This window comes from Haliotis asinina, chromosome 11, assembly GCF_037392515.1.
Source record: "Haliotis asinina isolate JCU_RB_2024 chromosome 11, JCU_Hal_asi_v2, whole genome shotgun sequence".
In the NCBI taxonomy this organism is placed as follows: domain Eukaryota; kingdom Metazoa; phylum Mollusca; class Gastropoda; order Lepetellida; family Haliotidae; genus Haliotis; species Haliotis asinina.
The window spans coordinates 34,527,491-34,660,252 of NC_090290.1; the positions used below are offsets into that span (position 1 = coordinate 34,527,491).

General features: G+C 39.4%; 4 protein-coding genes across 5 annotated transcripts; 3 read left to right on the forward strand and 1 right to left on the reverse strand.

Annotated features, from left to right (window-relative positions):
* The first annotated feature begins 2,808 nt into the window (after window positions 1-2,808).
* Window positions 2,809-16,723, forward strand: LOC137255921 (putative aquaporin-10). The gene is made up of 3 exons (XM_067793511.1): window positions 2,809-3,042; window positions 10,508-11,150; window positions 13,665-16,723. Exons 2-3 carry the CDS (start codon window positions 10,511-10,513, stop codon window positions 13,922-13,924), a joined length of 900 nt encoding a protein of 299 aa, XP_067649612.1. The 5' UTR covers window positions 2,809-3,042; window positions 10,508-10,510; the 3' UTR covers window positions 13,925-16,723.
* Window positions 16,724-38,548: 21,825 nt separating this feature from the next.
* LOC137255385 (uncharacterized) lies at window positions 38,549-43,892 on the forward strand. Its single transcript, XM_067792828.1, has 5 exons — window positions 38,549-38,598; window positions 39,257-39,572; window positions 41,213-41,309; window positions 43,262-43,384; window positions 43,612-43,892. The coding sequence occupies exons 1-5, from the start codon at window positions 38,549-38,551 to the stop codon at window positions 43,890-43,892; spliced, it is 867 nt and encodes a 288-aa protein (XP_067648929.1).
* Window positions 43,893-50,960: 7,068 nt separating this feature from the next.
* Window positions 50,961-61,961, reverse strand: LOC137255386 (sodium- and chloride-dependent glycine transporter 1-like). The gene is made up of 13 exons (XM_067792829.1): window positions 61,847-61,961; window positions 61,460-61,591; window positions 58,571-58,847; window positions 58,076-58,208; window positions 57,816-57,950; window positions 57,568-57,671; window positions 57,000-57,124; window positions 56,337-56,449; window positions 55,504-55,632; window positions 52,741-52,840; window positions 52,238-52,338; window positions 51,893-52,063; window positions 50,961-51,071 (listed from the first exon to the last, which is right to left on the reverse strand). Exons 1-13 carry the CDS (start codon window positions 61,959-61,961, stop codon window positions 50,961-50,963), a joined length of 1,746 nt encoding a protein of 581 aa, XP_067648930.1.
* A 41,255-nt stretch (window positions 61,962-103,216) lies between these two features.
* On the forward strand, window positions 103,217-126,082 carry LOC137255789 (uncharacterized). Of its 2 annotated transcripts, none has more exons than XM_067793323.1 (5): window positions 103,217-103,338; window positions 118,912-118,964; window positions 119,319-119,399; window positions 120,233-120,363; window positions 123,198-126,082. In XM_067793323.1, exons 1-5 carry the CDS (start codon window positions 103,315-103,317, stop codon window positions 123,389-123,391), a joined length of 483 nt encoding a protein of 160 aa, XP_067649424.1. In that variant the 5' UTR covers window positions 103,217-103,314; the 3' UTR covers window positions 123,392-126,082. The 2 variants fall into 2 exon arrangements, with proteins under 2 accessions (XP_067649424.1, XP_067649423.1); XM_067793322.1 differs by lacking the exon at window positions 103,217-103,338 and adding an exon at window positions 111,061-111,497.
* Window positions 126,083-132,762: the final 6,680 nt, after the last annotated feature.

The window sequence follows — 132,762 nt, forward strand, 5'->3', positions numbered from 1 at the left end:
TCCCTCGATACAGATCATTGCGAAATTCAAAGGCCTTTGTTGGTCTCTGTGTGTTTTGGATTTTCCTTCAATCGCTTGTCTTTGACAGTGTTGTTTGTGGTATTAGACGCAGGTTTTGCGATAAGTGTTCTGCAACAAGACGTGTCATACTATCTGGTATGTTTGAGAGTATGGTCCTCTGCATGGTGCTCAGGCCACACATCAAGTCTAGCTACGCTGTACGCTGACAGTCCTTTGGATGACGTGCCGTGCTTGACAGCTGGGGGCACAATGAAGCACATGTGATACTGGAACAATCTGCCATCTCACCTCAGAACATAACGAGATTAAGCTGTCTTTCAGTCAGATCTAAAGACTTGTCTTTTGCTGAGGCATTTGAACTTTATGTGAAATGAATACCATCTTAGAGCCAAAGCGCCTTTGAGCGGTTTAGGATACTGGCACTATACAAGTATTTGTATGTATGTATGTATGTATGTATGTATGTATGTATGTATGTATGTATGTATGTATGTATGTATGTATGTATGTATGTATGTATGTATGTATGTATGTATGTATGTATGTATGTATGTATGTATGTATGTATGTATGTATGTATGTATGTATGTATGTATGTATGTATGTATGTATGTATTCCCAGAAATTATTGAGAATCATGTTGCGTCATGTAACTCATTACGTTTATTAACTTCTGGCGTTTTACTTACATAAACATGTTAAAACATCATCCTTTCACAGTCTCAGTCTTGTTTTAGTACTTTGTTAGACCTCCTCGCTCAGCAATGCATGCCTGAATACGCCTAGGCGCACTACCCATCAAAGTTTGTAGGTAATCGTGTGACAGGGTATCCCAATATTGGACCACCTCGGCCTTCATATCTTCAATATTTCTCAGTCCCTTTTGGTTTATTCTGTCCTTCATGACTCCCCACACATTCTCAATTGGGTTTAGGTCTGGGCTGTAACTGGGCCAGTCTAAAACTTGAACATTTTCGCCCGACAACCACTGTTTTGTGTAGCGCGCAGTGTGTTTTGGGTCATTATCACGCTGGAAAATCCAATCATCTTCATACAATGTTTGTGCTGTCGGAAGAAGGTGACCATTTAGAATGTCAACGTATCTTTCTTTTGTCAAGTTTCCCGTGAAAACACACAATGGCGTCACTCCGCGAGCCGATATGCCTCCCCACATGTGAAACTTCGGGCTATGTTTTGGTCGCTGGTAGATAGGTTTGACAGTATCTTTGGTCCAAATTTTCACACAATTAGGGAAAAGCCAAACAGAACTTTCATCCGAAAAGAAAACATTATCCCAATCTTGATTTTCATGAGCCCGACACCAGTTTAAACGTTTTTCCTTTTGTGCATCTTTCATCAAGGGCGAGGGAATTCCACGTTTTTTCACCCAATTAAGTCTCTGTAATTCCTGCCTAACTGTTTCATTGCATACCTGAGGACTTCCTCTGCTAATCATTTCATTTCTGATGTTCTCAACACTTTTCAATTTGCCCCTACTCACAATCTGCCCAAGTCTTCGGCGATCCACAACACTGAATTTCCTAGGCCGACCTGACCCTGCTTTGTGCTCTATCCCGGTTCCTGTTTGAATATTCTTCAAAGCTCTGTATACTGTAGACAGAGGAATACCATGTCTACAAGCTAGCACTTTAGCATCAGCCTCACCCCTTTCAAAATCATCTAGAATGAGCTTTCTTTTCTCTCTTGCTGTAAATTCTGCCATGTCAACACAGGAAGCCGTCTGCTCAGACAAGGGAGATAACTCTTGACGTAATGAGCTGCCTTCTAAGCCTTCAAGAGTTGTCTCCCTTATTTAGTGTGCTTAGTGCATAGTGAAAGCCCTTTTTCCAATCTTAGCATCATTAGAAAAAAAACAAAGATTTTCTCAATAATTTCTGGGAACACTGTATGTATGTATGTATGTATGTATGTATGTATGTATGTATGTATGTATGTATGTATGTATGTATGTATGTATGTATGTAAATTATATGGTCTCTGGTCTCACCTTGGACAAGTGAGTTTGTCCAAAATTGCCACTGTCCACCCAGCACAAAACGGGTACCAGGTGGAATAATGCCAAGTGACTTTAACCCTCGAGCGGTTAAAAAGCCGCTTGGGTTATCCATGGTCAGGATAATCAGATAATTTGGGTTCTTCACGCATACACTGTACTGAAGGATCATCCCATTGGTGTATGGTAATTCTATCTTATAAAGAGGTAAGCTAAGTCTAGACAGGGGGACAGACGCCAATCTGTAAGAGGGATATTTAAATGTTTTAGTAATTATCATTTAAGCTATTATTACTTTAGAAACTTATACAAGTCTAGTTGTCACCAGTCAGGTTAAGCAGGTTATCAAGCTAAGCTGCTTTTCTTTACGTCTGACTCACATCTATCCACAAAAAGTAGTACCTCTGTGTTTGTTTTGTACCCGGTGTACCACACCTTACGTATATATTTGCGTTACAACACTTTTGAGTGCACTCTGTAGAGAAAGCTAGATCCCACATTGTGTCTGAACAAAATCAAGATTACAGTCGAGCAAACTAACATGTTCTGCCAGACTGTTTCAAGGACACACGTTATCCTTAGAGCTTCCTCCGTGATCGCAACATTATTATTCGTGTCCGTTAACGCGTCCGTCTTCTCTCTGCGCTACCACACATTTCTTTATGCTATACAATAGTTATCTCCCCTGATCGTATACCCTATCCAGTTGATATCAAAAGGCCTGTTCAGTGTCACGCCGCGTCAACGCGCATGCGTCTAGTGCACGAGCTGTCACCGGCTCGATCCTGCGTTCGACATGGTAAAGCAATGTTTACAAGTGACAGCGATGAAATGACATCGAGTTCCAATGCACGGAGGTCAACACTAGATAGGAGATAGCCCCAGACGGAGAGCCGTTCACCGACATCGCGCCTGTCCTCCGATTTAGTCGCACGGGTTTGGACGCTTGTTGGTACCATCCCGATAGCTTCGACTTCACGATCATCTGGCGATTGTGAAAGTGATAGGTAGGAAGTCTTATTTATTGACAAGTTGTGTGTCAGTTCATTCACACCAGAAGGTTATGCAGATGTGTATTTTGTATTCAGATAGGATCAGAATTTTAACAAGTTTATCAATGAGTTGTGTGGCAGGCAACTATTTCTACGTGACTTATGCCACGGCTAAGTGTTTTGGGTGTAAAGCTGTTTTCGTTTAGCATTAATCTATTATACTTAGACATGATTTCATCTAAAGGACACAAGTTACACTTAATCAGCGTTATTTGACCTATGTAAGAAGTAGCATAGCTAAAATCAAACTGTTATTTGTACACAATGTAGCTCGTGGGTATTTTTCTCACCTTAAAACACAGGCTGTCATGGTATATATATCACAGACCGTGTCAGCACACTACTGTATTGTTCTGAGACCCATGCAATCAGTGGCACTCTATATCTTGACACTAGCTATTGAATTTCAACCATGTAAGCCTTTAAATTTGCACTTGAATAGGGTATTATTAATAATATTTTAATCCCTCAAACTCCTTGTCATGCTTTCATCAAACTTCTAAATTCCTATTAATAATAAGTAAAAAGGTCTTAATTAGATACATTGCGTTGCTGTTTCTGTTTCTCTTTTTTTTTACAATGAGTGAGTTTGTTCTTTGTTTTGCTTTTTTGCTTTTTGTAATATTCAAGTAATATCACGGCACTCCAGGCATTCTAACATGTGGGAAGTCAAACCCAGGTGTTCAGTGTGATGAGTGAAAGTTTTAAAAAAGGGGCCCCTGTACATACAAGTAAAATACTATGTGTATAAACATTGCTCTAATTCATTATTCTTCATTAACATATATAGCTGCTGAATGCATATAAATTCATGAATTTGTAAAAACTTGAACACATAACAAAACGCATTTGGAGTACATAAAAACTCATCAGAATTTTGATAACTTGATAAACATTGCTTTACTTCATTATTTTTCATTAACATATATAGCTGCTGAATGCATATAAATTCATGAATTTGTAAAAACTTGAACACATAACAATTCGCATTTGGAGTACGTGAAAACTCAATCAGAATGATGATAACTTGATAAAACAATTATATTCTGTTGTACTGTAATCTATGCATGCTGAGTACAGTTTGGAAATTCTGAGAGAATCTACATTATAGCACATATTAGGTGCATGTTGTTACATTTTCTTATCATACAGTATGGATCCTCATTATTCAGTACATCTGTTTAATATGGTTGTAAGTTGAGATGAAATGGACAAGTGGTAGTCTGTCGGACAGACCCTGAGGTATATATATCCAAGAAAGCCCACGCAAGTCTAGATTTCCATAGCTTCAGTCTGAAAATGAAGAGTCTCAGGGCTCCATTTCATTATATTATTTTTTTTTACTATGAACGTTTTTTCAGTAAAATATGTTCATTTCAGAGACTAGCTGTTAGTCTAGACAAGAGACAGGTATTGCTTCATTCCGTTTAACAGGAGACTCTCCATTCCTGTTTACCATGTCTTGTAAGGTTGTACATCTGAGGTGTGACCAGAGGTAAAACTTCTGTAAACACTCCTCCATCTCCAGAACATAGCAAACAGATATATAACATTCTCAAGTATAAGATTGCAACTGTAGACATTTGTATCCAGAGTCTAGTAAAATCTATGCTGGTCAAGTGGTATCTGCATTTACTTGTCTAGAATGTCACTCTGTAATCAGATCTGCAATTATTTGATATGATGTTATCTATCTCTGAATGAAGATCTTTACATTCATTGTGTCCATAGGGGTCAAGACAGGTCATTACAGACCAGGCCTTCACCTCTGACCTGATGTGAAGAATGCTTGGATTCTTTTGTCATTTGGATGTGCATCTTCTGCAAAGATTCAGTTTCATTCCACTGATTATGGGATTATTATTTATGCCAAAGGAATCAGAATGAACCACCCTGCTGATTTCTGATAGGAAGGAATATTTGAAACTATGTACGTTGTAATGGTCATTAGATCTTTACATGAAGAGCTATCCTATCAAGTTATCAGGTCTGATAATTCATAGATTCATCTGCACATGCTCAAGGCACAATATCTGGTCTCAAAACTAGGACAGAGGTCAATCAGAAATTCCCAAATGGAAAACGGAGTTGCAAATTTTATACTGCTATGGCTTTGTAACCATTTTGTATTTAATTGGTATCAGTTCAATTGTCGAGGAAGAGTGAGCGAGAGAGACACCAAAATGGACTTCACACATTGAATGCATGTGTGCCATTTTACCTGGATCTTCAGTTCTTAGTTTAGCATTATTCCAGTGAAGGAAATAGTTAAACTTATGCTAAATACCTCTTTAAAGAGGAAATTTTGAACTTTTAAACTGGTCGGTTATTAACACATTGACAATTATTTTGGCTGCCAGAATCAGATCAAAGATATTTGGTTGGTTGGTTTGTTGTTTTACGCCACACTCAGCAATATTCCAGCTACATGTCTGGACAAGACAATCCAGTGATCAACAGTATGAACATCAGTGTGTGGAACAGGGATACAATGATGTGTCAACCAAGTCAGCAAGCCTGACCACCTGACCCTTTTTGTTGCCTTTTACAACAAGCATGGGTTACTAAAGGCCAACTCTAAGGCACAGAGTCAAAGATATGTAAAAGCAATTATGAGATCATAGTTATCACTTACATCCAAAAACTCAAATCTACAGTGATTGGCATAACGTACCAAGCTTGGACCTGAGGACATGGAAATTGCAGTTTTAGATACAATGTGCTGAATATGGAAATGAAAATCATGGCAAATGCAAAGTAAATAAGTTTTATGTTGTAATTGTCACAAGTTGTGGTGGTATCTTAATAAACACAATAAATTTGGATCACTCATTTAATAATATATGAGATTGTATGCAGTATTGGCTGTTCTACAATGCTGGAAGTAGTGAAAATATGTGTGAATTTAGGTATAAGTATTTATATGCAATGTAGGTTTCGAAGATTTTGATTTGTTAGTGTATGGCTGAAAGCTTTGGATATAAATACCTTTTCCATTAGATCCAAGATAGGATTTTTTTCAGAGGTAATTTGCTTCACTTGTGATAAATTTAATATTTTGTATGTTTGCATCGGCTACAGGCCCTAACTCTGACTGTAGAGACATAGTAGGTCTTACTGATGTGTCTTATGGTATAACCATAATAGAGTTTCAGCCAGCTGATAGATATAAGGCCTTATTTTCACAGCACTGAAGATTTCCACAGGGCATGGCTCACTGACCCTTGAAAACATGACCCTTGGCTGTGTGTTGCTTATGGTGTTGTTATCATGTGGTGTTGAATTACTTCACCAACATACTGAATCTTTGTTTTCCTAGGTTTACAGTAAGGAGAGCTGACTTTGGGTTAAATGTGAAGGTTAAGGTTATCACTTTTATGTAGCAATATGCATGTGCGGGTTTTCATGAACATGATGTACGAGTCTGGACTTACCCCAGTTCTCTGGTGCTGGTTCTCAGTTCACTCATGCCACTGTTATACCCTTCTCTGACACAGTGGCACAAGATACTAACTACGAGTTTACCATGTCCTAGTTTTTTTACCCTTAATCAAGGTTGAGTTAATGACAGGGTCCACTCAGGGAGACAATCCCAGGGTTTCAACTCATTTGTCAGACACTGACTCAAATAAAGGAATACAAATGGTCAATGAAGGCATCATGATAACTGTGGGAGCATGGGTTTGTCTAGTGCTTCTTCGAAGCATGGAAGCTACAGATTTGCAGCAACATCATGAAAAATTCCTAAAGTGTACATGTTGGCCCAGTTACATTAAAGTAAAACATGACAAACTGATGGCATGAACTGAAGCTCATAGCATCAGCCACCAAGCTGATAGCGTTGATAAATGCTTACAATACCAGTCGCCAAGCTGATGGCATGGATTGATGCTTATGATATCCATCTATTGAAGGTTCACATATAGCAGGAAAACTATTGAGTGTCGCAATTTAAAGGTCATGTTTCATTAACAGACAGATACAAGCACACACTGTTTTTGGTTCTTATGTGAGAAAAAAAAAACAGGGTTTGAAATTAGTTTTCTTTTGAGAATGCCTCATGGGCACTGTCATGATAATTTAAGTGTGCCATATATTCATTGTCTATTTAACTGAACTGCGAAACATTACACGACTTAAAGTGGATGTTGAAGTTGTAATTGTATTGTAACATTCACTAATAAATAATGAGTAATAAAACAGTAATGATTAGCTGGCTGACTGAACTGTACACTTTATCATTACTCATTACTCAGTTCTGCATTATGAAAGATAATAACAGTGAAAACATGCTTAATGCACTTTCACAGACAAATCAAGTGTGTTATGAGGGCATGCTCTTAAGAATTTAACCATGTAATTTCAATTTTGGCAGTGGCATCAGTACGATGGCAATAATAATTTTGATTCTTCCTGAAAACGTACAAAAAATGTAAAACGAAAATGTTAAATAAAGTGTTTGCTATCTTTAGGAATTACTTTTCTTTCTAGTGTTTTAAGTTCTAAAAATCAGTACTAGCTGTATTGCTGTAGTGTTGCTGATGCTTCATTAGGGCCTTGCAGTTCATTTTTTACTGATGTTGATGGTAAAGTTTATGTGTGATGTTACGAAATATGTATTGAGGGATGGAATAGAAACTAGTACCATAGATGAATTACAACTCACACTTAAGAGTTGTATATTACACTTCTATCAACATAGTTGGGAATTTATGTTACACTTCTATCAACATAGTTGGTAATTTATGTTACACTTCTATCAACATAGTTGGGAATTTATGTTACACTTCTATTGACATAGTTGGTAATTTATGTTACACTTCTATCAACGTAATTGGTAATTTATGTTACACTTCTATCGACATAGTTGGTAATTTATGTTACACTTCTATCGACATAGTTGGGAATTTATGTTACACTTCTATCGACATAGTTGGGAATTTATGTTACACTTCTATCAACATAGTTGGTAATTTATGTTACACTTCTATCGACATAGTTGGTAATTTATGTTACACTTCTATCAACGTAGTTGGGAATTTATGTTACACTTCTATCGAAATAGTTGGGAACATGAAGTGAATCTTCCACTACTTGAGGTGGAAGTGTTTCACCATTTTATATAATGGAATTGTGCTGTATGTTTTGCAAGTCTGTCAAGTTCATATAGCCGTTGGCAGATACTGAACATGAATTTATCTGCTGCTTGATGTGCTGGAGCTTTTGTGTTGCAGATGGTGGCAGATGTGCATGTTGTACATTAGTGTCAGCATGCCATGTTTGTTTATGTTATTGATCACATTGTTGTTGTTCGTAATTCATTGCCATGCTGGATGTAGACATAGGACCTGCAGAATATTTTGCTTGTTTATGAGAGCATGAAATTGCTGCAATGTGGTTCTGTAAATTGTGTAGATAATTGTGTCCTGACTAAATTAGTAAATAGGGTGGTAGGGTAGCCTTGTGTTGAAAGCGTTTGCTCCTCTCACCAAAGACCTGTGTTTGATATGTCAAGCCCATTTCTGATGTCCCCGCCGTGATGATGCTGGAATGTTGCTAAATGTGGTATAAAACTATATACACTCAATCATTCATGGCCTGATAATCCAGTGATTGATATCATCAGCATTGATATACTCTGTTAGGATGTTTAATGGGTATGACCAATGATACCTCTAATCCTGTTAATACTGGTTTAGGCCAGAGCAATTTTATTTCTTGTTTTACGGATGTGCCTGCCATATTTTTTCAAGTGTAAGAAAAAACTAAAAATCAATTTCACCTGCACAAAAAATAAAAACCGAATGTTTTTATAGGCCAAAAATGTAAACTTACAAGAAAAATAATTTTTAGATTGTTGTTTCCCCATATACACTTCATAAATTGCCCAAACTGAAATATTATGAGTATTTAGAAAGGATATTACTTGATTGGGTGATTTTATTTTGACTTTTTCCCCTCCTGCCTTTAGGTTTTCTGAGGACCAAAATCCATAAAACATGAAATAGAATTGGTTTGGCCTTAAGTTAAAAAGGAACATGTTGCCTGTTTGTGTTTGAAAGTATTACACTAGTGTTTCAAGGATTGTTCAGTAGGGCTTTTACAATTAACTTTCTTATTCGGTGAAACAAACCTGATCACTTCATGAATTCTGTTTATTAATCATGAATGTTCATGTATTTTTTAAAAGGAGTGTTAATATTGCAATTAGATGTGCTGAATGGAATGTATCCAAGCCTTGTAGGTAAATAGCCAACATATTCAATGTGACAGACTATGGTCACTGCAATATAAGTAAACTTGGGCTCAGTGTGATTCATTACACTGCTGCTACAAGTCTAACTAACCCTACTAGAAGGTTGCATCAGCTTACTTTTAAGCGACCTATGTACTATGACCGATCAAATGCAAGACAGAGAATTTTGAGAATTCAAGATTGCACAGCTGTGTTTCTTTGTATGGAAATCAATGCTTAAAACAATCACATAGTTCATGCCTTGATAACAGCTGTGCAGTTCGAAGAGCTAAATCCAACATTGCTGGTGGTAATTGTCTACATACGCTCCAGCCGCCCAGATACTCAACCATATCTGGTATCTTTCTTCCTTGAAACAGTGCTAAACAGTCATGGTATCAACATCCACACTTCATGACTTGAATCACCCTCTTGGTTAATATTCTTGTAAAACTGCTGTGACCAGTCTTCCTTATCCATCATAGTAAACAGTACTTGTCTCACATTTATTCCCTCGACCCAAAGCTTCTCTTCTGTGTCCAGAATTGGACTGAGCTTATTGCAATTCAACAACCAAAATGCTCATCTTAGCCCAGACCTGTTTTATTTCTTCTTTTTATGAATTTCTGTCCTCAGAAAACCTTAAAACAGCAGGGGGAAAAAAATCACGAGTCAAAGCAAAACGTTTCCATGAGTTAACTCTTTTGCTTTGTTAATATTTGTAAAAATATGAGTGAGTTTAGGTTTTATGCTGAGTGTTTCACCTATATCTCATTAACATTGGGGTTTATTTTGTGAGCAGGGAAAACACATTTTTATTCAATTTTTATTCTGCATGTGCATGCGTACACACACACATACAGTTCAAATGCTTCAGAATAGAGACAAATTGTGGTTGTGTTCTGAGGTGAGATGGAAGATTGTTCCAGAGATGAGGGCCAGTCAACTCGAGTGACCTGTCACCAGATGTTTTTGTCCTAGACACTGGTCATTTGATCGGAGGGAATGTTCAACAGTGTTTATTTGGGGGACTTTGTTTTTGTGGTAGACCTTCCATTATTTCAAAGAAGTATCTCAAACTAAGAAGTGACATCACTGAAGTACTGTTTAAACTAACCCAACTCTCGAGGTCAAATCTTTGTTTCTGGCTTTGGTGTTTATGTCCCTGTTTGTTTCTCTCTTCAGAAAATGAACTGGCGGCAGTTATGGGCAATCACCGTGGGGCACGACCCATCGGTTGACTACCTTCATCCTCTGGTTGCAGCACTCCTGTTCTACATCATCGCATACAGCATCTGTTTCACATTCTACACAATCTCCCACCAACTCTTCCCCAAGTCACTCAAGGTCTACATCCTCGACTTCTTCAAAACTCTCATAATTTGCTCGTATCCTTACGGCCATGGACTTGTTCGCAGTTTTGCTGGACATGTCGGATATTGTGCAGTGGCTGTTCCCTTAGTGATGTTGACGATGCACACATTCAAAGAAGGATCTCCATCACCATTATCTTTGTTTGAAGACTTCCTTGCCAAAAAGTTATCCTTTTTCAAGACTCTTGTCAGAATTGTTATCCAGATAGCTGCAGCATTTGCATCTTTCCGGCTTGTCAACTTGATCTGGTCCTTTGAGTTTCATCCAGATCATGTGAAGAGCATGAGGGCAGTTGGATGTGACACAGATCTGAAGGTTTCAATATTCATGGGCTTCCTCATCGAGATGATGGGAGTGCTGTACGACACATGGCTTTCCTATCAACCTCTCTTCAGATACTCACTCCTGGACGAAGCAGTCAAGACACTGAATGGCACCATCTTGGTTTGTCTCGGTAAGGCTAAGAAATTGTGATAGTGATCCATGCTTTTATATGAACTAGGTTTTTGTTTGTGTCAAACCAAGGTAAATGTTTATTGATTACTGTTTCAGAGCACAATTTTTTTGGTTCGGAAATATGAGATAAACGTATCTATTTCTTGAATGAATGGTTTGTGCAGGACATCCAGCCTGACCAATGGATAACAAAAAAGTTTCTGTAAATACTGAGTACTACTCTTTTGAAAAATAGTCCTGAGGCCTGTCTCACAAAACCCTCTTACCAGTCTGACCACGTAAATCAGGTCGTAAACTACCTCTTGTGTTTTACCCCGTTTCACAAAGACCTTTCACAAAGACCTCGTACATTTTCTCTGTGTCTTAAACAGTCCAAAATTTAGAACTCTGATTGACCTGTCAGAAATGCTTTAGGAGGTCATTAACACTACAAAGATAGCGTCAGTGATTGTGGTGATTAAAACACGCTCACAAATTAGGCCTGAGAAATTTTGAAATGTGCGTGTTTGACACTGTGGATGATCTTGACATGATGTTGAAATATGGAATTCCCAGTGATGTTGTTTTCTAACTGTACAGAACATTAGAGAATCACCATTTTTCACACAAGAGAAATCACGACTCACAGTATTATTTCTATATTTGGTGTACAGTATGATGGATAATTACTGTATTTATTTAGTTGAATAATTAACATGTTAACGTTTTCATGATATTAACCAAAGATAAATCTGAAACAAAATCTCGTTTTGCGAAGGCCGGTATTGAGACACATCACATCACACATTACATCACCAACATTCCATAGTCTGCTGCGACAAATGCATCACTGAATTCACCACACATGTTAACATGATATTACATCTCATCTTTGCCACCAATACCAACGGTATGAAACCTAACATACTGGGTGTGAAAACAAAGACTGCAGTAGTTTGAAATGTAAACAAACAAAAATTCCGATTTTACAGTGTGTAGCACGTTATGTAAAAGTTCCGACATCCAAAGGGCTATTCATTGCTTTGAATGGCTCAGTACCTTTATCCATGGAAAGAGTATCATAGCAGGAAAGAGGAAATTAATAGAAATAGATACAATGCAAACATTTGATGCTTCATAGGTAATTGTCAAAATTTCTGTTCAGTATGACTCCATACCAGAAGCAAAATCAGACAGAACAACGGTAATTATCACCATTTCTGGCTTCTTGTCTTACTTGCACTGAAAATGATGAAAACATATAACAGTACATAGATAGTCAGAGTCATTCTGGTTACTTACATATCATATTTATGTTCAAACGATCCATGAATCAAGGGAAGAGTCTTCGCAAACTCCTGTGTACCCTTGTCAGTAAAGCTGCCATTTCATGACAAATTGGTCATAGGTTGTGATGTCATACGTCAACATTGTTGTACATATTAGGCCATTTCTTTGAGGTGAAAGTGAAATTGATGAACAAGAGTAAATACAAATGTGTCAGATTACACTTTCAGTACTATGATGTATATTTTGCATATGGTCCAGGCGTTTCTTCATCAAAGCAGTTTTGTCTTTGGTCTTGTTTGACATCGTACGTGGATAAAGGGTATACATTTTTATTCTTTGAAAGTTTTTGATTGATTGAATAAAAGTTACGAAAGAAGTTAACACATTTACAGTAGCAGACCATATTTAAAAAATTACACAAGTGATGTAGGTCAAATGTAGTGATAATGGCAATATTTTCTTTAGTTCCTCTGATGTACAATATTCAATACATTGGAACTAATATTGCAGTTTTATATGAACAGGTTAATTTTCAGCGATTTAATTCAAATGTGATGTGTAAAACTTATAATATTAATGGAAATGATTTAGATTTTATCTTGTAATTTTCAATGGAATTTAGTGAGAGAATCCAATTATTGTGATAAGATAACCTTTACTTTGAATTAAAAGCATGGCATTTGCCTTGTTACTGAAACTGTGTTTCTATTTTGAAATACTTTGGGAATAACAAGATTCGCAGATGCCTGTTTGGTCTCGCTGTATGCAACAAAGTACCTCTTGAATGATGAACAACATGAATTTAGGACTGCGACTTACCATGAGGATACAAGGTTTTTGTGAAACGGTCGTAAAGGAGGTTGGAAGAGGGTCGTAAGCAAGGTCCCATGGGGTATGACCTCCTAAATATAGGAGGCTTTTGAGAAACAGAGCCCTGGTCTTTACATTGAATGGCCAGTTGTTTGCATTTTGATTATATAATGAATTTACAGTGGTGTTCTGTAAATATTTAAGTCTGGACCAGACAATCCGGTGTTCAATAACATGAACATTGATCTACACAGATGGGATTTGGAGGATGGGCCTGATCACCCATTCCCGTTATTTGCCTCTTTAGACATGCAATAAATGATACATGGGTTACTGACTGCCAATTCTAATCCTGATATTTACAGGTCAATTCATACTTGTTCATGGTTTGATTACATTCTCACAGTGGTACAATCATTATATTTCTCCTCAGGACTCCATCTGACTGGAATGTACATGCATCCGGCAATGGCATCTGGTTTGTCGTTTGGATGTAAAGGCACATCCGCCTGGGAACACGTCTTGGTATACTGGGTTGGGGCATTCCTTGGTTGCTATGGTGCTATCGTTCTCAACAAGTACGTTCACTTCAGCCTTGTTAAGACGAAAAACAAGTCTGTCCCCAATGGAACTACAAATGGGCTCAAAAATGGCTTACATGGAAAAAATACCAAGCAGAAGAAGAGAGATTAGATATGTTTTGTTCTCTAATCATGATGCAGTAAGCCTTAGTTGACAAGGATGTGTTTTAGTAAGTAAAGGGTCAAACCCAAATTATGATTTTTGCCAAATGGTGTTTCTTGCTTGTAGTTAAGCAAAGGGATAGTTCCCATCTGTCCGTCACCATCTATGATGGCATCATTGTATATCACTCATCTATTGATAAGGATGATATTATTCTGAAAGCTTCCTGTATTTACATTATTATGTGGAGATGCTGTATGTGGAGATGCTGTTATTGATGACATTGTCAACAAACCAAAACACTTTTTCATCGATATACATTTCTTGTCTGATTCCCTGTCAAAATGTATTTTGCATTAGCATATTTAGAAAGATACCTAGCTGATTACATCTTCCTGTGTTCAAAATGAATCATGAACCTCAGCTTGTGCACATAAGTCAGCTGAAACACTGGAAGCTTGTCAATAGCTGCAGCGATGGTGACATTTTACGTTGTATTGTTTTAAAACGTTGTTTGATGTTTTGCTTTCATTGTTAATTATTTGCAGTTTTAGCCACATACTTTAACATTGATTCGTGCGACAGCTTGCCGTCACCCAGTTTAATGTCTGTTTAAACAGTTTTAAGGTGTTTATATTTATTCTATTTTTAATGGATTTTTTTAATCTAGTCTTTAAGACATGTTCATGAAATATTCTCAGTTCAATGAAACAATTTTGTAATTTCTCAGTCATGTTTAACCTTTAAGACATTTTTTGATGTTTTTGGGTATATTTAGTCATATACTTTTTACTCAGTACAAATAATGAAGTCAAGAGTCTTTGAACGGCATTTAGAAGTGATGCACATTAAGGTGACAAGTCTATTCTTTTTTCTCCATTTTATAAATGAAGTCCATCATGTTGTCCTTTTTTTGTCATGTCTTCCAATATAAATGTCAGGGATAACATTTCACGGATGGCACTTAGGGTAATCATTCCTGTGTCATTCAGCCAAGGTTGGATGTGACATAGTCAGTTACTTGGGAGACTGTGGTTATCAGAGCATCCAGAACCTCACCCAAAGTGGTAAGTGATGTTCATGGAAAAGCTAGACAGTATGGACACAGACTTCACTGAGCAATATCATAGATGTGATTTAGTTTTGGAATCAAGTTTTCTTGAATATTGATCATGAAAACAATTAAGAAATGAAAAACAATTAGTCTTAACACCTCAGAGACTGAGTCATCAGTTTATGTTTTATAAAAATTCCCAAAAGGAAAATATTAATGCCGCTTATTATATCCTTGAGGATGGGTTGTTCTTTGCTTCCAAAACTGAATGGTAATTATGAAGGAAGTTTCACTGTTATTCAGTCCAAAGCAGCAGGAATGGTCAGTTAATATTCTCTAATAGGACTGACAAGTTTCCAACCCATACTGTACAGTAATGACTAATGTTATGGTTCAGTAGAGAGAAATTTGAGCAAAACAGCATTTAATTCGTAAATAGTCTGACCTTGCACAAAATTCAGAAACATGGATAAATTCTTGAATGAAGCAGGAAGAACCATATAGGTTTGATGCAATCTTTAAAAGTTTAATGTATTTTGTTTGAGTGAAATTTTGGATGAATGGAAGGTCTTTGACCTGTACAGATTTTGTAATAGAATTTTTATACAGAAGTGGTTACCTTCTACAAAATTATATTTTATAAACTTGACCAATCTGGTTTGGTTTTCTGATATGTGACAGTAGTTCAGTTTCCTCATACAAATACGTTTTTTACCTCCCATCGTGTTTGTATGTACATGTAACACTCAACACAGGTAAATATATTCACTTTTTCTGCTAGTAAACATGAATTTTATACTTAGCCAATCAGATTTTCTGATATTTAGTATTCATTAAGTGTCCACATATAAATCTGTTTTATTACCCCAAAACATTTTTGTATTTTAATTTAACGCTTAACACAGGTAAAAATTTATTTATGTCTACACTCCTCATGACATTGGCGGTTTGTGAACACAACTTGTTCTGTAGTGTACATTCACTACATTGAGACATTCAGTTCACTTTTAGCACTGCAACCAGTCTTTGATTATTTGAATTAATTCAAACATTATCATTGGATACTGTTTACTGATGTATTTTGCTATCTTTTTGATGAAGAGAAGCTGATTCTCTGCAACTGTATTAAAACTTCAGAAACACCTTTCTTGGTAGTTAAACTTTTCACACAAAAGCGTTATGATTGCCTTCGTTCTGGGACATGTTGCTGCAAATTAAATATACCGAAATAAATACTGCAGGAGAAATAAATCAGGAATTTGATCTACCAAGCAATTTTGTTTTGATAAGGCCATTAATATTACTGCCTTTATTCATTAATTGTCCATGGGACTCATATATTGTATGTAGCTCTGATAAGGGAAATTGAGCTTGTCAGAGCTCAAACACCTGGTGGTGTACGCATACATCCACTTAGTTGTTATCTTGATAAGTTAACTGTGTCATCGTATTTCTGATCTATATTCTATGAATACTTGACCGAGTTTTGTTTTACACGTAAGATAAGAGGTGCTCTTTGAATGAACTTTGCTATGAAATGGCCTAATGTCTGGTCAGATCTCTATCTGTGGCCAGTTGTCATATCCAAAAACATTTTTCCAGTTTCCATTTTACTTCAGAAATGACTTGATGGATTCAAAAGCAGCTTTGTGTGGATGTTTGTTTCCATGAGTGATTCAAGTTCCTTTGAGGCAATGATGCTGAGTTTCAATTTGGCAATGATGTAACTATCTTGGAATATGAAAAACTAAAAATAGTTACCAAAACTCAAAACAGATGTTTAAAACTTGATGGGTGAGATTGTAAGTGTATGCATCATATATTTGGCACATGGCCTGAAAGACAACTTGGGTTTTCCAAGATAATAATAATGTTCAGATTGTAGCGCTTTCAGCATGTCCCACCATGGCATGGAATTTAGCACATTACAGATGCCCCTTATTATTATTTTATCAAACATTTCTGATAACAGCTATATAAGAAAAAGCAATAGTCAGTATATCTTTAACTCTTCCCACCATGAAACTGCTCATGATGGTGGAAATCAGTTGAGTAAATCCCTTCTTGCTTTACATATCTTTACATTTTACATGTTAGATGATTAGTCTTTGATATATGATGTGTATAAAACCCTTTAATGGGAATAAATTATATTACAGCCCAGAGATGACAGTTTCAGTTAATTACACAGAAGTATTACCTAACAAGCTTAGCTGATGCTAAAACGCCAAAAGTCAGTGTACAAAGATGGATTAGCACAAATCTTAAGATGTTTTTTAACCTTTTAAGTCACTGAGAGTCACCTCAAGCTTCTTATCAGGAGATTATATCTTAAGCAGATTTAACAAAGTCGTAGCCACTTTGCACAGGATTTATTACCTTATGACATGTATTGTACATTTGTCAAGTCTGACAGTATTGGTTCCTGTAACCAGATTTTATGTCTCTTCAATGAAATAACATTTGATCATTGTTAATTCTTGGAGAAGTTACAAATATATGATGTGATATTATGGGCATAGGTTTCTTTAAAGAAAATGAGACATTGTAAAGATTTTATTGGTGCTTCTGTCAGTCAGTGTTATTTTGTGAATGCTGATTTATATCTCTGTTGTCAATAACCTCCTCCTGTCTCCTTAGTCAACGATTTTATATACGTTTCTTATTTATATTTAATCAGTTAATCCTGAGATGATTGGTTATATTTAGAGTTTAGATAACATGCATTAAAAGATGATTCACGTTTATGTATATGGCAGATGACTTGGTCATGTTTGATATTTGTAACCATGATTACGGTCTGGAAATCGGTGCCATATGGAAAAGAAATTATGGTAATCAGTGAATGAATTTGTTATTTGATTTGTTGTTTATATTGATCGCATGTTTTATTGTTGTCAGCATGTCTGTGAAATAGTGTCATTTTGTACATAACCAGCTATTCAAAATTTTAATTTGCTATGAATTTGTGATTTGGCAGACCAGGATTACACTGGTTTCATTCAAATCAGACAAACAATAATGGTAGGAATTTGTATTTTTATTTGCAAGTATTTGAAAGTATGTTTGTTTCTGTTAATTCATTACCTCTGTATGTATAGTCCCTCTGTAAGAGGGGCTATCTAAATGTTTTGAGCCCAGGATCCTTCCGATATGTGCAAGTAAAGATAAACTGTATGATACTGAAGGATGGTTTATATCATTCACATAAATGTGGGAACTCGGCAAAGCACTTTGAAGAGAGATTGACGACAGTAGGAGTACTAGATCCCATGAGATACTGCTGTCATTCATTCTTGAGTGTGCATGGCTGGGTTGCCCTTGGGGAACAAAATCTTTATTACTGCTCTGTACTAGAGTTTATCCATTGCTGCCGATTCAGTTGGCATTTATGTGATAAGATGTCACATAACTGGAAACTAGCATGTCAGTATTACATTTATATGAATGATATAAATCAGTAATCAATATTATAAAGTTATTTTTATCATGCACACATCTGAAGTATTTTAGACTCAAAATGTTTTTATGTTTATGTGTTCTATGTGCCTTACTTACTTACCTATTTAAGTGGTTTTCTAAAGGCCATGGGGTCAGTATTTTGCCTCGAACAGCTCTCTTGTGTGGCTGATGTTAGTTCAGAATCTTTTGTCATATTTATGAGGATTCCTTCCATATCCAGACTGTCCACAAAGTTCCACCTCCACGTTCTCCTACATTGCATACAGAGTTTTGTACGTTTCTGTGAGAAATGTGGTTATTTATAGGATGTTTTGGTGTGTTGAGGATTCCTTCCATATCCAGACTGTCCACAAACTTCCACCTCCACGTTCTCCTACATTGCATACAGAGTTTTGTACGTTTCTGTGAGAAATGTGGTTATTTATAGGATGATTTTGGTGTGTTGAGGATTCCTTCCATATCCAGACTGTCCACAAAGTTCCACCTCCACATTCTCCTACATTGCATACAGAGTTTTGTACGTTTCTGTGAGGAATGTGGTTATTTATAGGATGATTTTGGTGTGTTGAGGATTCCTTCCATATCCAGACTGTCCACAAAGTTCCACCTCCACATTCTCCTACATTGCATACAGAGTTTTGTACGTTTCTGTGAGGAATGTGGTTATTTATAGGATGTTTTGGTGTGTTGAGGATTCCTTCCATATCCAGACTGTCCACAAAGTTCCACCTCCACATTCTCCTACATTGCATACAGAGTTTTGTACGTTTCTGTGAGGAATGTGGTTATTTATAGGATGATTTTGGTGTGTTGAGGATTCCTTCCATATCCAGACTGTCCACAAAGTTCCACCTCCACATTCTCCTACATTGCATACAGAGTTTTGTACGTTTCTGTGAGGAATGTGGTTATTTATAGGATGTTTTGGTGTGTTGAGGATTCCTTCCATATCCAGACTGTCCACAAAGTTCCACCTCCACATTCTCCTACATTGCATACAGAGTTTTGTACGTTTCTGTGAGGAATGTGGTTATTTATAGGATGTTTTGGTGTGTTGAGGATTCCTTCCATATCCAGACTGTCCACAAAGTTCCACCTCCACATTCTCCTACATTGCATACAGAGTTTTGTACGTTTCTGTGAGGAATGTGGTTATTTATAGGATGATTTTGGTGTGTTGAGGATTCCTTCCATATCCAGACTGTCCACAAAGTTCCACCTCCACATTCTCCTACATTGCATACAGAGTTTTGTACGTTTCTGTGAGGAATGTGGTTATTTATAGGATGTTTTGGTGTGTTGAGGATTCCTTCCATATCCAGACTGTCCACAAAGTTCCACCTCCACATTCTCCTACATTGCATACAGAGTTTTGTACGTTTCTGTGAGGAATGTGGTTATTTATAGGATGATTTTGGTGTGTTGAGGATTCCTTCCATATCCAGACTGTCCACAAAGTTCCACCTCCACATTCTCCTACATTGCATACAGAGTTTTGTACGTTTCTGTGAGGAATGTGGTTATTTATAGGATGTTTTGGTGTGTTGAGGATTCCTTCCATATCCAGACTGTCCACAAAGTTCCACCTCCACATTCTCCTACATTGCATACAGAGTTTTGTACGTTTCTGTGAGGAATGTGGTTATTTATAGGATGATTTTGGTGTGTTGAGGATTCCTTCCATATCCAGACTGTCCACAAAGTTCCACCTCCACATTCTCCTACATTGCATACAGAGTTTTGTACGTTTCTGTGAGGAATGTGGTTATTTATAGGATGATTTTGGTGTGTTGAGGATTCCTTCCATATCCAGACTGTCCACAAAGTTCCACCTCCACATTCTCCTACATTGCATACAGAGTTTTGTACGTTTCTGTGAGGAATGTGGTTATTTATAGGATGTTTTGGTGTGTTGAGGATTCCTTCCATATCCAGACTGTCCACAAAGTTCCACCTCCACATTCTCCTACATTGCATACAGAGTTTTGTACGTTTCTGTGAGGAATGTGGTTATTTATAGGATGTTTTGGTGTGTTGAGGATTCCTTCCATATCCAGACTGTCCACAAAGTTCCACCTCCACATTCTCCTACATTGCATACAGAGTTTTGTACGTTTCTGTGAGGAATGTGGTTATTTATAGGATGATTTTGGTGTGTTGAGGATTCCTTCCATATCCAGACTGTCCACAAAGTTAAACCTCCACATTCTCCTACATTGCATACAGAGTTTTGTATGTTTCTGTGAGGAATGTGGTTATTTATAGGATGTTTTGGTGTGTTGAGGATTCCTTCCATATCCAGACTGTCCACAAAGTTCCACCTCCACATTCTCCTACATTGCATACAGAGTTTTGTACGTTTCTGTGAGGAATGTGGTTATTTATAGGATGATTTTGGTGTGTTGAGGATTCCTTCCATATCCAGACTGTCCACAAAGTTCCACCTCCACATTCTCCTACATTGCATACAGAGTTTTGTACGTTTCTGTGAGGAATGTGGTTATTTATAGGATGTTTTGGTGTGTTGATTAACAATCTAATTGTACGGCTAACCAGACTGAACCTTTTAGGAAAATAGATACATTTGAACTGTTATAATTATGATAATTATTATGGAGGAGATCTAATAATGTTTTCCTGAAACAACTGATGCATTTCGAACACTTGGTTTTTAATTGCATTGCTTACATGTTTACTTTCTTCAAATTCAGATGAGCCCTGGGTGAGGTAACAATACATAGAATTTTAATCATTTTTCAACAACACTAAAAATGTTTTGGTAAAGTTGAAATTTTGGATGAAATAAAAGAAATATCACATGAAAGAAAAATCGTGTTCCTGTCCTAAAAGCCTGCATTCAAACATTTTTCATTCCTCAAATTCTTTGAAGATGCTGGGCAAAAATAAGGTGTCCCAGAATTTTGGTTTTAATTTACACTTGTGAAATTTGGATGGATATATGTGAAACATATTTTGCTGTATTTTGACAGTAGACAAGTCAAGAGATGTTTATGCTGTGTTCATGTGCAGGATTTATCCCATCTGCATCTTGGTATAGTTGGACTGGTTTTCTTCTGACTGCTGCATCCAATCCTTTGTCTGTCCTTTTTTAAAACAATGCAGTATTTTGTTTCCCATTAGTACAGACATGTAAGCGACACTATTCTTGCTCATTCCTGTGGTTTTATATTCAGATTTGTATATGATCCATATTTTTATACCATATTTTGATTGTTCTTTTGATCGATCCTGTGATCCAACCCTTCATATGATGTCATACTTGCATTTTGTATTACTCACTGGTGATCGTGTCATTGATTGTTGCTGGTGATTGTCAGATTAGTCAAAGTGGTATAGCTTTGTGGTTATGGGACTTGCCTGTCATGCCAAAGTACTGGGTTTGATCTCCATATGAGTACAAGGTGTGAAGCCCATAATTCCTGCAAATATCCTTCCTCATTGACGTCATTAATCCTTGAATTGGGTTTTCTTTTCACGATCGATATCATTAGACTTTTGACCGAAGTATTCCAGAAATGGTTCATTCAGTCTAATTAGAGTTTTATTTTGGCCATGTTCATGAGATGGCAAGTGTTAATTTATGACTTTGTTTATAACCGAGACAATTAACCATTCTCCATCCACACAATTGTCTATTTTCCAGTGTAGTGTATTGTATTCTGTTATTAATACCCTGGACACATTGACTACAGCTCCTTCATTTATAGGTCTCATCATGATATAATATATGCTGAGTGCATACTTCCTGTTTAAAGTTAAAGATAATTTGAAGAATGGTTTTGTTTTTGAACTAAAAGTACTGAACTAGATTAAAACAGTTGGGTTTTTTTCTGAAAGATTTCCTATGAAACAACCTATATTGGAAAAGTATACTTGGTGGTACTTTATGTTTTATTCAGCGTGTATATGAAGTGCACATTACTAAGCATGATTTGTCATTAATATTAGCATTGTACTCATTTCTTCAGGATATGTATTTCTTTAAGCTGTCCAGTTTGTTAATGTTAAGTCTATTATGTTTAAATTGTTCCAGGATGAATATTCTTGTTTCATATAGCCTGGCTCATGGTAAATGCATTCAGCACATCACATGTATAAATGAGAAACTTGTCACTGATGATGATGTTTGTCAGATACTCACCCTGACCGGCCAGTTTCATATTCCTAGTACTGGAGGGTGCAATATGTGAAGCCCAATTCTGGTGTCCCCCAACATGACATTGCTGGAATATTGCTAAAAGCAGCGTGAAACCGAACTGATTCCTAGTACCAGAGATGTGCCAGTATGTGTCTATTATCCAACAGTAGAAATTTCAAATGAAAACAGAGATGGTATGTGCTTGGTAATGATTTAACACCTAATACTTGTCATATTTGCACCTGCTCCAGTGATGGCCCTACTGACCAACTTCCAGACCAATGAACAATGTTAACAAGCACACACATGCTGATTGACAATTGACAGGACATTCCACATTTTCATGTATATGTTGCATAATTTTGTAATGAAAACAACGGCACAGAAGAAGATTATAGTTACCAAGAACTTTTTGAAAATTTAATTGATATCTGAAATAAGTTTGTTCACTGTAGTTCATTCCCTGAACCAAATTTAACCTGTTGATGGTTCTGGTTAGAACCCTCCTTTATTAATTATATGCAGTAAGTAAAAAAAGAACATTTTTTTAGCTGTGAGGATAAAATTGAAATGTATGGGAGGGAAATTTATACTTTACAAATCAACATGATTGTACTGTTACAAACCACACACACTGCCATGATGAAATGTTGGTTTGGTTCAAGGTATTCACCATTGTTTGGTTCCCATGTGAATTTCACACACAGTAAATTGCATGTGTTGAAGAACATTTGACTTAGAAGAAGTTATTACAAAGTGCTCAATGAGAAAATCAGAATAAGGAAGGTCATGAAGTAACTGGCATATATGTTAACCTACCTTATACATATACTGTGCAAGAAATTAAACATAATAAAAGGAATTGAAGCCTCAATGTATTCATACAAAATATTGATTGTATTATTCTGATTTACATATACATCATGAACGTGTTTATAAATCACAATTAAATTGTGGTGACAATAGGTGTATCTGCTCATTTGGTGGTTCACAGCACAAACACATGCAAAGGCAAGTTATTGTTTGCTGTATCCTGTGTTTTAAGATGATGTGGCTTCGGGTTCTCTTTCTTTTTGATGAAACATGACCCAAAATCTTTATGAAGCCATGTTGGTAGTCATATAATCTAAATTTTATTTTGATTTTCTGAACATATTTTTTCTCTCCTCTTTTTGCTGTTTACATTAACTTAAGGTTATGTGGTTTCCTTTTGTGATATATCCAATAAAATATAGTTTTAATTTGTCCAGCGATGAGATTAGAATAAGGTCTGGTATGAATATGATTATGTCTCTCTTATTAGATTAGTTACTGGAATAGCAACAATTTTAATGGTCGTTAGAAGTTATGTATATTTATGTATATAATGTTTTCAAGTATCCAATGTTACTGTGTCTACCTTTGACTGTATATACAGGTGAAAACATGTGATATGTTTCTTTTTGTGTTGGTACCATGTTCAGCAGTATCACTACCGTATGTACACAAATGTCTTCTCTGTCGTGGTACAGATACCAAGGATTGCCTTTAACGCCTTCTGGAACACGACCGAATATTGAATGTGTCAATAAAATATTTATGCACCAAAGTTAAAAGAGTCCTCAAATTTTCATCTGTTTTTCTGGTGTTAAGTGCGGGACAGAAATATTTCTGCCTTGTGATGGCGCCAGTAAATAATCGAATCAGGGTCAAGTAATCCTGTGATCAACAGCATGGTCTTCGGTCAAAGGGGATACGGTGATGTGTCAATCAAGTCAGCGAGCCTGACCAGCCGATCCTGGTACTGCCAGATTACGACAAACATGGGGTGCTTAATATCAATTCTAATGGGGTCCGCACGGTTACCTCGACAGGTGATTATAGACAAGTGAACATGCCATGACCAGCTTCAGTTTATCATTGTGGTCGACTAATTAAATGACCCAAGTCGTACTTGTGGTTCTGAGATAACCGTGCTCTTTTGGAAATAATGACGAATATGATCCAGTTCATATACTTTGGCGTCTTCCAAGTCCTGACCTACGTTCATTCTGTCATTTGTTGTTTAATACACTTTATTATGGCCAGCACTGGTCCAGAGATGGGATATCGATGGGTGATGTGTAAAAAACACCGATTACTCCCAACCAACTTGTCGCTGACCTGCTGGAAGAATGGGATGGACTGAACCAAGTTTTACGATTGATTATTAATTTTTGTTTGTTTTGTTTGTTGTTGTTTTTATTCATACCCATTCTTACATTAGTGAGTGAGCATGGTTTAACGTCGCCTTGAGGAACGTTCCAGCAGTATCGTGGAGGGAAGCCCAGAAACAGGTCCCACAGACAGTACCTGTGTGGGGCATAGAACCTGGCGTGACGAACCAAAGCTTCAACCACTGGGCTACTCAGCCCCCACAGTAACAGGAGCATTATACAAGTAAATAATGATGATACACAACAGCTTCAAAAGGATTCTTGTACCGCTGAACAACCTGTGATTGAGATATGGGATTTTTTCAAAATATTTCCACATCATTGTTTCATTTAGAAGGGTTTTTTTCTGCAAGAAAGCTGAATTCTAATATTTTTAGATTTTTATGAAAATATATATTTACATCTTTGCAGAGAAAAAATATATGGTTTAGTATTTTGACGGGTTGTTAAGTATCAGACCAAACCAGATATATTGATAGTTTGATTTCTTTCTTTGAATATTTATTGATTCAGCTCTCAAGCTCATTCGTAAATGTCTTATTTTCATCACAGATCCACTATACGTGACAGATTGTTTCCTGTAGGCCATTACAAAGGGACCGCTAGTTTTGCTTTCAAAAGCTCCCCTTTCATTATAATATTCAGTGAATGAATTTAAACTGAAACTCGAGAAGTTGAACATCTTTAATACCATATCTGTAAATACTGAATATGTTATGCCATTCAAAATTACTGTTGAAACGTCCCATTTCGTACGTATCTTAAGCTTACTGACATCTGATATAAGTCTGAAAGGTCTTGATCCTTTTGAGACTGTAATGGAGGCTTGATAGGTATCATCTTGTTATTTGTAACAGTTTGTTTCCAGGATATAAGCAAGATGTTTGCAACAAAATTGTAATCCAACATTGTTCCTCTTATATCATACATATGTTTTAATGTTCGCAAAGGCATTAATCCCGATCTATCACATGTATCGAAGATTTATCACATATATCTAATAGCTACGATTCCTTTATCAGACCAATGTTTAATGAAGTGACGAGTATCTTTTAATCTGTGAATATAAACCATGAAGGCTTGGCGAGAATATCATCAATGTTACCTGCATCGACCTCAGTCTTTTCACAATATTTTGTCCATGCTTTTAGAACATCAATCCAATAGGAGTTTTGGAGAAAAAAACTTTTCACACTTTGGCCCCAAACCTGAATATATACTCTTCAAAAAAAGAAACTTGACAGGTTTTTGGAGTTTACTTACTGAGTGCACATCGAGATTCAAACATAATATCTTTGCTCAATTACAGTAAAATAATCACCTTACGAATTTGCAAAACATGATTATCCAGAAAGTGTCTGATAAAACCACAGAGCGGTGTCTAAGCCACTTAGTCAGAGCCAAATGTAAGTATTTGGTGTGATCACCATTAGCATCGATAAAAGCTTGGCAGCGGTGACCCATAGAAGATGCTGAATGCTGTCTTGGGAAATGTTTTAACTCATGGTGAAGTGCTGTGAGCAGCTTTTGTAGTGTCTGGGGTGTCGGATGACGCTGTCGGAAGCGTCGATCAAGAGAATCCCATGAAAATGCATTGGGAGGCAGTTCGAGTGATCGAGTTGGGCAAGGTAACACCTGAACATTGTTTCGCTGGAGGAAGGTGACATATACTCTGGGGGTACAATACATAAATTATTTATTGACATAGTTATAAATGAAATCCTTCATTAAAACTATTTCGACCTGTAATTGTCAGAAATCGACCGTTTTGACAACACTGACAATTCGTCCCGCGAACGAAATCAGAGGGGCGCGCCTCCGTGACATAATGTGAGGTATAACTAAGTGTCAGTTAGTTTTCTCACCTGCTGTGCTTATTTTCCCAAGATACAACTTGTTGTCATAGACGATTCTGTCAAAATCACTTGTCATAATGGTTATTTATCGTTCTGTTAAAAGCGATGTCATGCAAAATACATGTACTTTGGTCATGAATCACTACGAGTAGCAAGCAGTTTTGATCATTTTATCTTGATGAAAACAAACCATAATCTAATAGATTTTCAAACTGACTTTAGACTGACATTTTTGACTGACTTTTCAAACTGACATAGTTAGTAATACGTAACATGTCTGTGGTTTTGTTGGCGGACGAGAGCGAAGCAGATGACTTTTGGGCAACGGTGTTAACTAGCCATGTGTTTATAAAGAATGACTTTGGTGTTCCGCTTAAGACTGACCACAATTCTTTCATATGTAACGGTTAAAAGAGTACAAAAATGTGAGTTTATTCGTTCTCTGTGTCAAATAGTTTCCTCAAATTCATATTATTCATATGTCAACATGGTTAATTATTTTAGGGATAATGAAATACTTACAAACTTACAATCCGTTTTTTATGCCAGGCGATTCAACGGTAAATCAATTAACGTACCTCTATGACTTTATATCGGGTGCATTAGATAGCGGTAAGGAAATTAGGGCTGTATTTTGTGACGTAAGTAAGGCGTTTGACAAGGTTTGACATAGAAGGTATTACATATAAGTTATGCACGTTGTGGTATCGGGGGTAACTTGTTGAAATGGAGAGTTATGTAGACAAGAGAGTTCAGCGAGTTGTTATAAACGGTTACACGTCTGATCAGAGATCAATCTTAGCCGGGGCTCCCAAGGTTCTCTCTTAGGACTCCTATTGTTTTTAGTATATATTCACGGCATCGTTGAAGGAATTAACAGCAACATCCGTCTCTTGGCAGATGACACATCATTTTGTGCTATTATAGATGATCCTGATGAAACTGCTCTGTGCCTTAATAATGATCTACGTAATATTTCTGACTGGGCTGATAAACGGCAACGTCCGTTTAAACCTAATAAAACAGATTCCATCAGTCATCTATAGCCCACCCTCTTTTTTATCCTTTTCCTAGTTTTTCTTATATTTTTATCGTTATTGCCATTCAATATAAATTTGAAGAATATTCTTTCAAGTGAAGTAATAAAAGTGTTTTGGTAATGTGTTAAAAATATGGACTAACTTTGAAACTGCAGATGTCGTGATAACTGTAGTCTTTTATATTATGGTAAAATGCCTTTTTTCTCCAGACCGCCAATAGTCTATTTCTAGTCTAATTTCTTGTAACCTTTTTCGAGTATCAATCTCCCATAAGTCACATAGCGTTGAAGTAAATTGGATACCTAATACCTCAAATTCATCTCTGTACCATTCTATTTTATATCATTAGATAATATTTCATCACCACCCGCTTTTGATCCTATCCAGGTTGCCTTAGATTTATCAATATTTATCATAATTTATCCGACACGTTGCACAATATATTCAATGCACTGATAGCAGCATGCAGACTATTGTCTGAGCCATCAAGAAATAATTCTGTATCATCAGCATAATGTCCAAGTTTATATTCCTTGTCATCCGCAGTAATTCCTTTTTATCCTTATTTGCTCTTCCCATGCAGCCTAAAATTTCAGCTACAAAGACAAATAGGTAAGGGGATATGGGGTCTCCTTGTCTGCAGCATCTTTCAATCAGATGAATGGCCTTCATTTTGAATTAGATGATGTGATTCAAGTTAAGTGGTTTATCCAACTTTTAAGTTGAGCTAAAGATAACATTAATACCATGACAAATGAATGGGGCCTACAAAGCAGTATTGCAGGGGAGTGGCAATACTATTTAGTATAGATGTAGTTCTCATTATTCAGAGTTCCACTGAACGATAACTTAATAATCGCAGACATAACAGATGAGGATTTACATAAATTGATATATGTGGATGATGGCCCAAACCACTTTCATAACACTGTTTGAAGACATATTCTCATTAGAAAATGACCCCTTGTTCATTGTTTTGGACTTGAATCTGCTTCTTGATCCAGCATTATATTTAGAAAAATATAAACATATTGATAAGCCAAAGTCCAGAAAAATTGTCTTAGAGAAAATTGAACAACATAACCTTATTGATGTTTGGAGAGACCTAAATAAATCTTCAAGAAAGTGCACTTGGTGGGGAAAATCCCAGACTGCAGCAAGCTAAACTTTATTTCACTTTCACAGGGCATGTATCATATGAGTCTGGGTTGTGATATCCTACTGAATCATGAAACAGGTCACACAGTAGTATCTTTTACCTTCTCAAACACTATCAGTCAGGAAATATGACGTGGGTACTGGAAATTCCACACTTCATTTACTGCTTCATCTTGATAACGGAAACTTGGTAAAATCCATTTCAGAGGAAACAAATGAAGACTACTCAGAGACTGAAATATCGGACACAGTGGAATCAGTCTTAAAATTAATGACAGCTTAGAACTTTTAGAAACCTTTTAAATGAAAGTCAGAAGAAAATCAATACCTTTTTGATCATCCCATAAAACGTTTAATAACAACAAGAAGACAGAACTAAAAACTAAAATTAAGGATTGTGAAGATACAAGGCAAACATTCAAAATATTGATGAAACTCTGCTTTCTTGAATCTCATAACGTCAACTAGAATAACACAAACTAAAGGAAGAAGAAATATGAGGAATAAAAGTCAGCAACACAATATTAGGGTATGAAGAAGGTGAAAACCCAACTAACTATTAGTTGTAACCTAGAAAACATACATTTTGTCAGCAAATCAATCAATAAAATTATAAAAGATAATGATAAGGAAATTAAAGATAGTTTTTCAATTCTGATTGAAGTTAAATCCTTCTATATGAAATTCTATACATCAGATAAAGACTTGAACAGTAAATGATCATATGAAAAACACGCTTGAAAAATATATTGATTTAAAGGAGATAAATTGGAAAGTCAGAAATGTGGAAAATAAAAAATATCCAGGAGTTGGTGGTTTTCCAGTAGATTTGATCATTTTCATCTGGAAAGACTAAAATGTTCGGTGTGTTTAATTTACGAAAGAAGTATCCACTAGAAGGAAATCGTCCTTGACTATAAAAATGGGGAGTAATAACTTATATTGCTCAGCCAAATAAATATAGATGTTTTCTAAAACCTTGAAGGCCCAATGATGAGCTCTCATAAACCGATTAGAGAAAGCATCAGATTCACTTATAATATGTATTCACATATAATAGTCTCGTTTTAATTTCATAGAAAAAGCAAATCATTAAAGATTTAGTTAGTTTAGGCTGATTTGTTGATGGTGGATATACAGGGAATCACCACGAAATGATTAATTTCTTCCATCTAAAGCTCATTGGAGAATATATAGGAAAAGGATATAAGTCTGTATGCGATCTCTCCTCTCATGATATTGATAAATGGTTCCAGTACGTTATCGACGTAAATCTCACAAGGATCATGATTAATTATGCATGGGTGCCTATTAAGTGCTGTCAAGTCCTGAATCGTGGGTATAACATTGAGTTACCTTTACCCGTCACTGCTTCACTGAAAGCTGATGCTGAATGACCTTAACTCTTGAACATAGCGCTAGGGCTGTTATGTACAACACCCAGTGACACCATCAACAAATTGTTCACAGCACTACGCCACTTGTAAGCCAATGACAAAGAATGGGGTTACAATATGTCATAACGTAACGAACTCTTTGTGGATAGGGTCCGAGAATATGATCAGTTATTACCACATCATGTATTATAGTACACACATAAACTTTTAAACTTGTTAATCGCAAATAATGGTTGGTCCCCCAGTGGGTATGTATGTTGACTATTGTTACGTGGGATTACAACTTCTGGCTAAACGTGGCACATTAAATCAGGAACCAGTGGGGTGATCTCAACCCACTATGGTACCATGCCTGCAGCACTGTTACTTACTTAACGTACTCATGGTTCCTTTAATATGCCTGTGGTACGTAACACAGTGGTATTGCTTGCCTACATGACATTTGCCAAGGCATTGTTTGTTTATTATGTGTGTGCGTGTGTGTGTCCTTTAAATGTTTTTAGTTTCCATACGCATGTTGTACACATTTCAAGTCAGACTGAAGCTTTTACAAGTTATGACATACAATTCTTGTATGTGTGTCACACACCACATTTCAAGGAATGCACATTCTAGTCTTTGTCATGTAAGACCTGCGGAGTTCTAACATACATGTTTATAAGGCAAGTCTTGTTTCAACAAGTAACCCATAATACAATTTACAATATAAATCTCTGCACATTTACAATGATCATGTGTCATTTATTACATAGCTGATATGCAATAGAAGACGCTGTGCAATGTGTTACTAACTGTTGAGTTAAACATTTCAAAGTACATACGACCCCTGAAGGTCCGGGGTAGAAGAGGTCTTCTAGGCCAGGACCATTAGACACAAACAGTAGGTAACATTGGAAAAAATAGTAGAAAGTTGAATGTTTCATGAAAGCTTCAAAACATCATTGTCAGGTGCAAAGTACAAAGTTCCGCAAATTCTACCTTGTGGCATTCTACCTAGATGGCTGCCAATTTCAAAATGGCCACCAAAATAATTAAAAAGATTATACACGGATATATCTTGTCAGTTATTATGTCATGTGATATAGCAAATGAAAGCTCATCTCACAAGGAATCTAAATATGTTGATATAATGTATTTTGACATTTTCAAAATGGCCACCAATTTCAAGATGGCCGCCAAAATCATTAAAATGATTATACACAGATATATTTTGTCAATGGTTATGACATGTGACATTCAGCAACCCATGCTTGGCATAAAAGGCAATTATGCTTGTCGTATGAGGCAAATAATGGGATCGGGTGTTAAGGCTCGCTGACTTGGTTGACACATGTCATCGGTTCCCAACTGCGCCGATGGATCCGTATATTGTTGATCACTGGATTGTCAGGTCCATACTCGATTCCATATAGCTTGGATATTGCTGATTTCGACGTAAAACTAAACTCGCTTACTCGAAGTACATAGTCATGTGTATACATATAGGTATATGCTTTTATGTTATAAAGAAACATGGGGATCCGTGATATTTGAAAAGAATGTATGAAAGGAGGAACAAAAGGCATAAAATGTGCCTGGCATTTGAAAAGGCGATACAATTTGTGGCTTTATAATAATTTAGTATTATTACTAAACTATTTACAGTTTGGCGTCGCATTGCTTAAGCTTATTTTATATGGTGCATACTTAGGAATAAGGAAGACCACATTAAGTAGAATATTGTTTTTGACTTTCATTCCAAATATATTTTCATGATATTCCCTTCAGAAAATATGTCAAGCCAACTGAATACTTCCTTAACAGTAACGAACATTTAACAGTATATGGACATTCACACAGTACATGTGTTATTGTTTCAGGAGTGGATTCACAGAAAGAGCATAAGTTTGAACCGGTATTTTTCATTAAATATAATTTGTATCTAGTCATTCAAATATTATGAGAAATCACCTTATCTGTACGTTCTCTGTGCATCTGTTAGTCCCTATGTAAATACTGGTCCAATCTTCTTTGTTGTGATCTCGTTTCAGAGTAACCTGTCATTACATTTGACCACCAAGGCTGGCTTGACAGTTTTATAAAACACCACTCCTTTGTTTTTTTCCCACAAATACAGAATATGGTTAACGGTAATGCTGGGTTTTTGAAATTCACAACAGGTCTTTCCTATACCACTTATGTGTTTAAATCTGCAATAAGTCAACACAGCTCATTTTATACTTTCGAGATGCAGCAAGATGTGTTGGGTATTCCTTATTTTTTCTATATGTGCTTTTTGTGAGAAATTTCCATTAAGGTTTAAGACATCGTCAACAAAATGTATTTCCTCTTTTCGCCATATATTCGAGACAATCAAATTTTCCCTCTATATCTGTATGTTAATGTTGAACAATATAGATTGGCAAAGAATATCTGAGATTTCTTTCACTTCCGAATTGCATTTCTAAAGATACTGCCACCATATCAACAAAATATCTTTCCAAATTGCATTTGCAATATTTGGTATAACATGGTTCGCTACATAATCTGCATCAGCACAACATGATTTAAAACTATCAGGTATGCATAGGTTGGTGATAGGATATGTTTTAAATTTTAAGTGATAAGACATTTGATCCACATTCATTTTTGGGCGTTTATGATACCTTTCATAAAAGGTACAATAATGCCTCCATGCATGATTTCTCGCTTTTCTCTTTTTTCATTTCCACAAACATTCTTTTTCTGAATTTATTTTGTATTATATGGTCAGGCGCGTTAGCAACCGATGAAAACAGATGATTTAATCTTGGTAATTGCAACCCACTGGTGTCATTTATCTCAAGGACCAGAGATTCGTTTCTTTAAATGTTTGTTTTTCAGATTTGTGTTTGTAGTGAAGGTCTCTCATATCATCTAACTTGACATCAAAATCTGTTCCTGTCACTTTGAAATTTGACTGTGTCCAAATTCCATTCTTTGCACATCTTGTACCTATATATTTTCTAGGATGCTATCCACCTCAGCCTCTTTTTTCTGTGTTAACTTTAAAAACCTGAAAACCTTGAGAAGAAAGAGTGCATTTAAAACACACTGCTCAGAGACTTACACTTGCATCTCTCTCTATAACGCGAGTCGACATCTTGTCAGGGTTTCTCAGTTCGCATGCTCGGTTGGCGAGTTTACCTCGATGTTTCTTCAGCGTCACCGGTTCGTAGGTTCTGATGCTTAATCTCTTTTTCACCGAGTGTTCTCCACGACATCATAGAAGCATTAAGTAGTCGCTGCTTGTCCACCTTACGACATTGGGTTTAGGCCTTCCGGCTGGGAAGTTGCTAGGGTCAGTGCTCTTTCTGTGCGATCCTGAACATTGTCAAAAAGTATTTCTTTTGCCTGCTCCACGGGCAGAATGTTGGTGAGCAAATCCCGAATGCCCTGAACGGGGTCACGTTCGTCGGCAATTCCACAAATCAAAAGATTATTCTTTCCTGAATAAGTCTCTTGTTTCAACAAACTCCGTCAGAGGTTCTCTATTTCAGCTTTAAGGTTTGGTGACTTCAGTCTTGTTACCCTGAATTTTTGTATAGTTGATTTGCATTGACTTTATCACCTCTTGCATTTTGTTGTCGAAGTTCTTCATCTTTCTGTTCTTTTTATTTCTTCTTTAATATAGTTTGTCTGTACCTTCAACATGATATCCGTGCATCGCTTCGAAGTTTTCGCTACAAATGAACAACAAAGCTTGGAAGTTTCGCCCTTGACCTGTCTTTGTTCATTTTTTTCCTTAGTTCTTCGCTTCCTATCTGACATTCTTATCGATGATTTCGGGTTTCGGGAGGAGTTCTTTCTGCCTGTCTACCCGCTTGACGTCATAACCGGAAGTTCCCTATGAATCTATTCATAGAGTAAGATGTTTACAGTTATTAGTATTTTAGCAGAACCAGCATCGATCTACGCAATTAATACCAAGACATGCGTCAACCAAGGCAGCGATCCGGACCATCCGATGCTGTTAGTCGCCTCTTACCACAAGCTTGAGTTACTGGAGATCGATTCTTACTGGATCTTCTTGGGTATCAATATTTTATTTTAAAAAACGTAGTCTCTACATGATTGAAATACTACCCAAGTGATTTTAAATGTTCGTTCACGAACATCATTTCTGCGTTTCAGATACTCTGTATTAATCAAAAGCCTTAAAAGCATACATTCTAAATGGGCCAATAAATTATTTGCTCTTGACATTTTCAATGCGTCATGGCACCGAGCTTCATGCTATTCTGTCAGAGACTCCTGGAGACCAACACTTGGAGTCTGAGCTGAAGGGTGTATGCAACAACACCAAGCTTACGGTAAGTTTCACTACCTTATACGAATGAATTATCCTCAATGGTTTGTTACGACTTATATTGTAATTACAATGTAACATGTAATAAAGGAAACTACCCAGAACTTCGACATCCATATCTTAGACATCATAAAACAACAACAACATTTCTGGTTGAGTGCACAACTCATACTCCAGCTGATAGCATGAGCAGTAAATAAACAGTAATGATAGTACTGTGTCAATAACAATAAGGTATTTTATCGTACTTAATTATCATCACTACTGTTCAAGTCAATCAGTAACATATGATCCTCTATTATCCAGATTCACAGTTCCACTATCAAGGTGCAATGTATCCAAATTAAGTGAAAAACGCAAAAATTAGAAAGTAAAAGAATAATATTGAGAAAATGTACGTTTATAACATATGTCATGACTGCATAATAAGGACTTCATCGTAAAGAGTTGGTCATGGTATTGCCTGCAGCTACAAATCAAAGTAAACAATATAGACGTTTGAGGTATATTGGATATTTATTACTCACCCGTTGAAGATGTATCAATGTTTAGTAATTTTACAAACTTATTATACATTGTTTGATACCATTGCGTGATGCCGTATGTATGACGTCAAAGTTATGAGCCAACTCAGAAGAGTGGCAGAAACACCTCCAACACTGCCTACATGTACATCTATACTTGGACCTCACATCATCAGTCCAGAAGAAATCGAACATTAGCTCAGTGAGAAATAGAAAACACAGAAGAAATATAGGAACTCTAACAACGACTAGGAACAGTTTTATTGCATTATCCTTTGATATACCCGCTGTTATATGAGAAATGTTACTCTGTGATTTTCTTTCCAACACCTGAAAAGTGCTATAAATTCATCAGGTAACCGTTACTGTATTAATCTTTAATAACTATTGGTATATCTCCTACCACAACTTGCCATATGTGATACTCATGGCAATGTGACAGGTTGCCTCGTTTTACCTGTACAGATGATTGTACAACGGTATTAACCTTTCATAGACATTGATATACCACTATCTCACATCTGTAATATCTATCGCTCTGTGAATGTGGGTCTTTTCTGTCTCTATTGGAAAAGCATTTGTGAAAGGGTCAGGTAAATGCGCTAGTGTACTCTACCCATGGGAATACAAGTTGTCGCATCACCTAAAGCCTAAAAACCCACGTGTTTTATGTATACTACTCACGACACAAATATAGAGTACCTTTTCCTACTACTACTACTACTACTACTACTACTACTACTACTACTATTACTACTACTAGTGATAATTGTGAAATATATCAATGCAACTTTGTAAATGAAATTGCACTTTATATGAAACCAAAGAACCACCATGTCCATGAATATTGCCGCCTTTTTAACAACTGGTGTGTTGAAATTAAAAATGTAGTGATAGATTTAAAGAAAATGATGTAGAAAAATACTGTCAACACGGGTCAACCGTTTTCCATCCGAAACGTCCAGTGGTAGAGCAGCTCAACGACCTCGCAGATTCGATGAATACGTGTGACCTGATAAACTGTGATAATTCATGTGAATAGTATTATGATAGTGTTTCATAATCTTAAAACTATCTATATATTAAATATATATACAACTATAACGATATATATGCTATTGTGCATAAATATTCAGCAAGCTTAAGCAGAGTAATGAGAAATAAATAAACAAACAATGAGCTTTTGTGATCAATGTGAAATATGATCACGAATTTCAAGTTTAAGTTTATATGCATATAAGTAGCTACTAATCACTTATTTACGAAGGGAATCGCACTGATTGTATAATTAGTTGTAGGCTAGCATAATCGCCAGCTGACATGCGCATTGCCCTCTCGATGTTTACGTCAGTTCTGATAATAAAGTCTTGTTGCCGGGTCGCAACCATTAGCGATTGAGTGAGTGAGTTTTAGTTTTACAATATTAAACCAACAACACGGCAGGGGACTGGAGGAATGGGTTTCGCACTTTTGTGGGGAATCGAACCCGGGCCTTCTGCGTGGCGAGCGAACGCTTAACCAGTAGGTTACACAACCGCCACGAACAACCGTCCGAACATAATAAATGGATTGACACAGAACGGTCGATTATCGAAGTTCTGTTTCATTTTTTTCATAAATATTGCAAGATTGAGCTAGTTTCTTTAAAGAGCAAACCTGAAACGTATATGTTTTAAATCTTGAAAGACATTTAGGGATATTTGTGAAACTGATATTTTAAAATGTTTTACTTTTATCTCAATGTATATGAAAGCCTCAAAAGACAAGTGAGTGGAAGATCTCTTCTGTCAATATGGTATTGCATTGTGTTTGTCAGAGTATTTACCATATAAAACCGATTTCTTTACATTATTCAGTTCAAAAGAACTGTGGTTTTTTGTCATTTGTAGAAGATATACATCTTACACAGATCTGTGGTTAATTACACATTGACTGTACAATCATAGATTATGTACAGTCAGAACGAGGGTATTATTGTCTTCTCCCTTTTGCCGTTATTGTCACACATAACGAATATACAGCGGCATCTGTCCATTCCGTCAACACCGGCATACACTCTCAGTCCCATTTGTGGCATGTACATTGACGTCAAAGCCCTCCTGTGGCACTCTTGGACACATGAAAGTGTGGCAAACGTTGTCTACGACTCATCAGCTCCTAAATAATCGACCACATTGTTGTGTTGTGCATCGGAAATTAAGCATGACTTAACTTCAAGACAGAAGTCTGTCATCTACCGCTAAAGCAATCGGACCCCCACGGCTTCTACTGTAAGTGTTGCACAGATTGTACCTGCAAAGGGAAATGCATGGATCGCACCACGTTCATTCGTTATTACCTTTAATGAGAAAACAAAAGCAGATTCTGTTGCGTTTTGGCGAAGGGTTTTCATTGGCAATGGACGAACTTAACAATGATTGGAGAGACCGTTTCCCACAAAGGATAAGTATCGACAAATAAATGGCATTGCAATACATGTATATAGCGATTTAGGACTCATATTACAATATGTACCGATATTTTGAGAACTAGACTTTAAGTCCCTAAAGAAATATGTCATGATTCTGACTCTCAAAATTATATTGCCTGGTCAGGAATTCTATTTTCTGCATTCAATTCATAGTATCACAGTATGCCGTTTTTCACTGAATAACGAAGGGAATATTTGTTTTAAATTAATACATGTGATGACTTTTATGTAAATAAACATACTCACAAAAACTGCATGAGTGCCCTTTACCCTGCATGCCGATTCTCAGAAAACATATTGCAATTGGTTGCGGTATACCGTCATACTGGTAAAACTGTGCCGTCTTATGCATACATACATTATATAGAAACAGTACTGGCTGTGTGTTTCTTTCTTTCTTTTTTCTTTCGTTTTTTCTTTACGACAGTAATACGGACATGAGACAACCAAACATGTCTATTTCAGTATATATCTTGATCATGTATTTATTTTTTTTATCTGAATATGTATTATATAAGTGCAATATTTTATGTTGAATAATTATCACATTGCTGGAATATATTCACCAATGTCCTTAAAATATTTCTCTTTAAAACCCATTTAGGTATAAATATCAACGGGCTGAAAAAAAACTGAAGAAATCCCAAAGTATTGTATGATCAGTGGCAGTTTTCTTGAAAAATAGGGGACATCTTAGATTGTTGTGCGGCCACTGCTGAACGTACTCGTTTTAGTCCTTTAACATCTAAAACTTCGGGCACAACGAACATTTAATATAGGCACGAAAAAATGACAAATTTTTAATTTTATCTTACCATACACACATGAAACCGCCCATAGGATTTAATATTTGTCTAAACTTAAGTAAAATTAGATATCTGGATGAAACAATCTGCTAAAAATGATACTAGACAAAAGAAAAAGATCATATTTTTGTATACCCAGTGGCGGCCATCTTGGATTTTTGATTGGCAAACACTTTTTTCTGAACATGGAGCGCATGGTGAGCGATCATGCCAGTGTTTCTGCTTGTATTACAAAGTGAGCGTTCGGCCAATTATCAGTTGTTATCCGCCCTACTGTAGGCCACTTCTAAATAAAAGGGTTACGGTAGGTAATAACATTACTACCGTTTTGTGGACTGGGTCCAAGAATATGATATACCTAGTTCAGACGTGTAAACAATGCATTCACAGGAATTGTTACAAATATGGGTAATTTAAGCGTTCCCGGTTCTGTTACTGAACACCAGTCTAGAAAACCAGTCGGCCCTCCGCCAAATTCCAGGAAAAGCGAATCATGCACTGAACTAGTGCGATCTATTGCGTGTAAACATGTTTTGAATTGAAAGTGTATCAGAGTGTAGTATGATATTGATCACTGAAACATAAATATAGAATATGTTCGAATTGGAGATTTATGAACAACTCAATTTCCGTATTAACTATGAAGTAAAGCAGGACATTCTTTTTGGATTACCATATGGTCACGTGGCTCGTAATTTGGCACTGTTATGTTCATTGGTCTTTGAAATTGCCAGAATACAAAGAGACTAAATGTATCATTGGCCGAAAGTTCATTTTGAATTGTCCAAGTGTATATGGGTAGAGAGAATTTTCACCTGAGTGACAAATTAGGAACGATTAAAAGGTTGGAGGCGTTTGCGTCTCCATTCTTATCTTCTTGTCTCTACTTTCAGTCTCTCTACACAGATGACTACCTATCTCATGCCCACTGCCTGCCTGTGTGTCATTTCTCTGACGCTGCAGGCGAGTGGTGACGACTGTGTTCATCCTCCAGTCCATGAAGTTGTCCCTATGAAGGATCATGACTATATCCGGTCTATTCCTGATTCCTCTATATACGAGTGCGCAAGTGAATGCAAACTCTTGCCGCTTTGCTTGTCCTTCACCTTTGACGAGGAACAACGCGCATGTCAACTCCGAGGGAAGACTGAGCCCGCCTTAACTGTCGGCAGTGGCGTCCTCTTCAGTAACATACAACAGTGGAAAATGGTTTGTATGCAGGGTAACAGGTACAGCCTTCAGTAATTGGACCCATGTGTGGACCCGAACCTGGGTTCTACTGGCAAACAAGGATAAGTTGAGCACCGAACTGACATTTAACCCGTATTGGCATGCATGAGTGCCACCGCGCTTGCCATTGTGAACGAAGGGGCGTCAGGTTGTCCGCGAGTAAGTGTGACCGCGTGACAGTCTTATGAGCAGGGCGAGCGGAGTCCATTTCATCGTCATGCACTGCACATGCACTAGCCTACATTTGCTCCCCCTTTCACAAACCAAATGGGTTTGTTCATTGCTGAGCACCGCCTACTTCTCGTCAAAGCGTTCACTGCGCGGGTCTAACTTATGCTAGTTTGCCAGTAGGACGCATCGATGTGTTTAGATTTGTGACAAAAACGTGCATCAACTATGTCAGTGAGCCTGAGCGCCCGATGCCGTCAGAAGTCTCGTGTGGCAAGAATGGATTTCTAAAAGCAATTATAACCCGGTGAATGAAGAATATAACCTGCCACGGAATTACGAATTTCACTCTTTTGTGCTGTCGATCGGACCATAAATATCAAGTGCTGTCAATGGCGATGTTCTGCCCCCAGGATTGACCCGACGCCACAGATAGGTGGACGTCGTCTGAATACTTCCTATTAACTCATACCAGAGGTCGCTTTGAGGATGACCCCTAAGTACCATATCCTGTCTGCTTTAAGTACGATACCCTGTTCCTCATAGGTACCATGTCCTGTCCGCTACAAGTACCATACCCTGTCCGTTGCTAGTACCATACCCTGTCCGTTGCTAGTACCATACTCTGACCGCTACAAGTACCATACCCTGACCGCTACAAGTACCATACCCTGACCGCTACAAGTAACATACCCTGTCCGCTACAAGTACCATACCCTGTCCGTTGCTAGTACCATGCCCTGCCCGCTACAAGTTCCATACCCTGTCCGTTGCTAATACCATACCCTGACCGCTACAAGTACCATACCCTGTCCGTTGCTAGTACCATGCCCTGACCGCTACAAGTTCCATACCCTGTCCGTTGCTAATACCATACCCTGACCGCTACAAGTACCATACCCTGTCCGCTGCTAGTACCATGCCCTGCCCGGTACAAGTACCATACCCTGTCCGTTGCTAATACCATGCCCTGCCCGCTACAAGTACCATACCCTGTCCTCTATAAGGACCACATCCTGTCCGCTACAAATACCATAGTATGACCGTGTAGGCCAGAAGTACCATACCCTGTCTGCTAACAGTATCATACCTTGTCCACCATAACAACCATAGCCCGTTGGCATATATATATATATATATATATAAGAAAACAAAACCTTGCTTACACGGGATAAGCCATGAAATTTGGGTAAGTTAAAGCTATCTTGATATAAAGCTTTGCAAACTATCGGAATTGCAGAAAAAAAATTGCCTTCAACCCTGGTCATAAGCAAGCTTGTTACATGTAAAAACTGTCCACGAAAATTCGACCTGGTTGTGTTTTGAAGTACACAATCTAAGTCTTGAGCTAAATCAGCGACACGTGGTTTCAACCTGCACTTTTAACTTAAAAGTTATAAATGTAAATCGGTATAATTGCTGAGTAGTATTTTAACTGTTTTACTCTTCAGCCAATGACCGGAGCCTGTAGTCAAACTTCCTGTGGCCTACATTCCCGGTGCATAGTTGGAAGGAATGGCCGACCAGTCTGTGAGGACAGTTCTGCTTGTAAGTATACAATGAAATATATGCGTGTGTAATGTTTTGGTTATGTAGTCTTGAATAACGTTTGTATACGCGTGTGTTTTCCGAGCACATGACCCTCATCAAATCCCTGTCATATCTACACCAGGTAACTCTACGTACTCAGGTACGTCGACGCACATTTTAAAAAAGCCTCCGCTGGCTTGCCTTTTTGAAGAGTGGGTTTCTTGTATGTCTTCAAGCATTTACAACGATGGGGCGTACTCTCTCGTCACAAGGACGATGCTCACTTAAGCCTCCATGTCGTTACAGTTTACGACAACTGTACAATAATCTTTATCGAAACGTCACACTCAGGACATAGAAGAAGTTGTCATCCTTCACGGTTGTCATTATTGTACTTCTATAATGTCACTCAAAGAAGTGCATAAGTAACAGACCTGGAGGTAACATTCAAGTAAGAAATTAAGATCCTAATGTCTCCAAGTGAACGTCTTACGCCAACAGACACTGATACGGAGTCCGAGACAGATTCAACAATGATGCTCCTTTTTTGAAAAGATGCAGAATCTTCGAAAATGAAGCTGACTGAAGCTGATCAGTTACTCACCTCATGGTGCATATCCAATACAGTTGACATAAATCAGGCAAGCGTAAAGAATATTTGTAGAGAATGGACTCAATACTACAAACACGCACATGCTGTTCTCAACGATGTCACATGTGTTACACTTCAGGCACATGCCATTCTCAACTATGTCATCTGCGTTCATCAACACGTACATACTGTTCTCAACGATGTCACATGTGTTACACTTCAGGCACATGCCATTCTCAACGATGTCATCTGCGTTCATCAACACGTACATGCTGTTCTCAACGATGTCACATGTGTTACGCTTCAGGCACATGCCATTCTCAACTATGTCACCTGCGTTCATCAACACGTACATGCTGTTCTCAACGATGTCACATGTGTTACGCTTCAGGCACATGCCATTCTCAACTATGTCATCTGCGTTCATCAACACGTACATACTGTTCTCAACGATGTCACATGTGTTACACTTCAGGCACATGCCATTCTCAACTATGTCATCTGCGTTCATCAACACGTACATACTGTTCTCAACGATGTCACATGTGTTACGCTTCAGGCACATGCCATTCTCAACTATGTCATCTGCGTTCATCAACACGTACATACTGTTCTCAACGATGTCACATGTGTTACGCTTCAGGCACATGCCATTCTCAACGATGTCATCTGCGTTCATCAACACGTACATGCTGTTCTCAACGATGTCACATGTGTTACGCTTCAGGCACATTCCATTCTCAACTATGTCACCTGCGTTCATCAACACGTACATGCTGTTCTCAACGATGTCACATGTGTTACACTTCAGGCACATGCCATTCTCAACTATGTCATCTGCGTTCATCAACACGTACATACTGTTCTCAACGATGTCACATGTGTTACACTTCAGGCACATGCCATTCTCAACGATGTCATCTGCGTTCATTAACACATACATGCTGTTCTCAACGATGTCACATGTGTTACACTTCAGGCACATGCCATTCTCAACTATGTCATCTGCGTTCATCAACACGTACATGCTGTTCTCAACGATGTCACATGTGTTACACTTCAGACACATGCCATTCTCAACTATGTCATCTGCGTTCATCAACACGTACATACTGTTCTCAACGATGTCACATGTGTTACGCTTCAGGCACATGCCATTCTCAACTATGTCATCTGCGTTCATCAACACGTACATGCTGTTCTCAACGTAGACCCTCTTGGTTTCATTCCAAGCACATGCTAATCTCAAAATCCTCTAGATGTACTTACGAAATGGCAGGATGAACATTAAGTATCCATTAGAGTTTCTTATTTTCATAGCATAATGTGAATCAACATATCTTCCTTTAAAACTGTACTTTTAAATTCTTAATTTTAGTAATCGGCATGAAGTGCACAAATGATGCAGACTGTCCCGTGAGTATGACGTTATGTTTCCATGGACGGTGTTTGTGTAACCCCGGATACAGTCACAACATCCGAAGCAACTCCTGTGATAGAGGTGAGCCCCTTATATGATGTGGGGGTTTGGGGTTGTGACTAGAATTCTGCGTGAAAATCAGATATTTTACCAAAACAAATCACACATATCATCGTATCCCCACCGCGTGTACGGGGCTGATAATCACTGGTCCACACACGATTACTGCAGATCACGGCCCTATGGATAAAATGGAGTGCAGACGTTAAATAAACTAACAAACAAAGCAAATATCACTTATTTTTCAGACTGCAAGAATTATGGAGACACCATGACGTGGTATCAGGGGTTGAGCATATCAGGGAATAACAGGAAGTCAGCAGATGTCCACGGAGACTTGGAACATGCAAAGAAGATGTGCATGGCTGCGTGTGTGCAAGAAACCTCCTTCATCTGCAAAACTGTTGATCTAGGTCGTTCGATATTTAGAGACTGCTGTCTCTCGAGTAAAGGCTATTTAGATGTTAGCATTGAAGACAGGGATTCGGATGAGGTTTTCTGGATTTTGGGAGTCAGGGGATGTCAGTAATGCTATATTGCTCGTGGTATTGGTTGTTCTGCAGATTAGCTAGAAAATGTATGCTAGAACCTGGGCCCTTATTTTCGAAACGTTCGTAGCCCAAAGAAGTCTTATCTTTGATCGCAGCCAATGTGTTAATAATGGGATTAAGAAGTTCGTAGAGCTACGAACGTTTCGAGAATAGCTAGCCTGGTTCCTGCATGTGATGGTTAGTTAGCCACCTGCACGCTACCTTGTAAAAATCCAGACGGGCCTGTATATCTTCAAGTCACTGTCCTAACCGTCTAGAGAAATTTCATGGGGTTATATTTTTTTAAAACTATCACTCTCTTCAACTTGTTGAGTTATAATGCCCTTTTAAATCATACACAATTATGACCTGATTTATGATGGTAATTTAACTTTTTGTTAATCATTTGCTTTGTTTCTACATTCAGCTTTCGGATTAATGAATTATTTTGTGCTCTAGTAACTTTCAGGCATAGCTAGCCCGACTGGCAGGCAAAATTAGGAAGCTATTTCGCACACTATTTCGTCTACTTATAATATTATAAGTCTATTTCGTTATTTCGTTTCGTCTACGTCACTACGTAATCACGTGAGATGGTGGGCTCGCATTTGACCTTCAGTGTGACGCTTCGCTCGCTATCTAACTTGACTCGTTTGCTAACTAATCAGCAACATCTTATTTAAGGTGATTGCTGTCTTCTTAACCTCACGGAGGTATTTTTTTGACATAACTGTTTCTGGTTACGACCGGAATTCAGTTTCGTTCCGATGTCCGCTGTAAGCCGCCATCATGGCTGATGAAAATGACTTGACTCAGAATCTCCTCAGTGAGGATAGTGATGGCGCCTCTAACTCTAACATTGAACAAAGCCAAACAAAAACATCATTTGGCAAAGTGGCGAAACCAGTGCCAACAAGTGAGGTTGTTGAAACCCTGAAAACTATGCAAGCGGCGATGGGCGAGCAACATGATAAAGCTGCATGTTCTATGAAGGACATGAGTCCTGTTTGGAAGAAGGCCCATCAACCATCCTGTAGTTATACACGGAATCGAACTGCTAATGACAGTTACAACAAGTCGAACAACTATGCTCGATAAGACACTGAATCTTCCGACAGTGCAAGTGAAGAATGTCGAGAAGGGAGCTGTGAATCCAGCGACGGGCGCTGAAACGCTCGTTAAATCTAGATCCCGATCTGGCGAAATCACTATGAAACTTAGCAAATCTGACGTTCTCGCTGAAGTGGATCAAGAGCTTGAATGTGTTCAGACGCGGTCAGACGTGATTGCCAAAATGGCTAGTGTGATTAACAAATGGTCGGACAAACGTCTCGATCAGAAAATCCTGAAATATAAAATGAACAAAGATATCCGACCAGGAAATACAGAGTTCATACGAACCCCGAGAGTGAATGGACCCATATGAAAATCGCTCTCAAATAATCATAAGCACCAAGACATTCGCACGCAGAATATTACAAAAACAACTTGTGAATCAGTGGGGACAAACCTGTCCTATTGCTTGAATGAGTTGTACTCCAAACCGAAACCTGAAGAAATGGACATGCTTGTAACTCATGTAACTGATGCTATGACTATGCTGAGTTCAGTTCAGTATGATCTGTCTTTGAGGAGAAGAAAACTCATGAGACCTGCTTTACATCAAGATTATAAAAGTCTGTGTAATTCTGATCGCCCTATCACTGCTGTCTTACTTGGAAACGATCTTCAAAAGGAAATGAAGGACGTTATTGGAACAAACAAACAGACGTGGATCAAAAGTCTCCAAAGCGCAGTACATGCCCGAGTCACAGTATAAGGGAGACTACTCGTCCCTCAAAAAACAACGGGATTTTCGTCAAGGAGGGAACCCCCCACATCGGAAACGTCCACAGAAGTTCCGACCAAAGATGACAAACGGTCAACAATAGACACACCTGCTGATAAGTTCAGTGTCCTTAGCATTCATAAAGATATCAATGATCTGAAACGCTGTGGTGAAACAAATTTATCGAAATTTCTAGGCGGCCAACTTGCAAATTATGTCGATCAATGGGAAAAGTTGACAAATGACCCAGAGATCCTTGACACAGTAACTGGCATGCATGCTGAATTCCATAATGAACCCTCAACGAGTTTGAATCCACCAAATTTACGGTTCTCTGAATTTGAAGAATGTATTATTGAAACTGAAATAAAAAAAATACTTGGCAAGAAGGTTATAAAAATCACTGGTAAAGAAAAAGGTGATTTTATATCCAACATCTTTTTAAGAGAAAAGCGAGACTAAAGTTATCGCATGATTCTCGATTTGAAACCATTGAATAAAAGTGTCAAGTATCATTATTTCAAAATGGAAACACAACAGTTTGATTTGAAACTGGTCACAAAAAATTGTTGAATGGCATCAATTGATTTGAAAGATGCCAACTAGTTCTGTCCGATTGCCACTGAACATTAAACATACCTTACGTTTGAGTGGAATGGGCACTTTTATCTATTTGTTTGCTTCACTAATGGTTTAACATGCTGTCCAAGGACATTTACTAAACTTATGAAGCCAGTGTTTGCACATTTTAGACACAGAGGCCACTAATCAACAGGTTACATTGATGACATGCACCTGCAAGGTGAATCTGAAAATGACTGTATTGATATCGTCCTAGAAACTGCAAATGTTTAAACAATTGGGGTTTTCAATTCACCCAGAGGAATCTATGTTCCATCCAAAGCAAACTGTTGAATTTTTAGAATTTGAAACTGATTCAGTTAACATGACGGTGAAGTTGACACTCATGAAAGCAGAGCGTGTCAAGATGACATGTAGCCAGCTGTTACTAAGAGATAGAATAACTATCAGAGAGCTTGCACAGGTTATTGGCTAACTCACTAGTAGCTTTCCTGGGTTAATGTACGGACCACTTTGTTATAGGCTCAGGATGTTATGCTAAAGCTAAAATGTCATTAGACTCTGGCTGTAGAACTGAACTTGAGTGGTGGATTGGCAATGTGATGGATTCATATAATGTCACTCTGACTCTAGGCTGGGGAGCGGTGTGGGACTGTTAGAGCAGGTGACAGCTGGACTGAAATGGAGAAAAGTCACCACATCAATTACTTGGAGCTTAGAGCAGTTTTATTAGCATTGGAGGCATTTCAGTCAGATTTGAAAAATAAGCATGTGAGAATGTTGTCTGATAGTATGACATCTGTAGTATGTCTGAACAATATGAACATCTCTCATTCCAATGAATGTAATACAATCACAAAAGAAAGTGATATATTGAAGGTGATATTTGGATGACCAAGTCATATTGCAGGGAAAAATAATCATCAAGCTGATCAAGAGTCAGGACAAATTAGAAAACATACAGAGTGGAAACTTAATTCACAAACGCTCTCCTCAGCTCTTAATATGTTGATATTGTCCCCTAATATTGATATGTTTGCCATAAGACATAATGATCAATTTGATACATACATGTCATTTAAACCAGATCCAGGTTCATGTGCTGTTAACTGTCTGATTCAACCATGGACATCACTGAAATCACATTGTTTTCCTCCTTTATGTGTGATACACCAGAATCTTCAGGAGCTGGAGAGGGAGGGGGCGACGGCAGTGATGGTGGTACCCAACTGGCCGACCCAAGTGTGGTATCCAGTCGTTATTAGGATGATGATTGCTCAACCCATACTGTTTCCAGTACATCAGTACATGTTACCCTGAGAAAGTTCACTCACTACACAAGTCTCTCAGACTCCTAATCTGCCTTTTGCCAGGAGACAGCTCCAAAAGACTGGACTTTCAGAGGACACTACCCAGCTTGTCCTCCGTGCTTGGTGAACCACAACACAAAAACAGTGTCAGACCTACCTTAAAGACTGGGAAGTTTTCTGTAATTCCTCAGGGTGTGATCCACTTTCGGCCCCTTTCAATCTAGGGGTTAACTATCTTGCAGAACTTGCTCGGAAAGTAGGGTACAGTGTTGTTAATACAGCCCGAAGTGTACTTTCATCTGTGATTATCATGCCAGATGGTTCAGCTTTTGGTAAACACCCCATTGTGAAAAGACTAGTGAAAGGGGTATTTGAGTGTAAACCAGCATTACCAAAACATGTGCAGGTCTGGGATTTTTAATATTTTACTGTTGCATTTGCAAACCTTTCCTTGTTATGAGTCAATCTCATTGAAACAATTGTCACTTAAACTAGTCATGTTATTAGCTATTTTAAAGGTCACATGCAACAAAAAATCAAACATAACTAAAACACAATTATCACTTATTTATGACATATAATATACACTGCTGCTTGTAAAAACAAATAAACAAAATTATTAGGGTACAATCGCGATTCAAAAGTGCAATATTTTGTACTTGGGCTTTCTTCCCTCGAAACGAAGACTTTATAGACTGAATGGGCATGATTTCTTTATGATTTGTCTCTGTATGTGCATACCGAAAGGTAGCAGAATCTGCAAAATTGTATTTTACGTTGCATGTGACCTTTAGCTGGACAGACATGCCAGACTACATTCGTTGACTGTAGATTCATTGAAATTCATTGCGGCACAGTGTGTTGCGTATATTCATAAATTGTTAAAGGAGTCAAAACCTGGGTTTCACCAGAAACCTATTGTGCTGAAGAAATATGAAACAGACTCAAGTTTGTGTGTTTTAAAATGTTTGCAATGTTACATTAATGCCATAGCAACCCTAAGGAAGGGTAGAAGTGAGTTATTTTTGAGTTACCAGAAACCATTCAGACCTGTTAGTAAGGACACTGTTTCCATGTGGATACGTCTGGTATTGTCTGCAGTAGGTGTGAACACAGAACTGTATGTGACACTGACCGACTCATAAGCTGGGTGTATGCTATCAAGTGTTAAGTTTACACTATGAAACTATTAACTTGTTAAGATGTTTCAAGTTATCTGAGTAAACTTTGTGAAGTGAACAATGAACGCATTGTATGTTGTTTATTCTTTTATATGTTCATGGACTCACTGCTTTAAAACCTCACGTGATTACGTAGTGATGTAGACGTCAACGAAATAGAATTTTGAAAATAAACGAGACTTACCAGGAAGTTGAAGTTTGATGATAATTTGACGATAATTCTATGAGTTAAAGTCAGGAACAGAGGAATCAAGTGCCCTCCTTTCCCAACCCGGACTTAAGAATTCCGTTCTTAGTGTGCCCACTTACTAGCTTTAAAAACTGAAGGTCAAATCCGCGCGCATCATCTCACTTAATTCCTCCGTTCCTGACTTCTACTCATAGAATTATCACGAAACTTCAACTTACTGGTAAGTCTCGTTTAGGTTTTGAATTATTGTTCAAGTAGTACGCTTCTGTCATCTCTGTCTGTGTCTGTGTCTGTGTATATCAAACAAAATACTGTGAATACAGTCAAACATACTGGTGTTGAATTTGGAGAGGTCTACATTATAAGTTGTTCACTGGTCAAGAGAGGGTCATGGGCTGATGTACCCTCTTTGTTTGCTTATGTTCCCTGAGCTCGTTGGCAAGAAAAACAGATTTAGAGTTATCTCCCTTCCATCAATTTGTGTACACAAAACTTCGATAATTTCCATACATCTTACGTAATACAATGATATTGGAGATAAAGAATAACTACCACGAAGTACCGGCTTTCCCAGCGGGGTACATGGAAATGTTATGATTACTTGCCTGTACGCGGGCTACACTGAACATGATAGAAGAGCGCACAGTCATTCAGAAAGCGACAAGATAAAGATACTTGCACTTAATGACTTACACGAGGATTGACAGCATATGAGTAAATTCGGATGAGGCAGGGACGAAGCTTCTACACCGAAACAACCGTAGTTACAACACATCAAAGTTCGACATAACGATGTTTGTATTTTCAAAGTGGAACACATGACCAACAATGATTTGAACAAAAAGTTTGTAAGTTCGTAACTTGAGAATAAATTCCATGAAGACCTCTGTAAATCTTCATGAGCCAAATTTGTTTCATGTTGCGTGTTTGGATATTTCTTTGCGGAATGATTCGTCAGTACCTCAGGCATGCTGTGAAAATCGTTGATCATTCTGTTACCGTGTATGGTAACTTGAGAATAAATTCCATGAAGACCTCTGTAAATCTTCATGAGCCAAATTTGCTTTTAGCAAAATTCCCGCAACATCACGGCGGGGGACACCAGATAATGGGCAGCACCCAGAACCCATGTGGGGAATCGAACCCGGGTCTTCGGCGTGACGAGCGAACGCTTTAACCACTAGACTACCCCAGCCGAAATATTTTTGCAATTCAATGTTCACTGATATTGATGGAACTTTTGCTGTTCCACTTTGTTGTGGTTCAAACTACATATTTATGTTTATCCTGCGTTTGTGTCCTTATGCTGTAGAGAGTCAATACTGCGCAATACAATGTGGCTTACAAGGTGGTTATATCTTTTATTTCTGTGTTACAAACTTTTTACGTACCTAACCAACAAACATTTATTTCGCTCCGCTGTATTCATCTCTGTACTGGAGTGAGTGAGTGAGTGAGTTTTACGCCGCACTCAGCAATATTCTAGCTATATGGCGGCGGTCTGTAAATAATGGAGTCTGGACCAGACAATCCAGTGATCAATCGAGCATCGATCTGCGTAATTGGGTTCCGATGACACGTGTCAACCAAGTCAGCGAGCCTGACCACTCGATCCCGTTAGACAAGCATAGTCGCCTTTTATGGGATGCTGAAGGACTTTTCTACCCCGGGACCTTCACGGGTCTGTCTGTACTGGAAATATTAAACGACTTTTGAATTACCCTCCAGCAAAGAGTCCATATAGCTGAAGTGCAATGCACAACATCAAACTCACAAACACATTTGACCAGCACAGGGCACATTTTCTGTGCATGTATGATGTGTGTACAGATATTAACGACGAAATATACACCAGTTTGTGAGGGATCCCGTTTCTAAATATTTTGAGACGAAAGACGCAATGAGTCCCGGAATTACTGCACTTACTGTATTGATAGTTCTGTGCAGTTATTTGAATAATTCTCTACACTATGCCCTCAAACACCTTGCTCATCCTGTACCGATTGTTCAAGAGGCAAATTACTTGGAGACCCCTCTTCTGATGGGAGGCGCCAGTGTCTGTTGGGCTGGAGGGAATTCCGCAACCTCTGCAAATACATACACGTAATACGAATACATGAAGTTGCAATTTAAAACATTTGGGTGGAAGTTATTTCCCATTTGCTGCCGCATCTCGATGGAATTCCTTCAAATCACGCGCCAAAACCAACCTTTTCCGAAGATATCAATAACCTTTCTGTAAGCATGTCCATCCTTGAGTATAGTTTTATCACGCTCAAGAACTACTACTACTACTACTACTACTACTACTACTACTACTACTACTACTACTACTACTACTACTACTATTTAGAGGATGTTCACGTACCGGAAAGTGAGAGAATTCACAAAGATCACAATATAATCACAAAGCCAACTTGTTATCCCTAAAACGTATTCGTTTAGCTTCTAAAAACCTTAAACGAACTTGGTGTGAAATTTAATTTTTACATATTAGTCTTCGGCATCGGTTAATCACAACAACTTTACACAAAAGGTTATTTGGATTGACCACATATATAATAGAAACACTTTGGTGAAAAATTCAAAGCATAAATTGAATATCAACATTCTTCTTCAAACGGTATAAAATTGGTCATCTTTACAATTGCATGAATATTTAAATGTAGAAATGCATATTTGAATTTCAACGGAGATAATTCCCTGAATCTTCGATTTTCGATAACTATGGGATATGTTTCAGAAAACGTCAAGGATAGCCCACGTGGTCTATGGTGGTTCAGACGCCAGTATAATGTCGAGAACTCACCTGTTGGAAAAACACGTTCTAAAATCTAAGATGATAATTCTCAAACGAAGTTATGGTCTTGAGATACTTCTGACCTGCGGGTCATGTGTTCCTGCATACCTCCTTCAGTGTATTTCCAGGAGTTTTGTACACTGTCCACAGAAACACAATCGGGAACGGAAGGATGGATAAACTTGAAATCATCCATCCCACACTTGTGGCCCATGTGGGGTAAATGTAGTCCACATACTTCGGAGGTCGATACGAATATACCGTGTTGCCAAGGATAATCTGTACCATTACAAAACATCACATATAGTTTTGCAGGGCGTTAAAGGTCGTTCTTCTTGTAGCAAATTCTAATAATTAATTATGCATATGCATAATTTATGCAACTGCTCTCGATTTAGATTTGTTACGAATGCTATTACTGAAACATTATCTTCATGGGTGTGTGTAGCTCACCATCAGCAACGCAGGACAGATGAATTTGATTGCTGTCATGACTATTTTGGGCGTGCTTCTCCCACACATAATGCTGATGTCGTTTTGAAGTTTCTTTGTCCCTGCATTTACAAGGGTGTGAAAGAACTTATCAACACATCACAAGGTACGAAACAACTCATCACAAGGCACGAAACAACTCATCACAAGGCACGAAACAACACATCACAAGGCACGAAACAACACATCACAAGGCACCAAACAACACATCACAAGGCACGAAACAACTCATCACAAGGCACGAAACAACTCATCACAAGGTACGAAACAACTCATCACAGGGTACGGAAAACCTCATCACAAGGTACGAAAAACTCATCACAAAGAAAGACACTATATCACGAAATGATGACAGGTAACTAAAAACATTATGAAAGAATGACATGCTCTAAAGATGGTGATGTAACTCAGTTTCATCATGTAATATTATTTCCGTTACTTCGTGCACTTAGCAGACTTCTCACCGTAACACCATCCCACCACAACGCACTCCAGCATGGCATAGAGAGCAAGACTGGGAAAACAAGCAAACCAGTCGACAAGAGTCACAACGTAGATGCCTCCCTGAAATATTGATACATAGCCATTTATTTCAGTACAGGGACAGCTTTTCGAAAGTATCATGCCCCATTTATGAACAGATTTGCCAATCTCTTACCTATCTACATGCCAAAACCATAGTTAATGGTCCATAACCCGATTCTCTGACACACTTCAGATCAGAATGAATGTACTCTTGACCACAATCTTGAGTAGACAACTCATGTACGTACATATAGGTATTCAACGTGCATCACGTCACTTGTAAAACTATATATACTCTTCAAACAAAGAAACTTGACATGCTGTTTGGGAGGTTTTTTTACTGACTGTATATAACTGATCGAAGCAATACATCATTGCTCAATTACAGTAAGATCATCACTTTACAAATGTCCAAAACATAATTATTGAAGCCAGTGTTTGGTAAAGCCATATTTTCAGAGTAAAATGTCAGGATCTGGTCCATAGAAGAAAGGAAATGCCGAATGTTCTCTTGAGGGAGTTGATACTCTTGTTGAAGCGCTGCGTGCCGTGTCTGAGGCGGTGGATTACACTGGCGACGGATTACGCTGGGGCAAGCGTCGTTCAAGAGTATTCCCATGCTCAATGGTGGACAAATAGGGTGATCGAAAATGCCATGTTAACACCTGAACGTTGTTTTGCTGGATACGTTCCTAGTATACACGTGCAACGTGAAGTTGAGCATTGTTATGCTGGAAAGATCCACCGTTGACGTTGATGAAGGGAACGACGTGCCGTTGCAACATCTCGTCTTTATAGCGAACCCCATCCAATGCACCTGTCACGTGCACAAGAGCTGTCTGGTCATTATACTGGATACCTGCTCACACCATGACACTTCTGCCACCAAACCAATCAACCTGTTGTACACAGTTATCGGCGTAACGCTCGTTCCGACGTCTGCATACACGTGAACCTTCATCAGAACGTCTAAGAAGGAACCAAGAGTCCACTGAGAACAAAACTGTAATCCATCTTGCCCGCGACCATCGTTGTCTACACTATTGTAGACGTTGTGTCAAGACGTTACGTCAAACTGGTCTTCAGGCAAAATGTCCGACTTCCTGTGGCTGACTGCGCACTGGTTGGTCACACAAGGAAGTTGGTCGTTGTGGATGTTGCTGTGGTGCGTGAATGAAGATGTCTCAACTGCATGAAGCGATCACAAGTTGTATCGGTTTGTTGTTGTATTTTTGTAAGTTTAAGATGGTCTGTCTGGACACGCCTCATGCGGTGGTTCTCCTCCTCGTAAAAGGAGGATGGTATGTCTTTGAGCTTTTGTCAGTCTTGGCATTCTCTTGTCGTACATAGTGGCTTGAAAGAATGTATGGAAAGTTCCGTTTATGTGGTTTTTTTAAAGAATACAAGCACAGGCTTCAGCTTGGCGTGATGCACAATTTCATGATGCACGTGCATTTCATGTTGGGTGCGTTTTAGCGACTAGGTACCAACGTGCTCTTATTCAAAGTTTCCTTTTTTTGAACGTGTTGGGATCCCATGTTGGGATCGTGTATACGTTGGTTTGTGTCAAATGTTTTCCTACAATCCAGATTGTCCTATGTCAAGTTTCGTTCTAAAAGTATATACTTAACAGTACGTCATATTGTAAACATTTAAATGTAACACATGTAATCGTGTATATGGTGCTTGATTCATTGTGGAAACGGCATATCAAGATTGATTGTAAGAGAAGTCTGAAGACCAAGGCCCCTATTCTCGAAAGGATCCTGGCCTTAGGAAATCAACATGGTGTGGTACTTGTTTGTTCACCAATATGGACGTTGTGAATAATTAGTTACTGTTGAATTTACAACACGCAGTTCAGAAGATTTTGTGAGTTTATATCATCAATTTATCAATATTGAATAAGACATACTTGTTGCAATACACATGTTCTTTACATCTACAAAAGAGATGTATTTTGATTCTTACCTATTCTATCCCTTTTTATTCACAACATCGCTCATTTCTGTCACAGTGCTCTGAAATGGCAATGTCAAGGCCAACCCAATAAGGGAAGTAACTCCTGTTTACTTCCTGAGTGAATTTTCACTTTGTGAGATGACGCATAATGAAAGTCATGATAATTATTAAAAATATCAATAATCAAAAGTAATTCTCTTTTTGGCAGACTTTCAAAATCTGACGACAAATGTTATGACCTAGTTTAATAAATGAATTTGATGTGATGAAAATATCGAATATGTTAACATGTAACAATACTTAGATCTGATAAAATATTTTAGATCTATTCGTGTACACGTTCACTCTATTTTACTGGATACAGGGTATGAATTTTGATTATAACTATGATTAATTACAATTTCTTTTAGATCAAGTAAGTGCATCAAAGGCTGAATTTCTCCACTTTCAAACCTTTTACTTCGATTTCTAGTCTTACCATTTGTCTGGTAGCGAGATCGTAGCTGCCCTTACACATGCCCTTTTCAAGCAATGTATTATGGGTAATATTTAGGTGAACTTAATAAGTGTATTTTCTGTCTCACCTACTAAAGAGGTCGCTATCTGTTACTCAACTTTGGACAGGGACAGGATCGTTTCGAGAAAGGGTCTTAGGATGTCATAAGTCATGTCCTATGTAGTTAGGACATGTCTTAGCGGGGACACTTTCGAGAATAAAGGTAAGTGTCCATGAATTATACCTGTGTAACATAAACGACGCCCATCAGGAAGTTGCTCAAGAGAATTCCACCAACGACAAGAAAGCGCCACCTCGTCATATTTGGAAATATATCCCAAATTGCTTCTGTCAGTAGCTCAAGGGTTGGTACCTAAATAGTAAAGTCGTAATGAGTTAATGTTGCGCTATCTTCACGTAATATATGTGAACTGCCTCAGTGTGACCTTCAGTTGCATCATGCAACATAAATTATTGATATCGAATCTAATTATACTAACGGAAAACATATATATGTAATTGCATAAATTAAAAGTTGTTTTCAAAGTTATGTTGCACAGCAAAAATAACTTGGTTTCCGCAACGCGGAAACTGGATTGAAACTTAAGTTTCCACCTAGAATCCAGTGAGTTTCCGTTCGTTTACATTGAGTTTCCGCAATAACGGAAACTTACAATTACCCACTTTCTAAGAGTTTCCGCACGGTATCCGTTACCCACTTTCCAACAGTCCGTTGAGTTTCAGTTAACTTCAGGTTTCCGCAAAAACGGAAACGAAGTTATTTTTGCTGTGCTGCTACTTCCACGATTAATGTAGGCATTTCTGCGTTTTTCTGCACAGTCGGAATTCTTTCTTTGGTAGGCTTGCATATAGGCATGAGATAATTGGGCCTAATGTGGCGCCCGTTCATTCATGGACAGAGATGAAACTTCATGCTTCAGCAAACAAAATACCTATGTGACAGATTTCCTGGCCAGCTGTTTCTTAGGATCTGTCCCTTCGTGCTTTTTATGAAATCAGTTTGGAATCGGTATGTCGGGATGACAATCTATGCATTTATCTGTCTACTTCATGTACCATTGTGTCTATCTGAAGGGTCATCAGCATAACATATGTCAGCACAGACCATAACTGTGGTAAAGGGAGGTAAGTCAGGATGTCAGGGAAGACGATGAATGCAAAGTCGAATCCTGAAAAGAAAAACAGAAGAGAGGCAGTATGAGATAGAAGCTGACATATTGTAAAAGTTGTAGTAAACCGTGATGGCATTGAAGGATAGAATTTGTCACAAGTTCGAGTTAGTGAGTGAGTGTTGTTTCACTTTTAGTAATATTCCAGCAATATTTCGACAGCAAAATTTTCAGATATATTCGGCGTGTTGAACGAACGCTTTAACCACTAGGCTACATCAATGATTCATATTATCACAGAAAATTAACAACACAACCTACACTCTACAATATGTAGTCCATACAAGATACCAACCCATAGTCCACTCAAGTCTAACATGTCATCACTCAAGAAGGTGACTCACTTTTGAATATTCGTTTTAACGAATTCGTTTTATTCGTTTTTGATCTCATTGACCCGAAGAGGGGATCATACGTACGCATCTGATATTAGCAATAGAATCATGTCACATTTCAACATGATATTTATTTAAAGGAAACATGGTAGAAGAAGTGTGGAACATATATGTGTGGTACATACCAGTTCAAGAAACATAGATATCTCACAAACCCGACGATTCAAAAGCATCCACAGTTACTCCGCTTTTGAACGCAACGTGGCCAAGAATTGCAAAGAAGGCAAATCCAATGAACACCGTCAACAACGAGTCCACGGCACACACAAGAATGGCATCTCTGTGGGTAAAATCTCAGTAATAGGCTGTTCATCTAAAACGCCATGTGCATCAGGAAAGAACGTCAGAGTAAATTGATACCACCAGGTTTTCTAAGATTGTAACTCAACCACGACTGATGTCAGGTGTCTTTGCGGGTCATTCATTTTTTTCCTTTTTTTTTTGTGTTGTTGTTGTTGTTGTTCTTTATGGCACCGTTTTATGTGACGTGTATATAACACGTTGTGTTTATTACAACTGGGAGAAAAAAATGCCTGTTCTAGATTATGCAAACCAGTAATGTTTTCCAACAAAACTCAGTTACAGGTTGCGTATACATCGCTTGACTTCTACAATCCTAGACGCGTATGCTACGACTTTAACACAGATGCTACCTGTGATTGTCCGATCTCCTTGTGTGTTTAACACAGGCAATCCTGGAGGATTTGAGGCAAATATGTTTACCTGAAACAGTTATTGCTGGATTTATTGTGTCCAGACAATGTTATAATATATCCCATCGCTACACCCATTGAGTACAGAGAGTAGCTGCAAGCCTCAATCCATATCTGTGGCAATAAAAAAATATTGAAAACAATAATTTAGCTGGCGTAAATCATTGCAAAGAATAATTTTAAAATACATATATAAAATGTACAAACAAGGATTCTTTGTAGAACCTCAAGCATATGTTAATTATGTAAGGAACGTACTTCGGGTTGCAAGAGTTTGGAGAATTGCGGGTATATGTAGAAGTAAATCCCGTCCAAAGAACCCGGAAGTAGACATCCCCGGATTAGGAAGATGATGACGAGGATGAAAGGAACGCTGACGGTGATGTATACAATCTACAAAAAAAATAATCAACTGAATTTGGGCTGGTCTTTGTTCTTGCACACCTGTTGCTAGGGACTGAAAGTATGTTTACTTAAAAGGTATTGGGTACGTTCATAGATTGTTAAATCGTCCATACCTTTCCGGACACTTTAATCCCTCGGAACGCGCACAGGTATATGATCACGTGTGTAGAGAGTAAGCATCCAGCTAGAGGCCATCTTATGCTACCAAGGTAACCTAGGCCATCTGTCATTTCTAACACTTTGAATCTGAAATGAAGCACAAATGAAATTCGCTTCCTTGATAAGCAAGATAGTCTGAATTTTAAAAATAAAGTGAAGGAAACTTAAAGTATCAAGTGGAATATAGTTAACACTATTTCCTAGAGCAGTGATACGTAAAGTTAATTTTACATATTTGATATACATATATGCATCTGCGTAACTGAATCTGTACTGGATCCCTTTCGGGTGGCACGGCAATCAGGGTTACCTAGTGAAAGCAACTTACACACTTGAACTACCAATTATTTTGTTGGAGGAAAGTTTTGACGTAAGATCCTCACCGCAACAAGGTTAACAGATTGGTCTTAATCAATTATATCCTAAACAGAACTGAGTTTGAAGCATACTTCCAGAACTCCTCTGGGGCAGTCATACGGCCAACGCTGTTAGTAAAGTTTAACGTTCCTTCAGTGTCATTTTCAGAAAAGCCTGAGACGTTAAGGTGTTTCATACTGGCCGGATTGGCGTCAGATATACAACCCTGTGTGTTCCATGGATTGTCACAATTAGACCAGGGTAGAGTGTTGGAGAACGTATTATATATGTAGAACAGGAACCAGGCGAATATCACGTTGTAGTAGGAAAGAAATAGCCAAGTTGATATTACAATGCCAAGTCCTATACCTGTGAAAAATATTCTTGATCAATATTATCAACGATGGACACACCACACACACATATATATATATATATATATATATATATATATATATATATATATATATATATATATATATATATATATATATATATATATATATATATATATATATAATGGAGGAAAACAGCATGGACATATAATGAGTTAGTTCATGGGATGATTGATTTGGTCGTTGCGCCATTGCTGATGAAATATTTGACTGTCCATAATAATTCAACATTAAAAAGAGCAGTTTACAATTATGCAAGGTGGACATGACCTTCAAAAGATTCATAAATACCGTGTGTGCCATACCTATATCAACTTTTAAATACACTGTAAGAATCTTAGTTTTCAAAGAGTGAAATAGTATCGGGTCAAAAGCATTCAGAAATCACACATCTGTTCGGGTAACACATTTAGAACAAACCCTTTGTGATGTTCAGAAAATACAAATATTACTGACAATTACATGAACACTATATATGATTCCCTTTAATCCTTTAATAAGGACTAATCCTTATCCGCAATAACACGACCCTACTCATTGTGATCGTGTTGAGAAGATGTTTTCACAGTAGAGCTGTGAGAGTTAAGTATGCAAACAGCGTTTCATTTGTTTTATTACAAACACCATATGTATTAGTTTCTAATTTGTAAAGATCATTTCAATGCTTTAATAGGTCTCTCTGGAAACGGTAGTTGAACAGAGAGGCGTACCGTGCGCTGGGATGTGCAAAACAACGTTTGAAGTAAAGTAACCAGCACCCAAAAACAGAATATGGATAAGTCTGGGCGGTGAAGAAATAACGGAAGTGCGCGCCGTAACGTTCTATGTGAACTATTCATTACTGTTGCACATGGAAGAGAACAATGACAAGCGGATGTAAAATGAGTGAGATGAAAATTGTGTAAACCCCGTGGTTTATCGCAATGACATGTTATTGTATGTAATCGTCACTGAAAGGTATTGTCCAGACAATTTCATTGTTCACCAGCGGCAAGAACTTCAAATCAGTTCTGAAGACACATTTCTTCAAGCTTTCCAAAACTATCTACTTCTTTAAAACAATATTCTTTTTTTTTATTTCTTTTGTGTTTAACAGATGGAAATACAATACTGCATAGTTATTATCAGTACCCCTCTCCCACCTGCAGAACTTTGGAAGAATAAGAGAACTCAGCAGCTTTCTTTTGTGCCGAAGACAAAGCAAGGCCTGCATAGTTCTCACGATTTGGTTTACTCTTGCAAATCATACTGCCGTCAAAGAAAATGCAATAATAAAAGGATAATCTGGTTTTATGGAAGGACGTTCGAAGGACCCCTAGGTTGTACAAAAGCCTTTTCCAAAGAATATTATGTGTGTCATTTTCCACTAAATTGGACACGTCCCGTGTGGTAACTCGGGTGCACCTTAGCGTCGTGAAACAGACATGAAGAAGGAGGCAATAGAAGCAACGAGTCATGCCACCATATCGTTTAAGATGAGCCTCTAGAGTGAAGGGCATTCACTAACTGCATTAGCAAGTGCAACAGCCAGTATACAAACTCATATCTACAGTGTCCACAGAATCACATTTTTCTGACAGGGAGTGGAAGGTCGCTAGTCCTGCTCAAAAGTCACTAGCAGCTAAATGGAAGCCCTCTGTTTCAATTTTAAGACCAGCCAATTGGATTGCTGTTTCACAGTCAACATGTATATTTCGTTTATGATAATTTAACTCATCCTAAACGAAACACATCGAGTGTGAGTTGCCACGATATGCATACATACTACAAAATTGCTGGAGTCGATATGAAAAGTGTTTCAAATATAGACTGATGAACATTTCAAAAGAAGGGTGCACTCAGTGATAACATTAACTTAATTTTCCTTTTATTCTCTCTGCTATTTCCACATGACTTGCCTTTTGATTGTTGAGAACTGTTCTCCTGATTTTGACCCTCTGTACTCAATATCCTCCGACCAACAAGGCCAAAGCGATTTTTGGACTTCATCTTTTCAATATGCCATTGGAAATCCTAGTTTCCGGGGACCATTTGAAAGTGTTACGAATGACATTAAACTAGGATGATTGGCATCGGTTGCTAAATCCTTTTCGGGTCACGTGTTGACTCAGACACAGTTGTTTTTAAAGCAGAGAGCTTGCGGGTCTTCTTTCTCTCGCCATGAGTCTTTTTGTGGTGGAGTGAAAATGATTTGCAGACAAACGGTATGCGAAAGAACACTCCTGCCTACCTTGTAAGAGATACGAAACTTGGATAACACCAGAAACCAAAGCGTTATAATATCCTTTGAGAAACTTTAAAAAAACCCCATAAAACCTATTTCTAAATAGTGTAAAATAGAGTAAAAGGTAGATAAGCCGTGATACGGTTTTGACGGGAGTGCTATATCATTTCATACATTGTTCAACAGTTTAACATGACATCTAGGCCATGTTTGCCTTGTACTTTAACGCTGAAAGTCAACATTCCATATTCCTGACTCCCATGTACCCTACAAACATACTCCATTCATACGTCATGATAAATATAAGTTGTTGCAGTAATAAATCTCAGACATTTTTTGCAACAGGAATTACCGTGTTCTACCTTTAAAAGGCGGACAAAGGTTCCAGACTTTGATGAGTCCTCCTTGAGAAAACTGACCCACTGCCATTTCAAGGAATACACAGGGAGTGGCAGCAATAATGGTGAAGAAGACGAAGACCATAACATATGCACCTTCACGAAAAATGGAAAGAAGCGTAGGAAGAAGTCTACTTTTTGTACTGTATTTTCAGCATTACCAAAACGACTGAGTTCATCCTTTTCTGAATGTAACACCTAAGCAGACCTAAACTATGTGTCCATTTTAATGAGGATCAGGTTTCTGAATATGCTTGTTTACTGAACAAATTGTCTTGAATAAAATTATAATGAAACTAGCTTTCAGCACAAACTATTTCTCCAAATGATGGTGTCCATTAAGACACGTACCTCCGCCGTTACGCATGCATAGATAGGGAAACTTGGTAAAAGCACCCGCTCCGATGCTTGACCCTAGTATGGAGATGAGGTAGTCCAGGTGACGACTCCATCGTTCGTGTGCCATGACTGGAAATACACACAGAGAATGGAGAGAATATAATGTGTTATCAGTATAACATTAATATAAAACACTACATAGGGGATGCTAAATGAACATCTTCTTTTTATGCTTGAACTTCCTTATCAATGCAATGCTCATGTGTACATTAATGACACGAAACGAGTGACGCTGGGTGGTCATTGGAGATCGAAGGTTCCATAAGAATGGGTTCATGTGTGGGTGATATCAACGTAGGTGTTAACGTATTAACTAGAGGAAACAGGGAATGAAAAGGACTGGAATCTTCTTCGAACCATTTTCAAAGCATAAATGTGCTTAAAGCTATTTTGAGGGGGGGTTGTTAACCTTTATGAGTATAAACAAATACGAACAGAGCCAATTTCACTGCCACATTTTTTTAAATTTCTGCGGGACTCAAAGCTAGGAGTGTAGCTAGTTCTGTGTGGTTGTATGTTTTCAATGCATTGTATTTATAAAGATATGATTCAAGATGTTCAAGAAATATCCATGGTATATCGGGCTCAGAGATGTGTACTGATCCCTGGTTGAACCGGTCTTCAGCAACCATTGCTTGTCTTAAGAGACAGGATCGGATGGTTAGGCTTGCTGACTTGTTTGACACGTGTCACATCATTCCAGTGTCGTAGATCAATGCTCATGCTGATGATCACTGGATTGTCAACTTCAGACCGCAGCCGCCAGTACGACGTTAAATAACATAGAAACCTAACGATCAGCTATTATTACAGTGCCGAATCCTTTCGGATTGTAACAGGTTCATTCCATGATACTTTCAAGTGGATTTTATTAAAGCAAAATGACACGATCCTAAGAATGCAGTATATTATGTAAGTGTTTTGGCTCCAAGAGAATTGGATAAAGGAATGTGTGCTTGGTCAAATTAAACAAATTAAATGACCAGCAGTGCCATAACAGGAATTACGTTGTATAATATTGAACATAAAATTGGACAATATTCAGCTGAATTATTTCTTGATGGATGTGAAGAAAGCGTCAGGGCAGCAATACAGATGTTCAATAATTTCTGCAAAATGTGTGGTTTAAGAATGAATATAGATAAACTCAAAGCAGTTTGGACAGGTTCAATGGCAGGTGGTAGCATCATTTTATGCCAGGATATTAAGTTTCATTGGCATAATAGGGAGTCTGATATTCTGGGATTAAGGCTTAACCCTAACGTAAATAGCCCTTGGGCAATCAATACAAGGAAAAGACTAAAATCATTAATAAAACTCTAGTGAATTGGAGGAAAAGAAATTTGTCACATATTAATATAGTAAGTAACTGTTGTTAAAACGTCAGCACTTTCGTCATTGGTGCATATCTTCACTTCACTCCCAAATCCTCCAAAGGTATTCATTGACAAAGTTCGCAATATATTGAATAAATTCTATAAATTCAGCTGGAATGCTAAGCAGGATCAGGTGAAGCGAATAACACGTATTAGAAAATATGAAGTAGGGGGACTCAGAAGGTAAATGTAGAGATATTCATAACCTCATAAAAACAGTACCCAGCCTTAGTAGATTTCCATTTGAAGATATATTTCTGCTTGAAGCCAGTGCTGAACATTATATATTAAATATTATGAATCCCTATTGGAACGACATTGGCTGCATGTGGAATATTTTATAAAACACATGACACTGATCTTACAGACATTGATCAAATCGTATCCGAACCACTTTGGTTCAATCATCAATTCCAAAAATGTCATTGGCGTCTCAAAGGTAAGAAATGATCAAGGTATTGTGTCATTTAATGAACTTAGAAAAACGTACAAAGTTAAAGGCACACTATTATTATCAGATACTTTAAAATGTAACACAAACGAAAAGATACTATCAGAAATGATTAACTGATTTCACATAATCATTAGCTTCACACATCACTAATAGGTTTCAGCGCTGCAAAGAGATACGGATATTTCTGTGATAATCTTACAAGTGCTGAAAACGTATATCCGAAAATGAAAAATAATAAAATATCTTTGATATTGCAATTCCATGGGAACATATTGACCAAAACTATAGACGATCAACATATACTAAATCGATTGACTTCAAATGTAAATTTACCCATAATATCGCCTAAACAAAAAACAATTCTGAGAATGAAATGAGTGGATGATTAACTTTGCTGAATTCCTAATTTAATGTAAAAAAAATTAAAACGTGTTTATTGTGAATGTGTGAAAACATTCTGGTTGAAACCAGAAATCTTCAAGAGTATATTGAAGATAAATCATCAGAAAACTGTACCCTGACAAAATATCTTAATTAGCGGAAACAGCACTGGCCTAATGAACCATATGTTTCTTGCTGGTAAAAATACATTCATGTATCACGTAATACATAACGAACGTTACCACTGGATAAATCTATAAAGGTACTGGGTAAGATTTTCAACACAGAAATGTTTATTGCCATTAAAGGTAAAAGATTTTCACGATTTGCCAGAAAATGTAACATCGATGAAATTTCCAGTACGTGAAATGCCTACCCATATGAACTTCTGTCTTATTGTGCACTAGTTCTGGAATTTCATCGTTGTATCAACTGATTTGAATAAAAAGACAAGACAAAACATAATGATTAAATGGCGAAGACGAATTTGAGGAGGAAAGGACACTGAAAGGCAATCACACCAATAATCGAAAACTGACTCTCACCTGACAGGCAGTCTTATTGACGGGTCGGGACAATCTCTTGCACGATGGAGGTCCGTTTGGCAGGTATCGGGAACATGTTTCAACGCTACATTTTAAAATAATGAAAACAATTATCCTGGCAATATATGCCAATGCCTGAGCGCCAATCGGATATTGGGCGTAGCACATTATGCGTGATGTATACGCACATTAATATGCAACAATCGCACGGGGAAAGTTTTACGCTGTTCACACATAAATTAACCAGGATCGTAAAATGTGGTTTAGCACACACAAGCAGCGGATAGCGGATCGGTAAAATGACAGAGCATCAGTATTTAAGCACTATTTACCCGACATTATGGCTGGAAATCCTGGAGATAGGTTTCCACGTTGTACCAATGTGGGAAATCGAGCCCGGGTCTTTGGCGTGATGGTCCATCTCCTGTGTCAATGTCTTTAAAAATAGAAACGTGAAACCGGCCTTACCCCATCCTTTCTGACAATATTACAATACTGTACATAATCATTTAGATAATGTATAAACTAGCCAACTGTGGACGCCGTGGTGGCTGAGTGGGTCAGACGGCGTTTTGTATGCAGACGATTAGAGTGTAGGTTCGAATGCTGGATAGGTCTCAGCTGTATATTACTTAGAAAATGTAATCCCAAACAAAACATGTTACACAGAAGTGCATAATTATATATCATCTGCTCGAACATGAACGACACATGATTGATCAGGGTTGTTTTGAAGTAATAATTAAAGTTCAAAACTGTTCTGGAAAAATGTACATCTGCAATATCTATTGGCTAAACGTATGCGGGCTTTAGTATTGGTTTAGGTGACTTCCTATTCCGTTCTGAGAGTAAAACCTTTGCATGACGTGAATCATTGTGACAACAAATGTCATTCTGCAGTGTATATTACGTACAATGCCCTAACTACTGCTACTTTCTCACGGAGGAAAAGCCTTAACAATGAGTATTAGCTAGGTAAGGTGGATTTTGGTGTGTGAGATAAAAAGTTTAGTCACGTCGGCAATATTGCAGTCATATAGTGACTGGAACAAATTTTACAACTGCCACGAAAGAGAAGTAAAACTAGCAATGAATCACAAACTGTAATAAAATAATAAAAATATAACATATCTGGCTATTAGATCACGTTGCACCATGAAATACGCCATACTCGTTACCATTGAGATTTATGCCAGCTCAATGTTCCTTCCTCTGTGGCTTGCAAGCATGGTTGACCTAAAATCAGTCACAACTGTTGAAGTTTATCCGAGATTATATATTCTTGTTTATGGTATGGCTAGTGCATTTTTTCACTCATTACTTACGTATTAAATGTGAATATCAGTAGAACGTAACTCCAGATTCAAAGACAAGTGAACAATTAAAATGTTGTCAAGTCACCATGAGCAGCAATGCAGGCTTCAATGCGGCGGGGCATACTACTCATCTAAGAAGTACCACAGTCGTAGTCCATGCTGTCCCAATGTCGGACCCCCTCGTCTTCCATTTCAGCAGTATTTGTGAGATTTTTCTTATTGCCTCTTTCCTTCATAAGCCCCCAACATTTTCTACTGGACTTATGTCAGAGCTATAACTTGGTCAATCTAGATATGTCATATTTTGGATCCGAAACCAGGCCTGTGAATGGTTTGGGGTCGTTGTCCTGCTGGAAAATCCAAAATCATCCATAGAACACGTGAGCAGATTGGAGTAAATGTCCCTCGAGAATATCTGTGTACTCCGAACACAGATATGCCACCCCACACCGGGTGCCTATTCTACATGACATCTGATGTCCTTGTCACAATACACTAAACCCAACTCCGTCTTCCCTAAATCATCCATACTGAGGATCTCTGAAAATGTCGTCTGCAAGCAAGTTAACAAAGCGGGATAACTCTTCACAAACTAATGCAAAGGATTAATGTAGTTTTCTCTCTGGAATGAAACCAAGCACTTGATAGCTGGTCAAGGTTGTTTATACTAAAAATCCAAATAAACTTATTCGTAAAATAATTTGTGGTCATACTATACAGCATTGCATATCACAAAGAACTTTCTTTAGTGGTTCTATACTGTTTCGAGAGTAAACGCTTCATTCCTTCATCACATCGGATTCCCGAGGACCCTGGCATTTAAATAAATATTCATGTGTATATCTGTTGTGGCTAGCAGGACGTCGTCGTAAAATGACGTCTTCAAACCTGGACTGACAACCCAATCAAGTGTAACCGACAGTTGGTTTGCACTGAGAGTTGTCTATATGCAATGTGTACGGATTTCTCTGGGTTGAAGGTAAATGAAGATAAAACTGGTTTTGTGGTTGGGATCAAAGAAACTTTCCAGAATAATATTATGTTCCAGGTGGAAACTAAACTGGGATCAAGATATGTGTCATAACACCCTCGAGTGATTTGATTGGCTATTACGTAAACTTTCATATTAGAAGTTTTCAAACCTTCTGAGAGCATGTAAAACGAGAACACTTGTATGAAAATAAATACAATATATATTATTAGGGTGGTTACATGCATGGGTTTCAGTCATTTGAAAACTCATGATCATGTTTCTGTAATAAAACCTAACATAACACAATGTAAATAAGTAAACAAATACGTCTAGTACTCTATCGTGAGTGTGAACATGTCGTCGCCGATAAAAGTTAATGATCTGGTCAAAATGACGGACAACTGGTTGGAAGAGTTGTGAATATTATCAGGCCATTGGCTCAGGGTGTATGGGTGTCAGGACTGCACAGGGAGCTTCTAACACACAACATCAAAAGACAAGCGGCACTCTCATAACTCGTTCACTGCCACTTGTCAGCCGCGTCCACCTGTCCTGCACAAACACCTGTCATGCTTCCCGTGGTTACATATGTTGGGGTCAAGTTTTATTCCGACTTGATTAGTTAGTTATTTTAATGACTAGTTAATGGAACTACATTGCCTCTTCGCAGCATACTTTTCCCTGGAGTGAAGCGGTTGACATGCCAACCAACAGAATGATGTATTAGTCCGCGTTCTATAGCAAACTATTGCTTTATTTTAATGATATTTTCATTTTTTAGAGCGTAGGTAATAACTAAAATACAAAACTCGTTCCCCTTTCATATGAAAATTATATCCCTCATGAATTAATTCGCTAAAGCTCGTGACAAAGCAAAATTATTTCACTCGGGACATAAACTTGATATGAAAGGGAAAGGTCGTTTCATATCCTATAAATATGACATCCAAAGTAAAATATGTCGTGTTTGTCATGGATATCAGTATATACATGTAGCTCGAAATGGGCGATTAAATACACGTGTTTCGCATAGTAGTTGTATTTTTCCTCAAGTTTCCGGACAGCAGCAGATGACCAGACAGACAGCGACCACACGATTACGTGACAAAATGCTTGCAATATTAAAAATTATATAGGACATCTTCGTGCTCGCTTGTAACATGTACACCTGATAATGAACAACTTGGAAAGATGCTTTCGATGGTTTCTGAAGCTAAGCTGTAAATATAAAATCACACATAACTGCCGCACTTTGATGCGCGGAGTGCTAACCACTATCAATAGCATCTGGACTTAAGTTTTCGACCACCCAACTGTGGTGCAATATCTTTTGTCGTTCGTGTTTCCATTTCAAAAATATGGTTATACATCGTTGTCAAATACATCGGAATGTTTTTTAACATTTGCATAATGAATGTTTGTTCACACATTCTTCGTCGTTAGGTCCTCGCTATGTCAGACACCAACAGCACCAAGATGGGAAAACCACTACTTTTACTTCGTACAGTGTATAAGACAAGGTGAAATATACTGCGTCAAAAACTTCACATTCTTTCTTCGGGGCACTATAAAAGAACAACAGATGGTCAGGTGGTTAAATGCTCGTGAACACGTGGTTGGGGATTCTGCGCCACTGCTCTTGCAAGGCAGCACTAAGTTCCAGCAAACTCTGAGGTTGGTTCCTAAGACCACGAAGCCTTCTCCCAAGTGCATCCGAAACGTGCTCTATTGGAGTAAGGTCAGGGGACCTCGATGGCCAGTCCATGACGTTTATTCCAGCGTTTTGAAGGAAATTTCGCGTCAACATTGCGGTATGCGGCCGAGCATTATCATGCTGGCACTGTAGACCTGGGTCATGAGCCGCCATGAAAGGAACGAGTTCAAGAGTGAGCACCTGGTCACGATGTCGTCTCCAGAGGGTAAACCTGGATTCATCGCTAAAGACGACTCGATTCCAGTCCCTCTGGGTCCATCGGAGTTGACGTTGGGCCCACAGCAGGCGTTGGCGTTGACGAAACGGCGTCAATATTGGCCCATGATATGGACGTCGAGAATGGAGACTGGCAGCCCGCAACCGATTTCAAATGGTCTATGAGGACAGTCGACCTCGAAACATCTCAGCCCTGACTCGTGTAACCGGCATAAATCTGTCACGTAGGTGACGTAGGACGGTTTTCTGCTCGTGACGTGGACGACCCGACCTTGGGCGATCAGAAGTGGTGTCAGTTTGTTGTAGACGACCTCGCAAGTCATACACAGTACGACGGCTGCATCCCATTGCTCTTGCGATATCAATAACTGATCTTCCCGCTTACAACATGCCAACGGCACGTTCACGTTGTACATATGACAATCATGGCATTTAAAGTACCGTTAGAAATGTGGTTTAAAAGTGTTTTTTCAATTCTTGAGGCCAGTGCAAACACGTGCAAAATGAAGTAAACTTCGATGCGAAGATCATGTGATCGACTGCACGTGCAAAACCTGATTTGGCATTTGCGTGACGAATGGATGGGATGGGTTTGAGTGGGTTTTGCTAACGTTTTTCTAGAGTCGAAAGATAGGGATTCCACAGAGAAAAAAATGTTCATTATTTTCAAATATTACTTTTTGTGTAGTTTCTTTTTCTACTCAGTATATAAAAATTCTATGAGCCACCCACTGTAGTTGGGCAAACTCATAACGTTGCTAGAGGAGCTGATAATAAATACAGAAAACATTCATCACATCCGTCGAGGAACCTTTCACCAAATATTCGATGAACCGGAAAGCCATGAGAACACTTTGGTTGTTGGGTGGATTTCACGGAGTTGTGGATTTCACTAATCCAAAACATACAAATACATTTGGCTGGTAGGTTTGGTTTTTAACGCCGCACCCAGCAATATTCCAGCTAGTTGGCGACGGTCTCTAAATAATCGAGTCTGGATCAGACAATCCACTGATCAACAGCGCGAGCATCGATCTACGCATCATTGATACGATGACATCATCAGCCACGTCATCGAGTCTGACCGGTCGATGTCGTTAGTCGCCTTTAACGACATGCATGGGTTACTGAAGATTAATTCTAACCGGGGTCTAATGTGCTCCTTTTTAGTACCCAGTTGGTATAACATTGCCGACTCTACCTTTCTTTATCTAGCAAAACAAACTTGAAGCACGGCACTTATATACAATTATGCCACATCATACTGCGAGGTCGCATGTCGCACTGTGCATCATAGCTGTTTAGAAACTTACACCTTCATATGCATGTTATTGTTATTCCACTTTGTCTGAACGCTACCAGTCGGGTCAGAATGTCCCATGAGGCCGTATTTCTCTCTTATTATATATAGTATCAAACTGAAAAGTCGTTACTTTGAGGTCGATATGCCAATGGCAATCATGAAGGGTTTGAACAAAATTCTGTTTACATAACAACGTTAACGTTAAAAGAATCTGCAGCAAAAACGCTCATAGCAAGGGACGCTTTGGCATTAGAAGAACTGATATGTGTACTTGTCATTTATGGTTTAAATTTTGTGTTACCATGGCTGTACATGAAACTGTTGTTTAATCCAGTATTTGGACATGAATGTAAGCGTAATATTCACATCTGTTAATGTATTGTATTATGACGATTGCGATTCAGTCATTGGATCGTGCAGTTCCTCAAGACCTACAAGCTGAGTGTCATTTCTGCCTATTAACTGACTCTCGAATAATCGTGATTCTAGAGCTATATCGATACAATACGATACATATATACCTAAAAAGTAGCTGTAAGACTTTACCTGAAACATTTACTCCAGACATTCATTACGATGAACAAGTCATCAGTGACATGGAGGCGGTCATGTTTTGCGTTGCTATGGAATGCCAACTCTCGCGGTATTTAGAAGTCAAGGAAATGGCAGGTGGTGTGGAAGCGATGACTGAGTTGTCACTTCAGATTAAAAACTTCCTTATGTCTGAAATAAAAGATCATGTGTACTGATCGCTGTGCAGGACAATGATGTCTGGCTGTAACTGCAACACTACAAATACGCTTACGTATTTGAAGACTACCACCCGAACATCGCAACTGATGGCGATCAAAGGCACAAGAAAGCCAAGCTTTGCCCTAAGAGAGAGTTTGAAACCAACTTCCACACTGAGGTGGGGAACTCAACCAGATATAGTCGTGACCACTCGCTTGTAATATCCCAGCTTGTTGATACCCTCGAACCTAGGTAACAGTTGCCAAACAGTAAACAACTTTGTCACAGAAACTCATACCAGAACTGAATGAAACCACAAAATCGTTTTCCACTTGGTTTTTAGCATTTTTGTACAAGACTACCGTGATTTTAGTCCAAGTAGAAATTATCATTAAAAGTCTTTGGAAACATGGTTGCCATGCCGACTAACGAGTTTAGGTTTGAGCTTTGTTTTTGTCGTTGTATTTCATGTGTTTAGCGTTGCTTTCAGCATTATTTCATCTTTATGGAGGCGTTCTGTAAATAATCGAGTCTGGACCCAACAATCCAGTGATCAGTATCACCAGCATAGATCTACGCTACTGGGATACGATATAACATGCGTCATTCCGTAAGTCGCCTCTTAGGTCAAGGATGGGATGCTGATTATCAACTGTAAGTCGGAGGCTTATAACCCAATTTCACTGGGCTGCAGCACGGACGGACCTTCGCGGACGTGAAGTCTACATTCTGGACCAACTCGTTTTATTCCGGGACAGGCAGAACAGCGACTCGTGCCCCGATGGAAGGATTTCACATTGACGTAGGAACATTAGAACTACATCAAATGGGAACGATGACTCTGTTCCTGTCAGCAAAAATAAAACCTTGGCACTCATTATTTTTCATCTCAGAAAAACCAAAGTTGCGAGAGTTATAGGATGCAGTCGACAGACCATCCAAAATCTCCAGACACGTGTCCATCAAACTGGCACTATAGCTGACCGCCCCCGTCCTGGTCGACCACGTGTGAGGTCACTCGCAGAAGACAGATTGTCTTACGTCATTTGCGTAGTCGGAATGTCACTGCCACATCCACTGGGAATATATTGTTTGGAGGTCGAGTGACTGCGAAAACCATTCGAAAGCGCCTCTGCTCGTCTTCATGCACGGCGACCATATCGTGGACCAATTCTAACCCGTTTCCATCGACGCCAACGTCTTCTCTGGGCACGACGGCACCTGAGATGGACCCAGCGAGATTGGAATAGGGTTGTGTTTGACGAATCAAGGTTCACTGTAACCTTTGCTGATGGAATGGTTAGAGGTTGGAGAAGACGAGGAGAACGCAATGCCCAGTGTTGCGTACAGGAAGTGGATCGATTTGGGGAGGTAGCGTTATGGTTTGTGGTGTTATCAACGGTCATGATCGATCCCGACTCATTGTCATCCAGGGAAACCTTAATACAGAGATCAGGTGCTCGTTCCAGAGCTTTTGCCATTCATGACAGCTCATGGCCCAAGTCTGACTTTCCAACAGGATAGCGCCAGACCCCATACAGCCAATTTAAAAACGAATTTCCTCAGGAACGCTGGCATCAATATCATGGAGTGGCCCTCAACATCTCCCGACCTCAATCCCATACAGCATGTGTGGGATGTGTTAGACAGGCGGCTCCGTCAAGTAAGGAACCCTCCACAGAACTTGCAGGAGCTTGGTGCCATGTTGATACAAATATGGCGGCGCATTCCCCAAACCGTGTTCAGACGCATCATCCAATCGATGAGGAGACGTTGTATCGCAGTTGTGAACACCCGTGGAGGACACACCCGATATTGACATAATTTCATTAAGTTGTGACTCACAGTTTTTGATCATGGACATTGCAGTCGCATTTCCGGTGGAACCGATTCCATGACAAACATGATCTGTATGCTATAGCATCTTTAATGACAATAGAATTGAATACAATCCTATTTCAAACCCATTTTCCAAAATGTTCAAATTATTGACTTTGAAACGAGTGTAAAGTTTTTATTTTTGTTGAGTTTATTTTGTTGAATAAGCAATCAAAATTTATATTTAAAATACAAATACATTAAATCCTAAAGCAGAAACTCAAAAATTGACTCTAATACATTTCTCAAATTGAACATTCGTGTTACCTTGCAGCCATTGCCCAAGTGGAATATTAAATGAATTCGCTGAAGAATGTATGAAATGCTGAAAACAGTCAGACTAAAATATTCCCTAAGATGTTATATATATGCCCAATGTTACAGATTAAAGTTGACCAGTTACATACATACATACATACATACATACATACATACATACATACATACATACATACATACATACATACATACATACATACATACATACATCATTGTTTTGAAACTCATAGCGATTTATAATCACATTTCCTAAAACTGTTGGAAGCGAACGTACAATCATCACAACATACCCGCAAAATCGTCAGCAATACCCTCAGTTGGACCAGTGAGACCTGTTAGGACAACAAACGCACGCCAGAGTATTTGAATCTCTGAACGTCAATCGCATGATTCTTAGATAAAACTTCAAGTCAAACAGACCTATAATGTTGGCTATGTTCTTAATACTTTCTATGTGACGATACATACCTTTCAAGGCTTTTTAAGCAATAACATAATGCCATAGCTGATTTAAGTAGTCAGGATTAGGTTTATCAAAGCGCCGCAACCATTACACGCGTTCTGATTGGTTTGTCATATTTTCGCACATAACAATCATCGATAGAGGGAAGAGTGTTTTTGGACGTTACGAATCTTTATTCGTGAGTATTTTGAAAATATTGTTATAACACATATCTTAGTTCGTTCTTGTATGAGCAATCATACTTTTGTCAATACCCCTACTTTTCGTTTCGGCTGCTAGTCAGTCTTGATTCAACAAGTCATTCCCGCTGCGGAAAAATGGGAATTTCTGCAGGTATTCTGTGTAAAAATTGTCCGCGAACCAAACGTCTTTCTGCGGGTGACGTTCCATTCGAACGGAGACCTCATCCTAATCCTTTGCTTATCAACAGAATTGTTTTCACTGACTGAGCATCAACACGTCCATTATTTCTGGACGCATTTCCTCGTCGGTCTTTAGCGCTGACATCAGGGACCCAAAGTGAAGGGACAGTGATAAAAGGTGTTAGCAAACAGCATGTTGTGTAACCTGAAGGCAGCATTAACAAGCCATCATCATGTTAAAAGAAAACCCAGTCTTCCGGACCATTAGTGGTTTGAGAAAACAAAAAATCAAAACGTAAACATAAATATTGTAATAACGTCCACAGACTTCACGTTGAATTTGACGTTGAGGCATTGCCTTTGATTGTTGATTGAGGGCAGTGTCATGATCATATACTGGAACACTTCTCAGGGGTATTCGACCAAGTCATAATGTCCCAAACATGTTTCATGGGATTGATATCTTGACTCCTGACGGGGCGAGGAGTTTCTACTGAGGTTTGATGTACGAAATCACCAACGGTGCCAGCACGATGTGGGCTTCTTTTGTCATCCATGAAGACTGGCCATGTGTTCAAGGCGTTGTCAACAATATGGATATATATCACTTTAAAATTTCCATTTACGCTTCTAAACAAAACTGAACTAGGTAAAACATACTGAGAAAACATTCGCTAAAACACATTTTTAAGCTGAGTAGCAAGCAAAAAACCCGAGATATTGTGATTTTCGTGAAAGCACGAAAAACAGTGAAAAAGGTTTTTTGAGTGTAACCAAAAGTTCTCGTGCACATTGGTTGCATAAATACAGCTGTTCGACAGTGCAATCATGCATTATCAAAAAGCATATCAAAGTTATGCCACGACTGTCATCGGAGCAACGCAATAGGGCCATCGGTATGGCCCATATGGGGGCGTCACAACGTCAGATTGCCAGAACATTCCACTGCAGCCAGGCAACAATCAGCAACCTCCTGAGACGTTTTCAGCAGACAGGTCAGACCACTGACCGTCCAAGATCAGGTAGACCAAGGGTTACGACGCCCGCCGAAGACCGCCATATCCGTACGATACACCTACGGAACAGATTCGTCACAGCGACGTCAACGGCGACCACAGCCTTGGGACACCGCATCAGCAGACGAACCGTACTAAGACGTCTCCGTGCTGCTGGTATCAGAGCTCGCCGTCCATTCCGTGGAATGCCCTTGACCCGCCAACATTGTCAACGTCGGCTGCAGTGGGCACGAACAGTACGTCGGTGGCAGCGACGTGACTGGCAGAGAGTGCTCTTCACTGATGAAAGTCGTTTCAACTTGTACAGAAATGATGGCCGAGCCCGTGTATACCGACGTAGAGGTGAGCGATTGGCGAGGAACTGCATTCAAGAGGTGCACCCATTTGGAGGAGGTGGTATCATGGTGTGGGGTGGGATTTGTGCTGATCAGAGGACACAGCTTGTCATCCTGCATGGAAATCTGACAGCCCAAAGGTATAGGGACGAAGTCTTGAGGCCAGTTGTTTTGCCCTTTGTGCGTCAACAGCCAAGAGGTGTTCTTTTGCAACAGGACAATGCACGTCCGCATACTGCCAGAATCGTTGAAGATTACCTCAACAACGCCAACATCAACGTTTTGCCCTGGCCAGCACGTTCCCCAGACATGAATCCCATTGAACACCTCTGGGATCATCTCGACAGACAGCTAAGACAACGACAGCAACCACCAGCAAATCGCCAACAATTGGAGCAAGTTCTCTTGGAACTGTGGCAGAGGATTCCTCCTGACGTCATCAGGCGTTTGACGACATCAATGCGGAGACGTGTACTAGCGTGCATTGATTCAAGGGGTGGACACACTAGGTACTGAGTGCTCAGACACTTCCAAGATTCAGTTTTCCACACACTCTGTGAATGCAATCCTCTGTGTAAACTTTCACGTCCACCCCATGTGTCATCTACCTCACTTCCTGCATGCATGAACATTGACAGGGCATCAACAAATACAGTTTTTGCTGTGTAAATGGCTTATCTTTCTTATATAAACATTCTTTCTGACATTTTTTTGTTTTTGTCGTTTTTAACACAAATAATGTCGGGTGATAAGTTTCTTTTGCCCATGAGTTTATCTGAGTCGTCAGATGAGGAGGGAGTCATATTTGCTTTTCAAAATCTAATCTGTTGATTTCCCAAGTCACTGCGCTGTAATGGCAGTTTACGTAAACTTTACAAGTTGTTCTAATCTACTACTTTGGATTACGGGGTTACATTAATGTAGGTTATCACGTGAATGTTTTGGGATGGTTAATATTCTGCAGTAGGAATAACGTACATAGTATTTAGCGAGCCTAACACTCCGTTAACCGAGTGGTCCCCAGATTTTTATGGCATCTGCTGTTTGAACAATGTATAAAGAAGACAGTACAGGCAAGGTATAAACATCAGTAGAGAGTGAGGTGGTTCCACAAATCAAAGGGGACATGCGTCCTTCGACTTCAGTTCAGAGTGTATTAGTGGAAATGTCCTGCGACTTGATAGTGTTAATGGATAATGTTTTACACTCACGACCGAATGTACAAATGAAAGCTGTTCAGTATTTATTGTATTCTAAAATGAGCGACTTATCTGTTTACAACCGCTAATGCGGACATAACCGTAAGAAATCGCCATAATTATAAAAGTCTTTGCGAAGTGATCTGGTAATGCTGATAGTCCTTTTGTATTGTAAGTTATGGTTTGTAGATATTATATTACGCCCGTGTGCTGATGTATTTTTGTTCTAATGTTGGACTTGTCCTATTTTTTTTCGGTGGGTAAGTTAGTTGAAAAGAATTGTCCAGTTGAACATTTCAAAGTTAGCAGCAGTATACATGTATGTTATTCCCCAAGACGTTGGGTAGAATAAGGATGAAGACTGTTTACTATGGATGTACAATTTCTGTATTCTGTAAAAACAATATACCGCCCTGTAAAAAACTGATTATTAAATGGTTACAATATTGCAATAACAGTGGGATGTGTTGCTGTCTTGGCAGTGTTTAGCAGTGTATAACAGTGTATGGCAAAAACAACAACTCCTACACGGCGATAAAGTCGAGCACATCCGATTTCCATGGACAAAAACAGTTCTTCTCGAATTCACAACTTTCAAAAACAAAACAACAAAACAAAGACAAGTACAAATGGACCAGCTGTGTGGATTACGTTTTTTACTGTCATCATTCATAAATAGCATATATCGGACACCATACATGAGTAGACAATGAATGAATGTCCTTATTTCCTCCAAAATACATTTGAAGATTAAGCATTTATGATATCAGTCAGTTACATATGATATTAGCACAGCACGGATATTTACAACAGATGGATATTTACATGAGTGGTAGTTTAGAAAATATACATCAAAGAGTCTTTTAAGGAATAGATATAGTTTGAAAAGTGTAATATGATACTTTGCTATGTTGCTTCGTCAAGGCCAGGGATCTGAAGTTTGGCACCACAAAAGAGTACAAGGGCATCTTCATCATCCAGCATTTCAATTAATACATATACATCTATATCCAGTATGTCAAGTAGTGTCATATAAAAATGATTTCTTTGGCCCATTACAGATTCACAATGTAAAATAAGATGGCGACTAGTACAGTAATTTGTACATGGGTTTTTTGGGTACAAATACATTAGAGTGTAAAGTCTATGGAGACTCAGTGTTTGGTGTATTACAGCATATCTGGACATATCTTCTCTTATGGAGAGTCTCAGTTTCCATTGAGCTTCTTCATAAGAGAAGATAGAACTTACAACTATTCTTCTGCAAGCTGTCTTTGACGGAAAAATACCAGTTTGCACATGTCACTACATATTTCAGTATACTTCCGTACAGTACATAACGAAGTGTTGCAAACACTGCGTCAGTTAATCTGTAAGTGAACAGTGAGTGATAAGAATGCACAGAACAGCGTTTTCGTTGATGAATGGCAATCGTTGTTGCATAATCTTCCTAGGAATAGCAATCTACACTTATTAATGTATCCAACCATTGTCCAGAGACCAAGGTTGGCACACACCGAACCTGTTGACATACGTCTGTTGAATCCTTGAATACATTTAGCAAAATATCGTTGGGTATTTTCCAACAAATCAATATTTTTGCCATATAGCGGAGGCATGGTTTCACAGCCATAGAAACTTGTAGGTACAATCATTCTTTTCCATATATTAACATATGTAATGAATGAATGTATGTGTCCCAAGTCTCTGTGTATCTTGTAAATCTCACACTTTGCCGAAGTCCACAGTCATTGTATGTGTTCCCAGTCTGTGTGCATCTTGTACATCTTACACCATACAGGAGGACATCATCAATGTTTGTGTGAAAGGTTATGTGTATCTTGTATAACGGACACCATACAGGAGTACACAGTGAATGTGTGTGTCCCAAGTCTGTGTGTATCGTGTAAATCTCACATCTTGCAGAAGTCCACAGTCATTGTATGTGTTCCGTGCATCTTGTACATCTTCACAGTTAACAGAAGCACACCGTGAATGTATGTGTCAACATGTGTGTGTTTCTTGTATAAATGACAGTTTACAGAAGCACATAGAATTTTTATGAAATGTCGCATTGTCGCGGGTCGCCCTTTGATAAAATATTGACTACAATAGTGTATTATATTGTACTGACTAACACCCGACAAGCGAAACGCCAATACTTTTGCTGTGCCAGTCATCTCCTATTGCTTTGGAGTAGTTGATTGGACAAAACAAGACATCCAGAGTCTTGACCACCTGACCAGAAGGATCATGTCTGATACCAGAGCACACCACCCCCGCTCCTGTCTTCCTCTCTTAATCGTTTACACATGCCAATCAATTCAGGAGGTCGGGATGTGATTAATGTGGAAGCTCTTCATGACAGAATTTTATTGTGTACTTTTGCACATATTTATTTGTCGGATGATCCTGTGGTGATGCATGTGAAGACTCATGATGAAAGCAAGGAATTCCACAGCTAATTTAAGCGTGCAAGGTTGTTGGACACAATCTGAAATTTGAAGTTGATTTTGTTCATGGCGATGTACTGCTGGACGGTACAGCGATGGGAGTAAACCAGGTAAAGTCCTTTACCAAGTCTGCCCAGAGTCGGTCCTTTGTGGAGAAGCTTTCTGAGAAGCCATTGCATCGCGTGTACATGCAGTGTGTGGAACAGAACAGCAATCCAACCGACTCCTTCGCCTGGATGAAGTCGGCTGGTCTCAAATGTGAAAATGAGGGCTTCCTTTTTGCTGCTCAGGACCAGTCACTTCCCACTCGCAATCGCCAGAATGTTATTCTTAAAGAAAATATCAATATGAAATGTCGTCTTTGCAATGAATTTACAGAGACTGTCCAACACCTTGTCAGTGGATGCCCTTCCTTGGCACAAACAGCTTATCTTAAAAGACATGATGGCATGGCTCGCTCCTTTTACTATCGTCTCCGCCATGCCTGTGGCTTTGACCCCGAGGTCCATCCATGGTACGACCCTGAACATGTCCAGGGCGTCCTGGAAAATGATGCTTTCAAAATTCTCTGGAATAGGCCAATATACAGCCTGAGACGAATTCCAGCCAACAAACCTGATCTTGTCCTTTTTGATAAAACCAATGAAATTATTTATATCATAGAATTTTCTGTCCCTTTTGACAGCAATGTGATTTGCAAGATTCAGGAAAAGCATGATAAATATGCGGACCTCGCGTTTGAAATGTCTCGCTTGCATCCCAAGTACACTGTCGTCAGACTCCCCATTGTTCTCGGTGCCCTTGGGTTGGTACCTCCTGATCTCTTGGCGCAGATCAGGAGAGTGCCCGGGTTCTCCATCGGGAGCACAGCCCTTCTGACAATCTGGGTAATGCAGAAGGCTGCAGTGTTGGGGAGCTTCCATATTCTGCGGAAAGTTCTTGGTGGGTTCGACTAGGCAGTCGGAGAGAAGGCAGTTTCCTGGGAGAAGTCCCATTCGCTGTCTGGGATGCGTGTAGAGGGGGCGAGGGCCCTGAACTGATGATGAGCCTTACCGGCCTCTCTGCTGCATTTCAATCTTACTCTGTAAAACATAATAATCCGAACGATTACAATAGGACTCCTGACTAAAAGCACGGAGTCCTAATGAAATCGCATAAATTGTCAAAAATACATGGTTGAATTAATCAGTTTTATGTGTTTTATGTGTTACACATTTGTTAGATCTGTTCATTATTAATTACATAAAGTGGTAAACCACAATTGTCTACCTACTATTATTGGAGCCACACTATAGAACATAGTGACCCATTCGAAGATATCACACGATGTTTCTGCCGATGTTTACAGCCTGATATCGGTGAAATGTCCTAAGTGATTAAAGTGTATGGTGCTGGGATTCGAACTTATGATCATAGTTATCTGGTGTCACTACGAGACGTAACTCTGCACAGCAAATTGCCCCGCCTTGAATGGCAGGTCACCGTGTGCCGTGATTACAATAAATATTTGCGGAAATAGTTGTCTTGCTGCGGAAACACGCCTGATTGGCCAAAGACATTTATATATGAAATAATTTTCAAACCAACAATGAAAGATTTGCATTAAGTTCAAGACAAGCAGCCCAACTGCCGTTTCGAGCACTGCTTCATTACTGAAAACCATTGGAAGCAGCAAAAAGACCAAGCAAAGTGTGAAATAGAGTATAACTATTCCTGCGCATGTATACTATAATTGATTTTCTACGCATGCGCGCCGGTAATCGAAAAGGGCGACAACGCGACATTTCCATTTTAGTAAATTTGTAGCTTTGTCTTTACACATCTTAGATCGGGCAACAATGCGACATATTTTGACCTTGAAAATTGACTCTATGTCGCGTGTCGCATAGAATAGAAAAATGTTATTCGACACGTGACACGCGACAATGCGACAAATTGGCGAAATGTCGCGTTGTCGCAATGTCGCGCTTTGGTTAAGTTTGCCTCATTTTGCTTGTTTTTGAGAGGGCGACAACGCAACAATGTCCCTTCTCGGATTCCATAGAAAGGAGACTTTTGACCACAGATGGATGATGGCATGGCCTGATCCAGTAATTCCTAAAATCTCGTACCCAGAAAAGAATCAACGCCAAAGACTTCAGGGTCCAAATATCTAAGCGTCAATACAAGCATGTCTTATTTATCCCACTGGTCTTTCGCACAGGAATTTGTTTCGTTCACTGCATATGCGATCGTCCCAGAAAAACCCAAACACACTGTGTGACACCAGCGCCACACAGTCCTCTGCTTGTTCACCGCCTCGACCCCTCGACATGTGTGTTGGCTGGCCTCCACCCCAGTGACTGTGTTTCAGAGAGCTGTTGTCTGTCCACACAAACGTGTTGGTCTTTGCAACATCCTTCAGGCCAATCCACAAATAATCTGCAAAATAAATACAGTATACGTACGAAATATTTCCTAAAGCACAACAAAACATGTGAAGTCTTCTTTAGCTGGCATTTACGGCGAATGCACAATGCTTATCAAACCGTGGTTAAACGTTACACATGTCCCATCCTGTGGCTGAGTGGATTAGGTGGAAGATTTTGTGTATTGGCGATTAGGTACCTCACACTGAGAGTGTGGACTAAACTTAACAAAGGTACTCGAATGTGTACTATATTGAGAGAGTGTGGGGTAGCAAAGGTACTGTAAGTCCCTATTGTCCCTAGTATGGTGATCTACCTTCAGTTGTTGGTGATCTATAACCCGTGTTTTATATTGTATTGTCCTCTTAATTACTCTGTTTTAGCTTCACATGCTAGTTCTATGTTCACATCTGTGATAGTATTTTTATTGCCCTTCGATGGCAGGTGTTTATGTTCTAGATTTATTAATTTTAATATTGATATAAATTAAATTGATCTCGTCACGATATGGATGCAATATTGCCGATGTGACGCAAAATAGTAACTCACTCACTCACTATTGAGAGAGTGTAAGCCCAAACATATCATGTATGCCATATACGAGTTAAACAAGAAGTTAGATGACCACTCATTGGTTAATTTTAAACATGTTTCAATGAGAATCATTGATTTTAAAGAGTGAGTGAGTGAGTGAGAGAGTTTTAGTTTTATGCCGCTTTTAGCAATATTCCAGCAATATCACGGAGGGGGACACCAGAAAATGGGCTTCACACATTGTACCCATGCGAACGCTTAAACCACTAGGCTACCCCACCGCCCCCTTGAATTTACAGATGAGATGACAACAGATAGCATGAACTACCAACACCTATTCAGTTTATTATATTCACTATGCACTGACGTTTGCAGTAATCAACATACCGCCGCCAAAGAAAGGTTTCTTCATGTCGATGTTACGTTTGACAAAGTCGTCTTTATCTGGAGAGTTGATCTTGACCAGGGAGCCACCTTCTGTTTGGCAGATCTTTAAAGCTGCGTCCCATGGTCGGTGTTCCTTGTGTTGTTTGAAATACATCTTGTAATCCTTAGAAGTGACCTTGTCCTTGTCCTGTTTATCTGTAAATGATGGAATCAGATGTTTTTTGCGATATTTTAAGAAACTTGTATTTATATGCTGCTGTGATGTAGATGATATATAATTACCCACTGCAGGAGTTGTTAAAATATGATGTCACATCATCTATAAAGACTGTTTGCTTGTTAATCGTCGCACTCAGCCATATTTCAGCTAAATGGTGGAGGTCTGTAAATAATCGAGTCTGGAACCGCATCGACCTACGTATTTGGGATGAAGGGTCACAGGTCATGTGTCAGCAAAGTCAGCGCGTCAGACCACCCCACACAGAGCCGAATTAAGTCAGAAGATATTTAACTTTGCGTCATCATACTTTAATTCATTTACAAAACGTGAAAAAATCATATTTGAGCAAAAAGAAGCATTCTTGTCCATAGGCAAGACTGTTTCTATTTTGCGTTTTCGCTTTTGTTTTCATATTTTCATCCTTAGCCTTTATTTATGATGTTTATTTATTTATTTATGAACAACATGTTGAATTTTGTCAAATCCTTTGTCAAAAAACTGGTCATAGTGCTGAGAGTTTCAGGACATTTTTGTTTCCAGAATTCAATTGTGCGTGGTAGTTCTAATGATCTTCAGTAATGAGAGGCAAGTTGGTACGAACAGACTGAAGTCAGTCAGTCACCTAATCAACTGGAGATGGATCTCATGTAGATATGTGCACCGAAACAAACAGATATGGTGTTTTTTTCTACAGCTGAGAAGGTATGCATGTGGTCAAAATGAGGTACTAGTATTAATCAGGACTGATTCGTGCACCTCAGGAGATCCAAGCCTCCTGTATGATTATCATTTCTGAGAAAGACACGCACCTAATAACCATCAACAACTTCTTTCAGCTTGTTTGTTGTTTAACGTCGCACACAGCATTATTCCAACTATATGACGGAAGTATGTAAGCAACAAACCAACCAGTCATTATAAAGAGGATGTAAATTCTGACGAAAGATGATGGCCCTGAAAATATGCAGATCTAGATGGAGAAGTGTTAAAACTTTTGTAAAATTCAGTTGATCCTTTACTACCGAATTTTCCTATGTCGTGATCGCCCTCAGCAAGTATCACCAACCTGAATCTTGGAAGGTTCCACATCTTTTAATATGACGGAACATCTTTCATTGAAGACATTCCGACTTTACTTTCTTGAAGATACTTCCTGATGGTGTCCTTTACCCATATACTTCTTTGAAAGGCATTTTAGAAGTACAATGTCGACAAACATTATGGACAACAACATATTTAATTTCTTGAGAGGGACGTTTCGATATATATTCTCGTACCGTTGTCTTAAACAACAAGTGTATTGGGCAATGTTGTTGTAAGTAGCGAGTACGCCATTATTTTTGTGAACACCGTCGCTGTAGGCAAGAAACACCTGGAGACATACCAGGGATGAACTCGCTGTTTTAAAAAGCAAGCATGTGGGTGACTGAGTTTAGTTTTACGTTTGCTTTGAGGAATATTTAAGCATTATCATAGCAGAGGAGAGCAGACATGAGCTTTACACATTGTACCCATGTGGGAGGTCGGACCCAGGTCTTCAGCGTGACGAGCGAACACTTTAACCTTTAGGCTACCCCACCGACCGACATGAAGATGGAGATAACGTCGTAACTATGGAATATGCAGACTTGGTTCCGATATGCCGGACGGGAACATGATGGGAATGGTGATGGAAAAAAGGATGTAAGTTTTTTCACGATTACGTTGAGCAGTGGGGCGGCCTAGTTGTTCAAACGTTTGCTTGTCATGCCGAAAACCCGAGTTGGATTCTTCACATGTGTACAATGTCTGAAGCCCATTCACTCACTCACGATTATGTAACCACAAAAATATCCACATATATTGTCTTGCCACTGCATACTCACCAGTAGAACTTGCACACAGCGGTTGTCCATACCTTCCCACAATGCACCGAGAATGGGGGCCACAGGATGTTTCATCACAGGCTCCAGTCAATGACTGAATAGCAAGACAATTCAAATACGACCTATCAGCAATGAAGATTTTCAAAGATAGATTATAAGAAAAAATATATACGTTGAATTACCTCAAGAATTTAGCTTATATGCCAAATATATGGCTATATGCACCACAAGGCCGAATTTCCGTTGTCGAAGTGCCATGATTCGATACTGTATCATAGTTCAGGGTATTTCTGTGAGAAACTCTAAGGAACAAACACCTATCTAAATGTTATTAGTATCGCATGCTCTTCAAACAATGGATATGCAGTAAAACTGATGCAAATATTCTGTTCCACTTCTTCACCGTAAGTGTTGAGAACAACAAGGGCCGTATTGATGACTTCAGCACCCATACCGTAACACCGTAACAAAGAATCCGATACCAGTGAGAGAGTTTGGTTTTACGCCGCTTTAAAAAATAACAAAAGCGCCTGGGGGCACACCAGACATGGACCTCACAGATTGCATCTATGTGACAAACTGAACCCTGGTTCTCAGTGCGATGAGCGGACGTTTCATCCACTAGGCTACCCCACCACCCGAATCCGATACCACGTCAAGTCGATAGAGCAACCCCGGGCATGAATTATTAAGAAGTAATCAGATAATGTCTGCGTGTCTGTGGCATCTCTTCACGGCATCCATGCACATGATCATCCTTGGGAGCAGATCATTGCCATCGACAGCACTTTCGTCATTCCGAGGCAGGTTGCCGGGTTATAACAGCCATTCATTCAGCAGCGGATGCTTGTTGTGAAATGAGGCATCTTGTGGCATGCTCTCTGATTTGGTTTGCTGTATGTTGGTTTTCACAAATATAAACACGTTGCTGCGTCTTAGAACACAAACCAAGGTTCGACTCAACACGACTACAATGTGTGAACCCTTTTACTGGTATCCCCCGCACTGATATTGCTGGAACATTGCTGAAAGTGTGATCCTGATCAGAAGTGATATAACGGACAGCTGTACCTGTAACCCTTCATACAAACCATTTTCCACTGTTGTATGTTACTGAAGAGGACGCCACTGCCGACAGTGAAGCTGGGCTCAGTCTTCCCTCGGAGTTGACATGCGCGCTGCTCTTCGTCAAAGGTGAAGGACAAGCAAAGCGGCAAGAGTTTGCATTCAGCTGTGCACTCGTATATAGAGGAATCAGGAATAGACCGGATATAGTCATGATCCTTCATAGGGACAACTTCATGGACTGGAGGATGAACACAGTCGTCACCACTCGCCTGCAGCATCAGAGAGATGACACACGTACAGACAGTGGTCATGAGAATGATGGTCATCTGCGTATGGACACTGTAAGGAGAATGAGCAGTCATTAAAAGCGCTGACACATTCTCCCAAAGATAATATTGATAATATTTTTCAAACATCAAATAAAAACCCCATCAACAGCTCTAGTCCCTTAGATAGTGTATGACTTAGATGAATAAACTGGAAAGTGACTATTCACTAAAGCTTCAGAATTGTCCCTTTCCAGTTTTCACCGAACGACGGATCGGATCACCCACAAATCTTCTTATTACTTCCGACCAAAGACAGTAATTCTTGATATAATAACACCAAAAATGCGACTTTTTTCTGGCCCATGTCACCGTTCCACAATCCTGTGGTAGTGTGCCTAGGTGACAGCACGTTGAAGGCGCAAAAAGAGGAGCTGGACATAGAGCTGGCTCGTTTTTTAAACTATCCATGTATATATACTAATATGTATATCTTGTATATCAACACTACTTATGTGTATATTTTGTATGGTGCGTCATAGTCGCATGTGGCAACCAAAGCAGGTGTAACCGATATTTGGATCAAGGATGTCAGATCTAATGCGCCTTTGTAATCAGACTATGGGATCAAAAGTGGTGTCACAGATTTGTTGAGTGCTGCTTTAGCAGCAAAATCGGCCATCGTCATACTAGAAGTTCCAAAATGGCTATGTAACCAACAGAAGACGATGTCGTACTGGGCAGTGACAAGACCGTTATATAATTCAGTTATTCCAATTAAAAGTGGATGTTTACTGGATAAGTTTTTAATAAGCTTAAAAAGAAAGAGAGTCAGAAAATATTCCGTATTATTATGTAGGTAGTATTTTCCTGTACCACGATACCGTCACGTGTCTACAGAAAAGCGTTGTAAAATAGACATGGAATCCCGTAGGAAGGAGCATCTCCTGCTTTTTAGCCAATCAAATCACTCGGTTAGACGTCATCCCCCACGCGCTATTCGGAGCCGTTGAGCGATGTCTTCTGCTTCCGGAAATAGAAAACAGTGTTTCTCTGATATTACAGATGATAAACAGAAGGATATCTTTGAAAATATTGATTAGAAAAATACTAGAGGATCAACTAACACTGCTAACAACAAAGAGGTAAATCAGCTGATTTTGAGAACTTTAGCGAAGATGGTCTTTTACCAGGAAGCGAGGACAGAGAAAGGATAACAGTCAAAGAAAGGAGAAAGTAACTTCAATGTCTTATCAACTTGGCATCCAAAGACACTTGTGAAAAAAACAAGAAGATATCATCAGGGGCGCCAATTTCAAGAGTCCTCGAAGATCAAACACTACCCTCCTGTTGCAGAACACACACACACACACACACAATGTGATATTCGTCATCATCATTAAGGCAAACAGGTCTGGGCTATAGCTCCACGAGTAGATATCGATGGCTAGCCCAGACTATACCTCGGATATAATCCGGGTCAGCCTAGTTTATACTGGGGGTATATTCTGGACTAGGCCATAGTATACCCCCCAACCCAGATTATACTGACCCGGCACCGAGACCATTGACCGGAGTCCCACACTCATATTGAGTGAATTGTCAACATAATATACTCGGCACATAACGAAACTGTAGATGCAAAAATATAAAATAAAAAATAAATATAACATATAAAATCTAAACATATCAAACCTGTGTAGACACAAAAGGATCTAAACTCAGAGATTAGTGCATGTATCCAGCATGCCCGCACGTGCCACGTTCCGTGACGTCAGTGGTTTCGTCCTTGAGAGTGCAATACGTTGTTGCACGTGCATTCCGGGAAAGGGAAACAGAGCAAATGAATGCCACACAATACTGTCACTTTGGATAGCTAAACCCCTGCTCTTGCGATCGTGCAAAAAATTACTATTATTGAAACGCATAGCATGCCAAGGGTAACGTCTGCACAACGTCATGAGGCCATTGGGATGGTCCATGGGGGAATGTCTCAACGACAATTTCCACAGATACCGGAACACCATTTCTGCACTGGTGTGACGTTACCAGAATACAAATGACGTCATCGATCGGTCACGTTCTGGACGTCTGGATCATCCCAGGGCCCCGTTTCACAAAGCTGTCGTAAGCCTAAGATTTCGTAACTTTCTCGCAGCATTCGTAGCCCCTATACTGTAACATAGGAAGTGGGAATGCTACGAGAACTGTTACGAGACTTTAGGCTTACGAGAGTTTTGTGAAAGGGGCCACGGGACTTCGCCGTATACACCCCAACACAGTTCGACAAAGTTTACCTTATCATTGCATCAGACTACGACGTCCGTCCATACGACCTCTCCTGACACAACGTCATCAACAAGCTCGCTGAATGTGGTGCCGAAATCATGTCTGCAGATCCTCGTTTTGGAGAGAGATGTTTTTTACAGATGAGTCCAGGTTTAACATTTACTATAGTGATGGACGCCAACGTGCCAACAGACGCGTAGAAAAACGTTATGCTCAGATCTGTGTCCTGGAGAGGAATCGCTTTGGTGTTAGTTCCGTGATGATTTGGGGGAAAATAACAGCACGCCAAAGAACCCATTTGGCGAGTGTTCAGGGCAGCACAACTGGTGTGGGCTACAATGACCAGATTCTTCAACCTGTGGCAATTCCTTTCAACGTCATGGCCCTGGGTTAACATTCCAACAGGACAATGTCCGCCCTTATACGGCAAGGGTTGGATTTCTTGCAACACCACAACGTTGACATACTGCCTTGGCCTGCACATTCACCGGATCCCAACCCGATAGAGCATGTTTGGGACGAGATGGATCGACGTTTACACAGGCGTCCTCATCCGCCAGATAACGTCCTTGACCTTGCAACAGATTTTGAGAGAATGTGGCGTGTCGGTTGGGGGTGGGTGTGTGTTTTTCTGGGATGCTACACATGTAACCGGATCAGTAATAAATGCACATTTTTGTCGTTTCATAAGGTAGTGAGACTTACCGAAAGAAAGGTGACGGTGCAAACATCCCTCAGCTCAGACTCCAACTAGTTTCCGTGAGTATCTATCAGAATACTTTGAAGCTCGAGGCCATGACCGTTTAGAAAATATGTTATTATGGCTCTTGTTTCCAGGTCTTACTACCATTAATATTCATTATCTGAAACGCAGGTATGCTAGCTATCGACTTTTCAAATCTCTTGGGTAGTATTTCGTCAAGCTGAGACTATGATATTTTAAAAAAATGTTAACCAACATATCTCTAAATCCCCACAAGGGACTCGTACATCCCTAGGCTATATCAACACATGAGAATCCACTTGATTCGTTTTGAGATAGCCAACTTCATATACTGAACAGAAAAGAAATGCAACCTTCGAACAATTGAAATCTCATAAAAGGAAGTGTTCATGTTTATGTCTTCTGTTCTTTTTCTGTTAAGTACAGGATACAGACACTGCGCTGGTTTATAATGCATTGTTTAGGCTTGTGTCTCACTGGAATGCAAGTACTAATTCTTGTCTTTTGAGTAACTGACAGTGCTCCGTTTCTGTATCCATAATTAAAAGCACGTGAAAGGTAATCGCCAAGAAGAGGAATTCAGCAGTTAAACCATCAGTGCTTGGGGTGTTATCATTCTTAAGACATTTGAGTAAGCAGTAAAGGTTTCGCTCTTGCGAAGCGGGATAATACATTGAAATTAAATTTTGAAATTTTACAGATATTCGAATTCAGTAGGTTGCCAAGATTCATACTTGACTGGTGACTTTTACAGCAAATTGAAAAGTTCGTTTGTATTATATTGAAATAATCCTTAACTTAAAGACATAAATATTGAAATTACGTTGGCTATCTTGGGCAAGTATATATTGTCAGATTTGCTTATTATGGTCCGCAGATATTCCAAGGCAACTATACTGTAACATAGGAAGTGGGAATGCTACGAGAACTGTTACGAGACCTTAGGCTTACGAGAGTTTTGTGAAAGGGGCCACGGGACTTCGCCGTATACACCCCAACACAGTTCGACAAAGTTTACCTTATCATTGCATCAGACTACGACGTCCGTCCATACGACCTCTCCTGACACAACGTCATCAACAAGCTCGCTGAATGTGGTGCCGAAATCATGTCTGCAGATCCTCGTTTTGGAGAGATGTTTTTTACAGATGAGTCCAGGTTTAACATTTACTATAGTGATGGACGTCAACGTGCCAACAGACGCGTAGAAAAACGTTATGCTCAGATCTGTGTCCTGGAGAGGAATCGCTTTGGTGTTAGTTCCGTGATGATTTGGGGGAAAATAACAGCACGCCAAAGAACCCATTTGGCGAGTGTTCAGGGCAGCACAACTGGTGTGGGCTACAATGACCAGATTCTTCAACCTGTGGCAATTCCTTTCAACGTCATGGCCCTGGGTTAACATTCCAACAGGACAATGTCCGCCCTTATACGGCAAGGGTTGGATTTCTTGCAACACCACAACGTTGACATACTGCCTTGGCCTGCACATTCACCGGATCCCAACCCGATAGAGCATGTTTGGGACGAGATGGATCGACGTTTACACAGGCGTCCTCATCCGCCAGATAACGTCCTTGACCTTGCAACAGATTTTGAGAGAATGTGGCGTGTCGGTTGGGGGTGGGTGTGTGTTTTTCTGGGATGCTACACATGTAACCGGATCAGTAATAAATGCACATTTTTGTCGTTTCATAAGGTAGTGAGACTTACCGAAAGAAAGGTGACGGTGCAAACATCCCTCAGCTCAGACTCCAACTAGTTTCCGTGAGTATCTATCAGAATACTTTGAAGCTCGAGGCCATGACCGTTTAGAAAATATGTTATTATGGCTCTTGTTTCCAGGTCTTACTACCATTAATATTCATTATCTGAAACGCAGGTATGCTAGCTATCGACTTTTCAAATCTCTTGGGTAGTATTTCGTCAAGCTGAGACTATGATATTTTAAAAAAATGTTAACCAACATATCTCTAAATCCCCACAAGGGACTCGTACATCCCTAGGCTATATCGACACAACTTGGCACGAGTAATGTATCACAGGCAACCAAGGGGACCATGAGGAACTCTGCAGTATGCACAGTACCACATAGGAATCGAGATCGCCCCACTGGCTGCTGGTTACAGATGCCACCATTAGCCAGAAATTGGAAAGTCATATAATGGTTAACTTACATACCCACTCAGGGGCACAACCTCTTTGAGACCAACATTCTTGACTGATGATATTCTGGGTCCTAATCCACAAAACAGTCGTCAAGTTACTTCCAAACGTAACACTATATTATAACACTGGCTTACGAATGACATGCAGATGCATCCAAGCCATATATTCTTTTATTATTGATGTATAGCAGAAGCGGCAAAAGGTTTTAGAAAATAATACCTATTAGTACCTAATAGGGTGGTATGTATAATTAAGCACATATCCTTGTAAGATGTATGTCAAATGAAAGAAACAGTTCGTCTAAATGGAATATAGTTAAAAATCAATCATCATGTGACAGACACAATACATAAAGCACTTATCAATATCATAATCACAGAAGAGATCTTACTCGTACTTGTCTTTTAAAACGTTTATAAAAAATGAGCTAAAAAGGAAACACTTTAAAATTTCATATTCCATGTATTCTGAAGTGTTTTTCAACCTCAGAGCTATTTTTTTAAATATACATTGAATGTGAAATTTGAAAACACGTGTCGTGGTCGTATAGACTGTTTTGCCCCAGTGCATTATAGTTTAAGATTGAGGTCAGAAGATTGCCGGCTTGAATGGCAATCGTTCATTTGCTTTCTGAACACAGCAGCTATGAGAAGGCTATGAGAGGAGCTGATGGACGGTATGACGGTCCTGGAGACGTGCTGTTACATGGGGTCGACGACTACGTGGAGGGTCATCAGTGCTGATGGTAGCGTTGTATCGCGGTCTAGGACCTTTTGTCTTTCGTACGCTGCAACTGAAATGATCAACAACGACTCTAGCAGGTTGACCAGCGTCTAGACATCGAATCTCTTGTTGTAGATTTTGGCCATAGCTGTTGAGTTCAGAAAGTGAACCATTGCCATTTAAAACGGCATTTATGCCTGAAAGGATGCCAGTTCCAGTATTATCACGTTTCTCTTGCCTCTCCGTATAGTTTACCAATCTAACATGGACGCGGATGTGCACTTCAGATGACCTTAGATTTCGTAAGGTAACTGGCCAAAGTGCATTACTATACATCACATCATTCACAGGTCATGAATCGTTATCGCATAAATCCGCCTTCGTTCTGATGAAAATCCAGCATTCGACGAGGAAGACTCCTAATCAAACTAACAAAGTGCACACGGTTCATTCTAGCCCTTGCTTCCACTTGGCTGAGAGTGTTCCGTTTTTTTATAATCATATGTGGTTTCAAACTTTCAAACTCAAATAAATAAATAAATAAATAAATAAATAAATAAATAAATAAATAAATAAATACACATTCCACCTTTTTATGGAATCTCCAGTCTTTTCGATGAATGACCAGTTTACTGTGTCATTGTTTTGTTTTGTTTTTGTTGTTTTTCAATCTGTGAGATGCAGATGTCCAGGAATTTGATATGTATCGATGTTATCAAGCAAGTCATAAATTTGCCTGATACGATCTTCCAGACACGAAACCCTTTGGTCTTCATTTATCAATGTGTCAAGAATCCACTTGATTCGTTTTGAGATAGCCAACTTCATATACTGAACAGAAAAGAAATGCAACCTTCGAACAGTTGAAATCTCATAAAAGGAAGTGTTCATGTTTATGTCTTCTGTTCTTTTTCTGTTAAGTACAGGATACAGACACTGCGCTGGTTTATAACGCATTGTTAAGGCTTGTGTCTCACTGGAATGCAAGTACTAATTCTTGTCTTTTGAGTAACTGACAGTGCTCCGTTTCTGTATCCATAATTAAAAGCACGTGAAAGGTAATCGCCAAGAAGAGGAATTCAGCAGTTAAACCATCAGTGCTTGGGGTGTTATCATTCTTAAGACATTTGAGTAAGCAGTAAAGGTTTCGCTCTTGCGAAGCGGGATAATACATTGAAATTAAATTTTGAAATTTTACAGATATTCGAATTCAGTAGGTTGCCAAGATTCATACTTGACTGGTGACTTTTACAGCAAATTGAAAAGTTCGTTTGTATTATATTGAAATAATCCTTAACTTAAAGACATAAATATTGAAATTACGTTGGCTATCTTGAGCAAGTATATATTGTCAGATTTGCTTATTATGGTCCGCAGATATTCCAAGGCAACTACAAAATCCTACAGATAGCACAAATACCATAAAGTATGAAAAGGTTCATTGTCGCTTAGAAAAAAATAGAAAAAAAAACATAAACAATTTTAAATTCGAATGTGTTTCTCCTCGAAATGAACATATTTATTTGATGCCCTTCCAAAAAGGAACGTGTCACAAGCTTAAAAAAGACATGGGATATTTGCTGCATTCTGTAATTGCAAACATCTGTGAACCATTCTATAATCCGGATATAACAGTTAAATGACATCACTAAATAAGTCTCTGTAAGTGTTGGTTCATGTCTACACTGAGCACATCCAATCACCAAAACAGCTTCAAAAAATTAAATTGTGGCATACTTCATTCTGCCTGGATTTATTTCCTAGAGATAAACCGCTTCACATAAACAGATCCATACTGTCCTAAATGGGAAAGAAACCTTTCGAATGTTCTCACTAGACCAGAGAACCAGAGAGTGGACAGTAATTAGTGATCCTGGTTTTCCAAAATAACAACAGGTCAACAGGATCAGCGTAAATTTCGCACATTGGCCTAAACAATGGCCTGCTTTCTGGCCAGTGCCACAGGCTTCGTGTATACGAAGAACTGGCAGCATGTAAGCATGTATCCTTGACGCATCAGTGCATATATAGGTAAAACAATTACTGCCATGAATGTAGCAAAACAGCTGCTCTCTGGAAGTAAAAACGTCCTTGAGTATTCTTTCATAATGTTGCGCTTGTGTCAAATTGTAACTCAAAGTCATATCCCTATAACACCAGAATAACGTTTCATACATGGTGGTATGGTGGAGATCTGAACCCGGGGCTTCATTGTGATTTGCGAACACGTAATATGATATGGTGAAACTATGTGTCATTACTCAGAAACCGAATCATGTGTCTATTGAACTAATTCAGTGAGTGACCTACTTTTCAGCCGATCCGAATTTTCCTCGCGTGAAAGTGAAAAGAGACACTCCAAACAACTAGAGTTACGAGAAATTCCAATCCCTTGCTTCATAAGAAAATGACATTTAACTTTAAACCTTAGACAAATCGCACTTCTATATTTTGTGGCAAGGTTCAGGCAGCATGTCGTTAAACTAAGACGTCACAGACTGTCCCTGTTTGATGAGGTCGTATAATGAATCCCAACTCACCTGGCTTGGTTACACCTGTGATTATTTATTTTATTAATGATTTATTTTACTAAGTGTGTTTTTGTAATGTGCAGTGTGACTGATATAAATATCAAGACCGTACAAGCCCACCAAATAATATCAGATAATACTGATTGATATTTCTATATCCATTTAAATGAGATGGTCTCAAAATTGTGGACTGGTTATTATGCTATGTTGCGCAATAGGACGAAACCCAGTCCGCAGGAAACGACAGTGTTGTATAATCAATGTTTTGACTTGATTGAACATGGTTCAAGTCAGTAACTAACAATAACCACGTTACATATCTAATCATATTACAGCATGACGATACAATATGGATGAGTGACGTGACAGTTCAATGTCATAACGGGGTATAATGTACACAGTTGCAAATTGACCTTTTTCAAGTATGATCCCTTGGCAATAACTTCATAATGGCGAGTTCATGTCTAGTCGCGGCACCAATATTGCTATAATTACACAAAAGAAGTAATAAAACACTTTCTATTATCAGACATCTCTTCTGTGCCCAAAAGCATGCGTTTATGAATCACTGCATTATAAACTAGCAAGAGTTTACATAGTCACTACTGCTGAATTTGCAAATTACGATGTTAAAAAAAAACTACGGTCTGAGTTCTCTTTTTCCCACATATTCACAAAATTTGAAAGGCAGTGACGTGTAACGCGTTTTTTCTCTCTGTCACATAAGAATGTGTATAAATATGTACTTACCTGTAACCCAGCCTTGTTAGACTGGGATGTCTCTCTTCGTTTGTGGTCTGTCAGAGCAGACTAATATTCTGTGGCATCTAACACTCCTGAGCACTTTCACGCCCGGTGACATCCGACTGCAGCACTGAATTATTTATCGCAGACGGACAGAAATATCTTTCTAGACATTCATGCACTGCTACAGTGGCGAATCAACGTTGTCTAACATTTTGACTGATATGCAAACAGGATCATCTGTGTTGCAGGATGATTTCTTAGTATTTATGAAAGGAATACAACATTGCTCTTTCGAAAAGTGTGGCGTGATAAAGTGCTCATAAATGCGGATTAAGTGTTTTGTTTGGTATGTCGGCTAGGGGCTGTCGACTAGGAAATTTTAAAGATGATTCATGAGAGCTCTATGACGTGACTTATGGCATATGTTATTTATCCACTGAATCCTAATGTAATATTCATTGTACCCTAATAATTTTTTATTTCATACTTACCTGAATTTCATACAGAATATGCTTTTTTGAAAAACAATTCTTATGTGACTGCAAACTCATAATTTATAAACATAACTACTAGTCTTCCACTTACATTATCATGGCCAGATTTGTCAAATATATAACCAGACATGGCGACCATAAAATAACCATATGCTATTATATTTCATGGCCATATATACTGCTGTGCAGAATAGTATTGTTGTTCTTGAGAGGTGTAATCTTTCTGGGGTTTGCTCAAAAACTTTCACCGGTGGTCGTGAGAAAATGACAACCCAGAGCTGGTTTTTGTTTTTGTGTGTCATTCTTGATATATTTTCTGTTTATATCAGTGATGTCTCTGCCAATGATTAGATGCTTGTGGCTCAATTTTCAAAGGAGCATTAACTTGATGAGTTCACTTAACCTCTGCATGTTCAACTGCAAGATGATTTGACTGCAGGATGACTCAGTACACTGGCACAACAAAGACCTAAGTCTCACATCGCAAAGCTATGTTGTCAGTTCATTATGGAAATGGTAGCAAAATGTTGTCCCACGTTGAATATGAATAGTAGAATAAAAACAGACTATTGACAGTGGTGAACCATTGGTTATGACTAAGACCAGCGAGATAGTGTACAGGCAAACAGTAGCGCAAAGAGGGTTGCACAGCAGAAAGAAAATGACCTGTCTTTTTATGACCGAACCAAGCGAGGAAAGGTTGGCAAACTAATTCACTCGCTTCCGTTAGAAAGATATGGTTCATGTCATATCGCCACCATCTAAGGTACTCATCCATTTCCTCACTGGGTTATATCTCAGATTTCCAACCCCATTTTTAATAATTACTCACGTGAAATATATTTTATTCAACATTTTAAGCGCCACTTGTATATCAGATCGTTCTTCTCCTCCGTTCTCCCTGTCAGCTTTCGGCTCAGCGGAATGAAGGATCAAGCATGAACAGAAAGCAAAAAGAAATACCATATTGGCTAATTTTACCATGAACCTTTTGGAGTTGGATTTTTTTATCTGTCGTGGGTATTGTTAGACGTTTTCGTAACGTATGCTCTACATAAAAACACTTCTGGCGCAGAGGGCGAATAAAGCAGGGGGGTAACCCCGCAAGTATTCCACGTAATTCTACAAGTAGTTTCTCATGCATCTAAATGGGAGGTCTTTTTTAAGTTATCTTCCCTTGACTAAACAGCTTGAACCTTACAGTCATAATCTGACAGCGCATGTCTTATGCTCGATGGGAACTGTAGGTATTACTAAACACTTAGAGACAGTTAACCTCTAAATAGCCTTCACCATCACCGTTGATGTTCATGGACGCATATGGACAGTATGGTTTCCCTTGACCGATCATATATCAAGTGTTATATCCTGAAATATTTGTTCCACGATTCCATGTTACACCAGGGATAGCCATTACTGCTTATATTGCAAGGATGAATTGCGATGTGGCCAATCGAAGCGATCGTTTCGTTAGCTGATCGTTTTCAGGGCATGTGTTGTCGTTTTGTTGACGTTTTCCCAATCGGTAATTTAAGCTTGGTACTAGATTTCTGAATATCACACGTTTAAGACTGCAATGTACTTTCACTGGATTTGTACCGAAATCTATATCGCATCGCGCCAATTAGGCTGCATTCCTGTAATTCAGTACGGCCGGGAGCTGATACGGTGCGCGAAACGTGAAGATATTGTTTTGCAACGCATGCGTTTCGTCTTGAATTTATCTAATGTATTTGTATGATGGTCCGTGTGTACTTTACTATTACATTACACATGCATGATTTTATTCAGTCATTGGACATAAGTCATATCTGTTAAATCTGTAAAAAAATAAATAAATGCATACACATATGCACATGAAATAATTGTGTTAAATTCAAACCTATGTCATCAAAAACATAATAAATTTTTTATTATCTGATTATGAACACATTTCTACGTTAATTCCTAACAAACAAACATAACGCAAAAGTTTTCTTTGGGAGCTTTTGAATGAAATTCAGAATATAAAGCAATAACTAGATAGTGTATAATCTGTCATATGAAATATTTTATCAACATAATATTACCAAAACAATAAGACACATATGTCATGTAATTCTATCATACACATCCTCTTGTGTGGCCAGAATGACCTGTAGTTTGTTGAAACAAATCTCTGTAAATGACTACTTATCTCTAGAGGATAAATGGTGTAAATGGTATTAAACTTTTTAAAGAAATGGATCAATAAACTAGCATATGCAATGACTGACAGCACTGACTGATCATGACTGACTGATGGGAACATGTTATAAAGGCTAAATCTTGTAATTCAATCTATGATGACTGATGTTTATGCTGCAACCCACTTTTAGATCATAGGCGTGTGGTACATTAAGTACATAGATCAGAAATATAGTGTCAGAATTTACAAACAAAATGAAATGTGTGAGGAAATACTCATCAACTAGTACTATTCTTATATGGAACTAAATGTTACATTTCTTCAATTGTCAGGCATGTGTAATAATTACAGACTGGCGATAAAGGCCTTACAGGATTGGAGGTGTATCGCCGATTCTTTTTACATCGAGATCGGTGGTAGTATGAGAAGTATTTGGTAAATTTGAATGCGACAGTAGTTGAACAATTGCCGCCTGATATAGGGCTGATATAACACAAGGGCTGATATACAGTATATACTCTTAAAAAAAGTAGGGGATCTCCATTTTTTATTTACGATTAAATATATTTAGGAGATTTATCAGACATATCAAGGACATGCAACAATGTCTACATCTCTCTTTCAGTGAAGACATTCGCTTATCTCAATGGGACCAACGCAACAGATGTCAGACCACAGGATATCCCTTAGGTTATTAGCCGACTCACATTGACATATTCCATGAGTCAGTAGGGACATCATGCACGTGTATAGGGCTACTATGCTGTACAGGTGCATATCATGAGTTTAGGGGTGGTAATAGAGGGAAATGGCAGTGCGTTCGTAAGATGTCTGTGCTTGAAACGTTTGTTAACGTTTACACCTCCTATCCAAATTGAAAGTTTATTATCTTTGTTGTTGAATTCCGATGTGACATATAACGGGGCTTTATTAAACGTTTGCAGCATAACTTAATTCATTAAGAGTCACTAAATGCATTCTGTCTGGATTTCATATTATTCCCTTATATGTATTTATATATTACGAACTGTCTAAAATTGAGAAAAAGGGATTCTCGCAATTCTGGGATTCTGTTTATGGTCTGGCAACGGTAGTAGGGTCATTTTCTCTCACCACCTAGAAAAGAAGAAGGCGAACGTTGTTGTTTTGCTTTTTTTTATTTTTTCGCCTGCCCGACCCTCGTCAGCACCAATTTGTAGATGAGAAACATAAAAATATTTGTGGATGGCCTTACCTAGGTCCATCGGTCACTAAAAGCCATGTGTAACGTTACCTTACCAATAGAATCTCTCGTAAAATCTTAACAACATGGCTAACGTCCGAGCCCAGAAGGGGTGGCAGCTTACAACGAATGAAACAATTAACTATGTAGAAAACGTGAAGCAGAGTTTAGTGTAGTATCTTCATATGCTTCCCCCTTCCTCGCTGCCGGCATCGTATGGTTGAACAAAACTGTGGCTAATCTATTCAGAGCATTGCGGGATGATGGTCAAAATGCACGGGAAAATCAGCGCATGAGTAGAAATACGTAGACCTCGAACTTATGCTTGAACAAATTGCTAATTACTGTATTGTTATTAGCAGGAACTCCATAATCCAGAATTGAACATCCGTTCAAGACATCTGGCAAAATATTAGACTCCCCTGTAGGCTCCTTTGAACGGGAACTGAGTTTCTCAACCTTGGTGATGGCGTTTATAAAAATATAATTACCAACCGTTCTGGTATCACTCATCACATACACACGCACGCTGCCAATCTCCATTCTCGACGTCCATATTGTGAGCCACTATTGATGCCGTTCTTTTCATGGCGGCTGATGGCCCAGGTCTACAGTTCCAGCATGCTCGGTCGCATACCGCGGAGTTGACGGGAAAATTTATTCGAAACGTTGGAATCAACGTCGTGGACTGGCCATCGAGGTCCCCTGACCTTAATACAATAGAGCATGTTTCGGATGCACTCGGAGAAGGCTTCGTGGTCTTGGGAACCAACCTCAGAATTTGCAGGAACTGGGCGCTGCCTTGCAAGAGCAATGGCGCAGAATCCTCAACCTCGTGTTCACAATCATCGGGCAGTCAATGAGGAGACTGAGACTGTTGAACTGAGAAATTTCGCATTTTTATTGTTGTGACTTGACATTTCGTATGCCCATGCTTTGGAACGACGGTGTAGCCTAATGGTACTGATTGTGACACTGTCAGTGTATCGAGTACATCACACAGATCTCAGCAATAAAATAATAAAAACAATTTAACCATCTTACCGTCTTTTGTTCTTTTATAGTGCCCTGAAGAAAGAATGTTAAGTTTCTTTTTTGACTCAGTATATATGGAACACCCTCACATCCACCACTACATGGGACAGTACAACCACAGCCTCCACTACATTGGACACCACTACAACATCAAAGAATACATGGGACATTACAACGACATCCACCACTACATGGGACACTACAACCACATCCACAACTACATGGGACACTACAACCACAGCCTCCACTACATGGGACACTACAACCACATCCACAACTACACCACTACATTGGACACCACTACAACATCAAAGAATACATGGGACATTACAACGACATCCACAACTACATGGGACACTACAACCACATCCACAACTACATGGGACACTACAACCACAGCCACCACTACATGGGACACTACAACCACATCCACAACTACATGGGACACTACAACCACATCCACAACTACATGGGACACTACAACCACATCCACAACTACATGGGACACTACAACCACATCCACAACTACATGGGACACTACAACCACATCCACAACTACATGGGACACTACAACCACTTCCACAACTACATGGGACACTACAACCACAGCCACCACTACATGGGACACTACAACCACATCCACAACTACATGGGACACTACAACCACATCCACAACTACATGGGACACTACAGCCACAGCCACCACTACACCACTACATGGGACACCACAATAACATCAAAGAATACATGGGACATTACAACGACATCCACCATTACATGGGACACCACCACCACCGACACGACATGGAGCAACAACACCACACCCACCAGTACATGGGACATCACCATTACCACCACATGGGACACGACAACAACTACCAACACTGCAAGGGATTCCACAACCACAACCACAACCACAACCACAACCACAACCACAACCACTTCATAGGACAGCACAACCACATCTATGACTAGAAATGACACCAACCTCCCATCCACCACAACATGGGACACCACCACAACCACCACTATATGGGACTGTGGAGATCTGGTGTCTGCACTCTGTGTCTTGTCATTCAGCTTGAATGAATTGAGCTGATTGTCCAGAGAAAGCTGTTACTGCAGGCAGCGTAGACATCACGGTATTATAAGCATGGACGTATTACATGACCAATAACGTTGAAGGTTGGTTTTGAGAGAGATGGCCGGGGTTTTTTTTGTGGCTTTTGTTCGTTTGTCTTATCAATAGATCAGGGAGACTATGTGTTGTAGATTATCCCTGAATAGATCCGAGGGAAGAATAACTTGTGCAACGAACGTTGTTTGACACGCGCAGATGAAGGCACAGTTGAAAGTTTGATCTGTCCGTACAGAATTATGTTATATGCATTGTATTAGCTCTTGTATGAGTGCTCTGTCCTGAGACACGCCGTTCCACTACCGATGTAGTACAAAAAACGCCTGGAGTTAGCCTTAGCCCGGTTTCCGTTGCAATACTTCGATTAGCGTTGTTTCCCGTATGTTTGTGTTAGAAAGGTGATAGAACGCATCGCGATGAGTTCTTAAAGGTGCCCTATCCCTACCCAACAAGACTCTTGGAAAATAAATGGCGATTCCACAATCTGTTGTCCCCGTAGACAGGTTTTCGTGACAAATCACCTCTCATGAGAGACGATCAATCTTATGAAAGTGTGGCTATAGCAAGTGAATTGCTTACGGGGTGTAGAACATGATCCGGTTTTGTTGCAACAGAAATTCGTTTTCAACAACTTGAATCTTTAACGTGGAAGCGTTTTCGTTCAATATTCAAACAAAGGCAAACAGTCATCTACTGATTAATCAGACATTGTCTTGTATAATTGTTAATAATGATTAATAATTACAAAGTCACAAAGTCAAGGGCCACTACGGGACAAGTCCTTGGGATGGAGTTACCAAATTCAGGGGCCACTTCGGGACAAGCCGTTGAGATGGTGTGAACGTGGGGACTTGTTACTTGTCAATAAGAGTTAATCTGCTACTGTATGGAAGAAGACAGAAGTAATAATCTGCGGCTGCTGATACTGGTGTGAACATTATCAAGACAAAGAGTTAATCTGCTGTTGGGAGTAGAAGGTGGTAACGTAACTTTAGAGAACAAAGTGAGCCCCTGGTTACCATGGATGGTTATTTTTAATTTTACTGTAGTTAACTGCTGAGGAGGGTGTGTCTGAGGAGATGTTCGTGTAATATGCTATCTTTAATTTGTGTTTGTGTGTGTGTTTGTGTGTGTGTTTGTGTGTGTGTGTTTGTGTGTGTGTTTGTGTGTGTGTTTGTGTGTGTTTGTGTGTGTTTGTGTGTGTGTTTCTGTGTGTGCGTTTGTGTGTGTGTTTGTGTGTGTGTTTGTGTTTGTGTGTGTGTTTGTGTGTGTGTTTGTGTGTGTGTTTGTGTTTGTGTGTTTTTGCGTGTGTTTTTGCGTGTGTTTGTGTGTGTGTTTGTGTTTGTGTGTGTGTTTGTGTTTGTGTGTGTTTGTGTGTGTTTGTGTGTGCGTTTGTGTGTGTTTGTGTTTGTGTGTTTTTGCGTGTGTTTTTGCGTGTGTTTGTGTGTGTGTTTGTGTTTGTGTGTGTGTTTGTGTTTGTGTGTGTTTGTGTGTGTTTGTGTGTGCGTTTGTGTGTGTTTGTGTTTGTGTGTGTGTTTGTGTGTGTGTTTGTGTGTGTTTGTGTGTTTGTGTTTGTGTGTTTTTGCGTGTGTTTGTGTGTGTGTGTTTCTGTGTGTGTTTGTGTGTGTGTTTGTTTGTGTGTGTGTGTGTGTGTGTGTGTGTGTAAATGCTAATATCGATGATCCATATAGGGCCGACCACCCACCCCCACCCCCACCCTTTTTAGCTTCATTTCTTTTAATTAATAGTCCAATGAAATAATATATGACCCTCTACCCCAACCTTAATAAAGAGCACTTTGGCTAATTAAAGAACACTCCTATTTGGTGATTGCAGTGAGGTTTTGGGTATGATCTTGTGCCGCTTTTTACAATATTCAAGTAATACCGTGGCTGGAGACACCATGGACTTCATACAATGTGCTCTCGGGTGCTCGACACGAAAACTTTAACCACTAGGCAACCCAACCGCCCATGATGATTGGAAGTCACAGCGGTGGCAGATCGCCAGCTTCTGTCTCCGTTATTTACATATAGCTGACCTATAACTGTTTGATGACCGCATTAAATTAATAAATCATACGCTTGGAAACTCTGTTTAAAGTAAAAGTAAACATATTACTGTCTGAGTGTACAGCTGAGATGAGTCACACACTCATATTGCCTCACACATTATACAGTATTACACAGTATGTTAAGATGATGAGTATGTACAATACATACATAAATGCATAAATACATATTAATCATAATCATTATATTGCTTTCTTCCACTGAAATCTGTCACGGTGCATAATCGAGTTTGGCAGCTTTGGTGGAGAAAGGGAGAGAGGGGGGAGGGGAGAGAGTGGAGACAGACATACTGTCTGACATACTGTCTGACATAGTGTGGCTTTGGAAGAGAAAGAGAGCGAGAGGGAGAGAGGGAGGGGAGCGAGGATGGGAGTAAGGGAATGTCGTCAGGTAACGTATAGACTCTGCAATCATCTTAGTGTGCTAAGAGTGTTATATGGCAATGATAAAGTATGTTCGTAACAATCACCTCAGTGAGGTAGTGTAAAAATATAGGCTTGACAGTCGTCTTAGTGCTACGGCTATACTAAGGAGGGGGTCGAGGACGGATGGGGAGGGGGGGGAGTTAAGATAAATAGATAATGTCCACGTTGTTATCTACTGTCAGGTGCTGATGTTGATAGCTGGGTGCCTAGACTATGGTGGTAAGTTGTCCCAGTGGTGCTATTATAACAGCTGGTTCAACACTATCACTAGTCTGTGCTTATATATTCATATTCAGTGTCGGACAATATTTTGTTATCATTTGTATTCCATAATGAGTTAGCAACACTGCTCTGCGATGCGAGAGTTAGACATATGTTCATTTTACATCTGCTGTTATCACTAGAATGCATCTCTCTCTCCGCATCACTGTCACCATCCACAGTCAAACAATTTATGTTGGTTGCATATGTTTCTAATCGTGCATACATACTTACTAGTATGTATGTAAAGTAGCTTCAATTAAATAATCTCTGTATTTATTGGTTAGTTCAAAAGGGATTATCATTCAGGGCTCCTTTAACGAAGCAACCATTACTAAGGCTAAAGTAGTAATTATTTAACATTGCACTAAGGTTGCCTAAAATGACTAACGATCACCTTAGTGCTGTGTGAAAGTAAACCTAGGTCCATGTTCACCAAAACTACCTGTCAAGTTCCTGGTTCAAATTGATCTTCAATCCACGCTTGTCGAAAGAAGCGATATGGTGGTCAGACTCGCTGACAATGGTTAACACATGTCATAGTATCTCATTACGTAGATCGATGCTCATGCGGTTGATCACTGCAATGTCCAGTCGCCATAATATACGGACCGATGCCTTAAACTGGAATGTAGTTGTTTGCTGCTTTAAACAACAAACTGTCCCACAAAACACATAGGCAATACCCTATCATTCCCAGAAACATGTGTCTAATGGAGTAAAAGGCAAGGAAGCTTGGCGTTGGAATTTTGATTACAGTTGAATATATAACTGAAAGTCAGTGATGGCACACGTGCTTCGAAAAAGCCTTTCTTGCCCTAATCCCCATTCTTTCATTCTTAAAGTGTTACGACTGTGGTAAGGCAATGTTAGAAATGAGCGTAACAATCATCGTAAGGCTACAAATGCCGTAAGGCCATTTTAGACAACGGGCGTAACAATCATCTTTGTGCTACAAGTGTCTTAAGGCAATGTTTAAGGATGGAAAAAACAATCATCTTAGTGCTACAAGTGTCTTAAGGCAATGTTTAAGGATGGAAAAAACAATCATCTTAGTGCTACAAGTGTCTTAAGGCAATGTTTAAGGATGGAAAAAACAATCATCTTAGTGCTACAAGTGTCTTAAGGCAATGTTTAAGGATGGAAAAAACAGTCATCTTAGTGCTACGAGTGTTATAAGGCAATAATAAAGTACGGACGTAACAATCATCCTAGTGTCGTGTTAAAGTATAGCTTTACGATCATCTTAGTGCTACGACTGTTATACGGCAATAATAAAGTATGGGTGTAACAATCATCCTAGTGTCGTGTTAAAGTATAGCTTTACGATCATCTTAGTGCTACGACTGTTATACGGCAATATTTAAGTACGGACGTAACAATCATATTAGTGCTGTGTGTTATAGAACAGGCTTTACGGGTTCATCGTAAGGTAATGTTTAGGGATTGGCGTAATAATCACTTCAGTGCTACGACTGCCTTAAGACGATGATAAAGTTTGGACGTAACAATCATCTTTGCACTACGACTGTCATATAACAATGATAAAGTAACTCAAGTGTAAAGTATGTGCAATTATTCGATACAAAAATATCCTTGACTAGCCAGGGCTGCAACATGGGATACTAGGTTTAATTGTACATGAGTATGCATGTATTGACATGTGTATTCAACGTTGTGCATTCCTTGCATTCCTTGGCTGGTTGAATGTCACACACTGTGACTCAACAAGTATGACCTGAGCGTCGCAACTCCCATGTCACTGAAGTGTGGAAGGGACTTAACTCCGTTGGGTAGTCTAGTGGCTGTTAGTTAAAGTGTTCGGTCGCCACGCCGAATACACGTGTTCGATTCCCTATATTGGCGAAGTATGTGAAGCCATTTCGTGCTGTTGTTAAAATATTACTGAAAGGGATGGTAAGGCGGACCCGTGAGGATCCGGGTTAGAATTCAGCAACCTTGGTTGACATATGTCATCGTATCTCAGTTTCGTGCCCCAGTTCGATGCTCATGATGTTGATCACTGGATTATCATATCCGGACTCAATCATTTACAGAATTATTATGGCTGGAATATTGCTGAGCGCAGCGTTAAACAACAAACTAAACCAGTCCTTTAAAGATGGAAATATTGGACTGGGCTTCTGATAGTTTTCTCGAGGCCTACCTTCTTCATACCTAGTGGTTCATGTGTTTGCCCGTCACGCCGAAGACCCGGGTTCGATTCCCCACATGGGTACACTGTGAAGTCCACTTCTGGAGTCTCCCGCCTTGATATTGCTGGAATATTGCTAAAAGCGTCTTAAGACTCACCTCTCTCACTCTTAATACCATTAATCTCCATGTGAGCTGATATGCATACGTATGATCCCGGTTTAATATTTTTTAAAAACGCAGTCTTGTGAAGCATGGATAGAAGATCCACCTGCTTAAACAGCTGGCTCATGGGCATACTTAAGATCAGCTTTCAGTTTTCATGCGAATGTTGACATGTGGGTAATTCAGAACTGTACATATAAAATCCAGTTTGTCTAGGATGTTAACATCTGTTTACTCCAGTATTGTCCGACCAACAGAAGGTTTAGATGAGGTGAAATGGTGTTCAACGTTCACTGAGATACCATGACGCAGTTAAGCATGAATACCCCACTCACATTATACTGACTCCGAGCCTACCAGTCCTTGTTGTACCCACTGCCGAGCGCCGGGCAGTGTCCATCAAGAAACACATTTGACGTCTTTTGGGATCGAACCCGCCACCTCCCGCTAACCACAACACCACTTAGGCGGTTCCCACCAGTACAAACATTGGGCAAATCGTTAGGGCTGTGTTAAATGTTTGTTAGGCTGGCATAATGTTCATTATAATAATGCTGAGATATAGATTTATGTAAACTGTATTCCTTATGTTTGTTTATGGATCCAGTGAAGATCTAAATTAGAACTGGTCAGGAGCTTTTATAGTGCAGTGGCTTAGGTCCGAGTTCGAGGATGATCAATACATGCAACCAACATAAAGCATGAAAGCATAAAACTTTGCTAAGTGCTGGGTAATATCGTGATAAAGCATATCTTTGAGGGGTACCCGATGTTTGGGCCCCACTTTCCGAAATATTTAAGATGGCGCCACAGATGGCCGCCACAAATCAAAGATTTCCAATTCTAACACTATTTGACTTTTCCCGTCGCTTGACTATAGCCAGAAACCATACACAGTGCTTGGGAGCATCATGATGATATTATACTCTTTTGGGTGTGCCCGATTTTAGGGGCCCATTTTCCTGAAAATCCAAGATAGCGTCCAAGACGGCCTCCTAAAGTAAAAGATTTCGGATTCTGACAATAGTTGAGTTTTCCCTCTCAGGATTATAGCAGAAAACCTTGCACAGATGTTTTGTCATGATATTCCCCAGCACGTTGCAAAGTTTCATGCTTTAGTCCGCCAAGTATCTATTTGCACCTTAGCTTAGCCACTGCACTACCTTGCTTGTCGTACGATGTGACCAAGCAGTGTATGAAACTCCTAAGAAAAACCCAGGAAGTCCACTGGGCTGATAACTGAAAAATGTTACTGCCCCTGTGAACATGTAACCAGCCCTGTATTAAAAACAGGAAACTGAGGTAATGTGTTAAAATATTGTTATCAAAGAAATGCTTATAGTGAGGTAAACATAAAAATATACAAAAGCAAATTTTACAAAGTACAGTTTGGTAATTCATTTAGTGTCACTGCCATGTGAATGAGACAAACAGGCAAAGTCAGAATGGTCAATATCTTTGGCAAGAATGGTTTCCACATGTTCTTCAATTAGCACAGGGGATTTGTAACTCTCCTTGTGAAAAGTAAACATGCGCAACAGCAAATTTAACAAAAACGACTTGGTCACTGAAAGCATTCTTTAGACCAATCACGTTTAGTGTTAGATAAAAGGATAGGCTGTTCTATGGAAATTAGGGGTTGATTGATCATGAACTATACATACAGACGTCGTCTAGCTACCACAACTGTAAACTATTTTCAAAATATCACCCATGGTCAGTGACATGGTAAAATATATACCCATGGAAAATAGATTGGCCCATGGGGCTGGCTATACAATAAAGTTCTAAGCCCGCCATGTAACTAGCATACAGCGGGCCGCCATTTCATACACTGGACTAAGGTTAACGGGTTGTAAGATCGCTAACTTGGTTCACACGTGCCATCATATCCCAGTTTCGAAAATCGATGCTCATGTTAGCCACTAAATGAGCCAGACTTGGTTATTTACGGACTGTCGTAACTGGAAAGCTGGGGGATAGGAGTGGGTATTGTACATACTGTTGAAAATACAAGTTATTTCATTAAGTTCAGTTATATTTTCCGACGACCTCTGCATATGCCACAGCTGTTTCAAAAACATTCTGATCTGCATGCAAATATTTCACTGAATTCAATGTATAAAATATTACTGAACTTCAATTATATTGTTATTATTCGTTCTGTGTGTATCATGAATTATTTATATATTGAAATGATAATGAGATGTGCATAATTCCACAATTCCACAATTTGTATGTATATTGTTTGATAAGCGTGTGCCCTTACATAGAGCTCAGGCCACCAAAGAGGTAATGCTAAGCAACGGTGCTCGCGTAGAGTACTTGGATGGGTGACCGTGTTTGGCAGTTTGACTCCTGAAGAATTCTCGGATTTCAGTCCTGACTCACAGCGATGTACACTTGATACTTGTATTCTCCCCTCAGGCATGTGACTTTGCTCAAAACTGCCACTGTTCACCCTGTAGAAAATGAGTACCAGGTGGGATAAAGTCCCTTCTAACGTAACAGGCAGGTTGGGTTGGCAGGGATAATACTGTAGTAGATTGTTTGGGCGCTTCCAGCATGCATTGAGCATTGAGAAATGCTGATTATTATTACTAATTATTATTTTTGATTATTGATTATTGATTATTATTAAACCTCACTATCACTAGCTGTTTCGATACGTGTTCATGGGGTGGTGGGGTAACCTTAGGGTTAGGGCGTGCTCCCGCCATGCTGAGGACCCGGGATCAATTCCCCATATGAGTACAATGTGTAGGAAGCCCAGTTTTGGTGTCCCCCGCCCTAATATTGCTGGAATATTGTCGGAAGTGGCGTGAAATTGAACATAATCAGTCACTGGCTCATCTTTAAATAGCTGTTTCAAACGTACAACAACAGGGTGATTAGATTCATCCTTTTATCGTTTTGTTGAATGCGATATCGCAAATATCCACATGTCTGTACGATACTTAATATATTATTCTCTTTTCTGGTGTTCTGAAAGTTTCCACCGGTGTTCCAGGGCGTCATAGGTAGGCCTTGAAGTGTAATGTACCTTGGGCCATGAACGGTATATACGGACCCACCAAAGGTTATTTATTAAACTTAATTTATTGTATGAGACAAGGGCACGTGACAGATGACGTAACGTCCGCAAAAGTGACGAAATGACCATGTAAAGACGATGAAGTACATTTGAAGTACTGCTTTCGTGCATGTCATGAATTATTAATGTAATGGAAAAAATGATGAGGCGCCGATTTCTGGTGTCCCAGAATATCGTGGTGATATTGCTGAAATATTACTGAAAGGGGACAAACTCACTCACTCGGAACTTTTTCATGAGATGAAAAAGACAGGTGTATGTTAATGAAGAAAGCGAACTAAAATGGTGTGCGTTAAGCTTGATCGAACCTAAATATATGTGGTCACCTTTAAATAAAACAGTATAAAGTAAATAGTATCTTTAAATACTAGTAATGTCTGCTTGAGACCTTAATTTAAAAATCAAAGCCAAGTAAATCAGATTATTGTGCTATATTATTTAGGGTAAAAGAAGTAGGGGTTATTCCTTTTTGCGAGCATACAACTAGCCAATGCCAATGCATATGAGAAAATTTAATATCTCCATACAGATGAAACATTTGCAAAGGAAATACATAAATTATCACATTTTCCCTTAATTTATCCTCATCGTCTGTTTCCTCCTTGTCTTCATCATTTGCATTTTATCAATCTTGTAAATCCAATATACTCTACATTTAAATGGTACATTATCCTGTTTCGTCGCGGAAACCTGTGAAGATCCGGGTAAGAATTGATCTTCAGCATCCTATGCTTGTTGTAAGATGCGACTAACGGGATCGGGTGATCAAGCTTTGTTGACTCATGTCAATCTATCCTCAACTGAGTAAATCGATGCTCATGCTGATGATCATTGGATCGCCGCCATAGAGCTGGAATATGGCGTTAAACAACAATATGGCGTTAAACAACAAAATTCAAAACGAAGATCTGAGAGACAACGTCCGAGTTGAACCCAAATGTAAGTCTCATGACCCAATCTACATGAGAGAATCTCGGGTTGTTGAGTCAGTTAGATGTCAGCGGAATCTAAGACGATTTGGCCACGGTAAATGATTTTACAACACGAATACAACATGGCAAATATTTCTTCGATGGATGTAGTTGCCAAGGCACTGGAAGAGGACCATGGGTATTAAATATCGACAACAATATATATGCGATGCTTTTATTACATCCAGAACTGGTCGAATAAGTTCGTTTTCGTGAAACAGAATTCTGATGTACATGTTGCCTAATTTCCAAACCAGGGTGAAAAAATTATCTTTACACAAACAACGGTCCATACCAAGACTCGCAAAAGAAAAGCAATTTTTGAAAAAAATAAAATCTCATAAAAGTAAGCTTTCATGTTTATACCTTCTATTTAAAATCTTGACGAAAAGCCAGAATTGCGATTCTTTTGCTGTTCAGTATATATTTTAAAGCTGTTCAGACTCCAAATCGCAGCTTACATTACACAGTAACATATTCCTGACAACTACTTATTGTCAAAAGACGATGTTATTAACGTCTACTGAATCTGTTGCAATAGCGTATTTGCCATTGCAGTTCTATAAAGGTATTCAAAAGTATCTTAAGTGTGGTTTTACGCCGCTTTCAGCAATTTCCCAGCAATATCACTGTTGTTGCTACCAGATAATGAGCTTCAACACATATCCATGTAGGGAATCGAACACGGACGAGTCTTTCACATTTTAACTAATTAGGCTTCCCCGCCACCCCTCAAACATATGTACATTTTGTCCATTTGACCTTAAAATTCCGAACACCCGTCTGCAGACGTTGTATAAGTCGAACATGCAATTCTGCACGTCAGCATTTGAAGCCGCACCGTTAAGCCTTCTCAACAGTATCCAGATCGTGATTGGGATAAGAGTACAAAACCCGCCGCGTCCGTATTGATCCGAGGGCGCCGAGCAAGCAACAGCTATTTATACGTTTATGCATCAATATCCTTGTTTGGGGCACATGTAAGCGAAGCAACAGCCCCAAACGTGTTAAACCAATATTGGCTTCTACAGCGCGAGTGAACATTTCTGGCGTCACGCGTAAATCATTTGATGAGACTGGGTCGGAAGAAGAACAAGCGAGAGAGATATTCACGGAGAAACGGCGATCTGTTAACCTCTAACAGAGCACAATATCAAACGCAGACTGCACGAGCTGTTTTACAGCATCAACGAAACACTCGGCTCTTTTCGGAAGCAGCTGAGGGATCTTTGGTGGAGCGTTTATGTTCCGCCGTACAGGAGACGCTAATTCATACTGAAATCCGAACACAAGGCTGTGAATATATGCCATATCTCGCCCTTCACTATATTCCAGGGCTTATAATTTGGGACGAGGTATGCGCATGAATACGTTATGCAGGGAACAAGTCGCTCAAGGTGGGAGAACTACAGCTATGTCAAGGTGACTAGAATGGATAGCCATATAATTATTCTCGTCTCAGCTGTTCTTGTCGAAATAGTGAGTATCATTTTGTTGTCAATTGCGTTGTACTGCAGGAATAACATTTTTACACCTGGTGTGTTTTTAAATTTCAAATTTACGACCCTTGAAGCCCGGGTTAGAGCTGGTCTTCAACAACCTATAATCATATATTAGTCGTAAAGGCGAAAAGGGGGATCGGGTGGTCGCTCACTTGCTTGACACGCGTCATCGTATCATACTGGCGTACATCGATGCTGATGGTGTTGACCACTGGACTGACTGCTGGAATGTTGCAGACTGTCAGATCCGCCATGTCACCCAGACGCGTGTTGAGTTCAGTTATTGTTGCTGATATGCAACACAATATTTCAGTAGAAACGAGCGTTCATGTATGTTCAACTTTAGGGTCCACAATCATCTTCATAATAAGATAGAAGTGCAAATAATTCGTGCATCAGCAAACTTCCTGGGTTTGTTGTTTGGTATAACTAAATTTCAGTTTTAATCAGTTCTCAAATGTTGTAAGAGGGTAAGATTCTTTATGGATAACAACTTCTTTATTACATATGATGCGACATTTCGGTATGGATCCTTATACCGTTGTCAAGCAACCACATGCACACATAAACGTCACGCATTTATCGTTACCTTGATTTAAGAGGGAGGGGATGGTCACGTGACTTTGTTGCAGCTGTTCCCTTTACACTCTTACAAAATAACCTGTGACATCCCGTTACCATAAATGCTACTATATAACATACTCCAAGTAACCAGATTGTAGAGAGTTAGTGACTGGGGACACCCATGTGGGGAATCGAACCCAGACCTTCAGTGTGACAAGCGGACACCTTAACCATTAGACCACCATTAGAGCTAGTGGGTGTGATTTAAAGAATTTCAAGTTTCATCACGGGATGTCTGTTTAAAGCGGGAAGAATGCCCAAAGTGATACATGTCTTGGATGTTTACCATTTCGCTGAAACCAACAAGTATTGGTTACAACCCTAGAAACAATACCGGACCAAATCGGGATTGAGCCTACCTTCTGGAACGGCGAGGTAACCCAGCGGTTGATGTGTTCGATCGTCACATCGAAGACCCGGGTTCGATTCCTCACACGCGTGTAGCGTGTGAAGCCCATTTCTGGGGTCCTTCACCATGAGACTGTTGCCAAAGGTTAAACTCACTCACTCTGTGTAACCTTGGCAACCTGTGAACACGACAACATGACATCGTTGTTATTACCGCTGTAGTACTCCCCGTGAAGACGTTCGCTCGTGACATCCTGGGTTCGATTCCCGATATGGGGATATTGTGCATGAAGCCCATTTCTGCGGTCCCCCGTCATTATGTTGATGGAATATTGTTAAAAGCGGCGTAAAGATACACTCACTCACTCATTCTGATGTGCCCAAGGGACACAACTCTGTACAACAAATTGGGTGCGTTAGACTACTGGGTAACATGTGATCATGGCTCCGCTGTAATTACGAGTGTATTAATGACAAACCTACAAATATTGTCTGAGCGAGCAATGCTTCAAACCGACCATCGCGGTAATTCCGATGTGCTCAGGGAGGTGTGGTATCCCCGTGGTGAAAGTGTTTGCTCGTCACACCGAAGACCCGAGTTTGATTCCCAGTAATTGGAGCAATGCGTGAAGCCCATCTGCTGGTGTTCCCGTAATAGTGATGGGCTACTGCCAAAAGCGGCGTAAAACCATATTCACTCCTTGTGTATTCAAACTGTCTGTATGGTGCGAGGAGGTATTTGCTCATGATATTAACCTCTGATTTACTAGACTCAGGCTAATGATCCAGAAAACTATATATCGGCAAATATTTACAGTCACAAATGCTGATGGCTTTCAAACCCGGTAATATGAAAACACAATGGCTGCTTGTCGTGCCATTCCTGATACTCGTTTGACGTGCTAAACATGTCATTTGAAACCTCCAACCGCGTATCAGGTTTCAGATCTAATTCAGCGCGGTGAATGGACAAATCATCTGACACTGTGTCAAAAACAGTGTTATTAAGTGACATTCATTGTGATATTTTGTCGTATGGTGGCGTCCTATGTTTTAAGTCGGTTACTGAGCTGAATTGATATAATGTTGTTCGCAACAACTGACCGCGGGGGTAACTTAGAGGTTAAAGCGTTGCCGAAACGGGTACGATGTGTGAAGCTGATATCTCCTGTTCGCCCGCCGTAGTATTGCTGGAATATTGCTAGGAGCGGCGTAAAACAATATTCACTCGTTCCATTTAGTTCCATTGATCGAGTCGATAGTTTGGGTGTGCATTTCAACATCTTATTTACTTACGTGAATTACAACGAGCGTATTCGATACCAGACATACACCCACACTCTGAACTCGGAGTTCAAGGTTAAAGGGATTAGTGACGGTGGGGTAACCGAGGGGTTAAAGCGTTCTGTCGTCGCGCCGATTCTCCACAGTGATACGATATGTGAAGCCTGTTTCTGGTACCCTAGCTCAATATTGCTAAAACGGCATAAAATCTAACCCACTCATGCATCATAAAATACATCGTTTATGTCAGCTCAGTGCTTTTTTAGTATATTTAAAGGCAACATTTATTGTGGTTGACTTGAAGTTCAGTATGTGATTATTTTTTTATGATTAGATGTTTTTAATATTGCAAGACAGCCGTTCAACATTAGGATTGCGAATGGCACATTGCAAACGTTTCGGGCGTACACATGCTAATGAGGTCACAGTGAGAGAACGGACAGAATGAAATTCAGATTGTCACTAACGTGTATGTCCACCATAAACAGTGATGCTTGCTTGACAACTGCGCCTGACAGAGTCAAACGTCGGAGGAAGTCTTGAGGAATGGCATTCCATATGTGTGGAAGCACCTGAAGGAGAGGTGCTCAAGCGTGACAGTGGGATTTGGCCAACTTCTCAACTTCTCTTCTCCATTTTGTCCCAGACGTGTTCAAGAAGGGAGAGATCAGGAGATTCATATTTGTAAAAAATAATAAAATGCGTTGTAAACCTTTTCTCTTGTATATAAACAAGTGTGTTGATCACACTAACTTTTGCCTTTGAGTATAGGCGGTTTGTAGTCTGGTAGTAAACATATCAACACAACATATCGCCGGTTCCGAGTTTGATTCCCGGCATGGGTGCTATGCTTGAATCCCTGTTTTAGTGTTCCCGCGCTGTGATATCGCTCAAACATTACAAAAAGAGAAGCAATCTATCGCCGATTAATATCTTTTGAAAGCACACAAATGAACATATATTTTTCAAATTAAGCAAGGTATTGCAGTATTGAGGTCACTATTTGCATATCTACCAAAAAACTGCACTATAAAACCTAGCAAACAAATTAAAATGAATGCACTCCTTTGTCATGCGTGAAAACAAACAATATTCTACTTACTGAATGTTTCCACTTACAGGTTTACACACAAAACTTGTTGTATATCCACGACAAAGATGCTTCAGAAACGTGCAGTATCACTCAGCTACATCGGGAGCACAAGCCACAATTGTGCATTTGCTGATAGTAAACGTATCTCTGGATGTTCCGAATGCAAAAATACTGTCACATTTCCTTGTAATATCACCTCGTAAAGTTTCAAATACACAGTGGTTTTCCAGACCCATATAATCATGCGTTTGTGGTTAGTTAAAAAGAACATACAAAACAAGGTGACAATCAAGGTGACTGAAATCACATAAAATATGAACACAGAGAACTTTATGGAGCATTATTAACCCATTATTTTTGCAATGATACTTTCCAACACATAACTAAACATTCTTGTGGTGACCACGATGGGAAATTATTTGAATCCATGTAGATTTTATAGTGAAAAATGTTCATTTAAAAAACCCAGAGATTTTCATTCAAAACCTTGTCTGTGCAAGTACTGTTCTGGAATGTTCAATGTTGAATTTATTGGTGAATGTGAACATCACAAATGTCATTTTCACTAAATGACAAGGTCATTTGTTTTGGCAAGAGCCTCGAGAAAACCAAATGTTAAACATCATTGTTGTAGGCATATGGTTGTCTTTCCAATGTGACAGATGGAATGAAGAGTGAAAAAACAAGCAGTTTGTAGAAATAAATGTTTGATGGCATGATTCACATTACGGTTTGTTTCTTGTTAAAAATAACTCTAGAATTTGGTTTTGTAGTATAGTTTTGAATTATTAATGAGTCAGTGGTCCTTTAATGAATCACCATTTCAGTCTTTTAGATTCAGCTGACAAATTGGCGTTTTGGTTCTCTCCTGAGGGTACGTGTTATTAGAAATGTTCCTCTCTTATGTCAGTATATACGAACAGCTATGTTGTGTTTAAGAAAGCAGTGTATGTAAAATTTTCATGAAGGACTTCAGTGGATACTCCATGTAGGCACTCAAGGGTTATTCTTATTTGGCTTTTACTTGGCTTCAGAGTGCTAAAATTGCATGATTAAGATATATTTCCATGGATTTCAATTTGAGGCTGATTCATAAGTGAGATCTGTCAGGGGGTACATAACCAATTTCTTTGTGTATATATACTACAGACAAAAAGTACAGGAACACCCTAAACTTTGATAGTCATATAATAACTTAACCATGGTGAGGTCGTTGATACTGTAAGGTCAATGCAACTTTGTGTGTGTGCTTGGATGTTTGAATCCAACCCGGTGCTGGTGTCTTTCAGCACCCATGTTTTTCGCTGTTTTTGACATTTTCTTATTTTACCCAAGCTCAAGAAATGTTGAATCACTTGCTTCACTGCATGTTATAACATGTCGATTAAAGTGCCCATTAAGCACACACAAAGTTACAATTACCTCAGAGTATAAATGACCTCACCACGTTTATGTGTGACCCTCAAATTTTAGGGTGTTCCCATTCTTATTGTTTGTAGTATATTGTATGTGTCTACCTTTTTCACCGGGGACATATAATCCCAGACTATCTCTCCATCTTGTATTGTCGGCCCTTATTAATCCGACTCACAACACCAAGCATTGATAAAATGAACTTGACAATTTGTACAACTCGACATATAAAAGACTGTTTAAAAATCACGATAACCTGCGGATCTGGGGACTCAGATCCACTGATTGACAGGAGATATTGACATGATTACACACTAATTCGTCTATTTCGCGCTCTAACTGCTCCGCTCAATAGCCGAAACTTGATTATAGTTGAACGTGTCGATCAATTCCAGGGGATTCCTTACTTAATTGACAGCTATAAACAAGGAATGAATTACGAGGATTAAGTGACACATTTTATACGGTCAGTCAATATATTCGGGCCTAGCTACTTTCGGATGTCGTGTGTAGGACTGACCTCACTAAGAGTGATTTATATAAACAAGAACGCTTACTTAACTGGTTCCAGATGTTTAATTTAATTTATTAATTAATGAGCGAGTAAGTTGAATTTTACTCCTTACTCAGCAATATTCCAGCTATATTACGGCGGTCTGTAAATAATCAAGTCTGGACCAGACGATCCAGTGATCAACAACACGAGCATCTATCTGCGCAGATGGGAACCGATGGCATGTGCTAACCAAGTCAGCGAGCCTGACCACCCGATCCCGTTAGTCGCCTCTTACGACAAGCATACAGTAATTAGAATACTAGCATCTTCAAATGTTGAAAACTCATCTGCAAATCCCTAACACTGATTTGTTTCCTGACCAACACATTTTAGGAATAAAAAAAATGTGTTTAAAAATGAATCGTTTACGTTTTTACTTTTCGATCTACAGACCTGCATTTCTCACTGTAATTCGCCACTGTAGACGAATACACTGTAACTAGACTACTCGTCAAAAACGTAAGCACTTAGTAGACGTTTTAACAACCCGAACCGACGAGTTATTCTTTTTCGATGAAACTTTCTCAAAGGAATTTAGAAGACATCAAGAACAAAACTCGTCATTTAAGAGTGAGTGAGATTAGTTTTACGCCGCACATAGCAATATTTCAGTTATATGGCCGCAGTGTTTAAATAATCGAGTCTGGAACAGACAATTCAATGATGAACAACATTAGCATCGATCAAAGAAATGTGTCAACCAAGTTACTGAGCCTGACCGCCTGATCCCACCAGTCGCCTCTGAAGCACTGAAGATCAGTTCTAACCCGGAACTTAACGAGTCCATCTGACAGAGAATCATGTGTTTTGTCTCTGTCCCTGCAACATTTGAGATGTATTTGGTAACTGCAAATCACAGGATGCTCTGATCACCCACCACTGACTTTCCTATATAACCCAGTGCGGTAGGGTAGCGTAACGTTCGCTCGATACACCAAAAGACTGATTTCGACTGATTCCCGCCGTGACATTACTGAAATATTGCTAAAGGCAGTACTTTTACAAGTGTATTGTGAAATCAGGTAGGTAAATGACTGATAGATAAAATATGTTTTCCCACCTGTATCGAACCCTCATTCACTGCCTATTTTTTGTGGGTCGCTTGTCACGCGGAAGAGCCGGGTTCGATTCCCCACATGGGTACAATGTGTGAAAGCCTACTTCTGCTGTCCCCCGCCGTGATTTTGCTGGAATGTTGCTAAAAATAGCGTCAAACCACACTCACTCACTCACTTTTATGTCCCGGCAACGTGTATGTTTAAGTCGAAATTCGTGTTTTAGTGGAGGCTACACTAATGGATAATACATGTCCTTACACACACACACACACACACACACACACACACACACACACACACACACACACACACACACACACACACACACACACACACACACACACACAGAAAAGAAAACACACACAAAAAAAAGTTACGTAGTTACGTAGATCGATGCTCATGCTGTTGATCTCTGGATTGTGTGGTCCAGATCCGATTATTTACAGACGCCGCCGTATAGCTGGGATATTGCAGTGTAAGATTCAGTCACTCATTCATAATACTGGCAGGCCTAATGGGATTAACCAGAGGGGTCAACGTCTACTGACAGGGTCAATATTACATGTTTTGACATATTACCGAGACATGTTGTAACATATCATCTTGACATGTTTTGAGATATCAACTTCATGTGTCGTGTCAAATAAAGTTCGACGTGTAAACACCCACCACCGGGTTGGTGGGATAGTCTAGTAGTTAAAGTGTCTACATGGGTAATGATTGTGTTGAACCCTTTTCTGGTGTCCCTCGCCTTGATATTGCTGGAATATTGCTAAAGCGGCGTAAAACTACACTCACCCACTCTACCACACAAAATACCAATCATCACTCTTAAGTCAGTTGTGTAGTGCTGCACATGTCGCAACCAGTCTGAAAAACTTCTATGTTCGATGTAGGGGTTGAGGTATAGCCAAATGGGTTCGATTCCCCACATGGGTACAGTGTGTGAACGTCAATGTGGAATATTACTAAAAGCGGTGTAAAACTAAACTGACTCACTCCTTTTTCCTTGCAGGTTGAGGGGAAGCAATGCTGGCACAGCAGTCAAGGCAGGACCAAAGTGTTCTAGTGCGTAATTGTTGAAAGCGTTCGTATAATATCCTGCATCCTTTGCATCTGGTTCATGTGTTTAGGTCTGCCCGTTTTTCGAATCCAGGGACTAGGAAATTGTACAACATGCCATTATCAAGTATGTTGGGGTTGATTTGGTGTTTCTTTTTCTGTTTAAAACCTAACATGCCAACTTGGCCGAATTAGATACGGAAAGGTGCATATAGTTACTATTATACATGGTGTGGTGTATAACCAGATGTCAATATGATTGATAGATGTGCGTTTCAGCCTGTATCGAACCTCTGCACTAGGATCATGTATTAACTGATACGATATCCTAAACTGTCATGTGACTGTCACATGTTTCAGTTGTTCGGACAGCCAGGTGTGCTGTGGGGGGCAGACATGCTGCAGCCTGGATCAAGCCTTCTACAAACTGTGGTACTTCTGGTACGTGTACTATTCTAAAACAAACTTCATCTAACCAGTCTCAAATCAAAGAAAGTCCCTTTAGCCACCCCAGTCTCAGTTGCTACCAAAGTTCTCACGTCCCTCCATCTCCGGAGTGAAGCAACAGGGGAGTTGAATTCCGAGTCCGCCATATGAGCTACCATGGGGATACCTCGCCCACTACGCCAGAGGTGTTTTATGTAGAATAAATGTTACTGAAATTTTAACAATAAGAGATATAAGAAATATAAATGTCAACAGTTTCATGGTAAAATTAGGCAACGGGGTATTTCTTTTTAAGTTCTGTTTATATTATTCTTTTTCCTTCACTCCGTTGAAGTTGGCATGAGGACTGTAGGCGAAGAACGATCCGATAAACCACGACTGACGCTTATAATGTTGAATAATAATTATATTTCACGTGGATATTTATTAAATATGGGATTGGCAATCTGAGAGCACAAGTTAGTGAGGAAATGGATGCATATCGTTGATGGTGACGAGATTTTACTTTGACATAAAACATATTTTTCAAACCGAAGCGAGGGAAGTACATTGTCAGCCTTTGCTCGCTTCCCTCGCATATATGTATAGCAAAACATTTTCTCTCTGTTGCACTGCAGTTTGCCTGTGCTCAATCTGTCTATCCAGTTTCCACACCAAACAGCGTCCCCTAATTCCTCTATATTGTCTTCAAATCAGGCAAGGTCCCTCCATTCGTCCAGTCTCCCTGTCAAAGAAGGCCCCCCCATCAATCCCGCTGTAAGTCCATCCACTCGATCCCTGCAACTGATCTCACATCATATAAAATCCTCCTTTCCGTGTTTTGGCAGGCTGACCGTGCTGCTGCTGTTGTTGCTATGTGCCGCCGGCATCTACTGGATCAGACGGAACTACATCTACCACAAGCTCCTAGCTCTGTCCGCCTGGAGCTCACAACACCTCGTTACATCCTTAAATTCAGGTGCTTTAGTTGAGTTTGTTTTCAGCATGCGGTCCCATGACTGTAGAAACGGTTTTGACGACCCAGCCCAAGTACTTAAAATCTAAAAACAAATTGGATCAGATGGTCATCCTCTACTGACTGCATGTGTGTCTGTGCTCCAGTACCTGTGTTTATGTGTTGTGTGTCTGTGTGTCTGTGTGTTGTGTGTGGCCTGTTTCTCTTTGCGTCTGTGTGTCGCCTGTTTCTCTTTGTGTGTGTGTGGCTTGTTTGTATTTGCGCCTGTGTGTGGCTTCCTGTTTCTTCTTGCGCCTGTGTGTGGCCTGTTTCTCTTGTGCGTCTGTGTGGCTTGTTTCTCTTTGCGTCTGTGTGTGACCTGTTTCTATTTGCGTCTGTGTGTGGCCTGTTTCTCTTTGCGTCTGTGTGTGACCTGTTTCTATTTGCGTCTGTGTGTGGCCTGTTTCTCTTTGTGTGTGTGCGGCCTCCTGTTTCTCCTTGTGTCTGTGTGTGGCATATTTTTTCTATGGGTCTGTGTGTGGCTTCTTTCTCTTTGTGTGTGTGACCAGTTTCTCTTGTGCGTTTGTATGTCGCCTGTTTCTCTTTGCGTCTGTGTGTGGCCTGTTTCTCTTTGCGTCTGTGTGTGGCCTGTTTCTCTTTGAGTCTGTGTGTGGCCTGTTTCTCTTTGCGTCTGTGTGTGACCTGTTTTGCTTTGCTTTGTGTGTGTGTGTGTGTGTGTGTGTGTGTGTGTCCCGTTCCTCTTTGTGTCTGTGTGTGTCCCGTTTCTCTTGTGCGTTTGTGTGTGGCCTGTTTTTCTTTGCGTCTGTGTGTGACCTGTTTTTCTTTGCGTGTGTGTGTAGCATCTTTCCCTTTGGATCTGTGTTCGCCGAGACGTTATATAATTACTCACAATATCAACCACTGTTTTGTCTCAGCAAGCGCACAGGAAGCAAACTAACTGTTTAACGAAAAATATTAATCATCTGAGTGTCTTGTTGCAAGCCGTCGCCATAGAGCTTGAAATCCGCCCTGTGCTCAGTTTTCAAAACAAACTTGTCAAACAAATCCCTGTTATTTTTATAGCTACAATGCCGTAGCTTTCCAACACTGATCACCGTCGCCTATAATAGCGACAATATGCACTGAGGACATGGAGATTCAGACAGATCCGAATACAAATACAACTAATCGCACGCCCGCTTGAAGTTCACAAGTCACAGCACGCTGAAGGCTCCATTGTAAACTGTCATATTTGGTTTAGTGATATTTAATGGCGAGATTAATTCATCAGTCGATCTCGTGTGTGCTATCTTGCTCCCTCTCGGTGATATCTAACAATTATTTATATGCAGGTAAATATCTAGCCATTCCAGTGAACTCCCTCTTTTCATGCGGTGGCGAAGTGGTCTTTGTGGGCCATTTGAATAGGGCATGAACCACATGTATGCATGTTAATATTTAGCCATTCCAATGAACTCCCTAGTGTCATGCGGCGGCTACATGGTCTTTGTGGCCATTTGAATAGGGCGTGATTCATATGGCTGAGCAATTTGTATTTGTGTGGTTGATTGTTGGATAGGTTATAGTGTCGAAAGTTAAATGGTAGTGGCGAAACAGGCCAGGTTGTAGTGGAAAGGTAATGTTAATAGTAGTCGATTCTTCTTGCAGTGATAGGGGAATGGTGGCTTGTGTCCATGTTAACGTGGAAGTCGGGTTGAGGGCATGTGCGTAGCTACCGTTATCGAAAAATGGCCAGGTGTACTCATGATTATAGCTAAATACAAGCCCTGAAAACTCTCTGAATGTAAAGCTTTCCAATCTATCCGGCTTACACGAGAATTCGAAATATTGGTTTGCTGCAGACCTGGAGGAAAATGGCGATAGGAAATTGTTATGGAGTTGTGGGTAATGTTGATTGTATATAAGCAGTCTGGTTGGAGGTAGTGTCGACAGTAACTTGGTAGAGGTGCTGAGGGTAGTGTTGATGGTAAACTGGAAGTGAAGATGAAGGTAGTGTTGATGGTAAACTGGAAGTAAAGATGAGGGTAGTGTTGATTGTAAACTGGAAGTGAAGATAAGGGTAGTGTTGATGGTAAACTGGAAGTGAAGATGAGGGTAGTGTGTTGATGGTAAACTGGAAGTGAAGAAGTCGGTGTTATTTCAGTAGAAATGTTCAGCGACTTTCGTTAAGCTAGCAGGAAGTCACTGCCAATGTCGGATGTGTTTGACCGTAGCTTACGGTAGTATCAAGGTGTTCTTTGGGGTATAATCAATAGTGGGTCTTTTACTCAGTTGATTTACGGTCATGAATACATTCTGGACTTGATCGATACAATACACAAGGGTGATTCATTGATCTGAGAAATTGTACCGTCTTGATATATCAGATTAATGGATCCATACGCAATGTCTTTTCTTACACTATGGAAGAGTGGACAATGCAGTTCGATTGGCTGGAACTGATTTATATCATGTGTTGACAGCACACATGTTCCTCATGTTGCAGCGCTACAAAGGTTCTAGATAAAATGACGCCACCCTTTGAAAAGTCGAGGTTTTATATATGTTTCATATAGAACCGCATGGTCAAAAATGACCATGATCAGGGTGATCCCCCCCTTGCCGTGTTTGAACCTCAGAAAAGAATGTCGTGAATTCATAAACAAATGTTGTCAACGTCGTAAGCTGCTTGGTGTTTCAGGTGTTCGCTGGTTACGTCAAAGCTGGTTTTGTCGATTTCCCACATAGCTACAACATGTGAAGCGCATGCCCTTCATATGGGGATTATTACAAAATGGCGTAAAACAATACTAACTCACTTCGTTAGCTTGTCACTAAATGTCCATGTTTGTTTTTAGGCAATGTGACGACGGCACCCAAGAAGAACACGCGACCGGAAGTTCCTAATGAGCTGATACATTTACCGCCCTATACCCCTCAAGAAAAACCTCCTCCATATACGGAATACGACGTAGAAAGACCCCCGATATACAGCAGCGCCGATGTAGCTGAGGGGGAGAAAGCACACTTAGTGGACCAGCGAACTGAATAACAAATGTTAACCAAAATTACTGTGTTTGTGTGCAAGCAGATCCTTGTTTCCACATCAGTGTTTGGGAATACAAGTCCACTTCCTGAAACTGAATTGACCAATCAACATATTTTCAAATATTTATTTATTGGAAGAGCATATGATGCACTTACTTCGGACAGAGGACAGATTTTCATCTGTCATGTAGTATCATGGTATCACACGAGACTGTGAATATCAGCATTAAATCCATCAGTGAAGCTAATACTTACTGATCTGTCTGTTGCAATTCCATGCCATTTTATGCCAAAGCTATAGCAACAGTTTCCTACACATGTCATCGCTTCCTAATTGTGCAGATTACTGCTCATGCTGTTGATCATTGGATTGTCTGCTTAAGACTTGATTATTTATACCGTGTAGCTGCGTGTAGCTGCGATAGTTCTGAGTGCAGCGTAAAACAACAACAAACTAACCATTAACTTCCAGCCTAAGTATATTGTACAACCATCATAGAATTCGACCTCAATCGGGATCGAATTCGCACAAATCTACTGCGCCACGATTCTGCTTTTCCCGAACGTGTTGAGATCGTACGCGTATTGTTGCTAGGCAACGTGAATTGCATTAGGTAGCCATTGAAGTCCCACTACCAGCGCTGACCTTCCCCATACGAGTCCAAAATGATAGTGCATTTTTAATGCCACTTGTTCCTTGTTCTTGTTATTTACTGTTGTGTTTTAAAAATTTTGGGCGTTTAAACACTGGCGTTCTGGCGTTCTGGCGTTCTTGTGCAGACAGCCAGTTCCATTTTTACATGATTAATCGTATGATGACGAGATCTTCCAGCCTTGTAATATCGCTCAATAGCTCTCTTTAATTCTACGTTCAATAATGAATGAGTGAGCTTAGTTTTACGCCACAGTCATCTCTTTGAATTATTTTAGTATTTGAATTGGCATGGCATGTCATAGTGTAAGAGGACCCCAAGAAGATCCGACTTCATTAACTCACGCTTGTATACGGCGACTAACGGGATCGGGTGATCCGACTCGCTGACTTGGTTGACACATGTCATCGTATCCCAGTTGCGTAGGTAGATGATCATGCGGTTGACCACTGGATCGTCTAACCCAGACTCGATAATTTACTGACTGCCACCATAGCTGAAATATTGTTGAGTGCAAAAACTAAATTCACTCACTCACTAGTGTAGGAGGAAAGTCCGAAGCCTATTGCTGAAATTCATAATCAGAGCAACATCTGCAATTTAACTCAGGAGAATAGGATAATGATGTTTCTAAGGGAAGTAACTCCATCACCTTGGTGGGATGGGAATTACTCTTGTAAATGTGTACTCCAACGTTTTGTAAAAGCAAAACCTATGTATAACAAACGCCGACATACTGGGCGGTGAGGTAGCTCAGAGGTGAAAGCGTTGGCTCGTCACACATTAGTCCAGGGTTTGATTCTTCTCATTCGGATAAAGTGTGAAGCTCATGTCTGGTGTCCCTCGTCGTGATATTGCTTGAATATTGCAGAAAATGGTATGGAAATAAGTTCACTCCGGCAGCACATAACTAAGGCGGTCGGGGGGTCAGACTTGCTGACTTGGTTGATCCATGTCGTATTCTAACTGCGTAGATCATTGTTCATTTTGTCACATGCTGGGTAGTCTGGTCCAGGACCCGTGAACTTCCGGGATAGAAGAGGCCTTCAGCCAAGAGGCGACTAACTGGATCGGGTGGTCAGACTCGCTGACATGTCACCACATATCATCGGTTCTTAACTGCGCAGATCGATGCTCCTGTTGTTGATCACTGGATTGTCTGGTCCTGACATGATTATTTACAGACCGCCGCCGTATAGTTAGAAACTGAACTCACTTTCTCATTCACCCTGGTCCAGATTCAATTATTACCAGAATACTGACCGTTAAACAACGAACAACTTATCAAACCTTCCAAATTCCACTATGCGTTTTCATAGAGTCAGTATATATTTATGTTGGACTATGTAGGTAGGTTTTTATTTATATTTTGATAGTTTCTCTGTCTGTTGTTATTACAGATGTTTGGACATCTCGCTGCGACTGTCAGTGAGTGCGTTCAGTTCTACTCCACGTTTAGCAAAATTCAAGCGGTATCACGACTGAGGACACCAGAAATGGGCTTAACACAATGTACTGATGTGGGGAATCGAACCCGGGTCTTCGACGTGACGCGCGAACACTTTACCACTAGGCCATATTTTCTGTCACATACATGGTACCGACTGTGGTATTATCTCTGATTTTTACTCACTAAACTGGCACAAGCATGTTCTTTTCATACGCGTATTAAGATTTCAGACGAGACGATGTCAACAATGAAAGAAGTCATCCTCTACTACGGTGTACCTGAAGCAAATAGTGAAAGGTATATCAAAATACTACCTGGAGTTCAAACAAGTGATTGCATTTATATTAATCGTCGGGGTTTACTGTTAACTGCATTTTAACTATAATACTCAAACGTTAAGGACTGTCACACCTTTCATATTGCTATAGTCAATTTCTATTCCATGCACGTATAGGTGGCCCTTAACTGGTTTGAGTAGTATAATTAATATAAAGTCAGGGTTATTATGTTTTGTATTGTCATGTATGTATGTGAATTGTACATCATTGTATAAAATACAATGCATGTGATAAATAAACTCGGTTCTCCAGTATGTAATCGTTCCGTTCTGGTCCATCAAGTACTATCGACCTGTTCGCCACCGTGTCCTAATTTCCGAAGTAATATCACAATCTTCATTTCACCTATTACAAACTGGGGATGGACTCCAATCTCGCTCCTGATATGTTTAACTTAACATAATAGGGTGGAGATCACAAACCCTGGGTCACCGAGGATGGTATTAACTGCCGTTTAGGGTTGGGACGGGTAACCCAGTCACCCGGGACGGGTGGGTAATGAGTGGGCCTGGATACCCATCCCAATACCCGGACAAGTCATGATTATGCCACTAATAGATTAAAACACGTAATGTGTTATTCTTTCATGATTTAAAAGTTGTGTCGTCTTTGAAGATTTAGTCATATTGTTATGCGTCTAAGACATAGCTAAGATGCTGAAAATTTCAAAATTGGGGCCTCCAGGCTGAAGAATATATTGACATTTCTAACAATTTTATGTCAGGAATTAACGTATCGGGTATCCAGGCAGGTGTAATAGGGGGTGAGATACCCGGATAGGACATTTGGACCCTTCCCAGCCCTACTGCAGTTAGATTCGACTTTAGATTCGTGTATACAGCCAAATGTGTTCTCATTGTATATACTAGTGACGTTGTCATCCATGACATGATTTAACGTCGCAGACAAGTTGTGAGATGACGGTGCATTTTGTTGGATTCAGTTAAAGAGTTACCATTATATTTTCAGTTTAGAAAGGTTATATGCTATAGTCGCAAGAGGTAACGTAATTGACCCAGTGGTCAGTTTTCGTGGACGATCGTTCCTAGTTTGAATCACTGGATTGTTTGGGACAGTTATGTACAGGCTGTATATATTGCTGAATTGAATCAGGCTTAAAAAGAAACAAGACCAGACAAAAAAAACCGCGACACACAAAAAATATTGACACAGTGGCATGAACATTAGCTTATCTTCATTGGTGAGTTATAACATATTACACCGATGTCTAACAGTTGTTTGTTGATAAACATTCGTGTAAATAAAATGGATATTCACTGTTTGTGTACTGTTTTGTTTTCATTATTGCTTAAAGATTTAAGTTTATGTTAAAGAGAGACCGACAGACACAGAGACATAAATACAGAGAGGGAGACAGAGAGAAGGGCAGGGAGAGATAGCCCGTAGCTACTTATCCTTTCTGTGGGAATTTGGTTAGCGTATTGAGCACTTGTAGAGGATTAAGATTTTCGTGCGTGCGTACGTATGTGCAGGGGAGGGGGCGGGTCACTAACTTCGTACATAACTCTCGGGAGAGGTCGTTCAAATTGCACATGCTGCTCGATAAAACTCATCATCGCCCCCTGCCCCCATCCCCAACCTTTAAATACGAAACGGTCCCTAACAGCATGTATGAGCTTGCTGTTACACAGAATGTCAACGGTATTGCTATAACTCTATAAAGCCCTATAAAATATGCCCCTATACCTCAAACACCTCACCCCACTGCTCAAAGCCACCCCACACTCAGGCTTAATAACCTCGTAAGGGGTCAGAAGTTTACCCCGTTGTCAAAGCAGATACTTTGACGATCTCTAGTGTAGGGCAAGTATGTCAGCCCGTCAATTGAACAGACAAGTGGGTCAGAGCGTGATAGGAATATTGGATTCGAGGTATGTGTCTGGAACGACCTAACGACGAATAACCACAAAACGCTAAACGGCATATTCATCTTGTCCGATGTATAGATTCCGATTTGAAACATATTTATTGTATAAATTAACACAGCGAGAGAGGAATACTTTACATACATGGTAATGAATCTGATTCGTCTTATATATAACTGTTCAATTACTATTGAGTACTTGTGTACGTAAATATGTTTACCTTAATAACTGTGTAGATAGATGCTCGTGATGTCGATCACTGAATTGTCTATCTCGATCATATTTATTATTTACAGGCCAACGTCATATATCTGGGATACTGCTGACAGTGGGGTTAAACAACAAAACAACAGAACAAAAATACAATGTCGTCTGTTGTTGTAAGAAATGGTTCCTGCCACTTTTGGCAATATTCCCGCTATATCACAACGAGGGACCAGAAATTGACTTCACATACTGTACACATGTAGGGAACCAGTCCCGTACCTTTGGCAAGATGAACAAACGTTTTAACTACTGGTCTACCCCACTTCACTCATGTTATATGTCTCTGTTACTAGCCGCTCCACACCAAATCCCAGGACCCGGTGGACTATATAATGTATACGTAATTACATCGGCTGTTCCCACAGGCTAGGATATTATAGCTTAGACAGTGTAACACCACGCTTAAATATGCATGACCCGACACGCTCATGTATACTGTGTTTTTAAATAGGTGTGTCGACCCTCACACAGCCTCCAGTTACCTGGATTAATTACATTTTAGATATACATGAGGTGTCCCCATCATTTGTCTAATTACATTACTATCCTTATAGTTCTATTTTATTCTTTGAGTAAATGTTAAATACGTGAATGGAAAAGTGAAAAAAGCAAACTGAGAGAATATAAAAAGGAAAACGAGTGAATAAAGGGTAGTAAACCTCGTTAGGATGAGAGAGCCACAATAAACTCGGTGCGCCTTGTGGCAGCAAGAGTTGTATACTCCCCAGGGAGTTGAGACTGATTATACGATGTGACGCTGAGATGGACATCCAATGATCGAGGGAAAGAAATACCGGCGCCTTGAGCAAGCAATGGTTGCATGGATATGTGCCCTATATAAATATCCAATGATAATAATAATAATAAAAATAATAAACTAAATTAAACTAAAAATAATAAACTAATTAGAAAAAACAAAAATGAAGGACTGTTACACAGAAGAGGGGATATATGGTGATGGTTGATAGAAATAATATACTTTAAAGCTTAAATGAAAACATTTCAAGTTAGTGATGTTATATTTAACCGTTAAATGGTACTGGTGTTGAGTATATGTTTTGATAATTTATTTTTAATTTCATTTGCCTTTTAAGAATATAAAGTCAGCTAGTAATGTTTTATGGCAATATTCCAGCAATGGACACCAGAAGTGGGCTTTGTACATTGTAACCATGCAGGGAATCGAACCTACATCTTTGGCGTGAGGAGTGGCCGCTTTAAACATAAGTATACCCCATTGATCCAAAACGTTAAAAAGTAGAATTCAAAACACAATCTGCTGATGGGTCTCTAAGACGCCTAGACATCTTATCTTAAAATAATGTATACATTTACAAAATTTCGAACATGCTGGGGGACATCTGGTTTTACATTAAGCTTTACCCCGGTCTGTAGTAAACCTATATATTGTAACACAAAATTACCCTTCCACAGATTAGTATAAGAAATGTTACGGGAATGACTGATGGTAAAACTAACATAAGTAAGTTTTGCAACAGTATTTTACCTTTACAACTGAATGAAAAGCAACCGTGTACTTTCATTTTCACCTCAGTGTGTCAGGAAGAAACCTGCTTCAGGGGTGCATTCCATTCATCTTCCGTGTTCGTCGAAAAAAATGTGTGCCGGATCGATAGAGTGACTAACTGAGACGCCATTGTATCAAAGAAAATTGGTCTGATTTGGCAAATATCTTGTCATTTTCTTTATTAAATGTTTCAATGCTTTTGTTACTGCTGTCTTTTATCATGAAATTGAACACCAGAAAAAAGTGGGTAAAAATTAATTCCATTACCAAGTTCTATGATTAACTACCGACCTTGACGTGTTATACACAGTAAGCGTTAATTACACGGTGTACTTATAATTAGGTCACCTGTGTTGGCCATTAATTATCCATTCGGATCAGGCGAACACGAAATACAATCAACGATGGGGCCCAACGAGGGGTTAATGAATTCTATTAAACACCATTCTAATTGTAGAAGTTTAATCAGAGGTACATGAAAACGTGTCGGTGTGTCTCAAATGCGACATGCAATTGGAACACACCACCGTATTTGCAAACGTGTCACAAATAACGTTAACGTTGTATCTGGCTGTCTCAATGTTAGTCTGGACAAGATACCATGGCTTGCTTCTCGTTGCAACCAAACAGGTGTAACACATGACCGTCTCCGTACAAGCAGACCTCGAGTTACCACTGCAGCCCAAGATCGGTACATCGGGGTACTACATCGTACGGATGAGAGCACAGCAGCCAGGGTGTCTTGACTTCAGAGGATATCCGGTCAAACTGTACGGAACAGGTGGAAAGAGACTGGTCTGAGAGCCAGGAAACCCGACGTCGGGGTCGTGCTACGTCGTCACCATGGCGCTCAGCGTCGCCTTTATCTAAACGTATCCACTTAGTTGTATAGACATTACCTTCTTTTAAACTGGTGTAAACTTTCATGCACTAAAGTCTGTTTGTGGACGAGTTATACATGTTTCAAAATACAACATTTTTGCAACGGATTTGTCGTCTATGCGTTTCTTATATTGGACCCGTCACGGTATGGCTGAAATATTGCCGATGTGACGTTAAATGTTAACTCACTCACTCTCTCTTATATTGGATAGTATAGTTGAAAAACATTCCATGTAAACATTTATTACGAGTTCCCTCTTCCAGTGACTAACTCTTTAAAGATCTGTGTCACAAAACTCGCCCGCTTATAACCCTGACTCATGCATTCCATAAACATATTACCTTGAGTAGCATGTTTGTCTATTGCAGATCGATATTGCTAAAAATAGGATGAACGCAATACACGTGGTGTATAATACTGCGTAGTATCGTCATGTTAAAAAAATAGCAAGACGAACCGGTGAATACTTGCTGATTATGGTGAATGAAACAGACTGCAAGGTGGTAGGAATGTTGGGTGGTTGAAGGGAACTGGAAGAGGAAGAACATGTACAATTCACATTTAATCACGAACGCATGCGCACACACACACACACACACAGCATCGAGGGGCACAGACACACACACGCACAGCCACACAGATGGACTGACAGGCAGACTACAGGCAGACATACACACAAGCACAGACACGCCCACGCACACACAAACAGATGGACTGGCACACAGGCAGGCTGGCAGGCAGACATACAACACACAGACACACAGACAGGGACAGACGGACTGAAGTACATTCAGACACGACACACAGACACGCGTATACACAGAGACACACACAAACACAGACAAGCAGATGGACGGACATCAGACAGGCGGACATGTGCACAACACAGACACACACATGCACAGGCCGGCAGATGGACTGATATACAGGCAGACAGACATACAACACACAGACACACACGCACAGACAGGCAGATGGATTGATCTACGGTCAGACATACATGCACAGAGACATACACACGCACTGACAGACAGACAGATAGACCGTCATACAGGCAGGCAGACATACAACACACAGATACACGCGCACAGACAGATGGACTGATGTGCACACACAGTACACAGCACACAGCACACAGCACACAGACATATGGATACACACGTGCGCGCACAGACGTACACACAGTATATACCAACGGCTACACACATCCTCAAGCAAAAACAGCACCCTGTGACACACACACAGTCCATGGGTGTATTTGGTTCGTTTTTATTTATTTTTTTATTTATTTTGTTGCTGTTGTCGATTTGTTTTGTTTTGTTTTCCTTGCACAATAAAACCGCCCATTAAATAAGTCAATACTTCCCAACCAGGTGATAATATCGTTCGTCATACCTCCTCGTCCAGCCAAGTGATCACAACAAGCGTGTATCGACCAGCGCTGGACATAAGGTTACCATCGTGGTTGTTATTGTCCCACGGACACCACAACGCCAAAACACGAGGCTTGTTGTCTTCAGTCAGGTCAAGAAGCCTGTGTACTGTCAGGCTAAGCCGCAAGCGCACCGAGTGATTTCGCGCGAGATAGGGTTTCGGGTCCAAACAGATCTCGCATTCTGAATTAGTTAAATAAATAATATTGAGAGCCAATCCCCCACACTTTTGACGTTACAAGGGTGCGTTTGCTTTGATGGTGAACGTATCATTTTCAAATGATTTGTAAAAATTCTTAGAACAAGCTTTTCCCATGGCATTTGTCATAACGGTGCATATACTCTGCTGTATGTCCAATAACCTCTGGGAGACATTGCGTGTTGAAGAGACATTTTCACTGTTTGCTCCCTGAAATATTTCAGTTGGTTTGCCGTCATAAAATAGCTATAAAATGAATTAGAGTAGTTGCAGCAGCAGAGGTAGTAGTAGTAGTAGCAGAGGTAGTAATAGTAGCAGCAGCAGCAGCAGAAGTAGTAGTAGTAGTAGTAATAGCAGTAGTAGTAGTAGTAGTAGCAGAGGTAGTAGTAGTAGTAGTAGCAGCAGAAGTAGTAGTAGTAGTAGTAATAGCAGTAGTAGTAGTAGTAGTAGCAGCAGCAGGAGGAGAAGCACTAATTTCGCTATATCACACAGATAAAAGTCCGAAGATTATAATGACAGGATATTCAGTTGCATATGGTATTCACAATAACCCGAGATAACATTTAAAATTACGATCAAACTATCAGAATTCATTTACGTATACTTATATCCCCAACACAATCACATGTTTATCCAGAGTAAGGGTAAATTCTGTGATAGCCTCAAATAAACAATACATCATAAACTGATGAGTGTGTCTGCCATTGTCGAAAGCATGAATATAATCACGTACACGTA

Bases quoted from the DNA above. Each gene is read 5' to 3' on its own strand.
- LOC137255386 (XM_067792829.1), bottom strand. From the start codon at position 61,961: ATGGCACACGAACGATGGAGTCGTCACCTGGACTACCTCATCTCCATA. The intron at 58,848-61,459 runs GTAGAACACGGT...TATTTTTCACAG, and splicing joins CCTTTGTCCGCCTTTTAAAG to GTATAGGACTTGGCATTGTA. The intron at 57,672-57,815 runs GTACGTTCCTTA...TTATTGCCACAG, and splicing joins CCAAACTCTTGCAACCCGAA to ATATGGATTGAGGCTTGCAG.
- LOC137255385 (XM_067792828.1), top strand. From the start codon at position 38,549: ATGGAGCGCATGGTGAGCGATCATGCCAGTGTTTCTGCTTGTATTACA. The intron at 41,310-43,261 runs GTAAGTATACAA...TCTTAATTTTAG, and splicing joins CTGTGAGGACAGTTCTGCTT to TAATCGGCATGAAGTGCACA. The intron at 43,385-43,611 runs GTGAGCCCCTTA...CTTATTTTTCAG, and splicing joins AAGCAACTCCTGTGATAGAG to ACTGCAAGAATTATGGAGAC.
- LOC137255789 (XM_067793322.1), top strand. From the start codon at position 111,393: ATGCAGGGAACAAGTCGCTCAAGGTGGGAGAACTACAGCTATGTCAAG. The intron at 111,498-118,911 runs GTGAGTATCATT...TTTTCCTTGCAG, and splicing joins CAGCTGTTCTTGTCGAAATA to GTTGAGGGGAAGCAATGCTG. The intron at 120,364-123,197 runs GTGCTTTAGTTG...GTTTGTTTTTAG, and splicing joins CGTTACATCCTTAAATTCAG to GCAATGTGACGACGGCACCC.
- LOC137255921 (XM_067793511.1), top strand. From the start codon at position 10,511: ATGAACTGGCGGCAGTTATGGGCAATCACCGTGGGGCACGACCCATCG. The intron at 11,151-13,664 runs GTAAGGCTAAGA...ATTTCTCCTCAG, and splicing joins CACCATCTTGGTTTGTCTCG to GACTCCATCTGACTGGAATG.